Consider the following 138,998-nt stretch of genomic DNA (forward strand, 5'->3'; position numbering starts at 1 on the left):
CCAACGCATGTTCGATTTGTTATGCTGAAACCTTTCACCAATCGCAAATCAACCGGCGCGCCCGGTGCCTTTTCTCGTGAAATCGTAAAACCAAAGCCCCGTAAACGGCGCAGAAAGTTGCTCAATCAACGCATTGCGCTCCCCCGCCCGTAAAGGAAACGCGAAATGGGAAATTAGATTTTAATGAACTTCTCACGCGTCACCTCGAGCAGCGGCGTTCAAGTGGCGCGGTTGCTCCACAATCAATCGATTGAAACACACACACACGCAACCCCGACTTGGTAAAGGAAGCACGACCAAGTGTGGCATCTAAGTGCGATTCCTTTAGAATCCAAGCGCACTTACGCCCCATTGCACGTAAACGCGCGACAGCCCGTTCTCGGCGTTGGCAGTTTATGGAGCTTAATTGTCTATTAAAAAGACGCAGCCGTCAGGCAGGCGGCGGTGGAGGTGTAGGGTAGGTAAAACAACCGACTGGAGGAGGGTGAGTCGTGTGATGACACTAATTGGAATTTTACAACATTGCGGCTTCCGCACGGCTGGGTCGCGTTTGATCGGTAAAGATCGCTCTCGTTAGACGCTAGACTCTCGTATATACTATAGGCAGTTGACGTTAATGTTAATTTCAGAGGACGAAAGCGCTGTCGTCCCGCTGGTGAGCCAGAAAGCGAGACGCGTCTAAGCAGGCCGTGGAGAAAATGGCACACTTCCGATGATCGGGTGACGACTCGAACAACTATCTGCTGGAAACATCGCACGCATCGAAGCTAGCAAACCGCTTCCAGCTGGGTAAGTGTGCTTTCTCCCTGCACGGTACACGGATCAAGCCTGGGTTTAATAGATGGAAATCATCTTGCAATGGATGGGGTTTTCCACCGCTGAATAATTCATAGGGTTTCCCATACGCGCACAACTAGCATTAACGGGAGCGATAGACAGCAAATGACCTGTTCCGTGAGATGGCCGGTTAAGGGCATCGAATATTTCACCATGTTTAACAACTTTGTTTTTTTTTCTCGCTAGCCAGGCAGGCACAACGAGATCTCGCTCTCTTCAAGTGGCAGCTTATTTGGGGTGGGTATTTGAATAATCTTCCTACCCCCGAAACTACGAACCCGCTTTTCCGTGACGCGCTCGAGTCAGAAGCATTTTTCCAATCAACGATTCCCCGAGCACGGGTTGTTGGCTTGTAAATCCCGGAAAAAGCCTGCTCTATTATTTTTGTTTCATTTTGTATCTCTCGTTCTGGCACGCGTAAGCATATGCAAGCGGTGGGACGCTTTGAATAAATTTACGTCATTTAAAGTTTTTACTTTTTAGATTCGACACTCATTCGATTACAAAGCAGCTTTGATACAAATGGATTCCAAAGGAGATCGAGATAGTGTTTGTTTTTTATCCAACCAAAGATCACATAGATGAGATTAGGGAAAGCATATAGACCTTCACCCGGAGAAGTTTTGCTCCACATTCGAGAAAAAAAAGTTCTGATCTCGAAAGGGATTTTATCAACAAAACGAATATATTTTCGATCAACTGGATAAAATTGTTTCATAAAAATACCGTTCCACAATATTCTGTATTAAAGATAATCAATGTTTTACTTCTTTAAATTGCCTAATTTTGTCAGTTTATCTTTTTCATACTTTGGTCGTGATAAGAAAGTATAACAATTGTAAAGCCGCCATTATCACGAAAACTACGCGGAGCGAAATAAAGATGAAGTTTTGCTGTCTTTTTTCGCTTACACTCGCTGGATCTGAACGATGGAGCAAAAACTCACCAACACAATATTTCGCACTACACTCCGCAGGCAGCATAAAGCGCTTCATTTACCGCGCTACTCGCTTTTTCTTCTGTAGCGTCCTGCAGAACATAAATGAAAAAGAGTTTCCACAAAGCATGGGACAAAAACTTCGACGTGTGAAAAAGACCTTCAATGGAAAAGAGCTTGGAAACAGCAAATAAACAAACAACGTTAAAGCGATGCTCCTGCTAACCGTTAAAGATTGCATTTTGTTTTTTTTATGTTTCGTTTCACACGTGCGAGAAACTTAAGCAACTCTCAAAATGCTGCCTAGTAATGGCACCTGCGCGGATCCTGAAGCCAAACCTCTGCGCGAGTCCAAACTAAGAACCACGAGGATAGTAGCAAAAAGTTGAGCGAAACTTTCACAACAAGCTCGAAAACGCACCCATGAGACGTCATTATTTTGTTTACGTGTTTTTTATTATAGATTTTTCTAGTTCCATCGCCGGTTCTTTTTGCATTCTTGAAATACCAAAAGCAAATGGTTAGATGAAAAATGCAAAAAACTAACAGACTTTAGTCAACAAAACAACTAAAGCAAAGCATGTTTTATCTGACCGTTTCCATCAACGATCAACCGCACCGAATGTATCAGGCTAGAAAATAATTGAACATCAATTTTCTCACCTCGAAATACTTGAATTCTGACCGCACAAAAACTGCTGCCAATATTCACCATTGATTTATTCCCGCTTGCTCCAGAAACGTCCAGGAGGCATTAGATGTGTCTTCCGCTTATTACCATCGGCAAAGTGAGCGGCTGTAATTAACCTCTTCTCTGATCGCTTGTTCTTACGGCCGAGAAGTTTGTTTGTAAACTTGTTGATGGCGCGGAAGAAAAAGTTTCACACAAGCTCTGCAATTATATCGATCCATCGATTTTCACTCTTTTTCTCACAAATTAACGTGGACTGTCATTAACGTGGATGAAGAAATTGATTTGAATCTGGATAGTAGGTGCTATTTTGCCAACTACTTTATAAATCATTTAAAAAAAAGCTTATAATTGATAGAAGTATTTGAATTTCTTGTAATAAAATATATCAATACATCTAAGTGTCTTATTTTACTTAAAATCGATAGAAATAGTACGAAGTTACATTACGAATAATTCATACATAGTTTTGTATGTTCAACAATATTGAATAATAGCCGATAATACTATAATAGTTGGCCGTAATGAAACAACAGTACTACATCAATCAGACAGCAATTTTCCGATTTATAACCGGCCCTTCTTGTCACGCTAGTGAAGCTCAACACACGCTGCAATGGAAAACGACCAGCCAAAGAACTGATTCAATCACCTTCGTTCTATTTTTACACCAGCGCTGACGAGGACCGGAGTCAATTTCCCTTTTATGAAATCCATTTCCTTTTCCTCAGTGCTGTATTATCGACAGCCGGTTTAGGCTAGAAGACATGGAAAAGTTTTTTGCTGCCAATCAAAAACTGGATTAAAATATATGGCAGTGCGACAGGGTTGCGTGACTGATTCGTTTTCCGCTACTAAATACGACACCAACACGGCTAGCAGAATAGCTTCGCTGACCAAACGGAGCATTGCGGAGAAGAATAAAAGATAAAGAGTGTCACGGATGCAAACGAATCGATTACCAATCGCGAGCAGCCCATTCATCGAACGGTTTGGAATCATCCCAACCAGCTTTAAATTGAATACGAACCAAAGAAATACACACTAAGCGTCATTGGATATGGTGAAGAAACTTCTTTCTTTAATGAAAGGAAGATTATTGGAAGGAAAAACTACAACCATTGGCATGCGTTTCTAGCACAGCATTCACAAAGGGAATTTTCTTCCCCATTCCCACCGGTCCATCCTCTGTCAGTCATCAGTTTGCCTTCATTATCCTAGTGCAGGTGCAGCATTTAAAATCAACTTTTTAGCAAGGATTGCTCAACGAAAGAAAATGTGTTTAAATCATCGCGCCAGATATGCACTCTATGGTCGATTAAGAAAATTAAAAACGCATGAGACAGACATTAAAAACCAATTTTCGAAGAATCATAACTAGACTAGTTTCAATGGTTCTATCAAAATGAAAACATAAACTAAAATAAAATAAAAAACAAACCCAAAAACAACATTCACTACCTAAAACGTGTACTACCCTCACGTTAGCTGAGTAAAATTCTTTTTTTGTTGTTGATGAACTTCAACGAGTAACTTTTTTTAAAGAGGCTAATCTATAACCCTATTTACACATTCAACTTATTGGATTGTGGGTAATGAAGGTGTGGGAAATCGCTTCGACCCCTACGCAAAGCATACGCTACTCGTTGAGTATGTTTTCCAGCTTCTCTCACGGGATAGGTAATCATTGGTCTAGTGAAAAGTTTTGCAGTTCTAGCGCGCTGGTTGCCAGTCACGCGGAAAATCCCACCTCATCGTCGATGGTCCGATGTTGAAGTCACCCTGTAGATGATCGAAAAAAAAGCATCTCGTTCATAGTTCATCCCAAGCGAAAAGGTTTTTTGTGTGTTTTTCTAGTTCTCTCCGACCGCAAATATTACCCAATCACCTTTTACTGCTCGCTAGTCAAACCGAACGACCCAAGGACTGCAAAAGTTATCGCTGAAATTAAAAGTGTATAATGGTTTGAACTTCTGTTTCTGTCGGCAGATGCCTCTTCTAGTCGATTTGTAAACTGTAGGGATCTCACGGGTTGGCTTAGACTTCGGTCGCATGTTTGTAAACTCGTACACAAGCGAGGAGCGCTAAATCTACTGTTTACGCTCAGTTCTCTAACTTATCCTACGAATATTATTTTCATTTGATCGAGTTCAGATAAACATGGCATAAACACACTATGTCAACAACTAATTCGCAATAATCTGATTACAATAACGGGTTAAAAATTCGAATTTATTATAGTTTTGAATATTTAATTTAAATTAAAACATAAAAATAAACATTAATAAATTTATGCTTGTTTCAATAAAAATTCTAGTACGAATGAATCGCTTGTTTCAACGTAATTTTTCACTGAAATTACTATTACTCACTCTTAAACATAATTTCAAATGCAACTAAAACTTTTGAGTTTCGCTTGTAAAATCAAAAGAAAAATTTTAAAATCAAAATCATGACTGCTGTTGCTATAGCTTCCCAATTGAAGCATTCTTTGCTTTATAATTAATCAGCTAATCCCAGACTTAAATTATGATGTTCATGTCGAGGTCCAAAGCTGCATATTCGCTCCTTAGCACAGTAGGCAAGCCACCTAGAAGCCAGCTATCCGAGAACTAGAGAACGGATACAAAAAAAAATTAGGATCCATTCCCAGCCCATAACAAGGTTCAAACTTCCAGCCATCAACACGGACCAATCCTAAGGTCGTCCAAGAAGGCTCGCCCGCATTCGCCACCGGTCTCAAGATGAGCGATTCAGGGCGGTTTCAGTGTTTACGATTCATTTGCATTTAAATTGCCCATGTTTCCAAGCCCACCGACCCGCCCTATCAGACCGATGGACCAGTCGGTCGACTTGGTTGCTCTGTGGCGTGAATTATTGCCTTACCGCAGCGATTACCGCCGCGGCCGGTGGCCAAAGGAACTGCAAGTGGCCGGTGTTTCGGGAGAATTCCGCAGATAGCAATCATCGTCACAATCACCCATTAGCTCAAGCAAACAAACCAGCGGCACTAAATAATTTCAGATAAATGAGAAAGATGTCTCGTGGTCGGTCCGGTTCCTTTGTCGCTAGGAGCACTCGTAAAGCAAGTAAGCGAAAGACAGAGTGAGAGACAATCACTGCCCTCCTGGCAGGGTCTCGAGAGCCGAATCATGATTCTTAATGTAATTTCCCTTCCTACGTACGAAATTTCAAGGGTCGTGCTGTGCTTACTCCGATCGGCCGGCTAGTCCGGTGTTAGATTGCCTTCTTGTGTCGGCTAAACCACACCGAAAACGGTACCCACAGGGTATCCCAGACCTCATCATCGCCCTGAGCAGCCATGACGCGAACCATCTTAACGGAATAAAGCACGTTTCGGTGTTTCGGCGTGCTTCATAAACCCAACCCAAAGTTGGTGGAAAATGCGGCGCCTAATCGAGAAGGTGTTCCGTCATAATCTTGATCTTGGTTTATCGATCGGTTAATTCGAACATTTTGATTAATTCTCTTACTTTGAGTAGCAACATCAAGAGTATTAGCATTAACGACGTAAGTAAAATGTGTTTGATATGACACAATAGGGCTGTGTTTAACGATAAAACAACAACTTAAACAATTTAGGTAGCAATGAAACCTAGCGCTAACGCATGTAACATCCCATATTGTGAGCACTTTTCCTTAACGAGATGAGCGTTTGCAACACCCAGTCGTTGTCCATGTTCGGATTCATGACGTTGCTAGGTTCTGATCTTTGATCGTTAAGCAACGTTCGTTTACAGCGACCGGTGAAAATAATGACCATCATAGCATCCAGCACAGGCTTCATCGTTCCCACGACATTCGTTTGAGCCGAGGGAAAATAGATCAAACACCGTGCCAATTTCAGCACTGCGCCTCCGAATGCACCGACTAGACATGCATTCCTCTCGGTTAGGTCTGGCAAACGACCATCGAGGCACACGATGGATCACCTGCGTAGAGGAAGCGAATTCTCCAAGCAATCGGACAGCGAGTCGTATATCCATTCCCTCGAGTTCGAGCATGTGTTCCGCCATCACTTTGAGGCCTCCAGGTGATACGGGACGGTCGTAGAATTCATCGTCGAGAAGATTCATTTTACGCATAATGGTTTGGAAAATTGTAAGCGATATCTTAGAATTAGGTTGCCGAAATAAGAAGATGACGATAGATATGTTGAAAGTATTAAAACTTCCAATCACTAGTAGAAATAAATAACATAAATTTTATAGCAATTTTGTTTTGAAACATATATTTTTTTCCTTATTCCTTCATTAATCGTTCTTTCGCGAAAAACGCATGGACAGCAAGACTCATCAATCACACATTGTACTGTGCATTAAGAGCTTTCAACATCATCGCAGAAACAAATTTTTATACGCTTTCCCAATGGTATACTCATTTTTTGCGGCGTGCATTGCAATAAAACTAACGAACAATATTCACTCCCAATAACTGGTTTCCACCTGCATTGAATATGAGATGCGCCATTTCGGCGTGGGTGAAAGTTTGCATTGGTGTTTCGTTCATGCATAAAATATAACATACTTGCCATTTCGTCATTTGAACTTAAATAACATTTTCTCGCTCACTGCTCTGTTGGTCCGTGTTTCAAAGCACTTCAACGACCAAAAGTGGTGGCGAGATCGCTTCCACGTGCGCACCTACTCGACGACGAAAGCACACAAAAAAAGCGCATAAAGCCATTACAAAACCTCAGCCTCCATTTCTCGTTGATTTGTTCAGCCCGCTTCCGAGAAGTAGGGCAACTGGCAAACGGCCTCCGCTTTTCGCCCCCGTCGATTGCAGCAGGTAATCGAGAGCGTAACGCCTCCACTCAAAGAGTGTATATGTAGCAAACGCGCTAAAATTACAATGAAACTAGCTACCATTTTGCAAGATGAATGATTTTTTTACCATTTGTTTGTTTTTTGTTTGTGCCGTCTCTTTTCCTTTCCTAGTTCATTGGCAGCGACGATGGGGCAGACTGCGCGTTGAGCCGACACCACCACCACATCCAGCTTTAGCCGTTCGTCCTTCCACGCATTCGGTCTATCGTTTGTCCACCCGACTTCTGTCCGTTTCGCTTCCCGCGCCTGAGCGGAATGCGAATGAATCAAGTGAATAATTTATGTCCGTTGACGTTCGGTTCGACCGTCACCAACACCTCCGGTTGGCTCCACCAGCACCACAAGGTGCCCATCGCGAGGACACGAGAGACCAACCCCTAAGCCCCCTCGAGAGGATTCACATTTGCACGGGCGGACACACAGGCGCTCGGGCGCCAGCACGATGGTAAATTGTTTACGTATTCCCAAACCGTCACAGCGGCAAATGGGAAGTGCCGCCATAACGGGCAACCACTCACACCAGAGAAAAGATGTGTGTGAATTCCATCACCAACAACAGCAGCTACGAAAAAAAACACACACACACAGCCCAAAAATGAAATTAAGGATCCGGCAAATAATTTGGATAAATTATGGGCGATATAAATTAAATTGAATGTCGAAGAAAGCTGTCGTTTTGCAAATTAAAAACCTTTTCTAACAACCGTCCCTTGAGCGACGAGCGACGCCCCGAGCGAATTGGCGTGAGGTGAACCGAAACAAACGAAAGAAAAAAAACAGAGTCCGTTTTATTCTTCTTTCTTTTTTTTCACACACCATAACAATTTGAAGGGATTTTTTCGGACCCTTCTCCACCCGCCACCGTGACCGCTGGACCGTTGATACGGTTGTACTGCGGCAGATCAGTAAATCAGGGCGTAAAAAATCCTTCTCGAAAGGATGCAGCGACCGTGGGCAACGGGGCCAGTTTTCGCTTCACCAGCGTGCGCATGAAATTCATAACATCGACCAGAAATCATCATAAAATTAAAATGAATGGCAGCACATTATCTTTCCGCGAACCATGGTATGGGCAAAATTTAACCGTGGCTTCGCGGAGTTTAATTTAGTGTTAGCCTGATTAATTGCACAGCACGCGCAATACACAGTTAAGAGATGTTGTAAAAAGGATTGCGAAAAAACAGTCGGTATGTTTAAATTACGCTATTTAGGCTACTTTAAATTAGTGTTTTCAAATTATAAATCCATAAACAATCAACAAGAAAATCAAGAATATATCTTCAATTGCAGTGTGCAGGTTTATTGGGCATCAAGCAATAGCGTTGAATCCAAATGTGTTTAAATTACTTACACCATTTTCGTTTTTCAACACACAACCTTCGTTTTCATTTCGATTCTACCATCCGGTGAGCGAAACGCAAAATGAAAAGCTCTAGATCTGCGTCATGCTACACGCATCGCCACTAAACCATTAAAATCTGTTTTTCAAAGATTTCGTGAGGTACATTGAAGAGAGACAGATTTAGCCTGGCGATCGATATTTTTTTATTTTTTTAATACAATATTGGATTTAATATTTACGTTTCGTAACTGTCACCGATAATTAAGTGCTGTTAGTGAACCTCTCACGCCACTAAGCAGGAATGAATGAGCGACGAGGAAACTAATGGATTCCGGGAAAAAAGCCTGCTTAGAAAGAGGATTCATTTAACATTTTTTTCCGGTGAGAAGTTAAATATCTAAAAGTCGATCTTAGTGGGCAATTTTTGATGATAATTACAAGCTTACTTCCTTTTATTTTCTTGAAAACGACTTGTTGTAAAGAAAATATATGTTTAAAATTTAAATCTGTTATTTTAGTAGCTGTTGTACTTTGTTAGTCAAAAACATCAAAAATGTGTTTTAGATAGAATATTTTTCAAAATCAATACGTCTCGAAAAGGTGTTCAAGCATCGGAAGAGTAGGAATTTTTTAATTCAAACTAAGATTTCATATGAAAGCGGCCTTGAAGAAAATATTACTAACTAGTACGTAAAATAATACCATCTTGTCGAAAATCTTTAACAAGAAAAACGAACAACAGCCCCACAAACATTCTAGTTCCGCAAAGTAACAGTACCTAGGAATCACCCTTTGCAGAGCAGTGTGAGTTTCATGGCAGCACGACGCAACAGCAGACAACGCCGTCACCCTCGACCGGGTTCGAAGCTGTGCTAAAATCTGACACAAAGTGTGTGATTTGTTCAACTTTCACCCTCCCCTCATTCGCCAAAACTCGCACCCCACAAATGGAAACTTTTCAAAACGGCCCCTTTTAGCCGCACGTCACCGCCGCTACGGATTTCCCGCCTAATCGGGCACCCGTTAAGTAAAATAATAATCTTTACTCAAAGTTTAACTTACGGGCGACTTGAGTTTACCTTGTCTAGGATAAACGAAGTACCCACCCGAAGCAGGCGAAGGCTCGCTTTGCTCGCCAAGCTCGTGAAAATTGAACCCAACACACGGATCGCACACTCCCAGGTGCGCATCGTCACTCGAGAGGATAGATTTTGCATTTCCGGTGGAAAACCAGCACGCACACACACACACACACCTGCCCTTTCAAACAAAAAAATAAAATTGGCTTGTTGGCTCGGAAAGAAGTACAGAGCACCGGGAGCCCAAAACTTGAGCATTTTCCCCCTACCGTACAGTAATAAGGATACGAGAGCCCGAGCGAAAGAAACGGGACCTGGAAACTTTTGCACCATCGACCAACAACAAACTTGGCCACCGAAATTTGCCGACATTTTCCAAGTCAACCAGGGAACATAAATTGCCCCTCGTGCACGGCTCTCTTCTCTGCACCACGGCTTGATCGGTCGGTTTAGCACTGCGGCGAGATTTTCCACGGCATCACCAACGAGGCCGGCCTACGGTCGAACGCGCGGCGCAGCCTCTTGCTTCACTTCCGGTGTATACGACGGGTAAATTAAATTTTCAGCCACTGTTTGCATACGCTGATCGAGCGTGGCCACATGCGTGCAGGAGTAAGTTGCGTCGGGCCACGAGGCTCCACGCGGTTGTTTACGATATCGTCCAGCGCGTTGCGAGAGGCTTGGGCCTCATAATGCCTGCCCTTAGGGCCGGGCTTTAGCTGCACCGAACGCACCGACGGGACCCGACCGTCAATTTGACGCCAACTTGAACGGCATTCAATTTTCCACTCAAGCTTTTTGCCCAACGCAAAGGCCGCCCCAGCCGGCGACCGACGCAATCAGGCGGTGGCGGATGTGTTTGTGCCTCCCCGTGCCAGAGCGTGCTGTATTAATTAACGGAACCCGGTGGTTTGCGCACCGCGTGTTAAGTGAGAACGGCGAAGGGAAGAGAAGAGGTACTGCACACGTTTATTAAAACCAATTTTCCCGGACAGCGATAGGTTAGCATGTCTCGGACGTGAAATTGAATATCGAGCAGGACAAGGACAGAGAAAAAAAAACGCAGTGCCCACAATCGCTTGATTGAGATGCAACGCGACCGGTTTGTTTACATATTGATTTGACATTTTTTTTTTGCTTGTCTTTGTGATCCCCACCGATTCATAAAACGGGACAGAATAACCCTAACACCATGGTGGCGTTTTTACGTTATCTGCTCCGATCGACGCAACCGTGTCGCGGTGAACTTTGCTCCACTTCTTACCAGATAAATTAATTCCGATAGAAATGTTTCTTGCAAACCTCGGCCAAGACAAACTCCAACAAGATCGAAACAGAGTGTGGTTCTTCTGTTCCGAAAGCAGTGCGCAGGGAGTTATGACAAAAGATGAACGGGGATAAAGCCGGAGTGAAACTACACAACCCCCAGCGCTTCTCCCGGGGATCAGTTCAGCGCCATTTGGTCTGGACGGTGACAAGATAAGAAAATTCAATTCGTACCCTCGCTCCACCCCACTGCCGGGAGCCGCTGCCTCACGACACCAATCCCACCCGCCGTTAGCCGTAGATCGAGGTCTGCAGAAAGGAGCGACACGCACACAGAATGCACGAAGGCGAACGCGGATGAAGGGGGTTAAAAAACGGCAACCGTGCGCCGGACGACATGATTGAATTAAAGAGTTGAGAATGATTTTATCGGACTTCAAAAGAAATTACAGTTTTCCAATATCAACAATTTAATCAACGGAGAAAGTTGGTCGGTTTGAAAATGTCTTTCCGGTCAGCGGCGATGGGACGTATCCCAGAGGATTGAGGGAGGGGGAACAAAAGGCGGAGGGAGTATTCGACGGAAAGTCGCACCCGATGCAGACCGAATGCTTGAAAAGGATGCCGGAAATAGTCCACTGAGAGGGAGCTCGAGCGGTCGAAAAGGACAGCGAGAGTAATGAGTGTAATTATCCAGTGAGGAAAGCTTATCTCAAGAGCACTAATGATACCTACTCGAAGGATGGCAGTAGAAGTGAGTGAGACGGTTGGAATCGTTCAAGACGCTTTTCCGCGAAAGTTTGGAGCCTGTTCTTAGCCGTACTTCAAGCCCTTCCTCGTAAGGTATTCTCTTCCATGCGATGAAAACGTCGTACTTTTGACAAATCAAATGACCAACACCGGCATTTTTTTGTCGTAACTACTCTAACTTACTCCAACAGCCCATAAGACACCATAGAAAAACTTGTATTCAACAACGGACACAGTTTCTGAGCCTTTCCCTGGACACATTTGATATTGTACCTATAATGACACAGCTTTGTTAGAAAAGATGATGGAATTTTATGCCACAAAAACCACCGAGATTAAACGAGCTCGCGAATAAATCACCTACCATTATCGAAAATCACCATTTGTCCAAGCGAATTATTTGATGGTGCTTGCCGCATGATCAAACGCTGAACATACCCGATATCGTCACTGACGGAGTAACGCTAGCGCATACAAAAAATCCCCCGATCCCGGTTTGGTAACAAAGCGAACCCCGCTCGTTTATTTTAAATTTGCCCTACCACCACATTCTTAGCCTGCAGTGAGCTAGCGGACACGAATCGGTTCGAGTTTTCGACTAGATAGCAGCTCTGCTAGCCAACCGTCTCAAAGCCACCAGGCGCCTCCACCGTCACTATTATGATTAATAGTTTGCTATCAGCACCGCGCTGGTGAAACGCCATTTTCCCGCTTGTTTGTCTCGCTATCTCGTGAAAAAAAAATGTCGACAAAAAGACCCCTATCCCGGGCTAATCCGGACACACCAATTCGTCGTTACAAATTCGAGTCGAGGTCGAACGACTGCTCCCACAGGAACCGCACTCGAGGGAGCGTGGGAAAAACCCACCGTAACCCCCCCCCCCCCCAAGACATCAACTGATGATGCCGCTGATACTGCCACGGCTAAAAGTCAATGATGACGGGGCACACGATAGCGCTTGATTCTACAAGAAACCGACCAACTATTACGACTGGTTCTTCGTGTACTTTTACTTCGGCGGGTTTGAATGTACGAGAAGCGAGAGGTACACGTGAGGCTGGGAGTTTGACTTAACTTTTTTATTTCCTCCCGCTTGCTCCTTGGCCACACAGGACCGCGAGTGCTTCGGGGGCGACAAGATCCTGGCGCTGCGATTGCTTCACGGTTTCCTCCCGGGACCGAAACTGAAACTTATGGTTTCATTCACCGTCTCCGCGACCGGGGCGTAGCAGACACCAAAATCGGTGACTGAATCTGGTGAAAATGGTTCCAAAATCTATTGTCCGACGCGGAATAGGTGCAAGCGGCAGCTTGTCGAGCTGAACTTGACCCAAAATTTCGCTCGTACCCGGGACCCAAAGGGAAGCCAATTTGCTCACCCTCCGCTGGCTTCGGTACCGTGAGACCCCCAAACGGGAGACGCCAACGAAGATGATGATCATAAAAAACCAATCAAAAGAATGCTGGAGAGATTTCGACTAGCGTACTTCGGTTGTCATTTGCGAAACGGGACCACATGGCGAAGTGGGGCGCACTGGCAAGTCACGAGAGTCAAAGCACACAGCACACGATCGAGTTTCGTAAATGGAAGATACTTCGACAAATCGACCGGAGCGTTACAGTTCGGTGCTTGACCACTTCAAAGAAGTTATTTCGGTGAGGCGAACGCCCGAGAAACGGCCTCGTATGTGTTTTATTTCGTTTTGATTTTATTAGCCGCGCATGGCAGGAAGCTCCGATGAAACATCGCTGCCGGTTCGGGACCGTAATGGCTTAATGTAGACTCGGCTTTCTTGGAAGATGGTTGAGTGCGGGTGTTGCTGGAGGCACGTGGACGACGGCGCAAGATTAAGCGAGATAGCGGACTTAAAGCAACGATAAGTTGATATACTACGTTAAAAGCAGGCAAAAAGTTTGTTTTCCCTCAGCAATCTTTGGTGGTGAAGCGAAGCACATATCGACAAAAAACATCCCGGGAAAGTGAAGCTAGAGAAAAGAATTACATACAAAAATAGGCTGATTGGTGAAAAGCGAAAGTATAACATAACACAATACGAGGATACTAGAGATATAAAGACGTTTTATCATATCGAAACGGACTTATCGGAAAGTAAAAAACTCACATTCGCCAAAATTCAAAATCGAACTGAGTGAAAAGCGAACACAACATGCTTTTCAGTTATCATCCCTTATCGAAAGCCACCGTAAAGTGACGAAACCGGATGTACCGCCGGAATTAGACCTGCCTCTTTTCAAGCCGGGAACGTTTCCAAGCCGGGACATTTGCTCATTCAATTAAAACCGGATTAAAGACGTCGGTCGGGGGATTGCTCGCTGCCGAAATAAACTCAAACCACCAGCGGCTCGTTTGCATTGCGCGGTCACAAAAAATTACTACCCTCCCAATGCGACGCTCAAACTCCACCACCACAATCGCCCAAAAACTGGTTCCAAGCCCGGTATAGCCTCCAGCTCATCGACGGACGGCCGCAGGACAAGGTGGTCGCCCAATCCTGCCGGCGGATAATAGAAATGCCACCCAACAACGGACCCCACACACAAAGCATAATGGGATTGAATCGCAATCAACCGCTCACGCGATGCGCGACAACGGAGGTAAATCTGCCTCGGTCACATTGCCCGCCAGCGAATGACGCCGTGAAGAAAAGATCGGCCCGCCGAGTCCTCTTCTCGCTTGATGAAGTATGAAAAATGGCAATACATTGAATTCTACTTACGCCCGGTCCTGCCCGGTAACATGAACAATGTCCGCCTGCCCGGGGTTCTCTCGCGCCACCAAAATGGCGTGTGCGCTCGGACACAATCGGTTGATTGCGATAGGATTATGGTGCACGGGGTGCTTGGGTGGGTTTTGGGAAAATTAGGAAAGTCGTGTGCTCCGCGCCCACAACACCGACCGACGAGAGGACGGATTACAGCGACTTAGTTGTTGTGGAAAACCCCGCCCATCGTCAAGTTGGTTCGCTTTTCCTTCCATCGCTCACTCGGTGGCCACTTGCACTGACTTTGACGAGAAAGCATCTATCTTCTCGGGGGACGTTTCTCTCGTTTGCGTTTCCGACGTCTATCGGAAAATGGACGATCCAGCTAGGAAAGCCTTCAAAAATACAGCGAAATCAAGCACCACCACCGTTCGTTGCAAACGAGTGCATCGGTTACTGGGTTCTGCGGTCACGCTTGGAATTTCGCGAGGGCAGAAAATGGAAAAACCTTGTAAGCAATCGGTCCTGTGCCGTCGTTCCATCCCAGGAAACACACCACCTGCGCGCGATAGGAGTTTACTTCGCACCCCAAAAACCCACGGGAAACTAGTAAATCGGTCGGTCATTAGCGGCCGCAATGCCGCAAGGGATGGCCGTGTTGTGGGCCCTTTTCAAACGCGGCCCTACGCTACGCGGCAACTTGTAAACCCACATCAATGTCCGCGCCGGTGGACGGTCGTACATGTATATTTCCCTGGCATCGTTTTCCCACCGGCGCAGGTGGAAAATGCGGCACAAAACGGCCCCACCGGAGCTAATGAATATATACTTTTTTTTTGCTCTCTCCCCCGTGACCGAAGTAAAGAAGATCGACCCTTAATAAACGAGACAGGGGGGGGGAGAAAATTTGGTAGCAAAATTAAGGTGCAATTTCCCATTACGGGAAGTTTAATGAGATTGCGGTCGGTGCGTTAACGGTTTTTAATCTTTCCTCGGCTGCGGCTAAATGATCGGCGAAAAGGCCAGCGGGATGAAAGGCGCAAAGGGGAAGCACGAACCCCAACAAAACCCCAACACCGGCCAGACAGCGTTAAATGGAGCGGTTGCTTTCCGGATGATTTGAGATCCTTCGCACGGCACGACGCCGCAGTGATTGGCATTTCAGGGGGCATTAATGCGATCAGGGAGCGTAACCGGTTCCTTATCTCTCTCTTTTTTTATCGACCATTAAAAACAAGCACGCCCCGCACGCGGAACAGGTTGCGAATGAACGATTTGATTTATGCGAGTTAGTTTTAATTTTTATTTTCTGAAAAAAAGAAAACCATCCTGCAAAGAATTTCCAAAAGGTCGTGGTTTCAATATCACACACTCAACGACTTTAAATTCAACTTGAACACAAAACATTCCAAAACATATTAAAAATGTAACAAGCATCACATTGTTTGTCTCTGCAACACACACACACACACACAAGATCCCAGGGCTTCTCCTTTAATCACAAGTGTTGCTCTCGTCCGTTCGCATTAGCCGAAAATCCCCGTGCGGGTGTGGCGTACTACGCGTGCACCGTAGCTATGCAAACCTCACGCCTGTCAGTGGCCAAAATAAAACTGTCCATTTTAAATCCCCCTATTAACTCTGACATCCTCCAGCCGCCGGAGTGCCACTTTTGCACTCCACCCAGGCCAACATAAACATTGTGCTTTAAGTATTGTATCAGCTTGCCACGCTTTACCTCTACAAAGCTTCGGAATGCATTCGTTCCGCTGCCTTTAGCGTGCTGCCTGCCACAATACAATGGAACATTTTTTCCCCATCTTTATGTCCTGACCGCTTGGTGACCTAGCAGCGCGCACACGTTCGTAATCCTGGCTGGATTCCTTCGGGTATGAGATTTCTCCCGGGAGCACCCGCAAGCAGGCAAGGGCAAGTGTTTCGGCGTTAGAGATTTAATGATGCCAATGAGCTCGCTCGCCAACCTCAACGAGGGTCAAAGGAGGTGGCTCCAAGAGTGCACCCTGATTTAACCCCCACGATTACTACGGTGTTCGCATCGAGGGACACGTCCCTGGGTGCTTTGAGACGCACACATCCCTTTAGAACACATCATTCATATCTACTCGCAGGAAGAAGGCGACTCTGGGGAATCGTTTTGCGAAGAGAAATGAAGTGAAATATAAAACCCCAGCACAGCTTAAGCTGATAGTATCGCTGGTAGCGAGTTGTGCCATTTTTTTTACTACCATTTTCCACCTACATTGTGCAACGAACCGTACTTAAGCACTAATTGATTGTGGTCCACCCGCTGTGCAGTGAATTGTAAAAATGTGCACCACTCGCGATGGGCGAACCATCTACTTATCTTTTAATTTTTACGAATTGCGCAGCAGATTTGTTTAACCACTCTTTGTTGGGCATAAAAACAAGCTGGAAACCGCACGTTGCGAGCTTTTTACATCGCATTAGCCACGCGCAAATGAAGCAAATTAATTTTGGTAACAGTACAGCGCGTAAGCCTTTGTTCACAACTCGTCTCGCCGGCCGTGCTTAACCCTTTGAAATGTCACCGGGAAAGGTGACGCTTTATAGGCACCTAATTAGATTACTTCAAGTGCACAATACACAGGAAAATACGCAATCAACCACACTTGAACGAATTGTTCCACCTGACAAGCCCACCGGCAATCGACGTGCAAAACGGAAAGCATCAACAATGCGCTGTCAATAATAAATTTCCATGCTCGTGTTCCAAAACGAAACCGATCGCATTAAAACCCACCACAGCGGGAGGGGTCGTGCTATGGCCGGACGGAAAAGGCAATCGGCCGGATCTAAATCATTTATCGCAAAACGCTACCTCCGCCAGGCCATTTATCACTCGCCGGCAATCTGCACCGGATGGTTCCGTTCCTTCGAGAGCGAGTTCGCCGGTTCGGAATTTGGAAGCGTTTTTCCGAGCGCCCCCTTCGCTACCTGATGGGAACAACGGCGAGGACCGGTGGAAGGAGGGATCTTTTGAGCAGTGAAGACCCTTCGTTCAGGACATCTGTTGATGTTTCGATAACGACTCGTTCATAAATGTCACCCAAACCGAGGGAAACCAATTCTACCCGGAAAATATGACAGACGAAACCGACCAGAAGCGTTCGATTGAAATGTGGCATTGTGCCGTCGGCGTGGAAAGAGAGAAAAGGAGTGTTGGTGATGGAACACATCCTTTATGAAGATCCTCGAGCGCTGACCCAAACCGGTAACGCGATAAAATCTGCTCGCACCTGCTTGAAGTGATTAGAGGAACCAATTCGGTCAGCAACACCTGCTTCAAACGCGTGAGGTTGAACAGCACTGTAAGCCTTTTTTCACTCAGCTTTTGAAATATACTACGCCGGGCAAGGAATATAATAAATAAACCTAACCCGAGCACCGAAGCCGCTGTGCGGGTTGCAATTAATGAGCCACATAAAGCACGGCCTCGATCTTATATTATGCAAGCAAATCCTTCCCTTTTATACGGCACCATCCAGCACGGGTCCTGGTCCTGCGGCCGCACGTAAAATTTATGCCTAACTGGAGGGAGAGAAGCACACAAAGTAAATTGTTATTTTCACAACTTTTTACTCGAGTCCTGTACGCGAGTCCCGGCGCCTACCCACTCATGTGAACCCAATCGTCCACTCTCGCTTCCTACAACCCACCGAGCCCACCCATTAATCATTGGCAAGCGTTTCGCTTCCCGCTGAGAAGAGCACATTTTTTATCCGCACACCGGATGCTTCCTTCTTTAAACAAGACATGTTTACATAAACAATGTCTTAAGAAATTGCTCCCTCACACATATACGCACACGCGGGCACTCGGCTCGCTCCAAGGTTGGCTTTTCTTCCCAAGCGCTCGTAATGGAAATCACGACCTACCCTGGCGCCTCACCAGAAACGCTTCATCCGGCCTTGCGAAGGTCAGCCTCTCGCATGAGCACATTAATCATAGGCTTCATTTTTTCCGCCTGTTCTTCGAATTCTCTTTTTTTTTTCTTCTGGCTTCATCCATGCTACACCTCGGAGCAGATAATTTCCGGCTATCCCATCCACTTAGCATATTACAAAGCGCGGTTAAGGCGTACGCGCGTTTCGCTGCAAGATGATATCCTTCAGATGAAGCGTTCCTTCCAAACCATCCACGGGAGAGCGTGTGGGATGATGCAGAAAAAAAACAAGAAGCTTTGCTGATTTTTCTGAAACACCAGCACGGAAAAAAGAACCCGGCCCGTTGAATGTTAACGCATCGGCTTCAGCCGTCTTAACTTGTTATGCGCCATTACTTGATGGGAGCCATTTTTTTTTCTTGAACTCTTCATCCTGCATTCTTTCATTTTGATGCCAGCTACCTCAAGCACCAGCAAACGGCAACCTCTTCAAAAGTCAACTTCTTCACCCTGACAGCACCGCTGATACCGATTGATTGTTTCCGCCTTCCGGGGGTTCGGATGCACATCGCGACGTTCGTTCACGCATTGATTTTCCTCTTCCCTTTGTTTGCAGGATTTGCTTTGTAACAGTTTGTTTTGTAAAAATGTGCCTTTTTTCTCTCTCGTCGACAGAAACAGCAGCGCATCGCAGTGCAGTCCACGCAAAAACAACTCGCACAATCCTCACGTTGCTGAAAGAATGCCTACTGTTGTGCTTTGCCAAATGATGCTGTGTGAGTGTGTGTGTGGCTCTGGGGGACAAGGGCAGGAAGGCAGGATCCATTCTTCTCCCGTAAGGCCACCCCCCCCCCCCCCCCCCGAGGGGAGCATGATTTATGAACTGCGGCATAAACATTTCCTCCGGTCCGCAAACGTTAACCGGGCCGAGAGACCTGCCGGGCAACATTGTAACGACCTATTCGCCTCCGGTTTCGGGAATGAAGATTCATTACCTGCCATGTACTCCGTCATCGCTTTCACCCGGCAACGGAGGTGGTGGTGACCGCGCACATGCACACTCACGCACGCACACAAGCCTTGTCACTGCACCATCATTCACATTACAACCGAACCACCTTCACCACAGGCACTAGAGTCAATGGCGACCTCGCGCAGGGTCGAACAGGAACCCGGGAGAAAGCCCGAACGGAGACACGGCCAAACCGTTCCACCATCCGCCGGCTGGGAAATATAAAAACCCACCCACGCCACCCGCCACCAGGCGACCGTGTGCATTGTCAAGCGCCACCGTTATTAATAGTAATCCTTGACATTTACTGCCCCGGTGCTGCGGTTAGATTAGCAGGCCGGGAGCTCTTGCGGCCCTGGCGGCACGGATTGGATTCCTTCGTTTTGTTGTCCCGGGGATGCATTTCCCGGTTTTGCGTCACACGAAACCGCACAAGATGAGTCCCGGGTCGTCGTCGGGTCTTGTAGGGGGCAACACATCACAGGGACGCACGCAAAAGCTTCTCGATGGCATCGGGATTCGGTGTTGAAACAGCTGAAATCCGCTACTAATGACGAGAAACAGAGACCTCGAACTCACCTCACGAGTGCAGCTTGGTAAAATAGAACAGCGATTATTGGTTGGTAGATAATAAATTTATACTCATGAATTATCAAAAAAAAAATGGAAAACGGATTATTATGCCCAACGCTTTGGAATTCATATCAAACTGTTACTGTACATGATAATAATACCAGAAATCATTGGAACAGCTATCGATCGAGCTATCGAAAATATCGATTCTCTTATAAAATCTTATTCTCTTATAAATATGTTTCGTAATATGTTTCTCTTATAAATATTATCAAACCTTCATATTTCATAACGTACGGTGATGGAGGTCTCAACTTTGGAATGATAAAAAAATGATAGAAAATCGTACCACAAGACATCGTTGCTCTTAATAAAAGTCCTCCTCATCATCAGCACTTTCCATGCTCCATGCTCGATCATCAAATCAAAACCCATAAACGTGCGAACCTCCACCGAAACGCATCCATCACGCCACGCTAAAGTGCTCCAATCGCGAGTGCATGTACTGTGACTTTATTTCGACGCGTGTCCTTTCGACCCCATCCACCTATCACAAAAGACACCCGCGGTCACAGCCGGCAAAATCCATCATTTTCAGCCGTACCAGCGATGACAAATGGTGTAGCAAACCCTGCAGAAAACCTCCACCCGAGCCACACATCTTGGGCGCACACATCGAGCCGTCAAGCGTGGAGGAAAACGAATCGAATACGCGGTGCATTGCCATTGCCGTCGTTCGTTGTGCACTGAAAGCGGTCCTTATGGGGAAAATGCACCATGTGTGGCAGTATCGAGCGCCTAGTCGAAACATCATGCATATTGCGCCACCACCCCGGGAGCGATGATAAAGACGTCATAATGTTCATCCAGCAGTCACAGCGCGTTCTTTTCAAAGGGCGTGCGAGAGAAGTGAGCGAAAAAAACAGCACAAAAAACCATCGTCACCGAGTCAACCAGCGAAGTTGAACATCCAAGAAAAGTGGTTGCACCCGGGTGACGGCAAAATGGCGGTAAATTGGAAGTAACACACCTGTCAAAAAACCCCACAGGGAGAGATGTAAATTGTCAATTCAGGATCGCAAAGATTATTAACTCGACGACGGTATGTTTAACGCCGAATGGGTTATAAAATGGCTACCGTTATGCTTGCTTCGCTTGTTCAAAGTAAAAATTACTCAACGAATAATCTCCACACCAATTGTAGCACCACACCGGAGAGTCGTGTCTCCACAGAGTCGGAAATAATTCATCCCAGTCCCGGGGTATTTCTAAAATCAAATAAAAATCGGGTCACTCCTTCCCACCCAGCATAGGAGCAGCAGACGCAAGCAACAGGCCTGGGCCACCCCCGCCTACACCCAATAAATTGCACACTGTCAACGGAAGCTTCCGTTTGGAACGGCGAGCTGGCTTTAATATCGCGATCATATCATAGCCCCGAGTATGCTACTCCAGCGTCACCAAGCATAATGGATGTGTGCTGGTCGGCATTTGTGGTTCCGGTTCAAGTGGTTCGCTCTAGACGTGGTTTGAAGAAACGAAACCACACTGATAAACCTGACCGAATGGTCGGAAAACGCGCCAAAGCGAGATGGAAGCAAACCGAAAACAAAACCGAGTCCTACCCCCACCGGAGGATAAAGTTCCGCCACGCGTTTTTCCCCCTACAAGGACGACCGGGCCCCCGTGGATCATGTGTTTATTTATGTTACGCTGCGGGAACATTATAAGCCCGGGGGCAAATGCATTTTATTTATGAAATATTACCCCCACCGCATAGGACCACGCGTTGGGGTGCTTCGTGGTGTGGCGGGAAAGTGGAGAACGGTGAGAGAAGGACTTTTACGGTTTTTACGGTAGCATACTGTGTGCCACACGCCACGCCAGCCCCAATTCGCACCGGGTATTATGATGTTGGGCTCTGTTTTGTTCGCTTTCTGTATTCCGCTTTCTATATTTTTGTCCTCGTTCCAATGGGCTTTCCTGTTTCGCTCGAACTCGCAAACGCATTCCTACGGTGCAGCGTCGTGCGTCGTTTTCCCCGGGCGTCCGGGAACACCGCCGCATCGCATTAAAAAGGTATTTGTTAAAAATGAAACCGTACTGAAGGGCACAAGCGCCGGGCACCATTCCGAGGTGCTGACTGGCGAAAGGACGAACGAGCAGGCAAAATTTGAAGAAAAAAGCACATGGAAGGTATATTACAAAATAGAAAAACACCATAAATTACGCCACACTCAGCGGCAAACCGTTTCGGTTGGACGACAGTTTCGGTGCGGCAGCTCGAGCCTCGAGCCTTGGCTCCTTGGGCCAGCGCTGCTGATGGACCGAGCCTTTTGCTCACTGTACGAGCACGATACATGCATCCTTCGAGATGGCCACCCATGGGACGGGCGTACCAGCGGCTTCATTCGAGGAATGCACATGCACCATCCACTGCACACTCCCACCCGTTTCGGTGGTTCATTTTATGGCTTTTCGAATTCAAATGTGCTTCCGAGAAAGGTGTGTGAGCGAGAGAGCGTGAGCGAACAAAAAAAAAAGATGAACACAATCCTTAGCCCAGTGCACGGTTCCAGTGCTGGTGGCGTAAATTGCAGCTCATTGCGATGCATTGAAAGTGGCGATGAAGCTATTTCTTTCGCCGGCGCAGCCCGGTAAAATGCGTCCCGCAGTCAAATTTATGCAGCGCTAACTTTACATTGCCGCGAACTACGGGCGTACGGTTTATCAGCATTTAAATGAACTGCTGTACTTATAGCTACCGGAATGTGGAGCCCACCACCGGTTGGTAACGGGTGTGGGTTCTCGCACGAACCGCCAGTTGAAGCTACATTCTGCCGACGGGCATTGAAAATGGTGTTAAAATGCCACCAGTCGATGTGACGTGCGGTATATGTACATGCGCAGCGTGCTGCTGGTACAAATTGCCTTAAATGCAACCGCTTCTCGTTGCTGACGTTCGATTCGCGAAGGGTAAAAATAGGCAAATTTGTCTGTCTTTCAATTTCTTTCTAATGCCGTTTTTTGCTCTCGGACCAGTTTCGATCTTTTCTTGACATTAAAAATTCATTTGAATTTAGTTTCGAAGTTGAAAAACAAACCTTCCTTAAAACATCAAATGTAGTGTCCAACAAAAGCATTAAGAACTGAATGTCTGCGATTATTTCGCATAAAAACCAACCCTATTTAAAACACCAAGAAGTGAAATGTACGCTGTTTCACTGTACCCAACATTCACGAAAACGATTCTTATCAGATGATGAATGATGTAATAGTAAACTTGTATAAAACATTAAAAAATTTACGCAAATCAATCATCACATAAAATAAAGTTTAAATTTGCACGCATATGAACAACGCTGCTATCAAACGGTTTTTAATACTTTTTACGTTTATTCAAGCACTTAACAAACCGTTACTCTAAGCAGTGTGACCAACCTGCCCAGAGTTTTCACATATGTTGACGTTCGCCAATGGCTTTATTCCGCCTCTTTACGACTTGTACTAAACCCAGTTATTCGCGGGTTTGCACTTTGATATTACATCTCCGATCGTCTCCGACAGCAGCCATAAAGCCGTTATCGCCATCCCAGTCGTGAGTATAGCATAAATCCACAGAATCAATAACATGGTGCCCTAACGTCCACCATCCGCGAGGTACCTGCTGCAAGCGGGCCCGATAAAAGCGACATCGCGATGAAGTTACCGGCGAAAAATTATTGCCCCGCCTGTTGTCCTGTACGACCTCCCACAGGTCGGTCGGAACCGACAAGACCCTCTACAGGACCGTTTCCACGGGACCCGGGAGGAAAGAAATGTTTATGAATATTCTACCTCGAGACCGGCGAACACTAGTCTCCGTTCAGAGCTAATATGCACATCCTATGTGCTTCCTGACTGACTACGTTGGCTGGTATGAGGACGGGTGTTTGTCACTCTATTGCAAACGAGGACGAGCGCTGGAAGCATATGTATGGTCACGGTTGTTTGCAGCATTCGGCTCGACTGGTATCACGTCATGGTGGTAATCTGTCGACGCAACTAATTCCCACGCTCCGTTCTACAACCTGGACGGGACACGCTGGGATGTGGGTACATTTTGGAACATCTTCCTATCCTCAGGACTAGTACTTCACCTGAACCAGGACGCTGTCGTTGTCCGCCAAAACCCATGTCAACAAGCGTATATATTCGTCCTGGTCGTTTATACCACTCACTAAAGTAAGCAAGGAACTTTTCAGGTGGATTGCGAAAGCAATAAACTAATCCTACTGCATCACACATATTAAAACAGCAGAAAGCTTACAAAACAGAAATTTCGCTGGATTTTAATTTAAAATTGCTCATGTTATTGTAAGTAAGTAAGTTGCTCCACCGTTTGGTCGTTCTTCTTTCAAACAACCGGCCAAAATCATATATATAAAAAGATACGATGCAATATGATGCAAAAGATATCATTGTTCGGTAACAACTACTATACATTTTCTGAGATTAAATGAAGCATAGATTCTCAAAAATAGATTTTATGCAACAGAACTATAAAACCCGACGAATATTTATTACCATTTGGTAATTATGATAAATTCCAATGGAGCAATCAATACAACTTGCTCCTGTCTATTTAAAGCTCCTTCGTCGACAGAAATAACACGACGCAGATGGAAAAATATCCCCAAAACTCCCCACAGCATGAACAGCGAAACGAACATTGCACACGCACAATTATTGCCCCAATTGCGGAACAGCCAGAGATGCTCCAGCCCTTCACTCAGTGTGAATGCTGAAAATTTATTCAACGCTCCGGCTACGGTATCTTTATTCGCTGGTTCAATGTGCAATCTGACGGGCAAGAAGAGCAGAAAATACACCCATCATGCCGTTGCGGATACAACAGAAGACATGAAAACATGCTTCATTTGAAGATAAGATATCAATTATGCATGCTATTTTCAGTCTGATTTATGCAGTACATCCGAAGGAAAAAAAATAGAAAAACCATACCCTACAATCTGCCACCCGTCGTTCACATCGCAGTTTCGTGCGCTTTTAACTTCACGTTTCTAACCTACTTTCATAATCAGCCATGATGGGGTGGATTTTGCTTTCAACCAAATTATATGAATGTTAAGCAGTGCCGTGAATCACGGCGTGAATCGTAACCGAACCGAGCGATCTTGAACCATTTCTGCCAAGTTGCAGTCTGGATCGGAATGTGTCTCGTGCCACCGAGTTGTGATTTGTTGCTTTAGGAGAACTCATCTTCGCTACGGAGAGCAAGCGATAAATTTCCATCAAAATCCAATGCCATGCTTCCTAGCATAAGTCTAACTTCCACCTAAAGAAAAAAACTAGGAGTAGCATTTTTGTCATTGCCGAAATGATTTTCGATTTATTTAAACTGAAAAGTAACAACATAATTGAGGTTCAGAAACTCACAGATTTCAAAAATGTTAGTACAACAAAACAAAAATTCATATTTGATGGTAAATGAGTAAACATTAATATTTCATTTTTACAATCGCAAATCGTATATAACAGCAAATGCATCGATAATTCTCTTGACGATTTGAAACCAAAAAAGATAACATTGCCTTAATTAATGCACCAGACATACGGATAAAGCTCGCTTCGTGTCAGAATCCCACCGAAGAATACATCAAATTTCTCCGATGTTCTAATGGACTCCTTCCATTTCCACGCACCACAATGCCCCGAACACGCACCCAACGAATAAGTAGTACCGGCGGCATACACTCGCGAGGACGCGCGCGCGCGTGATTTGCGGTGCAGGAGAATGTGTAATTTAAATATTTTATCCCCAGTTGCTCTTTATTAAATTGTTTGAAATGTAATACATCAGCGAAAATTATGCTCCGCCAAGACAAATGTGGGCAGTTATGAATATTTATGACGGTGAATGCTTTCCCTGCCACCGGCGGCCGGGAATCGGCCGGGTCACGACGACGTCCCGCTCCCATCAACCGATGGGACCTCTGAAGGTTCTTCAGTGCCAATGCGTGCGTCAAGGACCGAGCGGGACGAGATACAGAGCGGAAAAAGAAAAACCCCAAAAACCCGCACCCGAGCCACCGCATAAGCAGCATAACCATCGACATCAATTCAACTACGGCCAAAGTGTCGTAAAGCAGCAGCGCGAAATACGCATCTCGCCGCGAAACCGGGCCCCGGACATCCATTTTGGACGCGCTTCGCAACAACTTTGCAATCCGTTCGTGCTTCGAATTTTTCCCGCCCATAAGTGCCGTTAAGTGAAGTGAGTCGGGCGTTAGCACTGGTCCTTCGCAAGCCGGCGGCCGGTACCGGGTTCCCGTGCGGTTATCGAATTGATTCTGAATTCACTCAATACGTACGATTCATCATGGATTTGCCACGAGATATATCCAACATGGGGGGCACAATTTGCCAGACAAGGTAAATATTGATGATTCGTTGTAATTTCCATTCAATTGGCCTGTTATCGCGCATTAACTAACCGTGTGAGTTTTTTGTGCTGAGCAAATCTTTTACCAGTTCACTTCAAAAATCAGAAATTCCAACCAACTTTCGAGTGGTTAGTAAACATAACCCTACACATTAAACACATGATCTATTATGATAACCAAATAACAAACTGCTCGCAATATAGTTGTAAACTTAACTATCAATTACATGTTTAGATAGTTCTTTTTTAAATTTTCTCAACTATGAACATCAAACGACTAAAAATCGAAGTTTACATAAATAAATACGATGATTGAAAACCATAAACAGAAGAGAGGAATGTTCCAATCTCAAAAAATGTATCACGATTACTAACAAAGTTTTCATGGACAAAATTACACTTCATAAAAGGTATCTAATTGTATGCGCTCTTCAACATTTCAACCTTTCCATTCGCAGAGCACGAACGAATGAATGCCCAATCAACAACCCTCTCTGCACGATCGTGGAGTACGGGTCACTCGAAACAATTCAATAATATAAGCAGCCGTCGAATGATAAATCATTACTATTTAGGTACTTTGTTTAAAATAAAATTTTCCTTGAACTAAATAGTAATGTTACAGCTGAAACGATAAGAATTATTGTAAGTGTGTGTATAGCACATTTTGTTACTTTTCAACTCTACATTTCGCGTAGAACCAACAGTTACCAATAGAGCAAAGCTGGTATCTGCCAACGGATGAAAACCACCTGAATTTAAAAGAAACTTACAACTAAATGGCTTTTAACTAAACTAAAAAAAATGGCTGAATGGCTTTTCTTAGTAAACTGTTGAGGTGTACGGATAGATTACCCACACACCTCAACGGTTTACTCCTCAATTCATAAACTAACGATGCGGCGGTTTTATCGCCTCTCAACCATCGCACCTTTATCACGCTGTTCATTCTCGTTCTGCCAGCACAGGAAAAGCGCTCGTGATTAATGGGGGTAATTGATTCCTCATTGCCATCGATGCGATGCGATTTTATCTCTTTGTGAGCTACACGAATCCCATACTGCCATCTGAAGATCAATTACCGCACCGGCACTATCCATCTTATTCGCATTGCATCAGCAATATGCTAGCGTTGGCAGACTGTTGATACCTTTTCATCACTGGATATCGAACGCCAGCTCTGACGCTCCATTCAATGGATCGAAAACTAATGCCCGTTATGCTGGGCATAACACGCTTGTCCCAAAGGGTAGTAAACATCACCACCTTTCAGCAACAACTTCCGCTTCTTTTCTCCTTTAAGCAGTACTAAGCAATTCTCTAATGGGACTCATGTTACCTGCCGGGAGAAAAAAAAATCTTCCTTTCACTCTGCTCTGCTTTACTTTTTCCACTCTAACGAAAGGAGGTAGCAAAAGGTAATAATTATGCTGAACAATCCCTTGTTCTTCCCACTTCACGTCGCCGTTCAGCCGGCTTAAGGGAAATGCGATACTGCGAGCTAGCCTTTTCTACAGGCGTAGCTTTCATACGCGCCACCCGGGTTTAACCTGCACTTAACTTGATTACACCCCCAAACGGCACGTTGAAACGTTCTGGAATAGAAGAAAACGAACCCTCTCGCTCAAGTGCGGCCGACAGCGCATTTAAAAAACTATTACCAACGGTACGAGCGGGGTCGGTCGGCCGAGAAAAAGATAAATGGCACTACGCCACGCACTCAAGTGTCGTGAAGAAAGTGGATTGCGCCACGGGGACGTCCTACGATTCTGGGTAGATGCTATTCATTTGTTGCGTTATGTGCTGGTGCCAAATAGAGGCATACCAGTTTAGCACTTCCGGTGCTGCCATGTAGACACGTTCGTAGAAAAAATAAGGCCCGTAACATGCGTTAAGGTTTTAGATATAAAAATTAAAAAAAATTCGAAAGAGTAAAATTCAAATTGATGCCTAAAAGGTGCACGTGCATCATAATGCTTGTCATGTAATCTCAGTTTTGAGTGCATAAGACATATGCAAATTTATTGAAGTATCACGTAACTAAATATTGATTTCCCCCCGGTACATTTTCATCGACAAAGGTGTAGTTACAAAGATTCTCAAAGTACATCCATCAAGTATACCAAGACTTTCCAACCCAGCTCGATCTAATCTCTGGGAGATAATTTCACAATTTCCTCACATATTTGACGTGCTCTGGTAAATACCTTGCCCCATCCCAGCTTTCATCGCCTTGGAAGTTCGTCGACGTCGTCTAAAGATACAGTTTCATTCAATTATACCTTTTCTACCTTTTACCCGAGTACTTGTGAATAAGTATATGTTTGTGTGGGCGTGTGTGCATTGTGATTATGCTCCCGGGAAATTTGTCCTCACGTTGTCACCTCGCTAGGAATTGACCCTCGGGCGAATGCTATCCTTTCGCCAACTCAACCTTGTGCACCGATACACTAGTGCCACCGAACGCCCTTCCATCTGCCCGGTTCCCATGGTGTATTAATATTAGTTGTTTGTTATCCTTGTCGACACGTCGACTCATCCCATTGTTCATCTTCGCCCGGGAGAGAACAATGCAGACGACGTAGCACGTCTGGAGCCTCTTACGAAGAATTTCAAGCATGCTCTAGCACTCTTAAATTAAATCATTGCTATCAAAATTTTGAAAAAACGTTCATAGCTTAAATTTAAAATTGATTACAAAACATAATAGTTGTTTTCATATTGAAAAAATCAGTTTCGGTCAAATGTCACGAATGACCATGCGCCTCCATATTGAAGCAAACGACAATTAAAAATATATTTGATCATTATTAGACACTCAACATTAGATACTCAATTGTACAAAATCTAATTAAGAATAATTGTTAAAAAGTATAAAACGGATAAATAAATTTAATTAGTTTCAGTCAAATTTCACGAATGATCATGCGCCTTCATTCCAAAGCAAACGACTAGGGTTAACATATTTGAAAAATTAAGTAATGAATTGTAAAACATCAAACTAGAAATACTTAAAATTCAAATAAACTGACACATTTACTTGATCATTTGAAGTAAATTTTGTTAAATTTACATGAACATTGAATTACATGAAGCACAAAGTCCCATTTGATGTTTACCTCAAAAATCGAATCACTGGTGCCTCAATATCGTGCTATCGCGTCTTTAAGAAAGGTCCAAAGTTAAGTCTAATCGATATAACTTTCCACGACAAAATCAAGCTACTGTTGATGTTTCAACCACCAAAGTCTCAAAACACAACCCCGCTTTACCAGTAAACCAAAGACCCCATTCTCCGTTACCAACACCCTGTACAATATCAGTTTTCGCCTTCTACGAAGGCTTCGGTGCTCGATAAAAAGAAGGTTAAATTGAAAACCACAAGATCCTTCCGTAAGCAGCTTAGGTATGCAGGGATTTGGATTCTACCAGTTTACCAGCGGTGAACACACCGCTTCACCATCATGAGGCCAAGCAAACCACCTGGCGGGAAACGGGAAACCGAGACACCGGAGGGTAAAACCGCCCAAACTACTGAAGGATGGGTGCTCATGCTCGTACATCACGTGACATAAATCCTCCAGCTCCAACAAACGGTCACACATCGGTGCCCCTACGGCTAGGTATTAAGAAATTCGAGCCAGGGTCGCTGGTAGCGGAAGCAACCTCGGTTCGGTGATTTTTCGTGTGTTTTATGTTTTTGCTCGCAAGCCACACCTCATCGTTTTCAGCTTTCGAACAACCTCAGCCCATCCGGAGGGTTTTTGCTGGTTTCAGTTTCGTTTGTCTTCTAGAATGAACCTCATCAGGCAAAAAATAAAAGTGAAATGCATAAAATAGCCACAAGTAAAGAAAGGACAGTTCGCTTTGTCCTCGTACGAAGTTGACATTGATGATTTCCGCTGCGGAAAATTTATTACACTGCTACTCAAAAGCTGTCATATTGCGTCATTCACGGTACCATCTACTCCAATTGCACCAACGGATGCAAGAAGCGTCCTGCTCGAGTGCCGGCCAATGGGGATAAAGAACGCTCGCTCCTATTAACGGTGCAGCAATTGGGTGCATGAGAAATGCCCCCATAAAAGAGGGTTCTTCCTTGCTCTGGAGACCAAAAATAACCTACCTGTCTCCTACGTTAAGCCCCGGGCAATGACCCGCTTTTACAAGATTCGCCCATCCCGTGCGAGATCCCGCATCGCTCCCAGAGACCCCCTAGAGTGTGCATGTTCCCCTTTTCGACGCGCCACCAAACCGCAACATTGTTTGCGCAAATTAATGGCCTTTCATCAGGACGCTCCCAGCGGTGGTAGGCCTTCGCACAGGCTTCACACCGTTAACCGGACCGATCCGGGTCGGACCCCCAATTGCACTGCAATCCAGGCCCGGCGGCTAATCTACCGGGTACCCGGTACAATGCGGCTCTCGGTTTAAGAATGGATGGAAGGATCCTTCCAGGAAATGGGCTTCTCCTTGGAGCGCCTTGCGAACGTGACAAGAGAATGCAATTGCGAGCTACCCGTTCTACGACGTGCCATTCGCGTGATCCACGGAGGCACCGAACGGCATCACCGGAGAGCTGGTGTGAAGGGATCTTCCCGCCTCGATCCGGGTCTCGTTTGCGGTCCAGTCGCCGGAAGCGGTGGATGCAATCAGTGTTGCACATGCTCCCCCTACACATGCCGAGGTTCGTACTTCCGTGGGGTGCATCCCGATACGCGGTCCCTTCCGGACGGAACATCTCCGGCATGGGCGGCTTTTGGTATTCACAACTCAACGGTGGGCTGGGTTTGCTGAGTGCTGAGCGATGACGGTGATGATGACGTCGATTGCAAGAAAAACGCAGGCACCTCACTCACGGAACGTTATTGCTTGCCCGAGGGCAGTGGACACTGCTCGAACAGAAGCTGGTTATGAAATACAACACGCTGCTTTAGAGACCATCTTCAGAACATTTTTTTTCATTCAATGCAGCACGGAACGATTCAGCATGGGTGTTTTTTTTCCTTTTTTGTTCTGTTTATTTTTGTTTGAAATTTATAAGAAAATCAGTTTGAAACTGTACAAGAAAATTGACAAAATGAAATTGATAAAATAAATGTAAACCAAACAAGTACCCTGTTCAGCACAAAGTTAAAACGGTCCAAACGGAAAAAAAATTAACATGATTAGGATAATGATCGAAAAAAACCGTTGAATGAAGGTGTTCCCCGTGCTCTGTGGGCGTTTATCCAATGCTGCTGTAACGAGCCTTTACACAAAGTAACAAAAACCCTCCATTTTCCGCTTGGAACAGTAGATGATGGAACGTCAGCATTTTCCAGCATCAGCCAATTTAACGACAAAGACACCTGATGATTTGCGAAGGCAAAAAAAAATCATCGCAACCATATTTTCTTGATGATATAACACGGTTTCTCCAACGGTTTGATGAGATTTATCACTTCGCGGGATGGGTCTCGGAACCGGGCAAAACTACCCATCAGAACCGCAACCGATCGCTGGATCATCAAATTTTGATAAACCCACAGAGAGGTGGAAACCATCGCTAAAACAGGTCCCAAAACGCGCACGAATAAATCGGTTCATAAATCAAACCTTTTCGCTTCCTTCATCAAACAGTGGATGCCACTGTTATGCTTCGCCCACCTGCCAGCGTAGCAAACGTGGCTATTCCGCGAGCGCACGGCACATAAAAATTAATCCCGGCGGATAATCTTCCACAAATACTGTCGGATAAATCATGGCCCGAGTTGACGGACCGTGGCCGGGCGTCGGCCGATCTCGAATCGGAAGTCAGCGCCCTGCGATAATCAGCTAAGCTCCAGGTTCACGGGTCGATAATAAATCAGCACGAAACGACCGGTACGCTACGCACCTCGTTTCTACTCGTGCCGTAAAAATGCGAATGAATAGGTACGGGTCAAGAAAAATCCCTAACATGGCATAACGCGGCATCGGAAGGACAGATCACAACAGACAGACGGACGGGCGAATTGATACAAAAAAAAATTCCAACACTGACACACAAACGACAGACGCCGAGAGTGTCGTGGTCAAGAAGACATTTCAAACATGAACCAAAGTGAACATTTTTTGTTTCGCGGCAAATCCGCTTACCTTGTCAGTTATGTTGAAATGTTCACTACCTGACGAGAGGGTGGCGTTTTGATCCTTTCATCATAGAACGATTTGTGCATTTTTGCTCCTTTTCGTTTGCTTCTTACTGCAAACAGGTCGACCCACATAATTAATCTTTATGATCCCAGCATTTATCAAACCCCTTTTGTTCCGGATTTTCCGGATGTAGCCCACCCTTCGAACATGCAACGTCATACGAAAAGCGCCATAAAGTACAAGTGAGAATACGAACGACCTCTGCTGGCCGTTCAAAAATAATGAGTGTGTAAAACAATATAAAACGTATCGCATCCTCTGGCCACGACTTATGCTGACTGAACAACGGTAAAGTAAGGTTCTTTCTATACACCCACGGGATTGGAGGAGAGAAAGATACAAAAAAGAATAAAAAGAAATAAAAGGGGTGTGCCCTAGCCATTCGTTCCCATTCAAGCCTGTCACTCACGACCCTCGTTTAGGTGTCACCTTTTTTTCTCAATAAAAGCTGTCAAAGTAGAAAACGTCGCTCCGCCTCGTGATTAATCCACTCTACCTTCAGTGAATTTTCCGGCTACCCTTCCTTGCGGATTCACACAATAAACACACCTAAGCGCACGAAAACAAAGCAAATTTAATACTAGAACCGCAGTAGAAAATAAAACCACACCAATCCCCGTCAGGATAATGATTGGGGACTAGCTATTTTTAAGGAGCACCATAGAAAAGACATCTGCAAAACACAAACAATGGTTGTTTCAGGACGACGCTTCGAAACGTTAGCGGTCAGTTCGTTCGAACTTATTCTGATCACGTCCAGTGGAGACGACGTTGTTGTGGAGTTCCTTCACGATTATTGATATGTTTTCATTCCAGATTGGTGGTGACACTACTAAAAAATACCGATACAAGGGACAAATGCTTTTCAACAAATAACAGCATGTTGATGCTGCTCCACAAGATAAAAGATTTCGAAAAGTTTAATAATAGAACATTGTGTGTAAACATGCAACATATCACCTTCAATTGTAGCTTCATCTGCATTTGAAGCTTCATTTTTAAGCCACAATTCCAACAGATGAAAATTCATAATCTTCATTAAACTTCATGGTACCGTTTTGATGCACTCATATAAACTTCTCGAACAGGATGGAATCATTCCACTTTATTGCCCGTAATGTGTTCGAGAGTATGAAGACCATTTTGGCTTCCTGCATCCACCGTTATATCCTTTCTTCGCACCTGTACCCATTCGTTTCCTGGAGTCAACTTCGCGAGTAGAAACGCTGAGCACTCGTTTGGCAATCGACTCCAATCAACATCATCCAAAACCGGCCCAGAGTACGAGCGGACCGGGAAGCAGAGTGAAGATGCGCTCGGCTCGTATTTCCCCCGAGGAAACGGGACTTACGGACTTTCCTGCCGGGTTACATTTAGCTGCCAACCAACGACAACGCACCCCAGCCTCCACGGGGAATCACACCGAATGCCACAAAGCATAAGCATCCGGCGGCGTGGTACGGTTAGCGAATCAATGGCCGGCAGCGTTACTCATGCAGATTGCCACAAGCAATCAAGCCTCCGACCAGACCACAGAGAAGAAATCCTGCACTCCACACCGCTCCCGGGGGGCGTCGACCACAGACGGATTTTTTTCTTCCTCCTGCAACCTGTGTTCTCGGCGCTTCTGATTTTGCGCAATCCGCAACCCATGCTTCTGGTGGCACTAACGAGAGTAGGACGATAATTGAAGGAGACATTAAGGAAGCGATGCGTACAACGGTGCATACTGCGGGGAATGGGGATAATCCTTTCGCAGCATCAACACTCCTGAGAATGGGAGGTCTGTGATTCGCAGCAATGAGCAGAAGGTCTCGAGACCTTCAGCAAGCTTCCCTTAAACCATGAGCAGTGCTTTGCATAGTCTGCACACCCCATACCGGGCGAACAGTCGATACTATTGACAGGCAGCGCACAATCCACACGTAGGGCAAACACGAATCCTCCCAGGACGGCATTCTACCGAGGATGGGTGGAATCAAAACCCAACCCCAAAGGCTGCCTGTTGCTGGTCGGGTTGACCCGGTGCGCCCTCTTTTTCACTCTCATCAACAGCACCACAGCACCGCTCATGGGGGTTGAGGTATTCCACACGTGATGGAGGGCTACGGCTTCATAATCACCATCACGACCGCCGGGCAACTAACAGGAGAACACGTGGAGGAAATGGCCCTGGGGAAAAGGGCATCCACCATCCTCGTGCCGCTCGACCGACAAATGAACAGCAATCGTGTATCGTTTAGGCGGCCTTCGCCTCCTTACGGCCAAAATTGTGAAAGGGATTAGTTTTGCGAAACAAATACATTCACTGGCCCTTTGGTTTTGCCTCTTTCGGTGAGGTGCGGGCGCTCGTAAGGAGAGAGAAAATGCGAACTGCCAGTTCAGTTTTGCTAATTGGATTATTTCCGGTTTTACGCAGCCGATTCTCAGGCAACGAAAAGCTGTTTACACGCCCCTAAGTCGGTATACTTGCTGCAAATCAGAAAGTTGTTCAACAACCGTACCACCCTGACGGAATCCACCGCCGGTAGAAGCTATCCAAGGTGATGTTGGATGAGATGGTTTCGTGATGCATCGTGTACGTTCGAAACGGCGCGGTATTATGTGTGCAAGCAAAGCATATACGCAAAACATAGGTGTAAAGCGATTTGTTTGGCATGGATATGATCTTTCCCTGCAGCTATAAGTGTTCATGAAACACCCATTTCAAAAACTACTTATTGTCCAGCATTTATACTTGGTTAAATGCTGCTGTGCAATGTTGACACGGGCGTTCACTATATGAGTAGTCACTAATCTTCGCTAACTGATATAATTTATCAAAAATAAAATCATATCCACAAAAACCATTATTTATTGAAAAACTTTTATTGCTCGGTTCATGATTGATAAAATGAAATACTAGCATAGTGATTTCGTCGAAAAATCGTACTATAAAATGTCTGCTAATACTAAAAACGTATCCAATCGAACATTACTAATTTCTTCTATTTCTATAGCAAACTTCATCGTAATCTGTTCAAAATTTTGAAGCATTTCTCGCACAAGGTAGACGGGTTCACATTAGAGCGATTGAATGCGCTTATTTTAGTTCCGTACCGACCGGCCGCTGCATCAAAGAGGAGAATCTGATTGAACGCGAGCTCTCCCGAACTGACTAAATCCACAAATTGTGACTGAAGAGAAAGGGCGCATTCGGTTCATCAAGCCAGGGCGCGTTAACTACTGTTGGTAATTAGCTGCTTACATGAGAAATGAATGAGATCGCTGGAGCAAAAGGCTAGCTATCTGGTGATGAAATTGTTCCACGGTGCAGCCGGATAGGATCATATTTTGCCGGGCCAGAATCCGCCGTACATTACCGCTGAGGTAACATTATGGTAGACCGCTGACGCGGCACATTCAGAACATGACGGGAAAGCCGACTAAACTGCCACTTGATCCAATTAGAACCCTTCTACTAATGAAGGCATTATGATGCATGGATACATCGCGAGTGTAGGAATAATTCAATGCCATTGCGTGATAATTCTACAACTGTACGTTTGATTGGGACCAAGCCGTCTTTCCGTGACAATAATTAATGTTGCAACTTGAATATATAAACTAGCAGCTACAAGCTAGTTCAAATTATTAACATTAATTATATAAAAATGAAAGCCAAAATATAAACCTTTGCTTAATATATGATTGCATTATAATAGATTAAAAAAAGTATTGTCAACCACATGATATTTGCAAATTCTATTCTGAAGTACTGCTTTCTGTCGCTTATCGACAAATGATCTGAACTCTCAAACATCCGATTCATTAGAGGGCAAAGTACCACAAGTCCTGGCTGCAGCAACATGAATCACGCGCTACCACAAAATGTTCAATGCCCTCGATCTACAGCTGCACCCCGTTTGCTTTGGATCCTGTGCATCGTGTCAAGAAGCGCAAACACTCCTCTTTCCTCTTGCCAACACAATTTTGACATGCGTTAGGATTAGCTGCTAATTAGCTTTATAGATTGTATTCAATTTGTTAGAAGTTCGGTTGGAAGTGTCGCGTTGCCGCATGCGGCAACGGCGTAATGATCTGTTGAATAGTGCTCCCCGGTTAGCTAACAAACATGCGCATGGCTACCGCCAGCCAACAGCATGTGTTTGGGATGAATTAGCAGCGTTTCGTACTGCCTAGCGGGGCTAATGTTTCACATTGAAATGAAATGCTGCCCTTCTCCGAATACACGCATCAACAGGTAAGATTAGTACATTTGCCTATTGTAATTGAACATGACTGGACACGTATAGCAAAATCAACTAATGAACTGAAGCGTTGAAGCAAAATAATACTCAAAGAATAGCAGTAAATTGATTTTGCTCTATGCGTACAACTGTGACTACAGATATTTTGAAGCCAAATAAATAGAACTTCATGTATATGATTATTCAAGTCTAACTGATTGTTTCAAAAATACACGCAGATGAGAAAATGTTAATAATAGGCCTTTTAATAAATAAGCAAAATAATTTCGTATAATCCTCAAAGTAATATAAAGCTTGTATAATATAAAAAATTTATATAAAAAATTACTAACCTTTTATCTTAATTTCACACATTCACCAGCAAACAGATAATTTTGGTTGATCCTTTTACAACATAAGCACTCACACAAAAGCTACAACATATGCTGTATATTGCTCAGAGCAAAGAGCTGAAAAAGTGGGCATAATTAAAATATTAGAATTAAATATGAATAAAGATATAACACTGTGCCAGCATTAACAAATTGTACGCAATATAATCCTTTTACACTCCTTTAGACACAACATCACATGTTGGATTTCAAACATAACGCAGCTAATCCACAACTACCAAGTAATGAAATATGCGTTATGTTTAATGGATGCGCATTTTTTGTGCTCATTCGCTATTGTATCGCGCAAAATAAAACCGTGGGGAAATGAAAAGAGCCGTCCGGAGGGCGGTAATGAACAAAACATTCGCTGAAGGCTTGCAAAAATATTATCGGTAGCCATTTGAAGGATTGCAACCCGTCAAGTGCCTCTCTCACATGAAGCTTATTTTCGCACAAAATTTGATAAAAGCACATATGAATAAAAAAAATGAAATGCGTTCCGGGGCCGGATCAGCTTCGAAACTAGTGACTACGAAATCCTCACCCGAAAGGATAATGGAATTATTTAAAATTCAATGCCAAAACCAAATGAAAAAAAAGACCATTCCATTTGTTTTGTTTACGTTTCGTTTCGGTTCGATTTGAGGCCCACTCAGACGGTGTGTGGTTTATGGGTTTTTCAATTTTTATCTATTCAAAAAAATCCATCTTCACACCACGACCACCCAGCTCCATCTCTAGCGTCCTTGCCCCAAGAGCCATACGACCGAATACTGCCACCGTGCCAAACGATTGCCGGTCCCGAAAATGATGGCACTGAATTATTCATATCCGTCCCCGACCGGAACGTGTAAGGCGGATGCGGCCGTGTCATGCGGGATGTATCCAAATGTAAATGGATGTGTTTCAGTCATTCCGTGGGTGGGGATAAAACCACGCAAAAGCGAAAGATTGGCACCGGAGGCCGTCTCCCTCGACCGTTCACGATTCGATTCATGTTTCCATTTCTCAATCAACATGTGCTCACGCAGGGTAAAAGCGACAGGTTTTTTTTTACACTTCCTATGCTCCCATTCGCCCCAAGCAGTCCCATCCGAACCGGCATGGGAACCTACGAGTGCAAAGGATCAGCATTAATGGTTAAAGACACGGGCCAAACATAATGTTTATTTTGCACTTGATCCTTCCGGGTGTTGTTCGCGGTACGGTATGAACATGGACCGTGGGTCAAGGTGGAAAAAACGGGAGCTAACGAGAGGACAAGGGTTGTTTGCTAAAGGGTGTATCCATATTTTTGTCCCCTCTGTGCTTGGTCCGGTGCAATACCTATTGAAGTGGCCTCCGCTTCTTCCTTCCTACGCTTTAAACACTACGTACTCTGGGAGCTCGCTACCATCGTTTACTTATGGCTCAACAACCGAGCAACGTGATTTTCCTTTTTACAGTTTCCTTCATCCCAACAGACACATAGAAACACATGTTTACACACCGTCTGGAAGCCACTCGCCTGGGAGCTGTTGTCTTGTCGAAGCACCGAGGAGCGAGGAGTTGGTAATTTGAGAACATTTTACTTAACCGGTCCCAGCAGAAAAGCTCGCAAGCAGCCGGAAAATATATCGTACGGATCTAGCGGCGATGCCGATACATTAATTCAGTACATTTTTCAGTACACTTCATTACTTCAAAATGATTTCATCAACAAAAGTGCATCATTCGTGGAATTTTGCTATTTACATTCGAATGTTTATTTATTAATGAAAAAAAAACTTTCAAACCTACATAGAATAAATGCCTTCAAACCACAATTATAAGAGATATTGTAATTCTTTTAAAAGTTAATCGTGTCTGCTAGCAACGTCGTACTATTTTCAAACAAGAGCTTACAAAATTTAAATCAAATCAACATATATTAGCACACCGATCCCGACTAAAAACCCACCACCCGGGATCGACTAACAATCATACACCAAATATACCATATTTCCATTAATCATACACCAATGTCAGCAATATTTCCATTAATATCTGACTATGTACTATCCGCATGGAAGACCATTGCAATCATGACCACGTGTGTCTCATAATCATCGTTTGTATTTGATATTCGTTTACCAGCTTTATACCCTATTGTTAAACGACGCACCGTTTGTCAACCAATCATGGATCGTACCTGGTCATGTGCTCGACTCACAACTAGTTCTAGTCGAACATCATGAGCTAATTGCCTACAACTAGGTTCTATCGTTACCGTTTCGTGGACGACGAACTTCATCGATGCCACGAAAGATCCACAAAATAGACCCATGCGCTGAATCTGCCGTGGAAAAGGAACAACAGTATCCCAGGCCGAGAACGGATGTTTCCCTCATCCGTTTGCCGGAATGTAATGACGAACTGCAGCTAGTTAAGCGTTGGAAAACTGAAACCGAGTGAACGCTTAATCGCGATCGGTTGACTCTGGCTACATGGGAACGTTTAGTTGCAATCATTACGAGACTTATGGCAGATTCCGCAAACAAGCCATTACTGGTACTGTTGTAAATGCAGAAATGCGTTCATTACGCCATGTACAGAGTAAAAAGGGAAATAATAAAGTTAAGCAACCTCTGCAACCTACGACACCTACATGGTGCTGATCGAATCGTTCAGATATCCCATTCCAATGGTTGAAAGCCGGAAGGGATTCCGAAAAAGTCATTCACAGTAACAGTGCCTATTCTAACAGTAGCGGCTTTGCAAACAATCGCGCGCTAGAATGCAGCCATTGTATCGCTCTCGAATGTTCCGTGGCTCCGTTTTCCATACCCAATGGTAGGGTTTTAATTTCTTTTCCCCCTGCTCTGATTTTGCCTACTTTAGAGCACCCACGAAGAGCGGTTTGGGCGCTACTGCTCGAATAAAAGGGAAATCAATTCCAACCAATTATGGCACCGTCCTTACCATTGCCCCCGTTGCATTAAAAGCCAACCCACATGACGACGATGATGGTGATGATGATGGTGGTGGCGCCACGGTGGTTGCGCTGTTGTCAAACGACGTTTGCAGCTGGCACTACCGCATGTAAACACCCTTGTACGTTGTGAGTCGGACATTTCCAATCCATGTTCGCTGTGACCACCAAAGCGCCTACGGCTGCGCCCCTTCCTGGTTATGAAAACTCGCCCTTCCGGGAGGGCCAACTCTCCCGCAATCGGGTTCAGTTGATGCTGATATTTTTGTTGTTGTTTCTTTTTCTTCGGATGCCGGGACTGCTAATAGCAATTAGCTAAATGTGTTACAAAAATTGCTCCAATTATAAAAGGGATGAAAAGTAGCCGAGCCAAGTGGCCATCCACCCGCGTCAGTTGGAGGGTGTGCCTAATTGAACTCTAATTTGATGAGATCTGAAGCAAAAAGCATGAGCAACGAAAAATGCCATATACGGGCGAGTACGGATGAGCGACTGAGCGAAAATTAAATGAAAACGGACAATGATACAGAACATAGATGGATACATTTGTTTACTGCATTTAACATGGAGCACTAACGAAATCCCAATTTAGTTTAAAATTCAGCGCCTCGTAAATCTCATTTAGAGCGTATAGAGATCGTCAACGATTCAGCTAAGAATAAATCGAGTTGCATAAGCATGACGCAAACCATAATTCGGTTACTTCCGTTCTTGGCAGGATACGCGAGCATGCCGACTAGCCATCTCCTTCGTCTGCAATCGTTCCGTTGTTCATATTCTTGTACAAATCCTCCAAAGTTCCAACAAGGTGCGTGTATTTAGCAGCTCAGGGCATAAAATTTTAATTAAACTTTTTGCAACAATAAAACCAGCCCGACATGCGTTTGACAGACGACAAAGCTCGGGTCTGTAACTCGTTTTATTTCCTGACAATTTCTGGAACGTCTCCAGCTTCATCGGCTAGAACATCCACAAATGCCTAACCGCAAATAAAAGCGTTCCCAGATACGCTTCATTTTTGCAGCGACGGAGTGCGAAGCAATTTTCGGAATTTAGCTTCACGTTTTGGGGCATGCTATGGATCTATCAACTCCCGCATCATCCAACACAATCAACAACAAACATGAAATCGTCGCTTCCGTCTGAAATATGTTCTAGCTAACTTATTCTTCCCGGATCATTCGTGCACACTTGCGACGAGCTATATTCGCGAATACCCGTTTCCTATAATTGAAAACATTCCTTCCGGTCTTTAAATCTTATCACCGGGATACTGGCAAAGCCAAGCGGTGACATTGACCGTCAAACAAATCCCTACTAAGATTCAACTGCCTTGGCATCATGCTCTACCGCGTTAGGCTTTCTTATCGTTACCTAAACGATCCGACCATATTCCGAAAGCTATAAAGAGTGAAAATTCTGTGTAATACTTACCGGAGGACGCTTTTACATTCATGAAAGGGATGTATCATCTCATTACGGAAAATGTTCGTCGCTTTGTTTACGCGATATTTTTCACTATGTTTACTAGTAGCGAAACCAAAACACACATCAATAATCATACTCCTGAAATCGTGCGTACTCTTCATTCAAGTTAAGTAACACGCTTAAATAATAATACACTTGAAATCGTGCGTATTGTTCGTTCAAGCAAAACATATTTTAGTAAAAAAAAAACATAATACATTCACTACGCTACACACGTGCCTTCGATACCGAGCGAACTAGGATACACTAATTAGGATTAACGCTAAGCCAAAATATGACATGTCAAACGAACTGTCAAATCTATTGTCAAATAAATGTGGCCCAGTTGTCATACTGATTTAGTATATTGCTTACTACCTTACATAGTTTGATCCTGAACACGTTTAATATATTGTTTATTACATAATAAACACTATTCGGTTCAAAATTCGTTTTCAATCATACATGTTAACCAAGCTTAAAGCGACGGTTGTAACTTTTTTCAGTGAAATATCGTGAACTGTGTCATAAGCATTCGCGTAGTTAAGGCGAATACAATTATTGGATGATGAAAGCAGAGGTTTACTCTTTTGCTCTTTTGCTCTTTTGCTAACGAACGTCTATGTTCTTACAGCTAAATAGCAAATGATTGGAAGTATTCGAATGTAAATGACCACCGTAACATAAAAAAATACATTGGTATATCATACTATATGTAGTTCACGTGGTTGTGCAGCGTGGAACTAGTAAATGTGCCATACCGATAATTTTGACAATTATATTTAAACTTTGATTTTTGCAAAGCAATTTCTAACTGAAATTAAATCTTCTTTGCTAACTTTTGTCTAATGAAACTAGAAACAATATTGCGTAAGGATCAATCAAAAGGCGCATGATACAACATCGGACGTTAGTATACCATCCGCGTACAATGTTCATTACATTAACGAACTAGTTAGAGAAATAAAACCAAACCTTCCCAAAAAACTCCCCATTTTTGTCTGTCCCATACAGTGTTAGTGTTATTATCGACACATGTTTAGAAATGTTTCCACTTTTGAGTTTTTTTTATTAGCCAAAGCCAAAAACAAGACCCAACCGAGCGCCTTTAGTCGGTTGGGCTTTGTTGAAATTTACTTCCGGGACGCGCCGGCTTCCCGTGGCGTATCGTTCGGCTTTTTAGCACCATTAGTGCTGGTGGATCCGGATCATTCGCCCGCAAAATGTATGCCACCGGAAGCATTATTATCCCACCACGTCCCCGGCCGTGCCTTTGCGTGTCGTTTGTAATGGTTCTTTTGGAGCGCTGCCATACAGCTGCCAGCAAAGTGTCGCTTACTCACGTCAAAGCTTCCTTGCCCGACAAGCTGCCATCGGACGTGAGGACTTCAGGAAGTAACCCCCAAGCGCATGCAGTATTCGCTGAAATGCTGTCAAATTAACTCATTCCTTTCGCCATCAAGCCTCCTCTTGTCGCGCAACTTACTTCGTCTGAAGGTGTTTGGGCACTTTGAGTGATACCTCTGTCCCTCTCTTTATCTCTTTTACCCACTCTCTTTCTCACTCTATTGCTCTTTTTTTGGACTAATGGGAAATTACCCCACCGTAGTTAAAATTTTCCGGCCCAACAAGTACGAGCCAGTCGACGTATCGAGACGGCTCGGCGGGATGATTCCACAAAGCAACCAAACCGTGGAATAACTATCTACCGCCGAGTGGTTCACGCCGGGGAGCTGATTTATCCCATACCGGAAACGTTTCCCACTCGCCCGATGCGACCATTTGCTCGGATCGTTTTACCCGCCCGGCTCGAGTGGCGAAGGAAATGAATGAGCCTTATTTATGCTAATGGAAAGCGAACGCCGAAGCGAGTCTTGCCCGGAATGTGTAAATCGTCCATCCGTGTGCGTTGTCCTGGGAGCCTGCCGTCTGCCAGCATCGGAGTCGCATGTAAACACTCCAGTTCCATACGCGTCTTCGCCTTACCTCACGCCAACGTCAACCCAAACGTGAGCCGGACGGCCCAACTGCGCCCGCTCGTACGATCACGCCTCCTGGACGCTCGGTGAAGTAGAAGAAAAGGGATCCAAACCGGTGGAAAGGCTCGCCTCGGTACCCATGGACGGGAGGAAAAGTTTCGCTAAAGAAACGCGCCCAAAACCTACGTGCCGGTGTAGCGGGAAACGAAAGCATTGAGCCAAAAAATGGCCTCCCTGCACCTTTTCCTTCCATAGAAACGAGGAACAAAACCGAGCAAATTTACTGGAACACGGGCTCCGGAACTCATTATATTTTGTGTGTGGGATAACAAATTTTCCGGAAACGGCACACACACGCGCGGGTGCGTTCCAAAGCCTCCGCGCGTCCGTTTCGTCCTGACGTGCGAAGAACACATTTTACGTGCGTACGAGGGGTTACGAGAATGTGTTTTTTGCTCAACAACGTTACCACTTGAAACAGCAGTAAGAAGGAAAAAAAGGCCGCTCTCGAACGGGGGAAAAACAAGAGGACTTGTTTCTCCGAGGAACAATCCAAGAAAATGCCGCAACTGTGGCCAAATATTATCTTACCACCTGTTCGGCATTAACGTGTAAGTGGCTGCTTCCGTCGAGTGGGAGCAGGAAATTGCTATAAATTCGGGTGTGTTTCAATACACCGTAAATAACGCGGGCAACACTTTGCCGGACTCGCGGATCGCGAAACTATGCAAATGAACTTTTCTTATCATGCCAAGCGCAGCCCGAAACCGTTGCCACATTTGTGAAAAATTCTAAAACAAAAACACGACAACGGGAATGGAATCAAATTTGCCGCCAGCGTACTTTGCCGCTTCGAATGTACGGGTGAAGAAGAAGAAAATCATTATCCCCGGCGGACAAATTCATTTATAAAGCGATTAAACTAATATATTTCGTTGCCTCGCGTTTTTCTTTCCCCAAACCGAGCGAGCGGGTTTCGTGCTGAAAGTGTATTCCTTTCGTTCCACTGCTCGTTCGCTTCCTTGCGCTGCTACTTCCAACAGCCTGTCTGCACGTAAGGATACACAGTGGATTATTCTAATGAACGGGGCGAGGCGAGAATAAGCTCACAAATCCACGTTTTAATCCATCTGCGAAGGCAACAAGTTTGATTGCCTCGCGTGGACAATTGGGGCGTAGTGTTGCTTTTTCTTACAAGGTTCTTCATTAGTTTGTATCATAATTTTACAGCGAATGTGTACCAGCTTTAAGATACTACTCACTCAGCACGATCAGAACGACCAGCAGTAAATAAATTTAATGTACCAAGTGCTAACAAAATTGAAAAGCTTTTCCTATCGCTACATCTATTGTTCTATATGGTGAACAAAAGTTTTTAACTTCTATTCAGTAAAGTTCCTTGCATATTGTTTTTATTAGAAAAGACGCAGCTGATTAACTATAAATGCATTATGTTCAATTATAAATTCCTCTAAAAACCCTGTAAGCTTTTAGCACTATTCTCACAAACGTCAAATTTTTTCTGAACTGTGGGCTCTATTTTTGAATGATGCATTCTTTACTGCACTTTCGACAAACACCCCCGAAAATGCTAAAAGCATATCCTAAAATCTATCACTGCAAGCATTTTTTATCGTTGCAATATGCGCCTAATTTAATTCCAACTTTCGCCCCAATTTAGCTCCCATTTAACGTTCCAAAAAGTACACCATTTCGCCCACTCCCTTTAAGCTGGGTTCCATTCCAGCAGAGAGGTTCGATGAGTCAAAAAAAAACCCAACTTCATAAATATTCTACATAAAAAGAACTACAAAAACCGAGCACTCGGCACGGTTCCGAAAACCAGCTGCATTAGGTGGGTCCTCTGTGCCGGATAGCCGCAACAGCGCAGGATATGCGCAACTGCCCCAGCGGTAACGCGCGTTCCGCTAACTCAATTATACTCTTGAAAATAAATTTCACTAATTAGCACATAATGTCATTAATTTGTCCTATTTTTACGTTGGCGATACGCCGCTCGTGAGTCGAGTATGGGTGCGCTCGCTAGCGTGAAAAGTGCACCGCGTGCACAGGTGCAACTTCGTCATTTCGTTCCCCAACCAGCCACGGGGCGCCAGCATCCCTTGGTTGATGGTTGTTTAAAAGCATCATAATTCAAATGATGTACTTCGCATACGCCTGGTTGGCGGCCACCATAACGCTTCCGGTGGCCGTGGCTGATCCGTGGCCTCGCTATTTTGCGCATCTCACATTTCAGGCGGCATCTTTCGCGTCGTTCCGGTTTCGTGTGTCGCGCTTTCCACGACCACGGTGAAGATCAAAACCGTCCCGTGAGGCCCGACCCGTGCGGGTGACGCGCAAGGCGATTTTCAAAAGATGACTTACTGACGCGACCGGGCCGCGTACTTCCGGCGGTGCTATAATTACGCCCCGAGTGGAGCAAGTAAGTCACGATGCACTTTTCTTTATGACCGCTGCGGGAGTACGCTTCGGTCTATTGTAGCGCTCTCTTCGAAACGCCTTCCCACGTGCAAGACGGCAAGGACGATGTAGCCTTATGCACAACCGCCACCGTCGCCGGTTTGGTCTTAACAACTTACTTCCGCCACATGTACGCCACCGAAGTGCGGGACACCCGTCAAGTAAGCCACAAAATCACCCACTTTTGTCACTGGCAACAGCGCATGGCCCGGGCGCAACCGTAGGGTCTCTTATTCTCGTAGGGTTAAATGGTTTCCTGGCCGGCAGGAAGAAGGCCGCCATTTTGCAATCCTCCCGATGTTGCGGGGGGTTTTGTGAAGGAATTTCTTCCAGCTAAGACCCACCGACGTGAAGTTACCGGTTTTACTTTAATTACGAGAAATTGTTATTCATACGCCTTTTGTAGGTTTGTACGCTGATCGACCCGATCCGGAAGCAGCTGAGCCCGTTTCCACTGGCCGGAAGAATGGGTGAAAACCACGCACGAAGTAACGCACCAGCTGCTGCAAACGGGAACCATTCGTAACCCGGCGCAACGTGTGGCTATTGCGGGTGGGATGCAAAAAAGGGATCAACCGAAGGATCCTGCATCCTGCTTTCGGTTGCTAGCCAATGCAACGGCTGCTCGGATGGGTTCCATTGGGAAATTGCCATGCCTCGACGACGCTGGCCAGCATTCGCAATCGGCAACGAGCCGCACACGAGCTGCCTGGGAATCCCTCGTGGGAGGTAGCATTTGTAATAAACATTCGCCAGCAGGGCAGGATCACGGATTCCACGCCGGCCCGCCTTGGCTCGGGCGACTCGAAATTTCAACCCGGTTCGACTTAATAAGTAGCTGCAGTGTGTTTCCAGTGCAATCGCACCCATGGTCTTTGAAGATGATCTTTGGAAATTACCATCGGGTAATTCGACTCCCCACCCAAGCTCTCGGGTGTCCGTACGGAGCTGCTGGAGATAGATCCGGTAGCTAATTGAAGTTCGTCCGCAAATGTAAATCCTGTGCCAGCCTGTACTCTGCTAATTCCCAAAACGACCATTGCAATAAGGATATGAAATATCATCGGGTGGAAGAAACTGTGCCAAAGTTAAGTAAAACCAGCCGCTTTCAGTTGGTATGCTCGATGATTTCTTCTGTGGTCCGATGAGGAACCAGGAATTTGTAATGCCTACTAGATAGAGCTTGGAAAGTTCTTCAAAATAAAGAGCTGTTGTTTCTTATCGGCTGGTATGCTTCGTACAGTAATCATTGATCTAACAAGAAAAATAATGTGTTCTTCGATACATGTAAAATAAATGCATGAAGACTACTATCTGTAACAAAAAGCTATCTATCATAATACTACCACAGTATCTGCATACTTGAAGCTAATTTCGTAGCTTATCTTTGTTGTTCCCTAGCAACGGCGGCATCCTTATCCGCCCAGCATCTTTACAATACCATCCAAGAAATAGCGGCTAAAACTGTGCACAAATAGTCCAACGACAACGACGCAGTTAAAAGAAAAAGCGTCCGTTCGGTTTCGCACCGGAACTCCAGCTGGAAATGAGTTCGCTTCTCGAACTCGGCATCTTCCGGTCGCTCGGCAACGCAGGCTACTCGCCGGGACAAAGAACATTTTACGCATCCGGGTGACCACGGGCATGAGCGGAACGGAACCAGCACGGGCACGCCTGCCCGAGCACGAGTTTAGGGAGCTTTTCAAAGCGACCCACGGTGACGCTGACGGATCCTCCACTGCAGGCAGCTTCCTGCCGGATGCACAACTCTTGCACCGTTTCGTTTCGGCGGGTTCTGTCCCATCCGCCCGCCTCCTATGTCCTTGCGGACTTCTCGTGGTGTTTGCGCTGGGCAACTTGTAAGTTTCACTTCCTCGACCGGGTTGATCAAATTGGCACCCCTCCCCGAAACGCGGGCGAACGAGCAAATCGGCCTGACCCACACCTGTGCCGGGTTGCGGTTGTTTGCTATGTTGCGCACGTACTTTCCGCACAATTGAAAGATAAAATCTCTTCCTCACCGGGCACTTTCCCTCACCGGTGGCTTGCATTGGCGTTTGACATTGGGGTGAAGGGATTTGTGTTTTTTTTTTCGCGTTACACGGACGACCAACTACTGCAATGAACTACGCGGCGGTAACAGTTGGGACGTGCCGCGACAATCAGGAAACTACGCTTCCAGACCGAACTTTTCGACCACGGTTAGTGCGGTTCTCAACACGCGTGGCGTCAACAATCGCCCGCACGAAGCGAAGTTTTCGGAAGTTGCAAGGGAAAACAATAATTTGCGCGGAGTTTATAGAACTGTTTTTTATGGTTCACCTGCACAGGTTACGTGTCAACGTCTATATAGAGGCAGGTGAGCGAAAAAAGCATTTAAAGCATTCCTTGACACCGTTAGCTTTACACATACTTCGTTACTGTAATTATATGCAATAGAGGCTGTATTTTGGATGTTCCTGAAACTCCAATTTATATACTATGTAACGATATTTTTGAAAGTAACTAAAATTTTGTAATGAATTTCCTATCAATCCTCAAACAAAGTATATGACAAATTTCTTGCTAAGCATATTCTTATTTTGTCTATCGACAAGAATTTACAGCATTCCATAACGGAATAGAATAGTCTTTTTTTACCTCTTTTTTATCCACTTTGCTTGAAAAAGATAAACACGGCTCTTGACTTCTGCAGGTAGCTGAATCACGATACGATTAATTATTCTGAAAGCAGTACGGAATGCGACAACGACGCATCGAGGCGTTCCCAAACATGAGATATCCTTCCTTACATTCCTGACGTTTTCCATCCGTATCCAAATCCGCATCGCACGGGCACTGTGATCGTTAATTTGCATATAATTAAACACTACACAGCCCACCACACGGCATCTTCACCACCGAGAGCTTTAGTCCTTGCTCGCCTCGGGGTCATGACATCGACGCACCCCCGGTACGGGTCGCTGTAATTACCGATTTTCACAACAGAACCAATTAGCAAAGTTATTCACCGGTAAGTGGGTCACCGGCTCCTTTCCCTCGCCTGCTCTCGTTCGCGCTCTGACGAGCCACACGCTTGGCACCGCTTCTTCCGGTTTCCGAATGCCCACGGGACGCATTGTTTGGAGCGGCGAAGAAATTCGCCCATTCACCGAAACCGGCATGTAAAAGTCTCCAATAGGCGAAGCCGGGGTTCTCCCGCGGGAAAACGCAGAAAAGCCGCCCGTGCATACGGAACGGGGATGCAAAAATGCAAACGTCGGCATCCTGTGGGTAACCCCCGACGGAATTGCCGATTGCGAGCAGAGCGGGCCGTACATGTACGACCCCACTGGCTCCGGGCATCATTTGCATATTAAGGAATCGGAAATGATTCGCTCGAAATATGGTCCCAGGCCAGCCGTTCCGGTGGGCCCATGGCTGAGCTTCTTTCCCTACTCCCGATGGGCGCCAACATCCTGGATCTAAAAATAGCACGCCCACCCGCGACTGTCATTAAGGCCACCCACCCTGCGGGTAGGGGATCGTGGCCGGGATTCTAGATGGGTGATTTTTTTTTTTGTTCACCCGCTGCGCCCGGGAAAACGGGCAGTGAAATGGAAAATGTATGATCATGCCCTGGCGTGACCCACCGCGATGGGTTCGGGACGGTGTTGTTCCCGCCGAGCTGCAAGACTAGCTGGAGCTTTCCGTTCAGTTCACAAATACGTCAATCGAGGCGCGGAGACATGCGTCTCGAGCCCGCTGGGGTTTTCCCCCCGGGGGGAAAATGGTAGTGTACGGCACCGTGCCGATTCGGGCGAAATGAATTTGCATTCGAGCCGGTTTGATGCGAAAAAAAAACCGGAGGCACCATAATGCCCTGCGAAGCATAACATAATTATCAGTGCTTTTTTTCCACCAGCAGGAGAGTTTACACGACCGTTAGCAGGAGGGCTGTTCATTTTCACACCCTGTTCGTGGGAGAGCACGATTGTAGTAATTCTATTCCGCAAAATTAACTGCTGAAGCTTGATTTGAATATTTCTCATTTACTTACTTACGTTTTTAATTTAAGCCAGCTTTCAGAGGCTCTGTTGGTATTTTTTGTTCAATCTTCTTCAATTTATCATAGTTTTAACAGGAAAAACATACTCTTCAAACTAATCAATCTATTCTCAACCAGTCTAATGCACACTCACAATAAGCCAGTGCCTATCATTCCGAAACGGATCCACGTGCGAGAGCACCCTTAATTGCCGCATATGAAGCAAGGAATCCTCACCATTGGAATGCGGAGACACGAGCCAACCAACGGATGCCACATATCTTACGGCAGCAAGCTTCTAACCCTATCAGTGCTGATTGAAATGCGAACGTATGCCCATGACAGAGAAGCCCCACCAGGCTCTGGTAGATAGCAATGTGCATGGCATAGCAAGGACAAACCCCATCAAAAGGTTCCTGGAAATGAAATATGGAGCAGGTTTCTGAACAGGAATTTTGTGCCCTTGTTCGTTTTCCTGCTGCATTGCAAAAATCACGCGTTTCGTGGCAGTTGCTTAAACTGTTTAAGCTCATGAAAATTTTCAAATAATACTATTGTGCAATTGAACAACAAAATTATGCATTAATTGAGCGATTCCATTTGCGAATAGCGCACCAACATGTAATAAAAAAAATTAAAATAATAACATTAACCAAGCGCTTCATCTCGCGCCAGCAGATACCTTGATGCTATTTGAAGACTGGATTACGATGCTATCGATATGCGTTTGCGATTAATCATATGCAAATAAGCATTAATATCAGCCACGGGCTGTAAAGCCCCACAGCAACACGCAACCAGCGACCTCGTGCCTCGTGAATTTGTCACCGGAAGAAAAAAAAAGCATGCTGCGGTTAAAAACCGACTGATGACGCGCTGTTCGAAATGATCCGCACGCGGTCGCTGGTTGTCACTCGGCGTGACCGCACGCCGGTTTCACATTAGAGCGCCCTCCGCAGGCCAGCGTAATGGAATTTCGGATTAATTAAAACAAACCCCTACCCTCTACTGGGCCTGTCCGCAGCGGCTGGGAGAAATGTGCGCTCGTCAAAATAGTAAAACATTGATATATGTATTTCATTTGTAAGTATATATAATATATATATGTATAATATGCTCAATAAATTCCACCTGCTTATTATTTACAGTTTACACCGGTACAACGGGCCAATAAATGGGTGGTGGGGGTTTGGGGGTGTGGGAGGCGGTATGGAAGGGATATATAATAAATTGTGCGCATAACAGCACCTAATGTGGCGTATGAACGGTGCATGAGAAACGATTATTTGCTCTTTTTTTTGTTATGCTCCACTGAAACGGATCATTCACGAAGCGGCTTGGAAGCGCATCGCCGTTTCCACATTCACTGGTCCGCCTTCAGCCCATACCTGGATGCGAAAATAGTAATAAAAAAAAATTATGCCAACTCCCCTTCGCAAAACACCCACCAATTACAACTCGATCGCGTAATTGGCGCGAAACTCTGGCAAATGTGCCCCGACAAGGCGAGATTAAATGGAGCCAGCGACGATTGGCACAGAAAAAAAAACGGAATCACCACACGCTCGCGCAAACGACAAACACCGATTGCATCCGTTCCCGGTTGCAGGTGTGGTATTACATTTGCGATTAAGTTGTGCATAAATTAGCCCATCCGTGAGCGATTACCGTGCCCGAGATGATGCTCGGTTAGCTCGGCATAGATTTTGTGATGGTGAAACACGGAGAGCAAGCGCAAAAAACACGCAACCCGCTCGTTTGCTGCATCGATTTATGATGCATTCATCGATTGATGGTGCAGTTACTGGTTATGATTTATGCACCGACCATAAACACTGGGGAAAGGGCGAGGCAACATAACGCACATACATACATACATACACAAAAAGTAATGGAAACAAGTAAACGGAACCATCGCATCGATACAATTAAATGCGCGTCAAGCGGAAGCCACTCCAAAACGCGCATGCCGGCTTCGCACGCGTCAGAACAGCCGGCACACGCAATCCATCAAAACCGAGCAAACACCAATGCATCATCATTATCGTCATCAGCCGGAGTAAGGGCTGAAAGAACAGCAACCACGAGCCGGTAAGCCCATAACCATCCAAGCAACCAAGGATCCAAGCAACCCGTTAACAACCCTACAGCGAAGCGGATATGCAAGCCCTCGGGGGCAACATGTCGAGCGCTCATCTCATCGACCATAAACGCACCCATTGCACCCAACCAACAAATCCCGCAGGAATTTCCGCTAACGTAGGTTGTATTGTAGTATAAATATCGCTACGCAGCGCACGCCATCGCGAACCGTTCGCCAATCGTTAAGGATAATGCAGGGAAAGGTAGGATGTGTAACTGCTGATTACCGCATGCCGTTAGAGCTAGATACATGTTTGGTTGACTTGTTTGTTCGTTATGCTTGTTTGTTTGTTTGTTTTTTTTTTATGTTTGGTTTCGCTTTGCTTTGTTTTGCTTGGCTTTACTTTGAGACCACCAATCGTATTTAATGATAATGCTTGCTTTTTTTTTCTCTTCTTTGCATTGCTATGATTTTGTTATTGTTGTTTATTCTTATTACTATTATTAAGTAGCTGTACCCTTTGCCCTTTTCGGGCACGTGCACAGTGCAACCCTCAGGTGGTCATTCGTGGAAAAAATGCATCATTTTCCTCCTGAAAACGTACTAAAGTTGGATGTAAAAAAAGGCAGCTGTCAATTTACAGACCTTTTACAAACAACTTTACGCACGATCATCCTCCCAACGAATGACCACCGAGGGCTCAGTGTGCCATTCGCCATTACGCACCTTCAACTAGGGCTTGTGATGGCTTGCGTACGGTGCATGTTGGAGCGGTTCCCATTGAACGGCTCTGATTGCTCGAAATTCACTCACAATGCCCTCCTTAATTCCATCCAGCTGGGCCGTTTTATATTTTATCGTGACCTCGCGCCCATCTCTCGAAACCGATTGCCTATTGATTCGTGTGTCCTTGCGGTGGCGCTGCAATACTCCCGACTGGTGCTGTTCCTGGAAGCGCCGGTAGGTGGGTCGTTTGTACGTTCCTTCATCCGTTTTTTTTTTGTGGTTCATGTTCCGTAGTACCATTTCACCTCTCACCTCCGCATGCCATCCCGCTTAATTGTCCCGCTTGAACACACCCTTGGCGTCGGTGCGAACGTTCACGGCGTCAGGATTGACACACGTCGGGATCGCGTTCGACCACTTGCCGTTCTTGAGACACTTTAGCATCTTGGCACCCCGGAGCTCCAGCCCAGCGTCACACGTGAACGTGATGCTCTCACCGATCGAGTAGTAGAACTTCACCGACGACATTCGCCCGCTGATCGCGGTGCCTGGGTACGAGCAGGCTTGGACACCTGCGAAACGAAACGAAACCTCACTCTCATAACGTGCATGTGGATTTGTACGAGGTGGGGGTGCATAAAACACCACGAGAAGGCGAGCCTCGACAATTGCATCTAAACTCCTTGATAGGACGAAATAATATACAAACATGGAAAAATCAAAAACACTCACACTTTGGAAGCCCTCCTGACCAACGTCCATTATCCTGGCAGGCGATGATCGGTTGTCCCTGCATCATGTACTCAGGGTTGCAGTTGAACTGCACCACATCACCGGCCCGATAAGGTGGCGTTCCTTGCGCGTATCCATTCTGAGGTGCACCCGGGTGAAAGCATTGTACTTCTGCAAGAAGAAAAAAACCCGAATTTTCCAGATGTGCCACGTGGCATCAGTGACACGTGAGAGATGGCCCCGTAATCAGATGTTACTTACCAACGCAAGATGGGAAAGGTCCACCCCACTCGCCTGTGGGCAAGCAGATGGCTTCACTTGGACCTCTCAGCCCATAACCCGGTGGACAGGAGAAAGCCGCCCGTCCACCAACTTCCCGTGACAAAATGGCGACTCGTGGAGCTGATCCGTTGCTGCTCGGTTGAATTGGGACCTCACCACACTCGACACTCTCGCAGACGGGTAATGGGGCGCTCCAGTTACCACTCGGCAGACAGCTGATCTCCGGTGTTCCGATCAACGCGTTCCCGTTCGTGCAGGAGAACAAAACCCGTGTGCCCATCATCGTCTCACCGGTGCTGGCTGACAACCCTCGACGCACCTGGATCTCGTTACAATGAACGGCCTGGAAATTTTTGGAGGGGCAGAAATGGGACGTCAATCACTTCCGGAAGTTCCTGGAGATCTCCGAGAGTGGCGTACCTTTACGACCACCTCCACCGTGTGCGTGTGACGGGCGGGTGTAACGCAGGTGAAGCTGCCCGAATCGTCCTTGACCGCGTGCATGATGCTGATGCGAAACTCCAGCTGCGGATCGCGACCCTCGTCCGAGCTCCAGCCCTCAGGGTACTTGCTGCAGATGGTAGCCCAGCCGAACGAAAAAGAAAACAACCCCAAAAACCCTCACTCAGAATCGCAAGTTTGATGGATTTTATTCATCGGCCACCTACCGGTAGTCGTGGCTAACATTCCACCGAGGGTTACCAAACCGACGCATCCAGAGGCACTCCAGATGGACGGTTGTTCCCGGGTACACGATCAGCTTGCCATCGTTGCTCTGCGCTATCGGACCGTTCTGGTGGCGTATCAAGATGGTGGGTGGTTTTTCCACTGGGATCGAGAGAGGGAAAATGAACGGGTGCTGTGATAGGTGTGTGATGGCGTAGGGTTTGAAAGATGGCGTTACTTACTTGCATAATCATTCTCCTGGTTTAACCCAAAACAGGACGGTTTCTGGCCGCTCCATTCCGACCGAACGCAAGTCCGCACGCTGGTACCGATCATGGCGTACTTGCCGATATCGACACACCTATGAAGGAGAATGAAAATGTCGGTTAGTTACTTTCTTTATGCCAAGGCCCATGAGCTAGTTTGAGGGTATAAAATTAAACCACCATTCGAGGAATAATTTCTATCAAAACCAGCGAGAACATTTCCCTGCAACTCATAGAATTTCGTGAAAAATCCTAGCACATGGCAAAATAATTATCATTTCACATCAAAAGTATCCATTCCAAGAGTTCTATCGGTAATAAACATATTTTCTGATGTAGCAATTGATGTGCGCATCACTCGCTTTTCTATTTGAACGTTAAAAACCTGAGTAATTCGATACGATTCTAGAAATGCTGTTTTTCGGTTTGTGATTTGGAATTAAGCTTAGACTTTTGCGAATATTAGTTGAAAGGTGGGTTTCAGCTTTATTCACATTTCACAGGTTCGCGGCATTTGGTTGGGAGTTCGGTGAAACGCAAACGCAAAATAATATTACATGCAAAATTCGCACAATGCGATCTCAATTCGCTTTCTAGGTGAACTATTCCGAACAAACCACCACGCAATGTAAACCGAGTACAATAATGAACAAAAAAAATGTCTCCACCAAATTCATTTTACCGATAAAAGAAATATGAATGCCAACGTGGGCGGTGGGTGTAGGCGGAAATGTCCATTTGCGAATTTCCAACCGGGTGGCACAGCGTGGGAAATGGTTTTAATTGAAAAATTGACAAATCGCTCCCCGCCGCTCGGTTCCGAAAACGCGAACGAAACGCGTGGGTTGGCGGAAAAGTCAGCGATTCATTTTCAAATTCAATCTAGCAACATGATAGCCGCGCCCCACGAAGGAACGGTTCGTTTGGTACCAAATTAAATTGCGCTCATTTACCGAGCTCCACCGATTCTCGGTCGCTGTGTAGCTGGTACGCGACGAGCACAACAAATAAAAAATAACCAGCCTGTAACTGCCGAGCTGGAAGGTTCCATTCATCAAACGCACTCGCCATTTGCTAAATTCGCCCTCCCTTTCCCGAGCGGAGTTCACGGTTGCTTGCGCCTTTAATCAGATAAACTCGTTCCTCAAAAGGCCCGTTCCAACCATCTTTCGGCCCGGCAAATACCATTTTTATGTCGATTAGCAATCGAAGTGTGATGTTTATTCAATCGCAGCTCGCACACCGGTTCCGGGGCGCCTTTTTTCAGTTTCAACCTCGGTTGACGGACGGAATTGGCGCGCTCGCTTCCGGGAAAGCGCTTTTCCTTAGCCCGACCGGAAGCCAGCGAACCGAAATAAAGCGAACGAAGGGAGCCAGACAAAACGACGGAACTCATAAACACAAACAAGCTGCCCAAACAGCATCATCGAAAAGCGCCCAGCGAGCTTGGTGGAGGTTAGGTTGGGTTTGATGGTGCGAATCAACACTCCACTTCCGGATTCTTTTCCATCGCTTCCGCTCGGTGTAGAAGTATAAGAAGGCGAAGCGAGAAAAAAAATCAAATACATATTAGAAACAATTTTACAACGCACCATCCGGACAGTCAATCTAAACGAACGGGAGTGGCAACTGGCGCGCCTTCAAAAGTAACCCTCTAAAGCGGGACCAGTCTGTTTTCAGGAGGGGTGAGATATTTTTTCCACCCTGCCGATCATTTGATATAGCAAAAGAAAGGCCAGAAACGACGTCGAAAACGGAAATAGTCAGTCACATCGTTACGACGCAGCATCAGCTACCGATCCGTGGGGGGTTGGAAAAAACCCGTAGCTAAGCTCGCGTCAAAGGAGCGAAGCCGTGGGAGGCAAATCACTTTATTCGATAATGGCCGACCAGGGGTAGGTTGGTGCACGGAGAGCTGCTATCATCCCTCAAGCCTGCGAGAAACGCCGTCACGAATGATCACCATTGCGAGGGTGCCTGGCCGGGCGCTGATAAGGAACAGCTGCGCCCATTTTGGTACCGCACAGCAGGAGTACCGAGTGGTCAAGTGTTGCCGGTGCTAAGAACTTTTTAAAACTACTCCAAAAACCATGCAGAAGCAAACACGACGAGATGAGCTTTTCAAATTCACGCCACAGAAAATCAAACGTACGGAAACCTGGGCGTTTGATGTCAACTAACGAGCGACCGTGTACAGCGATCAAACTCAGACATCAAATGGAAGCAGCCGGTTTTGAGGACTAATAACTTCTCAGAAACAATTTGTTTTGTTTCGTTGAATTTCAGTTATAAACGTCGTGCTTTCTGAGGGCTGGAAATGGTAAATTTTTAATATAGCGTTTTGATAATAAAAGCCATCCCCCTGGGATACGCTTATTTTCTGAACGCTGTTTTTTTTTGTAATTTTGTTTCCTAGAAGTGTTTCATTGAATTATTTCCCACCGCAGATAGACGGTAGAACATCCCGAGCACTTATTTCAGGAATTCCCCCTGAGAAAACGCAATAATGGTACCGTTTGTCCTTTCAAATTTAAGCTGGTTTCAAACCATATATTTAGAGCGTGATTTAAGAAAGGTTGCTGGAAGGGAGGTTTCACTTCGATTGTAATGAGAAATATTTTCAAAATGCCAAATAGGTGAAAACAATACACATTACCAGACAATGGAACAGATTTTTCCACGAACCTTGCATCCACAACCTGGCATTTGCTCTTGGCAATTCAATAAAATTACTCGATGTGTAGTTCATACGCGAAGCTACTTTGCCATATTTTACGCTACCCCATCGTAACAAACAGAATCGCATTAGACCCAACGATCCATCCAAGATTGATTACAAATAAATCATATCCCTTGAGCTTACAACGTCCAAGGCTCACTTAAATATCAACTATCAATTACAAATGAGTCTTTGGAAACCGAAATAGTAAATCATATATAGTTCTCTATCAAATGTATATTTTACCTCAAAATATATTGCCCTTTCATTGAACAAGAATCATTCTCTAAACTTCTTCATTACAAAACCCCATCACTTTGGCATGCATCCATGCCCACCGAGCGTGATTTAACAAGCCTATAGTGCGAACAACCAGTCCGTCATAAATTCAATTGCCTCTTCCCGAGGCCACCCAGGAGCGCTTATCCTTTCATGCAGCCGGAACACACACCACGGAACAGCTCTCGAGCCCGGATTCGCCACAGTTCCAACCCAAACGGTGTCGAACACGGAACGATCCGGCAAACTCGCCGCCCAAATCGCCACTCGAACCCAGCGCAACCCGGAAGTGCCCGGACGTCCGGTCGAAAGCGGTTCCAGACGGGTGGTCCAGGCCGGGTGCAATTAGAGCGCGAAAAATTAATCCAATCAACCAGCTGTGCGATGTGAAACGCCAAAACAAAGAGTCGGTGAAAATTTACATCGAAAATCACTCGCCCCATCGCGGTTCTCGATTGAAGTGGTTTCTGTGAGCGCGAAAAAGTGGAAAATAACACACAAAAAATCAAACACACGCCCGTGCGCGCCTCCCGTGGAAAGTGAAGTGATTTTTCCGCGTGGAATTAATACGATTTGCACGTGCAGACGAAAGGACAAAGGCACTCGGGGAAACTCTCGCAAGGTGGCAAAAAAAGGAAAATGATAGTTCAAGGATAGCGCACACACACACACAAAAAGTATACTGTCGAATTTCCGAGTGCAACTAAAAGCAGTCGAACTTTTGTGTGTCCTTCTGCCACCCACCTCCTCCCCGCCCCCCCCCCCCCTCATCGACCCGTGCGCACTATGGATGAAGTGCGCGAAAAGATGAAGAATTTTTTAATTAATTCCAACACGAGTGGGATCGAGTTGGGCGTATTTCTAACGGACCGGTTCCCGCGCCCCGTCGAGCCCTTCCTCAGCTGGCTGCGTCCGAGCACCAGCCGGTGGTTTTCCACCCATTTGGCCCACCGAAAGCGGGCAGTTTCCATAGCAGGGTTGCTGCTGCTCCTGTTCCTGAGTGCACTGTTCCTCGTCGGCAAGCACACTGCAATTAGCGGACGGCTGCCACTGCTGGCAACGTTGTTTGCAAATGAAGATGTAAATGAGAAATGGAATTAATTTCGCGTAATGAACGCTTCTCGAGTTTACATATTTTCGCCCACCCCTAAACCCCGAACGCGTGGTTGCAGCTTTTCCCGAGTGAAGTGCACCGAAATCGTTACGTCGTTATTTTCGTTGTTCGTTACGTTTTTATCAATCGCTCTAACGCTCTCTCTCTTTCTCTCGCTCTCTCTCTCATTTCTGTCCACCAAACCGATAACCCTATCCATCGCTCGTCTAACATGGCATTCGTTCGGGCTGCATCCAGTGCATCCTGACCATGCCGGCGCAGTTGCAGAAGGCGTTCCGACCACCGGAGAGCTGTGGTTTCTGCCGTGAGGTTCACGGAACCGTGCCGCGGCTAGCCAACGTCAGCCCGGATGAGTTCAGGCGCGACCACGCGTACCGAGGTGGTCCGGTCATCGTAACCGACGCGACCACCAACTGGACCGCGGTTGAGCGGTTCGACTACTGGTTCTTCAAGCGGCTGTACGACACGCACGGTGTTGGTCCGCGGGCTGAACGCTGTCAGTTCTTCCCGTATCAGACCGGGTTTCGGGATATCCGGGAGGCACTGTCGCTGCCGGAACCGCGCGTTCGCTATGATCCCGGGACGGCTCCGTGGTATTTTGGCTGGAGCAATTGTGATCCGGCGATCGTGCGGGTGCTGCGAGAGCACTACCAGCGGCCGTATTTTTTGCCGGCGGATTCCGAGGACAGTGCCATCGATTGGGTGTTTATGGGCGGACCCGGGCTGGGGGCGCATATGCACGTGAGTGGGGTGGATAACCACCCAATTGTTGACGATTGGAGTTTTTTGTGGGTGCTGATTTTTGCTTTTTAACAGACCATCTAACGATGGCTCTTTGTCTATTAGTTCAGGGTAAAGCGCTGATTGGCGAGCTAATCATTCAAAAGGATCGTTTAATGGGGATAAAATTAAAAGGACATGCATAAGATACGCAAGGAAATAAGAGAATCAAGGCATAACTCTTCGACAAAGATGTACGCAGAATCTTCTGGCATTTCTAATTGGGAAACACATGTTTGAATTGTGCAAAGAGAGATGTATGCTGAAGCTATCACATAAATTATCAAACTCCTTCGTAGTCTACGGCTATTTATGAACTTTTTTCATGACTTGTATTATTGACTGTATCGACCTCAGTCATAGGACCAATGAGAGGCAAATTAACAGCTTTCGTTAGGAAACAGATGTTGATTAATCGTCAAGAAAGTGTCTTTTAAGCGATGCGATGTTCACGGTTTGTTTTTTTATTTTTCTATCACCACTCAGGTCGACAACGTTCGTCTCCCTTCATGGCAATCACAACTGAAAGGCTCCAAGGAATGGATTCTCGCACCACCGCCAGAATGTTTGTACCAGTGCGAGTTTCTGTCGGTCATTGTGCAAACAGGAGAAACAAGTACGTACCACCGTACATATCTGCATCATAAACGCATGCTGTTACTAATTCCTCTCTCTCTACTAAAACCCGCAAATTGCAGTTGTGCTGGACACCAACAAGTGGTACCATAAAACGAACGTACTCCCCGGACCGATCAGCATCACCGTCGGTGCCGAGTATGACTAAGCGTTCCAGTTCACAACTCACCTCGAAATGATCGTCGTCCCCGGTGGCAGCTCCACGATGTCCTCTCGTATTTCTAGATCGTTGTAGAAGCTCACCACGTGCGGTTCGTTGTTGCGGAACATGCACGACCCATTCGCCGACGGTATCCGATTAAACAGCGGGTCATCATCGTCTGCAAAAAGAGCATCCCCACCAACAAATGGTACATGTTGAGTGTTGTATCGATGTTAAGCGTAATAAATGTTAGCTGAGCACAATTGGCGCCTACCACAATTCATCGATCGGCCCACCCACTGGCCATCCTCACAGATGATCTTCCACGTTGTCTGTTCGCCCGTGATCGATGCGATACAATCGAACGTGATCTCTGTTCCGGATGGGAAACCTTCGTCACTGGTCTCATCCAGCTGTTCGCCATTTTTGTACACCAGCGAACCGTGGATCTTGCCCGGTGGACCACACTCTCGGCCATCGTTTTCGTCCTCGGATGACGTCACGTTGTTGCCGTCGAGCACGATGATCGAGCTGCTGTCGTCATCGCGTGACTTCCGGGAGGATATGTACCCGCAGTTGATCGTTTCGGGTGTTAGCGAACCGAGGGCGCAGTCTGGAATGTAATGGAGTGAGTAAAGGGAGTGATCGCAGCTAGACGTTGGTTGGGAAACTTACCCATCTGGACGGACGATACGCTGCCCATTCCACTCTCGCATTGGATCATTACGGAGCTACCGTGAGCGATGGTGAGGCCTGCACGATAACCACCCTTAAAAGAAAATACTCTTGTCAGGCATACGTTTATAATTTTGGAGAAAGTATGATGTATAAAAATGTATGATGTTCGATTTTTTCCCTCGGTTCTATTCTTTAGAATTAGCTCCAAACCAGAAATGGATGCATTGTTCGATGTACAACGTCCGCATCTAGCTACACGTGTTAAATATACTTTACTAGACCTGGCTTTGTATCGGAACAAAAAGCGAAACCGACTGATGTTTATGTGGGACAAAACAAACTGGTTCCTTAAAGGCATTTAACACGCGATCATCAGGGTGTATACTACCTACCTGATATATGGCGTGCATGATCGGTGGCAACACGCACGGTGCTGGCAAACATTCCGGCAGTGAACTAACTGCCCACTCACCATTCCAACATCGCAGGTTCGACGGTCCCTTTGTAGGTAATGCAAGAAATTAGAGATCTACATGAACCACGATCGTCCTGCCAACAACTGGTTGTGTATTATACCTGCGTGTTATACCCGTGATCGCACTGGAAGTTGATCATCTTGCCATTCTCGGTTTTCTCCATCGGTGTCAAAGCGGCCGTGGTTGGTCGCACGGCATCCAACGTCGTCAGATCTACCGACGACTCGTAATACTTTCCGTGTTCGGTCGATGGAACGAAACAGGGCTCTAAAACACAACGAATTCAATCCGCAATTAATCACACATTCAGCCACCTTTACCACTGCGATGACTCCTCAGATCACTTACTCATACTGCACGTCGGTTTGGTTGGCTTCCAGCGTCCTCGCACGCACTTAGCGGTCGCGTTAGGGTTGACAAAGTTCGACACATACCCTTTTGTACAGGTGATCCGCACGATCGTGCCCGGTCCAAACGTTTCATTGGGATCCTTACCCGGTCGTACGATCTCGAGCTGAGCGTACGGTTCACTCGCCAGTGGCTCACACGGTCCCTTAAACTTCACCTTTCGCGCCGGATCCAAGCTGTCCGCGTCCGTTTGGTTCAATGCCTTCCGGTTCGCTTTATGGGCACGTTTCGTCTCCTCCATCGAACCCGCACCGGTATCACGCTTCCTGCGAATGATCTGCGACTGAAGCTTCTCCATTAACGCTAGCGGACTTTCCTCAGCCGGTGGTTCCGTGCGATTCCGTGTCAAACCCCGGTACTGCGTGTTCCGGTACTGATTGCCCTCATTCCGGTGACGTTGCGGCGTTACTTCGGACGCAAACTGCCAGCTCGTGTGATACCGCCCGGTTAACGGTGGCGGGAAGTAGTTACTGTAGATGTCGTTCTCATTCAAGTGATCCGGAGTGCGATTGCTTTCAGCACTCTCGATAAAATCGAGCCTATACCGCGACTGCTCGTTAATATCCGGAATCGTGATCGGTGGTGGAAGCTTCGGTTTCCGTTGCTTCCCAGGACGGCCCTTATTCGGGCGTGGGCGTCGAGTTGCAGCCGGTGTAGGCATAGGCGTTCCAACCACCTGGCCCGGTTCCGATTCGCGCCCATTTTGTGCACCCCTATTCCGGCTTACCGGATCCGGTTCCGGGTACGAATGCCACCGGCCATCCTGCACGTGAATGTCTTCGCTTATGGGGAACGTTCGTCCTTTATTGAAACCCAACAAATTCTGTACGTAGTGTCGGTACTTCACCTTGATACGCTCGTAGTACTTGTTGTACGCCTCCATATCCGAAAGCTCTCGACGTTCTCGTACCATCGCCGTCCGGTAGGCGCTTCTCAACAGCGCGTTTCGGTTTGCCTCGATACTACGCTTCGCTCGGAGCCTCTGGAAGTCGTCGAACGTGTAATGACGCTTGGGTGTGTGGATTTGACCACGATACGCCATCGCTCCAGCGGAACGTTTCACCGGTACGCCATGCTGCTGGTACGCATCGTGTTCTTCAAGCTTACGTTGTAGATAGCGGTAGTGTTGTTTGAGCTGGTTCGAGCGTTGGAACCGCAACCGTAAATCAAGTGATCGCCGACGTCGGTTCCACCGTAACCGTGGGTGTTGTCCTGGTGTACAGATTGGCAACTCCGTTGGGCTCCATTTGCCACCGATACAAGTCGCACCAGGTGGACCCGTATCGATCACATATCCTTTATCGCACTCGTACATGATCTGCTTGTTGTTGATCACCTTGCGGACGTACGGCCGGTAGTCGTACAGACCCATGTTGCCCACTAGAAGTACTTTCCCATTAGGGATGTAACCCGGGAACTGACAGTAAACTTCGGTACATTGTGGCATCTCGCCAGTCCAGTTACCGAACGAACATATCAGCACGTAGTTGTTTGGGTCCGGTATAGGTTTACCACCCGGTGCTGTCAAGTTGTACCCATCCTTGCATTTAAACCGCGCTCGCATTCCATGCTCCGTTTTTGGAGCCAATACCATACCAAATTTGGGTGGTCGAGGCATCGTCTTGCAGCGAGCTGGCGCACATCGCGGGATTACACTCCACGTGCCGTTGTTGCACGTTGGTGGCGATAAGGACGAGAACGGGAACTCGTAGTGTTCGTCACAGATTACCTCCAGAACGGTGCCGTGTTTTACCTTCGAGCTGCTGCTACCGGTTGGTACGGAAACCGTTGTTGCATTCACGTCTATCTCGAACTCTACCGGGATGACTTGACCCTGTGAGATCGATGGAACTACGCACGGTGCTAAGCACTGTGGCAATGGATAACGCCAGCGTCCATCGATCTGACACACCGAGGATGTGTTACCGACCAGCAACATCTCGGGGTGGCACCGGAATATTATGCTAGCTCCAAGTCCCGTGCCACTCTCGATGTTCTCCAACCAACCATTGTACAGCGTTCCCGGATGGCCACAGTTGATCTCTGGCGGGGGTGAATTACGCATGCGTTAGCGTTATCAAAGTGTTACGATAGAGGACATTCGAGGGCGCTTACCCTTGCACGCCGGAAGTGTTCCAGTCCATCGTTTGTCGGCTCCACAACGTCTTGAGCTTTCACCCACGAGAGTGTAACCGTAGCGACACTCATAACTGACGACAGAATTGTAGGAAGTGCTGGTGTAGATAGCCTTACCATTACGAGGATTTTCCGGTGATGGACACTGCACCGATGTGACAACTGTGGGAGAGAGCATTCATTCTAGAGCGATCTGTAACACACGGCCTGTGTCGTAACGTTTCGGACGTGTTTGGAAAATTGCCTCATACAACCCAAAAGCTCATCGAAACCAATGGAAATCAATTCGAAACACAAAACCAATACCAAACCAATAAAGCGTTAATTTCTTTCCCCCAAGATGGCAGCGTAAGGCAACAGAAAAAAAAGCGTTAGTTGGATGTGGAAAAGGACATGAAATAGAAGAAGAAGGTGTACCACGCGCGCTAGCTAGTTCGAGGAAAAGAAAACCTACATAACCATCGCCGGAAGCGTGAAACGTGAGCCTCTGTTCCGGTGGCACCTAACGTGTTCTTGCCTCTCCTGAGAGCCTTAACGTACGCGTGTTATCGCAGTTCGATTGAATTAGTAGTCGAACGGAAAACGTCACAATGACGTCAGACAATGCCACCGCTAATCGCTAATACTCGAGTAAATCGCTTCATTTCGTTTAACACCTTCTTCTTGCCGTTCCAGTTCCCGCTGGGTGGAAAGCTCTACCCCAAAACGGAGAAAACTCAACGTTATAACAATAACAAAAATGTCAAAACGTCCCTTTTGGTCCGCGTTGGGAAAACCAAAGCCTGCTTAGGGGATGGGTTGAACCAATGGAAATGGCTGCTAAACACATGTCAAACCAAATGGCACACAAAATAAAACGAAAAACCAAAACGATGACCCAACGCAAGAGAGCACACACCAAAACATACGACAAAAAAAAACAAAGGGCAGAAAACAACATCCGAAAATGAAAACCCTCCACAACCCGCTGCCACCCTGTGTCCGTGAGGCAATTGCGCACAAACATGTTAAACAAAATGAAACGAAATGAAACAAGTATTAGAGATTGCGGCAATGAATTTATTCATGAAATAAACGTCACACTTGAGTACAATTTAATTCGCGTGCCAAGACTTATGTGACAGTTCGGTTCGAGCTTCCCTCCATTCCTGCACCCTTATTTTTACCAACCCCCGAAACCCAACATTTCCAAATTCCTTCCCGTGCCTGTTACTCCTGCTCCTGTCACCGTGCGGGCGAGTTGATTTTCCTTAATGACCCATTAAATTCGCCTTGCCTCCCACCGTTGATCAGCACAGACACACTGGCACGCGCACACACACACACACACGTGCGCGCGTACACACGGAAAAACCCTCTTCCTCTAGATTTCTAATAAATTCAGCGTGACACTCTACTCTACGTGGTTGTCGTTAGGTAAATCTTGCGTTTGCCTTCAGTGCGTGCGTATATCTGCGACGTCCGCTTCGACGTCCGCCCCCCCGTCTGGCCCGGTGTCCTGATTAACCCCTTCGCGACCACCACAGAAACAATCGGACCGACGGGAATGCGAAAACGGCCGCAACAACAGCAGCACAAACATCGCGCAACACACGCACCACACCCGGCCTGACGTTGGCTAATTTTAAGAATGATAAATTTTGCAACGTACTTGCGCTACTCTCACCACCACCCCCAGCGTGCCTTTTGTGCTGTGTCCTCCCCCCGAGGAGGTCCTACAATCCCTGCTGCGTTGTGTTACGGTTTAGGTAAGTTATGATGCTGGTTTAAAGGAAAGTGCGACCGTCTGGTGCGGTTCTACATTCGGTATTCATGCTGTGGTCGCACGCGACCAAAGTGACAGACACACACTCGTAAAATAGCCCTACCACACCTACTGCTACGATGAGAGGATACCCGGAGATGACGCTTCCGGTCGCAGGACCTTTTGCTCTTCTGTGGCACCGATAAGAACTACTTGAAGCCGGTTGTGATTAATCAGTTAGCTTTGTGTTATCTTGGTTCCATTTTTACGATCTTTTTTTTTATCTATCTCTACCCCTCTCTCTCTCTCTCTCTCTCTCTCTCTCTTCTCTTTCTGACCCAAACCCATGCCACGGGACAGAATCCACTCGTCCTGGATCTAGAATTCTACCGGCACCGTTCTGCGCAGAATGTCAATCTAGTCAGCCGCGGGTTGAGCTAAGCAGGCGCAAGCGTGTTTGTTCGATAGATGGTGTTGTGTTTGTGCGTGTTTTTTTGTTGTTGTTGTTGTTGTGGGGGCGCGTGTTAGTAGAGACAGAAAAAGAAACGGAGTGTCGAGAATTAGTACACGGAAAAACAAGCCACCAAAGGGCCCTTCTTGCACGCAAAACAATCGCATCCGCGATGTTCTGCAGCCACCGGTTCGTTAGCCGGGTTTTCGGGAATCAGCGAGAACAGCGGGTGTTTACTTACGAACACAGGTCGGCAGCTCCTTCGGTGTCCAGGATCCATCAGCCTGGCAGTAGCGCTCGGCACGTCCAACCAGCTCGTATCCTTCACCGCAATGGTACGTCACTTTTCCACCAAACGTGTAGCTTTCACCCGCATGCCATCCGTGAGCCGGATCCGGTGGTTGTCCACAAGAACGCGCTGCAGCGGAAAATCCCCCGGATTCGATTTAATGGACCGCCCATCTTGAGAAGGTCCTGCTCTTTCGCCATACTTACGCTCACAGGAAATGTCCGGTCCGTACCAGCTAGCCTGTCCGTCCACAGCGAGACATTTGGCGCGTGGAAACCCAGCCGTTGCGTAGCCCGTGTGGCAATGATACTGCACCGTCGAGTCCAGATCGAAGGTGGCCTGCTCGGGCAGGGCCGAATGCCGTGCGTGCTCGATGGTCGGTGGTTCCAGGCAGTAAACTAGCGGGAAAAATAAGACCGACATGTCACAAAGGTGGATGGCTCCAGGGAAAAAAATAAATCCCTAACCCCAAAAACGACCCACAGCTTACTGTTTTGCTTGCAAACAGGTTCACTACCGGCCCAGCTTCCATCCGCCTGGCAGAGACGGCTTTGCAACCCAACAACGTGATAACCATGCGGGCAGGTGTACGCAGCTCGCGATCCAAAGTGCTTTCCGGACAGTGTCACCGATCCGAGGCTTGGTTGGGCGAGATCCGGACATTCGCGATCCGGTTTAATGCAGGACATACCGCACGCACCGTCACACAGACATTTCTTCTTCTTACTCTTGCAGTCCTCATCCGACGAGCATTTGCGCAAACATTTCTGACCCTACCGGAGGATGGGTGAAAAAAGCAAAACGAAAGAAAAACAGGATGGGTTTTTTTTTCTTCTGCGAGAATTTGATGCAGGAAACGTCACGCTGTTTTCTCGCAGCACGTCACTTACCAACAGCGTCGCTTGTTCCTCATCCCGCGGGCAATCGGTTGAGGGTGAATTCCTGGGATTCTTGTACACCCGCCCATCGTCGTCCGCCTCCGAGGACTCCTCGTCTTCGTCCCACTCCGAGTCGTTATCGTCGTCCGCCTCGGTAACGGCCACCGTCGGGACACAGTACACTAGAGAAATATGAACGAGATAGGGGTTTTATTTGCCGACAAGCGATTGTCGCCCATTTGCAATTGGATTTGCCACCCTCCCTGGCAACCCAGCGAAGGGAGCGTCTATCGGTTGGGTGACGTTGGGTGGACTGGCCACGATCCAATCGCACGTTGCCAGCGTGTTGGAAAGCCTCAGCTTTTACGGGGGAAACTAATTTTAAATCATCACTCACTCTGTAGCGCAGGTAGCAATGGGATTGAATTCGACAAAAACAACCCCACCGCAACTAAATTGCCGTTGCACCGTACGATCGCGGTGGGAAGGAGCGCATATTTTGAGCTTTTCCACCCCCACCCCAAATATGTGACTCTATTTTCGTTCATGCCCGACATACCCGCAGGGATGCGGCATCTTCGAGATAGATCGATCGACACACAATCCCGAACACTTCCGCCAGGACACCCGGCAGGGGGTTGTATAAAGAAAAAATCAACCACCAATCAACCGCGAGTTTTCCCACGCGCAAATAACACCGCACGAGAAAAAATATCACGCCACCCAAGTTGATGGCTATAAAAAAATGCTTTTCCCACACACCCACCCACCCACCATTGCTCGAATCACCCCAGACACGATGTCTGGGAGGGCTGAACGAAACGGGGAAACCCGATCCGCGTGACAACTTCCTTCTTTTCCTCGTTTTCCCATGAAAAGCAAGGGTTTCGTGGGTGATTTTACGCACCACATCGCCTTCGCGTAACGGCGCACGATCACGGTTGCTGTCTGGCGAGACTTGTTGGAGCCGGTGCACTGGCTTTGGGTGCATTTTCCCAACCCCCACGCGGGTTGGTGGATGCGTTTACCCCCCCCCCCCCCCCCTTTCCACCGACGGGTCGTGAGAGTGCGCGCGCAAGCGCTTAAGGAAACCCCTCGCCGGGGTTGGGACTGGGGTGAAAGATTTCGCGACCGCAAATCCCGAAATAACCCTTGGGAGGAGGCGCGCAGACGTGTGACGATCACGGCGGTCACACGTCGCGTCTTGGGGGGACGGGTAGGGAGAAGGATCGGGGTAGAAGGGCAAAGGCACCACCGATCGTACCGAGCCAGGGCCAATTTGGTAGACATCGTGGCTAGACGCGCACCGAACGGCGAGACACCAGGCAGCCAGACAGGACAGACGCTCAGACAAGGGTGATCGGTTGCAGGTGGATCGTGGTGGGGTTGTTTGGTTGTTGGAATTGTGACGGGCGACGAGGAGGACCGAGGACGACGAGCGGGTTGCGGTTATGACACCGAAATGTCTACTTAAGGTTAGTTAACGAAATGCTGCGTCGCGAAAACCCCTTCCGACGTGGAAGCAAAACGATCGCGAAGGGTGATCGTGAGAGAACGAGAGAGAGAGAACGATAGAGAGAGAGAGAAAGATAGCAGCTACGAGCACGAGTGAAAGGGCGAACGGGGACATGATGACAAATCCGGCCGGATTACGTGTCGGAGGGAAAAAGTTGGGGTTTTTTTTTGCTTTTCTGTTCCTGTTTTTTTCAATTCACTTTTCGAGGGAGGGATTTGCGCGCGCCCTCCACCACGAAAGGGCTATATTTATAGGGCACATGGCAGCGGCGACGGTGAACGGTGGGCACAAAACTGCACAAAAACAAACGCACGCGCTCCCGCGTGTCGATTGGTTTGACCGGAAAGGTCACTAACTCGTTTATTGCCGGCAGGTGAAGCGATCCAAACCGAGAAGCGGGAGGAGGAAAGTGGATGAATGGCGTCTGCAGTTGCAGCTGCAGTCGAGATTGCGTGTGTCAGCGAGTCACCCTCTGTACGGGCGCAATTTTGTGTCAGGAAATTCGGAAATGGCGGGTTCGTTGGAAAGAGAGATGATTAAACTCTGGTTTGCACGAAAAGGTGTAACTAGACTGCTTATCAAAATGAAGCCCAAGTTTCACTCCATATCGATGCTCTTTTATTGCGTGCAACTTGTAAAAAGGGATAAGAAACATCGTCCAAAAACATCCCTATCACAATCGGAAAATAATTGCTTTCCGCGAGCGACCCATTTCGGGTAGTTTCGGCGCACCGAAACCCGATGCGATGTAAACATTTCAAAATCAGCTGTCCGGTCCAGGGAGCTGGCCGCAGTTCGAGGAAAAAACACAGATACAACCCCCCAAAAAAGGGCGCAATTGCTCCACCAGGATTGCTCTCTCCTCACGTGCTCATTTCGGTAGTGTCCTTTTTTATGCTTTTCGCTGCTCGTTTTCTCTCTCTCTCTCGCATTCCCACGTGAGCGCCCACGTGAGAGCCACCCCCTGGAGAGCGGGTGGAAGCCCACCTACAACCACGCACGCACACATACACGCTCGTGCACCGACGATGGTAGGACGATGGCAAAACAAAATAAATAGCCCCACGAAAGCGGACGACCTTTCCGTGGCGACCCTAAGCCCCAGCCCTTCTTGAAAATGGTGACAGCCGAGAGTTTGGGGCGCTGTCAAGGAACTCTAGCTGCCCTGCAAGGAGCAGCTTGGAAGGAGGTCGCAAAAAGAAGAAGAAAATGCCCGGAGATCCCAAGGGCTCGTTGAGTGGCTGGATGGGAAAGCTGTGCCGTAATCTCGCTCGTTCTGGAATGCCGCAGCTTTTCTTTTTCACTCTTCTACGCCACTGCCCATCTAGTGTGTTAAGGTCATGGCCTCCTTGGTTCCAGGGGGAAAAGAAGGACGCACACACACATCACACACAAATCACACACACTCTCGCACGCACTCGACACTTGGTAAGAGAATGAGGGCATTTCGTCCGATCTCGAGGTGGTTTTCCTTCCAGAATTTCTCTACAAAAAGCGGGCACTCCAACGAACGGTCGCGTGCGCCCAGGACGATGCGAAAGGCTCACCCGTTTTCACCAATATGGCTGACAGGAGCAGCCAGCAGAGCAGGTTTTTCTTCAGCAGCAACATTTTCACCAACCGTACGTTGTTCAGCCCGCTGCACAGAATGCCACCGAACCGAGCGAATGCCACACTTTTCCGCTGCTTCAACCGCACATGACACACCGCAGCTCGATGGGATCGATTTTCTGCAGCTTCCCGAGCCTCCCGGAAACGGATGCTGCTCGGAAAAGCGCTGCCTTCACAGGCGGGCGCACACACACACACGCACACACACGCCCACCCACACACGCACACTGGTCGCACGCAAAAACGCAACCCCACTCGAAGCGGTAGCCTGACGTTCGCTTGCCCACTTTTGTGTCACTTTGAAATGCTTTTTTTTTTTTGCGTTCCTAATTTCGAAGCCTCCGCCAACCGACTTGTGTGACTTGTGTGGCACTTGGCTGTTCGTTGGCTTTTCACTGGCACCCCCAGAAACGGGTGGCCACACCACAGCAACCAGAATGGTAGCACCTCCACTCGCGAGCAGCGTCGGGTCGATTCTCACGACGATTTCACAATACTCTCGGCTCGGCTCCTCGACTTCTCATGTGCACAGGTCCGAGTACGATCCTGTTGTGCTGGTGCTGCCCTGGTGCTTCCTGCTTCCGCTTTGCCCCAACCCCCAACCCCGGCAGCGTACCAAAAAACCCGCGAGCTGAGAGGGCGAACTCGTGCTGTCGCAACCGGCGGTGTCTCGCTCTCGCCCCGATGTTCCGTCTCGAGTCGTCACTCGCGCCACTTGCGCCAACACCGACACAGCCTCCGGGGCAATCGACGAAACGACGCCGAGCCACACACGGTGCCGAATCGATCGAAAGGTCCTGCGTTTCGATCGCTTCGATTTTACAGGGTGGTTCGCGTCCTGGATTAATCGAGCTGCACCTGAATAAGGACACACCTCCCCAAAACGGGGGTCGGAAAATGTGTGGCAGAACGCGCGCGCGGCCACATACACGACTGCCGACGGTTTGTCTGTCAGACGCACGGGAACGGCCCCACAAATCTCGGCACACTCGCTCTCAGACGTGCTGGCGGCGGCGACGTCCCAATCCTACGCCGTACGGTCGATGTTGGCGACGCGTTCGTGCGTGATTCGATGCCTTCGAACCGGCCAGGGAGTTCGGTTCGAAAATAGTTTATGAAAGGTGCCAAAGGATGTGCTGGTTGTTTTGATTCGGTCGAGTGTGCACATTAACACCCCCTCCCTGCACAAGATGCGAAGAAGGCGTGCACAAGATGTGTTGTTTAATGTTCTTTTGTTGTTTGTTTGATTTTTTGAGTTTGTTGGACGATTTTTTTTAGGATAGGATTTGTACATGAGGATTTATTTTTGTTTTTTTTTATAGATTTACATGCATTTAAAGGGTTTTTTTAACTCTGTTTATCATCTTCAGCAAACTAAAGCGAAGACAAAGACAACAGAGCAGAAAAGATACAGCAATAAAATGTGGAAAATAGGGAAAATAAATGATAAGCAAATTTGTAATGAATTGATATTATTTAAGGCATTTTTTAAAAAGATGCCAACCCATTAAAAGTTATAAAAAAAAGCTAGAACTCATATGCTTTTTCATTTATGTTGTAACAAAACTGTTCGTGCACAGTTGCACAGCCAACTCTCGACGTTTCGCTCCCGCGCTCGAACGCGTAACCGTGGCCACGATTTGCCCGTTTATCTTTCACCACGACGTAAAACACCCTGTTCGTTACTCGTCGTACGCAACTTTCTCCTCTGACCCCGGCAATGCCCATTGCAATGTTGACTCGCCGTTTATGCTGCCCATATAGCAGAGCAGCGGAGAGGAGGCTGATAACAAACGACCCCGCCGCTGACAGGAGTCTTTAAGAGTGGGATTTTAAATTTAGATTTATTGGCCGTAAAGCATAGTGCGCGCAAACATATGACCCTCGTGTGAACGCCCGTCGGAGTCGAGATGCGGAAAGGATGGGTGTGTCCGGTGGCACATTTTCATGCATTAGCGTGGCCCTTTCGCATCCGATTCCACCGTGCTTTACACACCCCCTTTTGCAAAAGAAGCTAATGTTGGCCAAGGTAATTTTTTATCAATCCACCCGAGGCGGAACTCAATCTTCCACTTACCGGTAAGCCACCACAAGGTGGCTCTGTTTAACCAATTTTCTCAACGTTTACACGTCCTTACAATTTACTTTTGCCCCCGGGAAAGGGGTTTTCTTTCGATTTTGGCAGGAAACAAAAAACACCTTCGCATTGCAGCTTCAATATGGATTTTCTTCTTTGCCAGTATATACTGTTTTCCTTCCTGCGGCAACGTTGCCGCTTCTGTCGTGATATATATACGTATAATAGTTTTGGTTTGCTTTGTTTTGTTTTTCCCATCTTGCAAATACACACACACATATAAATCAAAAGTAACAAATACAATATTACTTAAAAGATATTACGTAAAAATTGATAGTACTTCATCGCATGTATATATGCTGTGTTGCGTTTGTTTGTTTGTTTTGTTTTCCCTCTCTGCTCTTTTACTTTTTTTTCCATTTTCCTCTTAAGCTTAAGCCCTTTCGCTTCGTATTTGATTCCAGATCCTGTGTAATGTTTGACTTGTGCATTTTGTTCATATTCATCATAGGGTTCCACCGATTAACAACTGCTCGCGCATGGACTCTAGCGTTCGCGATCGGTCCTTCAACTTTTGGTCAGCTTTCCGGCCTTGCACGGAGCTTCCTTGCATCCGCCATCCCACCAGTTCCACGCGATAACTAAACTCGGAAACTATCACATCCACGGTACATCCACGGCATGGACAACGAAACTCTACCACTCGGGCGATCGAGCTATCGAGCTCGCCTCGGAAAAGAATTCTGTTCCTACGTTACCTGGGTTGTCTCACAGCTGAGTAGGGAGGTGGTTGATTTGCTTTTGTCGTACTCTTTTCTTCTGTGTTTCGGGGTTTTTTTTTTAAGTTTCGTTTGTGATACTCTTGGTTGCTATGTTGAAGGATTTTCACGATCGTGCAGGTTACCATGCGAAGGGTTCATATCAAGGACCAGCCTCAATGTCTCATTCCAGATGAGAAGATTTTCTAGCTTACGTTCATCTTAGTTAGGGGATGCGATATTTATGGCTTGTAGGTGGACTATGGACCACATCTTCTCTTTGCTGCGTGCTGCATGAAGGTGTGGGAAGGTGTGTACGTATTGTTACATTGTATCTTCTATGCTATGGTTTTGGTAGCCATTTTGGGCTTTGCTATTATAGGGTTCGTATAGCTACTCTTCGCTATTTCTACTCCATTTACTGTTCTTCAAACTACCCGTTCCGGGACGACATCGAACGATTGAAATTTGTGAAATATTTTGTTGGGATTTTCCATGTCTTATGTATTTTTTTTTTGCTTCGTTTGCTTCATTGTTGGTTATGAACGATGATTCCTGATTTTTTGTTTTTACTTTTGCATAAACATGACAGCTACTATGTGATGCTTTTGTTTTCGCTAGGTTAAACGTTACGTTGATAAACTATTGCTCCATATCGGACATCACCGAGAGGCTGTGCTGGGTGAAGACGATACATTTTAATTCTCTACTTTAGTTCCTCACTCTCGCGCACTCTCGTATTCTCTCTTTCTTGGTAGCCAAGGAACAATGCGTACAATAGGCGAACCAAAACAAAAATAACTACTGTCTCTATTAGCCCCTCCAAGGATGAAAAAGCACCATAAACTAAAATCGCGCTAACACTACTGCGATTCGCCGGGGAGCGAACGATGAGAAACTGCCTCGAAAGCATTTTGCGTTTAAAATGTCATGTAATAATAAGAATAAAAACAAAACATAAAAACAACAGCATAACAAACGCCAGGGATCCTCACCCCCGACTAGGATAAATTGATTAGTAAACTTAACAAGAAAACATACAAAACGGCCGAATAAGTAGAGTAACGGTTTCCTGATCATATGAGCAACATTATATATTCGAAGAAAAAAAAGTATAATTGTTAAAAAAAAGGGTTCCAACCGATATGGTGGTACAAAAACTGGTTATAACGCCCATGTCAATAAATTATTAGATTGATAACTAAGCACAAACGTGAATTGGCGGTTTCAAACATATGCTACAGATTGTTTTTTTTTTCATGTCTAAATAGCAACAAAAAAGTCAACCATAACAATTAAAATCGATCACAATTAAGCAACAAAACTTGATAAACTTGCTGGGTTGACTTTGATAGAACCTACATAAAACGAAATCCTAGGTAAAACTCTAATTCGATTGCTTCGGTTCTTCGATCCGTTAGCTTGGTATGATAAATGTAATGTATATTAGCGGTATTTCATGCGATGACTTTCGTACGATCATGGCTGATCAAGCACGAGCTGCATTCCTGAACGATCCGGTGTAGCAGTGATAAATAGACTTTATACATAAAACGTGAACCCTAACACGGGAACGCAAGCAGCTGGTAGCAGCACCAGTGGCCTTAGCACTATTCCAAACTTTGCGCTATCCACTCAGTTCACAATGCTCATATTCAGCGACCCATTCCATCGTTCATCGTGCCAGCGCCTTACCTACCATTTAAAACACGTTTTACGCATTCGCTTCACTTTAATATTTAGTTCGAATTTACGTTGCCAACGGGAGACAGATTGCTAGAGTGCGCTTATCAGTATGGCTTTGGGTGAAGTACGGGTGCTTTTTTTTTCCACGAAGCAATTTTACATACAGCGTGTTTTGTTTTTGTGTGTGAGGACTTTTAATGTGCTTCAATTATGCTTACCGAGAAAACCGCTTGCCCCAAAAAGGAGTTCAATTGTTATACTTCATTGACTATCCGACACACTCCGACGATGAGTGTCCTTCGAGGAATGGGCTCCAACATTTCACCCGATCAGTTCTATTGCAATGCGAATGTAACGAACGGCCTGTTGCCTGTTTCTATTTGTGTCATTTTGTGCAGCTTCCCTTTGCGCATGCTTGCAACCCTTGTGCCATTCTACCGCCGCCATGAACACAGTCGGCTCGCTACCTTCAAGCAACGTTTTCGCGAGATTCATGCACCGGATCTTTATCCACGTTCGCTGCTTACTGCTTCAAATCGAATTGCTTACCATCGTTCTCGGCATTACCGTACACCACGGCCGAGTGATTCGCGTCCGCGTCACCGGTTCCAGAACGCATCTTTAGCGTGATGAGATTGCTGTGGTTCTCGAGCGCCAACGCCAGGAACGTACCACCGCTCAGAATCTCGCACGTGGTTATGCGCTCCTCAGGTGTGTAAACTGCCAGCAGATTTCCACTGTCAAGCTGCCACAACCGGATGGACAGATCGCGACCCTCCTTGTCGGTCGAGAGCAGGATCTTGCCCGTAGGATCCAGCTTTAGCAGCGTCACTGGAGCACTATGACCGACCAGCGTGCTCCGGCAGTTGCCTAGAATGAGCACAAACCATTAATTCTCTCAGTAAACGTTCCGGTTCCATGTCTAATGTCTTACCAGTCACCAGATCCCAGATTAGTATCCGTGCGTCTTCCAATCCCGCAATAACGCACGTGTTCGTTTGGGAGATGGCCAGCGAGACGGTGTTGCAGGACGGTTTCCACTTCTTAAACAGTGTGCCACTCTGCAGATCGTACACCACGATGAAGTTAGGGCTCGGTTCGGCCAGTTCCTTCGCTACCACGCACACGTACGAGCCTTCGTGCGTGATGGCGGACAGCGAGGTAATAAAATCGTGATGTGGTATACGCAGATCGTACAGCAGCTTCTTCTGCGAAAGGTGCCACACTAGCAGTGGGAAGGGTTTCTGCGTTTCATCACCACAAACAAGGATTCTACGACGAGATCCAGAATAAAGCCACGTAAATTAAGGATACACAGGACAATTTTCATCGTATATAGCTACCTTCCATCTCCCGACACCAGCAGCGAGTTTAAGAACCGATCTTCACCCGCTTTGAAGGTGGTAACGCAATCACCCGACTCGATGTTCATCAGATTAACGTACATGCGGTTACGTGACAAGCACACGAGATGTGACGGGTCGTGCAGCCCAAAGTACGGCATTTTCTGATTCATCACACCCTTCAGCGTCACACGGAACTTGCCCTCGTTCAGATCAATGATGCGAATCTCTCGCCGGCACAGAACCGCGACTCCATGTTCGCCCACCGGACAGATAGCGGACGGTTGCGGTACACCGGTGAGAGTGCGCACCTTTCGACACCTGTACGGAATCAAGAGTTAATCAACCAAACGGAATAGAAAACACGCCTCACTCATCACTTACTTCGCGACATCCCAAACGCAGATCTCTTCCCGATCCGTGCTGAGTGATATAACGAAGTACCCGTCGATGCTCAGGTTCATGATGAGATCGAACCCAACATTGGCCGGCTTGCTATCGGTCGGTTCCATCACTTCACCTGCAGCATCATCCAGCACCACCTTCTCCAGGTACGGCACGGTGCTGTGATCAATCGTGTCCAACCACTGGCTAACAACGGCATTGCCTGCGTACGGTGAATCTACGCGCTGCCGCTCAGCCACCAGAACCGTGCGAAGCAGCGAAAACAGCTGATGGCCGTCGTAGTTGAGTGCCTTGAAATGCGCCTCCACGAACGATTTCAGCAGCGCCACGTGCGTGCCGGCGATGGTGGCGCCATCTACTAGACAGATATCGTTTAAAATATGAACACATCCGGAAGCGATCAGTTTGTCTTGCAACCAGGCTAGATCGGTCAGGTACGGAGAGTTAGAGAACGAGCTCTCGGCCGCCGGTGCATCGAGCTTGTACGCATGGTAGGGTAGCTCCACGAATTTCCTATAGTTAAAACTGCGCAATAGAAGGCGAAAAAACGACATAAGCTGACAGGTTTACTCATGAGATCGCATACCGAGTAATAGAATACCTTTTCTCTTTGCCCTTCTTGTCTGGGTACACGCTCGGTTGCGTCTCGTAGTAGTCGTGCAAAATCCGATGAGCCTGCTTGATGTCGGCTTCGTACCGCTTTTCCGCGACCTGTCGCAGCGTCCTGTCGACAACGACGATGTTTTTGTTGTGCAGCAAGAGTGGTCCCATCTTCCAGCAGAAGTGCGTCCACAGTTTTGTTGTTGAACCTGTAGTTGGGTCAAGATAAAACCCATTAGGTAGAGAAACATGAAGAACGATATTTTCAAATGCAAACGCTTGTGTTGCAGCGTCGCGTACCGTTGACTAAGTTCGAGTTTCTAATAAGTGTAATGATCTCCGTCTCCAGTAGACCCTCGCGCGATGCTAGCAGTAGCGATACTATCAGCTTCACGATAGCGGCAGTAAACTTCTCCTCCAGAATTTCAAACACACGCTCACTGATGTGCGAGACGGATGTATCGGAAAGATTGGTGATGCCCAACCACCCGAGCCACCAGAGAATCTAAAAAACCATGAAAAAAAAGCATGAAGATAACTTCCAAAATCTGCAAAAACGAGAAACACCAACCTTCGCCTGAATCGATATTTTTTCGTCCGTCTTTTTCCAACATTCCGGCAGCTGCAATGCCCCGTTGGCGGCATAAATATCACCTCCACCGAAACAGAGCACATCTTCCCATTGCTCCTGCGTGAATGGCGTCAAGTACAGGAAGCAACCGTCATCACCAATTCGCTCACGCAAACGCTGTAACACCTGACTCTCAGGACCCTGCTGACTGGCGAGGTCTTGCCCGGTACCACCCGAGCTAACGGTCAGGACGAGCTTAACGTTATCCAGCAACGCAACTGGCAGCCACTCGAGGTCCTCAACGTCACGTAGTGCATCAACCGAATCGATGAGGATGGTAATCTGCTGCTTCGAGCTCTCTAGCAACGATTTCAGTGCACTGGCGTATGATGAAATTGTCTGCAAAAGGACAAATGTACAAGATTTAAAAGGAAAATGGTTCGATTGAAATATCGCGGCCTCCACCGTAGCTTACATGCTGGCAGCGAGTCGGCACTCCTTTCACTAATACTGATATCTGTTCCGTTATGGAGCCCAGCAGAGCGGTGACATCGGAGCTTTGCATCGTAAGGTTGGCGTATCTGGAAGAATATACAACACACAGTGAAATAATCGGCCCTTTCCGGTTATCTGACTGATCTCCTCAAAACTCTACCTCATCACAAGGTGGGATTCCGGCAGCCAGGTATGCAGATTCTGGGACAATTTCGCCATAAAGACACTCTTTCCAGCGCCAGTCTTGCCATACACTACCAACGGTTTACCCCGCGCCGACGACAGATACTCCCGCACCCGGTCCGTCGAGCTAAAGTTGGCGCAGTTCTCGTTCAACACGCGGGAATGACGATTCACCTCCTCCAGTTCGCTTAGTAGACGTCGGTCGACTCCATACGTGCAGTGCGGTATCGAGTACTTGCTGACATGCTCATCGATGACGGAATCGATCTCTTGGGACAGACAGGCATCGAGCAGAGTGCCGAACTGTTCTTGCTGCTGCTGGGCGATGTTGGCCGGGATGCGGATGATGTGCTTTTCGGACAGTTGGTTCTAAGGATGGATGTAAAACGAACGAGTTTGAGCCACTGGTAGAGAATGAAAAGCACACAAACATGTGTCCCATGGCACGGATTACCTTCAGGTCGTTCTGGATGTTGGTCAAGCGTCGTCCCATTTCCGCTTCCGCTGAAGACAACCCTTCGGACTTCGGTGCGGCTACAGCACTTTGTATCCAGATGCAACGCTTCGAAAGCTCTTGGCTAATTAGGACTGTGTTGTTTATTTCCTGTAAGAAAAAAAAAATATTGATAAGTATAATTGATGATAATGATTTTTTTTATGAATAAAGTTGAATTGATTTAAATTGTAATTTTGTTTAAAAATAGCACAAACGGAGCACAAGTACGTGTTGGAAACGTGTTTCATATTTGATAACCAGAAGCATTGTAGCTACTGCCCGATAGATGGCGCTAACAAATCAAGCAAAATTAAACGGCTTCGAACGAAGAGGAAATCATTCCATCTCCGTTGAGCATTAAATAACCGATATTATCCCATTTTACAGGCAACAAACTATAAAAGAAACATTTTACCTTTCTCTACACTGGATATGACGGTTAGTATGGTTTTACGTTACTTTAAAACACGGTATCCTAGTTATTTCTTACACAAAAAAGCTTTAATCGCGCCTTACTTTGTTTTAAATGTACACATACTCGAATACAGCCCAACCCTCTATGCTCACCTGTTCGACAACGGTGGTTAAGTAGGAATCTCGTAGCTCCTTCGAGAAAATGTCAACCAATGTCTGCAACAACTGGGCCAGCTCTTGCTGCGATTCCTCCGAGCTCATTGGCTGTAATGAAATCATTCGAATTTAAATTAAGGAAATTGACAACTAAACTTATCGGCATATTCCATCCGTTCTACTTTCCACTTACCGGGGCAGCTGTGGCATTTAGTCGGTAGCACGCGGGTTGCGATTTGTCATCAAGCACGTACCACTTCTCCAGGATCGCCCGCTCCGACGGGTTTCGCTCGGCCATCTGCAGGGCCGCCACAAAGTCCTGGCTTTCGATCGTCAGCGGAAGCAACGGATCTCCAAGCGTACCACCGAGGAACAGCACCGGGATAAGGTACGAGTCACACGATTGGCGCGCTATCTCCGCCAAACAGTTGGCGGCGAGATCGTGCCCACCCTGTGCCTCGAGCGGCCCTTTGAACCACTTTTTCACATCCAGGCTGTTACCCTTTGGCTGCAGCACGTGCAGATCGGCCACATGCAGCTCAAACCCGCGGCTCTGGCATTTCTGGTTCAACCCCTTAAACACCTCACGCAGCATCGCTTTCTCCGTTTGGAAGCCTGCGAAACGAGGAATCAGCAAATGTAGTAATCCACAAATCAATTGCATTGCACATCCCTAACCATAGTGGGCGTTTGGACTTCTTTCGAAGCCCCTTCAAACCAACGCACACATTCACGGAACCGGAAAGGGTCAATTCGATCACCGGAGGATATCGTTCATTTGGCCCAGTCGCATGCAAGCGCATCGTAGCGTACCACGAGGCAAGTTCCAGTAAAAATAAAAATAAACTAACTGGCACAAATCGGTACCCGTAATTGACATGAGGGAATCAAATCTAGCGAACGAGCGAGTCCCATCCACCTCAGTGATAGAGCATGCTGCCTGGCGGGTGGAAACAGGAACCAATTGGGATAAAAATAGGTCAGGTCAGGACATGGCTCAATCAGCCGGTTCGGAACCATATTCTAGCACTGACGCTGCTGCTTCACAATATGTTCGCTGCCAATATGCAACCATCCACTCTTCGTACCAGGAACTCGTTTCACCCGAAACGTGCAACATGGTACCTGCAATATTGCTATCATTACAGTGAAGCGCAAAAGCATTAACGTTAGTGGTTAAATTAGTGAACGAATTAAAGGTATCCTACCCAGTTAACTTAATGCACTCTTCAAAGTTAGTTGATTGCACACTAAACTAATAACTCTGTGCAATTGAAACTAATGCACAGCGTCTTGACATTTTTTTTTCGATAATTTTGCTGTAAATATATACAACCAACAAAACTTCAAAAAGTTTTCAATTTATCCTATAGATTCACAAAATTTAAGAAAATTAGCTAGATTCAAAAGAATGTTATAACTTGTTTCCTACACTTTTGGATAAATGGCACACACTGTAATCGTTTCGAGCCTTACCATCATCCGCAGCCAGTATGTAGAGTACGATCTTTTTGTACTTGTCCGTTCGCCTGTTGGTTGTCGGTTTCCCATACAGCGGTGTCAGGTTTTGCGGTAAGTTCTGATGCACTAGCGGTATATCACATGGTGGCGTTGCGGTCATCGGGCTGTTGGTGATGGAATCTGTGGAACAAGGCGACAAATTGTGATTGATAGGTTAGTTGATTGGCGATTGGAAAATTACTATCTTCGACACGAGCCCGCGGCAAAAGAGAGTGGTGCAGCTACGTGGCATGATGCAGTTTAAAACCCGCGTTCATGTTTGGGCCGAACAAAAACGAACGTGAGCGACAAAGAAACGGGTTGGTATTAATTGATTTTCCATCACATCCGCTCTGCACACCATTAGCGGCCCATTGAGAATAGCGCACCTTTCTGGGTGGCGGTTAGCCCTCGAGCTGTAATTGATTATTTATCTTACCCGACAACGTCATCGATTGCACGTTCTGGAGCGCTTTCGGCAGCACCCGGGCACCTTCCACGCCTGCGCCTCCGGCCACATTGGACGAGTTGCAGCCGTTGGTTGCGTTCGAGCTGTTGGATATTTGTCCCGTACCGGATGCATCCGATGTTACCTCCGGGGCCGCTAGAGGTGCTTCCTTCACATCGTTCGATTTGTTCTTGTCCTTATCCGCCGGTTGGTAGGAAGGCGATCTGAAAAAACAAAAACAAGATTCAAAGTTTTAGCCACGTCGGTTCAAACTATCTCGGTCAAAGAGGTACACTTGCTGCAACGTATGGCGATTGTGATTAATGGTACGCGCAAACAAAAATAAATCTACCATACCACACATGGTGGCCTCGAACGCATGAAGGAACCGAGGCTACGCAAGCTCAATATTGTGTGCTTAGTGAGGGTTGACGTCAAAATTAGTGGCCACTCGAGGGTGCCCTCCAAAAGAGCTAGCCAACGTAAACAACGCGCAGTTGATGCATGTGCCAACAGACGTGCATCAATAATAAATCCACAACGCATACGCCCACGTGCGGCACCATGCGTCTCCATCACGGTTAATGATAAACTATTCTGATACTAGTTGAGAAAACCATGGTCTGGGAGCAGCGATCCACGAAAGCTTTGTTTTTCTTTTCAAACTAGATCCTCTGCAACTGCCCGAAACTCTTTTTTGCAGCGTATTTTTTCCGAAAAATCTACACTTTTATGAAACACCATGCGTCTCCATTCCACACATCTAACACGATGCAGATGCGTAATTTTTATTTTATTTTTTTTTCAGCTGACATCATATAACAATTAGCTTAAATATTAAAAAATTATGATTTATAACCCTTGTAGCTAATAAAATTTGTGTTGCAATTCGTTCGTTACCGACAAAAGAATATTTTAATGAAACACCATGCGCCTCCATTCCGTTTAGCTAACACGATGACGATGCTGAACTTATACCATTTTTTTTCTCTCAGAACAACAGATTAAACTCTAAACTTGAAACAATGTGATGAATTTGATTTTAACAACTATGTTTTCAAATTATCAACTTTATTCGTAAAGAATTAAACAGCAATATTTCACACGAATAAAGACCTCGAAACGATAGGCCAAAGAATTGATGTGTAGAAAGTATCAGGAAAAAATCCAACTTTCGTGTTTCTCTCCACAAAGTTTTGATCTCAATTCAGTATATTTTAAGCCTTTCAATTATCATAATGAGACCTTGCTAACGGCAAAGCAAACTGTCACAAAACATCTTCAATTATGCTGAACCTATTGATTAATTTCAGTCTATTTTAAGCCCACCCAGCCACGGAAGCTTTGTCACCAGCCAACCACCCAACAATGGTGAACCCCTCGAAACTCTCGCCCTTCCACGGGCTCGACCCATCGAGAAAAGTTACTTTCTATGCTGCAACTTCTTGCCGTGCGAAACCCGTCAGCATCGAGCAGGCATAAAGGGGGGGGGATTACCAACCCGCAAGGATACCCGTGCTGAAAGGTGCCGTCATCGAGGGGCCACAGCGAAACCACATGTTGCTACACCGGTGCTTATCGCCACACAAGAAGCATCCCCGCCCGCGGTATCGGCACGTAAATCATCGCCCATGCTCGGGCAAATACGGTTATTATGGGGCATAAAATTAAATTTTCCGATAGTGTATCCCGCCACGGTGCCGGGCGTGGTGGCGTGAACGGATCGATAGACCCCGACACAAGCGCCGGAAACGGGATTGGATGGACGTACGGGTGGCTCGTCCCATGTGAGAAAGGCAAACAACCACACGGAACGCATTAGTATTCAGTATTGCCTCAATTCCGGTAATTTCTTATCGACAGTTCCGGGCACTCTGGATTAGATTAGAGTGCGCCTGTTACCAATCGCTTCCGTTAGACGTTGCGGAAAGCATGCTGTCTGACACGTTTTGGGAATTTTTATTCGGCTTTCGAAGAGGAAAAAATGTTCTCTACTGAACACGATAGCTTGGCAATCTTATTATATTTTAATTTCACGATCAAGATAATTATACAATGAATTATGCTAACGTCACATAGTCGGTTGCATTTGCAATAGCCTCTAGATTGGCTGTTTGTTTGTTGAATTTTTCTCCAGTCCATCGATCCTCTCTGCCCTGCCCCAAGTACGCTTTTTTTTAAACAATACTTACTCTTCGGACTTTTCCGAGACATTGTCCTTGTCCTTTTTCGTCTGGCCGGAACTACAGTAGTTGCCCATTTTGCTCACCCACACTAGCACATACACTCCACTGATATCCCCACGGAGGGTGCAAAAAAAAAGACGACACGTCCAGACACGAGAGCGCTATCTCTTTCTTTCTGTGCTCTATCGCCTTTACTTTTTTGCACCTTTTTTTTTTCTTTAGCACTTATCTCCCTCTCGCGCGGGTACACTGACAAAGGGATGACCTTCTCCACAACACTCCAACCGGGAGCAGCCTTTCGCCAATCGTGCACTACCGATGCCTGATGCTTCACACTCGCCAGATCATCTGTCTCGCCTCAATCCCGGGGCTCACGTCAGGATGCACTGTTCCGGCCCTTATCGGCACCATTGCCCAAGCAGTTGCGCCTCCACCGGTAGTACTATCGCAAGCACCATAACCATCATTCCCGTCGAGCCCCTTGCAGCAGTACCAGTAGCACCTTTACCCACCGGATGCATTATGTACACACACACAGACACGCCACACTCGCTCGTTGAAGCTTTCTTTTGCACCCACGTTATTTTTCTTCCTCCTTTTTACCTCGCACAGATCCCGCAATGGCTTTGATGTAATGAAAACGTCTCCTTGCCACGGGAACGGCGTGGGTGGAAATATCTTCAATCAGGATATTTTATTTTTATTTACTCTTTCTTCGCACACCCGCTTGCTCCTTCACCACTTGAGACGCCCACCGATTAAGGCTGGCTCATTCCCGACGATGCTTGTCGTGTCGGCTTCCGCTTCGATAGGCTGGTCATCCGGTCGGTTCTGCCCCCAACCCTCCGGGAAAGTGGCCTTTTTAGCCCCACCGCACACACACACGCGCGCACACGGGCGTCTTCCCACCTTTTTCTAACGTTCCATCATCGTCACTCAGTGGTCACACCGATGTTCTGCTCCACGCTGGCACGGGAATAAACGCGAAAGAACGTTGCAACCTACGGGTGGGGTTTTCTTTGACCGATACCGAGCATTTTGCTTAATACATTCAACACCTTAACGGCATGCTTTCTTGCACTTCTTTAATTATCACTCTCGAGCGTGAGATCAAACGAGGTTGCATGTTCCGATTATTACCCGTTCAAGCTGTTGTGTCCACTTTCCACCTGGCTAGCGAATATCACTGCAGGAACTAATCCGCTGGAACACTGCAATGGGAAACACTACCATGTTACATCGATTAATGAGAGATTTTCTCGAAGCTTGAACGCGCTTTTACGAGAAAACAATCGGTCCACCGTAAATGTCACGCCTGAACGTGTGCCTGTCTATTCTTCACCAACATTACAACCAACGAGCCCCGAGACAGCGAACGCTTTTATCAACCACTTGAATCCACTTGGGACGCCTTATCAGGGGCGTGGGGCGAAAGCCAGACCGCTTGTGCCCAGCTAATGAGTGTAAAATACAACCTAAGCCCGAGCGATTATCAAATGTAACCAAACCGGCGCAAGGGCTAGAGGAGATTGTATCCATCCAACACCCCCACCCCATTGCCGCGGGGGTCACCACCTTCCTTCGATTCTTCACCCCGCACCAGTAAACGTTCGACGGTGGGTTTGCTTGCTTCTTGATTCCCAGCCCGCCACAATGTACCAATTTCTATCAATTCCGCTGCCCGCCCGTTAGCCGCGTCACAAGCCGCGAGTAATAAAACGCCATCGCGCCGTACCGGTGTGGAAACCGGCGGTACACTAACACCACCAAATGGCCACTAAAAGCAGGGTTGGCTGGGGGATGTTGACTGGGTAGTCAACGAGCATACCATATGGTACTGCGATACCGGCGGAACCATTACCAACACCATGCTGCGGGCCCGTTTCAAAACATACCACGCACGCACGCCACCCCACCCAAATCCCACCCTCATCCCTTGGGAGGGGATGCGAAGAGGAAGAAAGAGAAGAAGAAGAAAAAACCACCGAAAGCCAATGGCTGCTATGGCAAAGTTTCGGTACCGATTCAATTATAGCACGTTGAATGAACCACCGTCGATGCATTATACTAAGCCTCCCCCTTCTTACACGGGGGGGGGGAGGGAGCGGGGGAGGGAGTTGAATAATAATAATAGTAATAATAATAGCAACAAACAAACTAAGCACCCCACCCACCAGAAGGGTTACTACCACGATCGAGTGGGAGTGTTTAGTGCGATAAGTACGCACTCGACCACCGTAGAAAGGGTGCGAGTGGGGGGTGGGGTGGGGGGCGGTGAGGGTGGATGGATAAGAAACTTGTTTACTTTTCGAAAGGCGCTCACCACCCTCGACCGTTCGACACAGCTGTTCTCGCACCAATCGTCACCAACCGCGAGTGACTGCGCGAGTGGTTGAAACGAACGAAAAAAAAACCAATTGCCCCGTTTACGGTCGGCGCTCGTGAGGTGAATACTAAATAATTACCAACGCGCTGGGATGGCTTGCGGATGGGTGGGGGTGTGAAACGACTTCCCTTGCACTTAACCCGTTAGTTCGTTAGTTCGCTTAAAAGGACAAACCGGATGGCGTGACAGCGAAACACACGTGCAGGTATGCCACGTTCGAAAAAGGAAACCACCGGCAGTTGCGTGCAACACGTAGCTCGCGCAGGATGGATCGCAGAATTCGAGACACTAAACGGGAAAACCGCTGTGTACACTACCGCCCGTTAAAGGTAGCGCCCGGTGACAAAAGCAAGGCACACGCGTACCCGCCGCTCGGTGCGACACTAAAACACTAACCAACCGATAGCTGTGCCCCACCATCGTCGACGACGACGACGACGACGACGACGGCATCGGTTGCAGTGGTTGTGTTCGCGAAACGGTTGTGTTCGCGAACGCGGCGTGGCCAAAAATATACGCCCGCGGCGACAAACACGATGGGGCGGTGCGATGCCTGCGCTTGTGTGCATGTGCCGCATATGCCGCACGCGATGGATGCACTATCAGCGACATTAGATACCGTGCGTCACGGCACTAGAGGCGACTCAACGAAGGCATCGATGACGACACCAGACCGCCGCCGTCGTCGTCGTCGTCATCCGCGGGTCGATAATTATCCGCGCTGCGATTGCGATGCCGCGTTGGCGGTGTTGACAGGCGCGCGTCTTTGCCGTCAACGTGCGCCAGCTTTCGGTCTCTTTCGCTCTCTCTCTCTCTCTCATTCCGTTTGCGATCGTCGATCGTAGCGCGATCATGGCAGCGATGCTGTATGCAAATCGCGCGACAGCGACGTTTCCAAATGCTTGCCAATTACAATTGATCTCAATCGGGGCAGTTCACGCCCGGTGACGGTCTATGCGAACGTCATGAGAGCGTCGTCACATTTAGCAGTGCAGCTGTAATGCTTCACGCTCGCTTCGGGAAAGGGCGAGGGGTGAGTAATTAAGCGGATGGAGGAAGGCGTTGGTGGGCGAGTGATAAGACGGATAACGAGTCTCCAGCTCAGCTCAACGGTGACTAAATGGATGCACTTTTTTGCCTTTGATTGTGGAGATTATTAGTTTTATGCAACTCGAACCGGAAAAGGGGATGGCATCAATTTATCCTGGAATTTGATTTATCTCGATTGGACAGATCAGTGACAGGTAGAGGATTTAATATAAACGCCCTTAAATACACTCCCGAAGAAACAGGGTAGAATAATTTACTTCTAAAACCATCAAATAGACTAAATCGTCCTTGATCGATGCGAATCTGAGATGAAACCGAAGGTTCAGTTTGTATTTGCCGATCATCCAAAATAAACACCCGCACGAAGGAGATGAGAAGGGAGGGGGTGGGAATTGACGAGTAGGGGGTGTCGTGAAAATGGTGGATCAGATTTTTCTTTTTTTTTTTGCTTTTTTATCCAAACCACATCCTATTCTTACACTCTCGTGCACGACACATTCCCCGACGGCTAATAATAGCGCGTACGAATAGTTGTTCTTGCGGGTGACTCGGGCCACTGGAATCGAGTCTCCCGAGAAATCGTATTTTTTGTTCCCTTTGCCTGTTGCTGAATTTTCGAATGATTGTCGTATGGTTTTGATTGCGTTTCGCTGCTGCTTTTGTACTTATTAGCCTTTTATTATTTTTTTGAAACATTAAAAAGAATAAATACTTTATTGGATTTATAGGAAACGTTAGAAATAAAAGGGGATTATGATACTAGTCATTTAAAGTACATACGAGTTCCTTGTTATTGCTTCACAAGTTGACTGTAAATATCAATTCCGTACATCACAGTATCGCAATAATCGGTGGAAACAAATGTGCGAAATCAATCCAACCATGCGCCCGGATGATGGAAACATGTAAGAATGTTGGCACACCCCATCCTTCCACGTCTAAATGCTTCTCCCGGTTCCATCAACCGGGCAACATCGCAATAAAACCAGCAACTGTGCTCCTTTCGCTCGAAGGCCGTTCCAAATATATATTACTCCCAAAGATTGCGACCAAAGCAAACCTCGCGTTGGGAGCGCGCCAGGTCAATTATTAAAAATATTTCTCGCCCCTTCCCGAAGAGACCGAACGAGATGTAACGAAAATAAGCAAAAAAAACCATCCCTCACATTCCGCGGACGCGTTAAATGGTGCTCGGCCATCGTCCTCGTGCGATTCCACCCTAACGACGGTGACGTGCAAATAAATTCATCATGCTTTCGGCAACGGATCAGATTGTGCTTAGCAAAAGGATGCGTGCGACACACGGTGCCACGGTGCCCGCACCGTCCCTGATCTACACCAACACACGCACATCACGACCGGGAGCAACCAGAAAAAAAATCCCTGCTCCAGGACCCAGAGATTCCGGTTTCTGCAAAAGAGGTCCTGACGAAGGCACGATAGGCAACCGTGCGCAAGCATCCTTCCAGCAGCACGCGTAAACACACACGCACACATCCGCGACACCCGTCAGCGTCACAGGTTTTTCCTTTGCTCCGCCAGGATGCCAAGGAAGCGTGCCCGAGAGGGAGCACACGCAACTCGCACGAGAGCTGCCTCCTGAGATCGGGCCCCCTTTGGTGGGTGAGATTCTTCTGATAACTGTACCCGGGATGCGTGCAGTCTCTCTCTCTCTCTCTCCTTTTTCCATCTCTCTTTCCCTTTCTTGCTTTTCTCACTCGCTCATCACGGTGGCCGAGGTCAGAGCAAGATCACAGACGGCGACCCCGTGCGAAAGATTCGCGCTTTGCGCCACGGGCATCGATTTGCAGGTTTTTTTTTTCGCCGAACCCAGGACCTCAGGTGGGTTTTTCTTTTGTTTTTCCCCCATGTCACGGAGCCTATGAAATGTGCGACTGAACAAAAAAATCAACCGCAAAGCCTACTTCGTTCGATGCACCACACAATGTAACGTCTGGGATAACAAATCAGCACTAATTTTCGCACACGCACTACACATCGCTTTCATCGCTCTCGTCCCTGGCGGATTGGGGACCCGTTCGAGCTGCACAAAACGTCCTTCCGGTGGATCCTTGCTCGGGATGTAACAAGCGATATACCAGCATGCACGGCACCACAACCGAACTGGACGATTGTCAGCGACAGCTTCCTTCGGTGGCGCGCGCGAGCATCACCTCATCTGGTGTGCTCTTTGGTGAGCACGAAGAAGCTAAACTCGGTGCAGGTGAGCATGGTAGGAAGCATAAAAAAGCACACTTTCAACCCTCTGGTGGACGGACGGGACGGACGGGCGACGACGACGACGTCGCGAAAATCGGAGACACACACGCACACCCATTCATGAGCGCACACACCACCCGAGAAAGAGAGAGAGAGAGAGAGAGAGAGAGAGAGAGAGAGAGAGAGAGCGCGCGGTCACCACACGTGGGGATGCGAGTTCAAAATGGAGGAGAAGCATTTTCAACCCCTCCACGAGCGAGTGAGCAGCGTCTGTCAGTGGTGAGGTGCGAGTGAGAAGGAAGATGCGTGCGTGCGTGCGTGCGTTTTTTTTTTGCTACAACCCCTCAACATCCTGCTCCCACTGTTAGCTTGTGTAGGGGGTGGAGACGGACACGATGAAAGGTGCCTAGCTGTTTTCCCATTGTCACCCGAACCACCCCGAGGAAATGGAAAATGTTTTCCATCCCCTTATCCGTGTTGCTGGCACCGTCACTCGACGCACGTACATGGCTCACTCGCGGCACGTTGCAGCACCACATCAATCGAAGGAACCGTCTGCAACATCCGCCACAGGCGCCTTTATCTTCAGGCCACACAGACGCAAACACACACACACGGTCGTCGGGAGCCAGTTCCTTTTCACGCACTAGCTGGCCTTTGATTCTTGCGGATGCGAATGTTGAAAAAACGGCAAAACGAAACCCTCACCGGATGTCCTTTTGGTACTGTGTGAGCGTTTTTTTTTTTGCGAGAGGAGGTACTGACCACAACCCGGGGAAAACACCTGCGACCTTCTGCGGGATGGCGCAGGGCCAGCAATCGCAACACCTTTTGCCAACCTTATCCAAGCGAGATTTTCCAATGTGTCCCACTTCGCAGCTGGATCGAGAGTCTGGCCGCTGTTTGCACACGGAGAGGCACTCCACCAAAGGGCGCGTTTGGATTTTTTTTTCTCTCTCCAACCGTGTACCAACACACCGCACCGACAGAAACCTGCCGTTGTTGCACCTGCGCAGACCGCGGGCCGCGTACCGAAACCGCGAGAGTTTGGTACCGTTTGGGTGGAAAACCGCTGCGGAGAGGATGATCAACACGAGCACTACGGGATTGTTTGGTGGAAATGTGGACCGTGACAATGAGCGAAATTATTACAAGCCTATTCGGTTGGTTTGTAGAATTTTCGATTATTTCGGTTGCCTTTTTAAAATGTTTGTAAAAGTTGAAAATTTAAATTACGATAGGGAATTCCATTAGGCTCTTCTTTATATCAATCCGTTATAAGTTTTGTCTAATTCTCTCATGATAGCACACGAAATGTCATTGCACCATAATTATCCTTTTATAGCACAAACAAGGGCTTAGACAAAAAAGGGATTTTCGCTCTCTGAATGGAATGTGACTGCCAAAGTACGTATGGAATCTAGTGATCCTTACGTTTGCGAGGCTTGTGAGGTTATAAGGAATGGATTACTACGTGACGGTGATACGAAAAACATTCACAACAATGAGTAGTAAAGCCTGTGGCTTCTGCGAATGTGCTATAAAAATATCGTTACTCCATTAAAGTCGGCCGCGCAGAGAAGAATGTAATTTCATTCATCAATAACGTAGAGATCAAGACGCCAGACTGTTCCGCTATGCCTAGCAATCACCTTTCACAAAGATATAACATTTATTTGCATCAAGCAAATCAAAACTTGGATGGTTAGTATAAACCCAAAACCCAGTTCCAGTTCCCAAAATCCAGTTAACCCAACAACTGGAGCATTTGTTGAATTAAACACACTTCGTTTATTACGCTGTTTTGCAGACACCTTCTGTCGCCTCTTCTGGAGTCCTTTCGCAAACGTCGAAGAGTCCCGGAAGACAACGAGGATAGGACGAAATAAGGTCACCCGTTTGGTAGAACATAAGAATCACAGAAAAAACCAATGCTCTCAGTGTGGTGTAACGTTCCGTTGGCCAGCGGAACTGAAATACCACCACGCGTATCTGCACGAGAAACAACTGCTCAACGTGTGTCCTGAGCCGAGCTGCCGGCGCAACTTTCAGTTCCCATATCAACTCGTGAGTCATCAGCGTAGCTGGGGTCACCATGATTGGCACGTGGCCTGCCCGATCTGTGACAAACGGTTCGGTAGCCAGCGGTTTCTCGCCCGTCATACGGCCTTATCGTGTAAGCTGCACCAGGAGGAGCACAATAAAAAAGCGACACAATAAAATCTAAACACACCAGCTTCCGTTATTCTTGATCCACATGCGTTATATTTCCATATTCGTTCAAATCCGTGCATCTATTCAACAGCCACAACGATATTGCTACAAAAAACACATCAAGATACTGACAACGTGAGTAGGAATTACACAGCTTGGAAAGGAGTGGTTTCCCATTGTGGGATACTTTTTTTACACGCACGCATTGAAAACGGTTTACATTGCGATCGATACACAAAACGAAAGTACTCGATTAGATTCCCAACCCGGGCCATTTTCCTGATATGAAACCACTATGTATATGGCACTCGATGCAAACAAAAAAATTAACGAAGAACAAATCAAAATTTTAGCTAAACAAGATAACAATAAAAACAACATAAATAAATATACAGCATCTGCAGCCTAATTCGAACTAATGCAAACGATGCTGCGCAAAGCTTAATCGCTGCCCTTTTCTGAATTCTTGCACTCACTTTCATATCGTATAGCTAGGAAGATAAGACTGTCATAACATCGAAAGATTCTGACCACCTACACTAAATATTCTGTACAAACATGTGCTTCCTGCGGCGCATATCCTAGATATGCCTGCCGGTACTTGCTCCTGCTCGTGCTACGCTTATATGTGGTGTTACAGAGAGATAAAATAAACCTAGCAATATTATCGTGCATTGCTGTGCTAGTAGCAATGATGATTGCTTCAAGCATGCCCTTCTGCTTCTGTTCTCGTTCAACGCTTCAAATGTCTAAGGTTTTGCCACACTATCGCGCTTACCGAAGAGTTCCTCGTGTATCTTTGATACATCTACATAATACACACTATACTACTTGCTGTGTGATAATTGTTTTCGTTTTAGTTTTTTTCATGATTGATTTTGCTTTGTTTCTGAAACAAACGCCCAAAACGGTGATCTGCTTTTGCATGGCATTGCGATTGCATCCCATTAAAAGACAAACAATCGGAACACTGCAGCTCCACGCCAGATGAAAGAGTCTCGTGATACAGTGCTGGTATTAAGGATGTGTTACTTGGTGCATGTTGGTGTTACTTGTCTGTTAGTATCGGTTCGAACAGTAAAAATCCCTCGTGCGTACTTGGACAAGCATCGCAAAATAAAAGTGATTAAGGTAAACCCGCTTGAGAAAACTATTCAGACTTTGGTTCTTAAAACGCTAATCCCTCCGACAGTGGTGGTGCCCAACGCAGCCACTCGTTAAAAAGGGGGCGCAGACACACACAAACACAGCGATGGTGTGTGGCCACCCCGTATTCGACCGTACCGTTTCCCACAATTACAGAAAGTTGAAATTGAATGTATCCTGCACATCCACCAAGTTGATTTCCATTGAGCGACCCAGCACGAAACACTTCTGCTTTCTGGCGTGCTTCCGCAAGCCTTAGTCCTTCGGTTCCTCCCGGTACCCGTCCGAGTACTGCTCGCGGCCGCTCATCTTCAGGATGGCTTTGCTGTCCGCGTTGCTGTCCAGCACCGAGCGGACACCCGACTTTTCGTCCTCCTGGTTGATGAGGATGAGGATGAAACAGAATCGATAGGGCGCATAAATAAATAGGCAGGACACGTTTCGCAAAACTATTCTCGACCGGCTGCTTACCTCCTCGTCTTCCTTCAGCGGTTTATCGCCAACACCCCAGACCTCCACGTTTCGGATGTTGAACTTTTTAGTCGCGCTCAGCTGAAAGTAGCCTTTGTACGTGGTGCACGACTCCGAACACTCGCCAATGCCGTACTCGCTGTCCAGCCACATCCCCCAGTAGTTGTGCTGGCCGCCCATACCCTGTGGGGAGAAACGCAACAAAACCCGACGCTAGCATTGCATTTAATTCTCCCGCTTCCCGTACCACCATTACCATTCCATTTGGCATCGTTTGCTGATGAAGATTTAAATACTGGTAGTGGTCGTTATAGCCGGTGCTGGAAAAGCATCGCATTTTTGGCCGCAATGTGAAGAGAAACGAGTTCTCGTTGCCGACATAGTTCGGGCTGAGGGCCCACGAATCCGTCGCGTACCCACCGAAGATGTATCCGTTCGCATCCTCAACGATCACCACCGTCGATCCTTGGTCCATGATGCGGCCTAATGAAATGAGGTTTGAAATACAATGAACGTGTGCTTTTTGGCGCAAGAAAGTACAACCCAATAGACGCTCACCTAGCAGGGTCGAGAAGCTTTCGCCGTGTATCTGGGAGGAGAACAAAAAGCGCCACTTGTTCTGCTGCACCCCGGGCAGGTTGGAGTTGATGAACAGCATCTGGGACAGATCAGTGAACGCCGGATAGTCCGGCACGTACTGCAACCCCTCGCAGTATGGCAACATCGATTGGGGCGCTTCCTGCGGTATGATGCTTTTGCGCGCGTTCCCATCCGCTTCCGAGGTATTCTTCACGTTCCGGTAGTGGTACAGGTGGGAAAACACGTGCTCCAGCATCTTCAGGAAGGTGGGGTTTTTGTGTAACCTGCATGTGAGTGGGGGGAAGTCATGATGCAAGAGCCATGATTAGTCACATAAGGTGTACAATGAAGGAAGATATACTAGTACTTGCTGAAGGTTATTTGCAGCATTTATGATTATATATTTAGAACGAATTAGCGACCCATACAATCATCATTTAAAGAGCCAACCTTTCTACCTATGGCCATCATAGTACGGTTGCATGATAGTATCATCAAAAATGAATTTATTTCCCGATCAATCCAATCGAAACCAGCAAGAAAACTCGCAACACACGGCCCACACGGGTTTGGATTATATTTCACTTACCATCGTTCGGCATCGCCACGGGTAACCTTCTGCGTGCCCTGCTGCACCACATCGTACGCCAGGCTCTCCGCCAGCTTCTGGATGCAATCCTTGACGATGCGGAAGCCACGCGATTCCCAAGATTTGTACTGCGGTCCGCCCTCCAGCCGGATCGCTCGCATATAGCTACTAACGACCGCTTCCACGTACTGCCCCGGTATGGCAAGCATGAAATCATAAAACGACAGCACAGCATGAACAGACCGCAAGCAATTTGCATACCCTGCGATAACGATAATAAAATCGATTCACCTGCCCGTGCCCAAGGACCAGGCTCACCCCGTGCGTAATGGTGGTCCAGCAACTTACCTCTTTGATCAGCGGATAAGCAATTTCGGTCGACTCGGACTCGGGCTGCTGGCCGAGGCTGCACAGCAGCACATTGATCCGCTCGTCGATGGTACCGCGCACGCAGTAGACGTACAGCTCAGCGAAGCGTAGAAACTCGACCACCGGTGACCGCGATCCGAGCGGTCCGAACAGGAAGTTGGTGATGTATTGCGCGAGCCGTGGGTCCATCTGAGAGCCCCAGAATTTCTGCACGAACAGGAGCAGGAGCAGAGTCCGGTCGGTTTGGTCGGCGCCGCAGCACGAAATGGGGTCGCCCAGTATCCCGTAGAGAAGGGGGCAGGGGCCGAGCGTGAAAGGGAAGACGATAAATAAATAGCAAATCGTAAACGGGAAAAGGGCCGGGTCGCTTGCGGATACGTACCATGAGATCATCTTCCTTGATGCGTTCCGAGTTTTTGCTGACTAGCTTGAAGGAGCTCGCCACGACGGGCACTTCGCTCTTGGCCAGAAGCGAGCATTTTTCTGCCAACTTTGTGCTCGAGTTGCCCATGGTCGTGGATGCGAGTGGCGGTGGTGCGGATGGTTTGCGATTTTCCGGTTAATAATTAAGCACGGTCACCACCCCGGCACGCCTCGACGGTTCCGGGGAATGTTTAAAGCGAAGCGGAATGGGAACGGAAGCGCTGGCATGAAGACAGAAGAAGAATAAGAAAAAAGGATCAGGACAAAAAAATACACACGAACGTGAGTAAGGAGTAATTGGGAGGCGCGCATTCTTAGGCGAAAAGTTTGCATTTAAGGAAGGTGTTGAACACCCTGGCAAACATCGTACCGATGTATGAGCCTTAATGCAGCAAAAGATACACGTGGCAGTGGTTTATTTTTTATTTACTGCCAAAATCGTTGGACTTTCATCTGCTTCCCAACTGAAAACGCGGTTTCTCGCCAAGGACCTTATCTTCAACTCGTTCGCGACTTCATTCATCGCACGGAATCGCAATGAGTCAGCTATCATATCACGGCCATTCGAGGGCACTCTCGACTCCCCCCCGGGCCACTTTGTATTATCTGCAGCTTTCGATTTACCTGCTTTTTATTTTTTGTTGGCACCCTTTTTGGAGCCATTGTCACACTCGAACGGATTTTCGGGGACAGGATGCGTGTGGGTGACGGCCGAATGTGGCTATCATAAAATGTTTATTGAACGCCGTTCGATGCCGGAAGAGCACACGTTCGTTATCAACTTGTTGGCTGGAAGAGAGGCTTTACCTGCCCGCCCGAAAAGAAAACGAAAAACTAAGCACATGATGAACAATATACGCAAGCAAACGGCGAATTTGGTGCGTTATCAGAGCACCGTAATTCGCGCCAGATCATTGCGTGAGGAGGAGGAGTGTTTGGGTGAAATCAAATGCAGATACAGTAGCAATAGTAATAAAACTAGCTTTATTAAAGTGGCAAAGTTTAGGGGAAATCGTACATTGGATACTATTTTGGATGTTATCCTTATTGTCCTTTTTTTCATGATTTTTTTTGATTAATAAAACTATTTAAAAAATGTGTTTGTTATGTTTTTATGGTTTCTATTAATTTATAGTGCTGTGTAACGTATTTGTGAGGAGATATGTGCCTGATATCAGATCACATAGTATACATATTTACACATGTAGAGGCCATTCTGTACTTATAATGATCTTCTTGCGGAGCATATCGATCAAGACTCTATACACTTGTGAGGATCTATAGACGAATTTTACAATAGCTACAATCAAGCATATCTTTTCCAACCTTCTCCCAATAATCCAGTAGCAATTCCTCAGACCCAGAAGCACATGCGAATATCCTTGCAAAAAGAATCAGTTTTTACCTCGTACGCGTTTGTAGCAGCAACCGTTGAACCGTGGATCAAAACTGCGGTCTCCAATGAAGAAATCAATCTGCGTCAATTAAAAACCGACCACGAGCACTCAAAAGGAACGGTTCCACTAGTTGCGAACGGAGATCACATGAGCATAACCCGCGACATTATTAATACACACGTTTCGCTATAGTTGGCTGGCTCAACAGAAGGCCGCTTGTTTACACGGGGCCCCAGCAGCAGCGTCGTTGACAAATAGTAGAAGGGAGCCTGCTCGGACCTAATCAAGGGGTTTGTCACATGCACTACTACCACCTCGAATGCACCGTAGCAGCTGCACTACGGAGTACCGTCACAAGCACAGGATGCATTTGCCCAAATGCGGCTTTCGTCTCGGGCACTCGTTATCATGCGGATGACACCATATTTACCTTCCACTTAGGTATTAATTACCAGCACCGGTGGCATACGCGTACGCAAGCAATTGCACAAATATTGTAAACAAACGCACATTCCCTGGCATCGATGTGCTGTGTTTTACAGTCGTGCAGAGCTTGTATTTCACGATTCGTTTTCTTAACACTAATATTTACCCTTCGCACTGACTAGATAATTTCCACGTCGAGAGACAGAGAGAGACCGCGGAATGCATTGGGCTGCCGACGAACGCTTACACTCCGGAGGCTGCGAGTTGGAAAACGCGCTCTATCGCGCACCGAACGATACTAATTGTGAGCCCGCGTAGCGACGGAAAATCCGAGCCATTTTGGGCTGGAATTTACTTTTCCGAAATACACAGCAAAAAAACACGGTGCAAACTCCGCAACGATGCAACCCTTTCCAACCCAAACGTCAAGAATGAACTATGGCTTTTGCGAGGGTCATTAGTATTTATCAAAAAGAGTATTCACAAAAATTGCACGTGTTTCTTATCTGCTTTGCACACCTTTCTTAAATTTCGTATACTTTTTGGTGGTATGAATTGTTTCAACATGTAATTTTACGTCGGATGTTCCTTATTTCACCTAAATTAGCCACGTGTTTGAACGTATGAATGCATAAATGATAAAATCGTGTTAAAAACATAAAATTTCACTATAATTTACAATATTATACTAATTTCTCCAAACAAACAAATCAGCATACTCACTCGCAATAATATTTACGTTTTATGTCCAATGTTATGTACACTGCCAATTTGATAGCGCAAATTTTGACGTTCCATATACAGGGCTACGTCATCGTTTAGAAAATCACCTATAGATCATATAAAAACGTGAGGAAATCGACATTTTTAATTGAACAGTAATTTTTCACATCATAATATAGTAAATTATTCGTATAATGTAAAATATTCTGTCGATTTTAATGTTCTTGATAATGGGGTAGTGTATACATTGCTTAATGAAGTCGGACCACTTTGACAACCATTTCTCCTTCCTTTGGAACATAAACAAAACAAAAGCAAGTGCGGTTAGTACAACGGCAGCTTACTAGCCGAACGGATTACTCAATTAGTGCGTGTTGAATTTACTGGTTAAAATCATGAATAACTCCGTTATTAGAGAAGCTTTCCAGGTGCTAACAAACGAAGCCAAAGGTTCGTAAACATAATCATTGTTAACCACAAAATCGTAACATTGTGTTGTTTTGTTTCGTTGATTAGATTTGTTCCTGCCCCCAAGCATACCGGAAACGTTTGGAATACCATCATCCATTGAGTTCGTGCGTGATTACGTAGCGAAAAACCTTCCCTTGATAATGCGGGAAGCCATCACCGACTGGCCCGCGCTGGACAAATGGAATTCCAAGTACTTTCGGTTAGTAAACATATATACTTACCTTCATCATTTCTGTTGGATGGATTAAAAACGTTTTTCTTTTTGCGCCAAAGAATATGCAATGTGTTGTGACTATTTCATTCCCCGTCATATCCCCTTGGCATGATATCAGCCGCCGTTTGCATTTTTGAACCGCAGCCAATAACAGTCATAGCGCGAGGAAAGTTTAATTGGACGATCATCTCACCTTTCATTGACTGGCTACTAGCTTCACAGCTGTGGAGCAAGAAATGTTGAAGGCCTTCGTGTACACCTTCATCAGGGATGATAAAATTATGATGGGATCGATTTGCACCTGCTTGGTGTGAAAGAAAAAAATCAAAGAGCACGTTTTGTTGTTTGAATTAGTCACAGCTAACATTTACTTCGCGCTAGAAGTTTTGATGGCGATCTAACCCAACGCTGCAGCTATTGTAGCTTAGTTTTGTTGTCTGAGAATGGCTTAAAATAACGCAAAATCGAACAATCTCTTACCCCATATAAGTCCTACAGAGAAACGCTTCCTGGAAAAGAGGTGACAGTGGCGATCACACCCAACGGATACGCGGATGGTTTGGCAATGCACGAGGAGGAAGAATATTTCGTTCTCCCGCTGGAGCAAACTATGCGAATGGACGATTTTTTGACTTCCCTCGATCGAAAGGAGTAAGTAATGCGATATTTTAAACGACGCTTAAGCAACAATTAATTACTTTTTTTTACTTATTCAGTCCAGGCGTTGTTCCTTACATTCAGAGGCAAAATTCCAACCTCACCGAAGATTTCCAGGAGCTGTGGGCGGACGTAATCGAAACAAGTCTCGATTTCGCTTCCGAAGCATTCAACAAAAAGCCAGACGCGATCAATTTCTGGATGGGCGATGAACGTGCAATCACATCCAGTGAGTAATCCTTTTGCTCATTCATTCATGCTACTTTTGTAACATAATCGCCCATATCAGTGCACAAAGATCCGTATGAGAATATCTATTGCGTGGTGTCAGGCTACAAGGACTTTATATTGATTCCTGCGATTGATTTGCACAATGTGCCCCGGAAGCAGTACCCGATGGGCATTTACATGCAGGAAGACGATGACAAAATCGTCATCGAGCCCATTCTCGATGGTGAGCTTTGCCACATGATACAAAATCCGTTGTACAAATTGTGAACCATATTCACTTCGCTTCGTTTTTTAGACATCGGTAAACCCCGCCTCATTGAATGGGTCAGCGTGGATCCGCTGCAACCAGATTTCACGCGGTTTCCCTCCTACGCGGACGCAACAACGTATGAAATTCGGCTTAACGCCGGCGATTTACTGTTTCTACCGAGCCTTTGGTATCATCACGTACGGCAAAGCCACAAGTGCATCGCGGTTAACTTTTGGTACGACATGGAATATGATGCCCGTTACTGTTTCTACAAAATGATGGAGAAACTATGCAATTATGGCCAATAAAAATGTATACAAAAGGAATTAATTTTTTTATTACCTTAATTTATTCTATTTTTGTTGAAATGTTTGCTATTACATCTGTTTAAATTCTTTCATTTCAGGAATACACATAGTTCAATAGCGTTCCATTTACAAAATGCACTTAATCATGTACTAAAATTATTATTTTTGTCGTTCTGATAACAAATTCGTTGAATTGTCTCCTTTCGATTTTCAACGCTTAATCTAAAGATGCTTTTATTTTCTTTAAAAATCGTCTTCACAATACAATAGTTTAGAATCATGGAAACATAACTTTATTTCGATACATAACGCATTTTTGTACGGTTTCTATAATCCAAATTTTCGTTCAAGGGTTGTGTCCTTAAATAGTGAAATAATGGCACTTAGTAGTCTTGTGAGTGGATTAGTGCAATTTAATGAGACAAGAGTTTTTCTCACAACGAAAGTGTTTTATTGATCGTTCCATAAACAAATACACGATACATATTTCTATAAAATTCGGGTCCTTGCTATATTATACAAGTTACAATATAGATATAAAAACAAATAAATATAATGCCCTACACTGGATACGGGTGAATAAGCGAAACTCCGTTCATCTAAGCAGCTAATGTAAAAAATAACACATGCATACATCAGGATTCTAAACCCTTCGTTAGTGCAGTCCGGGACGAGCAAGTTTGACGGAAAAGGATGCTTAATCTAGTCCACACGCATCTCGCATTTTCCGCAACATCTGCGCATCTACTCCTTGACTGATGGCCCTCTCTTCCAGCTCGTAGATCATGTTCGTCAACCATCGCTCCTGCATGTACAGCTCCTGGTTTTCCTGTCGATCGTATTCGAGGCTGGCATTCATCATATGTATCATCAGTTTCTTTTTGTGTCGGGATCGACGCGAAGCATCGTTGCTCTTCACCCGATCCATATGGTCGATCTCGTTCGCGAACTCCTTCCGCATGCGCGATTTCCTGGGGTTAAAGCCTGCATAGTGCAAATGGGAGAAAAAGAACACTGGTAAAACAGGCGAACCCACACGCCCACGCACTACACTGGCCTCCCCCAGCTACTTACTCATTTCAACTGGAAACTTTTCCATCTTGGCGTCGGTAAATTGTTTTTTATTGTGTGTCGACATGCTCGCGATCTTGTTCAGCTCATCGCGCACGCAGTCAGGTAAAATGGCCGCAATTTGCAATCCTTTTTCCCACAGCTGTAGCGCCAGAAAAGGCTGCAATACGTCATCGTGGATGGAGGATACACCGGAATCTGCTGGAGAGTGCGCTAATTTCTCCGACGTGTTCGCTCGGTCATCGGAGGAACTAATCTGCTGGCCACTAATCGGGGACGAGGCTCGACTGCTGTCCCACTGCGCTAGCTCCGGAGACGATGAGCCCAACCGTCTTTGGATCATCCTGTCTGCTGGAATGCGTTGTATCGGAATGGTTGCTACTTCGATGTACGGCATTTTTGCCGGTTTCGGCGCAACACCAGCAGTACTATCTCTAACGAGGATTTGATCTTTACTCGCTCGGACGGACACCTCGTTTCCCAAGTCCAACTTTGCGCGCTTTACCGTGGACCGTACACCATCCGCTTGTACTTTATCGGAAACGGGCCTCTTTCGTAGTTTACCATTATTATTATTTTCAATCTGCTCAATGTGCTGGAAGGCACGCGAACCCGCGCTTAGCAGGAGGAGCGCATTTGCGGCGTCAAAATCCGTCATCGTCTGAAAGGATGAAAGAAAGGATGTAAAATAATCCGATATACGATTTAAATTCCGCACCCCCTATCATATCTTTTCATGCAACTATTCTGTCAGCGGAAAATGAAACCCAACCGGAAGAGCAAATAGTCGATCTTCTCTACTTCCACCCAAGGATAGGAAAAACGGACTTGTGCTTTTGTAGCCGTTTTTCTTTACAATCGCTGGTCTGGTTCGTACAGATAACTCTCGCTCGCATTCGTACTACAAACTGCATTAGTAAAAGTGCAGTATCGAACACGAGCAAGAGTCATCCAGGAACATGGCAGATGGCACACAATCATGGATTCCTACATGGATGCGTCTAGAACGATGTCTCACTAAGCAATCCTGGCTTACCTTGGGAGCAATGTGTCGTCGTCGGAAGTTTTCTCGACAGATGCAACACTTTTCTTAACACACAGTAATTAAAAGAGCATTCAATTAAGTATTCTGCAAATCACACAACACGACCCTCACAGCTAGAAGGATGATCAGTTTCTGCCGTTGGCGAAAATGTGTTACAATGCAATTTATACTGTGCCTCGATGTAGAAAGGAATAAGAAAACTACTACCTTGGTCCTGAAAATAACCAAGACGAGATAGCAAATGGCGACATTAATGTGGGTACAATCACCGCGGGTAAAACTCAACACATAGTATGGACGAATTTCAAAATACCCTGTGGGTGTGATGCCCCACAAAAATGCATTCCCTGTACACAATGCTTCTTTACTGGCATCATGTTCAACGGCTTTTTTCAATTTCTTACCTAAATTATATTTGTACGGCATTCTATAGAGCGCTTAGCCCTTGGCAAAAACGCACTAAGAAGTTATTCTTGTTACCTCTGCACACCGACATACATCGCGAGAGAGTGTCTAATGCACTTTCGCGGGTAGCAGAGCAAAATTTTAACGGTTTTAACGGTTTTAACGGTTTGCGATGCACATGCAGTTTTGTTACCCTCAGCTCTAGAATCACTCCGATTTAGTAACATTAATGTTGGCATGGTATTTGAGTCCCCCAAAAATCGTAAAATTTTGTTTTCGTTACCCTTATACTACGATGTTAGAATGTATTACGATTTTAAATTTTGAAATCATAGCGGTTTCTTGCGTAACATCGAAACGATTTTCCATTTATTGTTTTTTTTTTATTGTATTGCGACGGACAAGCCGTATGAACATTTATTGTTTTTATTACTATTAATTTATATGTATTATATATCTATATGTATATATGATCATCCATTGATTGTTTTTATTCCTATTAATTACAGATTAGCATTCTTTTGTAAGATTAAAATGATTTGTTTTAAATATTGTGTGAAATGACAACAAACAACCACAATATTGTAATAAGCATGGCTGGTGCATGCCATTGATGTAGTATCAATTTAAAGAAATATGAATTTTTAAATTATATAAACGATATTAAAAAGAAAATAATAATACGGTAGGCAACTCAGAGCTATAAACCATAGCTCTCTTTTCCTAGATTATTTGACAATTCATACGCCATATGTGTAGAAGAAGAAGAGACTGCCATAGATCGACGAAGTTTCTTAGTTCAGGACTTGTGACTTTGAGTGAATTCTGTACTGAAAACTAAACACACGACCAAGGTATGGTGGATTATTTATCTGTATTTTATTTTTCGAATGTTTAAACGTACCTAAAACTAGTTGAAATCGTAGCGCAACGTAGTCTTGATAGCAGGACTATTCATCGATGCATAGTAAAGGTTTGGCATGTACATAAAATTACGTAATGTAAACTCCTTGCTTTTTTCTCGTTTAAGATGTCTGAAGTTGCCTCCAGAATTTCGAAGCCGGTGTTGCGCGGTCTCCACAATGCCACCATCAAGCGCAACTTGATCGTGTCCGGTGTCCTGTGCACCATTGCCGTAGTGGCGATGAAGGTGCTTCACAATGACCCCAAAGTGCAGGACTACGCCGAGTTCTACAAGTGAGTGAAAATTGTGGTCCATTCGCCATCCATCGATTAGGCTCGTGAATGTTGGTAAATTTCATTTGTTATATTCTTTCTAGGACCTACGACGCAAATAAGGCATTCCAGCGCATGAAGGATGCTGGACTGCTGCAGTCGGTCAAGGATTAGGTATTGCTCCTAGGCAAGCGCTATTTAGTAACGGAACAAGGCAGAGAGAAATGTATGATGATCCATAGATTGTGGAGCGCTTAGTTGTGCATCATCATTTTTGGGAATCATACGGTTAAAATAAATTCAGGTTTAACCTAATGTCGATAGCTTTGAACTTTTCTTGTTATCTAGTCAGAGTGTAGGACACTGGAAGTTGCCTAAGCCAATCTGCGTTTATATTGTAACCGTGATATTAATATCAATTTCAATCCATTTTAAGGACAAGGATTTATTCAGCTCTTTTGACGCTCTATATAAATTTGCGATTCTTAAACTATGTCCGTTTCTAACCCCTCCACAAATGAATAGTATCTATGTAGCTCCCGTACCGTATGTGCGATTCCAAATAGAATACTGTTCCAGGTCATTTGGGGACACGCTTGCCTTCACTTTGTTCAGTGCCAGCTGGAAATCATCGTTACATATCGGCCGCACGTGCTCCTTAGCAATATTACCCAATTGATCGAAAGGAATGGATCGAATAGGTCCCATTGATGCTTCATGGCAAAGTACTTTCATGTCCGCTCCGGAGAATCCCTCCGTTGCATCACCAATGCGTGCAATTTCTTCCTTCTCCAGGCTGTTACGTTCCTGCTCTAGCAAACGTGTAAGAATTTGAATTCGTGCAGCCCGCTCCGGTAGCGGAATGTACAATCTTTTGACCAAACGGCGACGCGCCGCTTCGTCCAATTCTTGGGGACGATTCGTCGCGCCAACGATGAGAATTCGTTCGTCTTCCGCCGTAGCAGCTCCGTCCAGTTGCACCAAGAACTCAGTCTTCAGTCGGCGTGAGCTCTCGTGTTCTGTATCGGACCGTTGGCAGAGCAGCGAGTCGATTTCATCAATAAACACGACGGCCGGCTGATGAACTGCTGCAACCGCGAATAAGGCTCGCACCATCTTTTCGCCATCACCGATCCATTTGGAAGTTAGCGACGATGCGCTGATGCTGAAAAAGGTCGACTTTGACTGCGATGCGATACACTTGCCGATCAGCGTTTTGCCCGTACCGGGAGGCCCGAACAGCAAAATACCTCGAGGAGGTTTGCGTAGCCCAGAAAAAATATCTGGCCGCAGAATTGGCCATACTACGGCTTCCTGAATGGTCGTCTTTGCGTACTCCAGCCCGGCAATGTCGTCCCAAGTAAGAGGCTGGAATCGGTCCATAATTTCGCTTCGAATTAATTCAATCATCTTCGGATCGATATTCTTCAGCCGCTCGTCTAGTTCTTCCTCCTGGTTATCCTCGTTGTCATTGTTCTCGTAATCCCTTCCTCTGCTTTGCGCATATCTGGTATCGGTATGTCGTTGAACAGGCCTATCGTCGCTGTCGGACCGCACAGGGCATACAAACTTGCTGCCCAACGTTCGACGCCCGCCAAGGGTTTTGCGATTGTAGGCAAATAGTGGCGCCTTACCAGATGGATTGGAAGTGCCGTATTTCTGTTAAGTCAACAGATAACCATTCGTGGAATAAGTAATATAGTATACACACGATGTAGTAACTCACCTTTAAGTTTTGTATTTGAAGTTCATCTTTTGCAGTCCGAAAGCCTGCTGGTTCTCGAGACACAGCTTTACTCGGATAATCTTGCGTGGCTGCAGGCATTAGGGCCGATGGTTTCATAGCGGGTTTTGTTATAGGAATCTTGGGGGTAAATGAAGAATTGCTACCATTCGCGAAAACACGCCTAGAAATATCTGCTATCGCAGCATAATCACTCTGTATATCATGTGATGTATCGGGCTTGCGAGTTTGTACCGCGTGTGGGGGAATAATTTCCTTATAAATACTGGAACATTGGCTAGGACCTTGGAGTTGGACCGATTGCTGCACGTCAAATCGCTTAGGTTTGGTGATAATCTTGCTGAGCGTTTCGAGAGAAATTTCGTTTGCAGAGCAATTCTCGAATTGCCCCTGGCATGCATTTTTTGCTATGTCTAAGTAACATGAAGCATTATCTAATGCTGATTCGGTTAGAACAAAATCATCTTCAGCTATTTCAGGTAAAATATCCAACACATCATCGATGTAGTTGTTAACTCTTTCAGGATTGATCATCAAAGCTTGATATTTGCGTAATCCGTTATCTAGTATGTGGGCTGTTAGTCTTTCATCGCCCCTGGAAATAGAAAATCGAGATTAAATGATTGACCAAATTAAATAAAAGCACACATAGGATAGTGCATTGCTGCATGAGCATTACGATTTTATCAAGAATCTTACATGTGCAACGATTCCGCGTATAGCTGGTAATTTAAGTTTCGTAATTCGTTTGCGGCATCATTGGGATCTTTATGCTTTTGTATATTTTCCTGCTCTCGTAAACATTTGTAAATATCCTCTGTCGTTGGTGTTGAATCACCCATTTCGCTGTTTCCTTTTATATTAATCACTATTTCATCTGTAGTTTAAATACGTGTAAATCAACCAATTACAAAATTTACATTAGATTAAGAAGAAAACATAAAAATGTGATTTAAAGCACATGGAATAGAAGTACACATAAATTCAGAATTTGTGAATTAAAATTATTACCGATATCTGAACTGTTCTGAGAATTGCGCGCCTTGATTAAATTGCTTCGCATATGATTTGACTTATATGGAAACGTCACTCAATAATCATCAAGGTTTGTCAAATAAATGCTCGTTAATTTGCTTTATAATTACCATCATTACAATTACTAAACCATTCAGTGCGTCAATGAAAAAAATTATAATTAATGTACGTAGCATAAAAGATTCAAATCATTCAAACTTATCATGCTTCTTTGGGAAAACTTACTTATTGTCATCAAAAGTATTTCATTTTTTTTTAAACTGATTATTAAATGAATGAGATGTCTACTATACAACCATGATTGATGTTGGAGATCGCAGTGATCGATCTAATTAAATTTCAATTTGTAATCATCCATAAAATAAAGTAGGCGCTGCCTTCCAAATCTTTCTACCTATCAACGTCAAAATGACAACAAGCGGTTACGTGAGTAAAATGCTTGTTATACTTTGGATCTTATGTGAGATCAAAAGATTAAAATTAAAATTTAACTTATGTAGCACATTGAAATCTTAGTTTTCATATTTTACGTCTGCGCCTAGTATATAGGAATGAAGAAACATGCAATTATGATATTTTTTGCAGAACATGAAATTTGAAAATAGCTGTTCAGCACTTCGCTCATTTTCGCCGGACTTCGCCCGTATCCTATTTTCGCTCTCATGCGTTCTCTTTTCTGCACTGCTCTCCCTGGTTATCTCTTTCTCACTCGCGCGAGTAAAATAGAAGAGAAAGAAAATGGGAAAAAATGCAAATGGCGGTCGTTGTTATTGTTCGATTGTAACAAACGTACTGAATTTTCGCTAAATGCTAACTTTCCGCGAACAGTTGAGCCCGTAAGGTAGTGAAATATGTTTATTTGGCACCTGGCGATCGTGTTTTCGTTATTGTTTGGCGGCAATTGAGCGTGTAAAGTGGATATTTGTCGTCGCAAAAAGTGTGTCACCCTCGGCTTCTCGGCTGAGCAAGGCTCAAATGGGTAAGAAAGAGCGGACGGGGCACAAAATGCTCGGCCGCGGGTTTTTTTGAGTGGAATAGATTGCGGTGGCAAGGTTTTTAGTGAAGTGCGTATCCGGGGCTGTGTGTGAACGGTATTTGGGTACAACGCTGCCCGACTTCCGACGGCGTTAGCGTTCCGTGGGTCTCCAGGGGAGGGCCCCCCAAATGCAGCAGCAGCGAGTGATTCGGGCAAACCGTGCGTGCAGTACACGTGGGTGGCGGGTGCGTACGTGAGCTTGGTGGAGAGTGGCGGTGAAGTAGCAAAAAATGCTTATTCGTATGTGACACTATGGTAGAAAATTTGGCCTTCCTCTGAGTGGATGTTAGATTGTGCCGTGCTGGCGGTAATCCCCTGTGAAATTCTACATTTTTCGGCTACAGCGCATCATCCTGAAGCTATGCAATCCGTCGGCCTCGTTCCTGGTGAAATCTAGTGATCTTTTTTGGACAAGCATCCGATTTAGTTGTCCGCGAGCGCCGTACCTTCATCGCACATTGGGCCCGACAGTAATTTCGCGCGTGCTGTTTGTCGCGTATTCCGGGAACTGAACATGCGCGTTGGTGACACATGTTGTCAACGTTCGCTCGATTAGTTTACGATTAGTTGGATAATTAGTTGAACAAAATAATTAATTGTTCTGGTACCTGGATTAAAAGTTTGACCACGAGGATGTGCGTTTATACCCAGTGTCTTGGTTCGAGCTTTGTTTCTATCTCTTTCCGTCTCGCATCGAAAATCCGACGTTTTGGTCCTAATTTCACGAGCCCCCGATCACACGCACACATTCCCACGCACTTGTTCTCTCTCTCTCACTCTCTTTGTTTTCTTGAACACTCTCACACATGCTTGAAACGCTTACGTTTCAGTCAGAAACGCTTCGTTTCGTCTAATATTGCAATTTTAATAGACTTTTCTCGGTTCTTGTTTCGAACGTAGCATGCAAATAAATGCACTAAACGTTGTTTTGGCAATTGTTTAATGTGAAATATAATAAATTTTGAAATATGAAACGCTAACGATGCTATCTTCTCGTCCAATGCCTTTCAAGAGCTGTAAAGAGAGCGAAAGCGAGAAAGAGAGAAGACAATTTGTTGGCCTTCGGTTGTCGCAGCAGTCTAGTGAAGTGCACGCTGTTTCGGTCACTCTCACGCTAGTGGTATCAATTCACCGTCCTTGTCATAGTTTAAAATCAAAATGGCTGCTTCTCATAGACCGTCCAAGTTTTTGCATCATGTTAAAAAAGAGTTATGTTATTTTAGATGATAGTATTTAACAGATGAGGTAAAAAATGCGTTTTGATAAGATGCCGTGTAGAGCAGCGTTTTGACGCTCCATTATTCTAGGTTACATAATTGTGTTGGCGCGAGTCCCATGTTGCGGATGCATAGAATTCGGTGAAGAGAGGCAAGCGCAGGGTTTATAAACACCATGAAAAATTTGGCTTTGGAGCTAGTTGAGGCACGGGGGGTCTAGAGTTGGTTTGATTTTTTGTACGTTTGTTTGAAAAGCTTGTTCAAATCGAATAGCAATGTTAAATCGCTCCGTTGGTGCTTTTAGCTACAACTTGTTCAGCTTAGGGCGAGCATTGTAACCAATATATGTATATTCGTGATACCGAAGGAGCGCCACCGCGGCAACCGTGGGTTTTCTTAGTTTTCCGCCTGTGTCTTTCTCTGCTGGCCTACCAGACCGGTTTCGAGAGAAGAAACGTCAAGCAACTCTGCCCTGTGTGTCGGAAGCATAAATTAAGCATAACTAGTTTTCCGTGTAGGGGCATCTTTGGTGACTTTTCAGTCAGTGCGTGTGGTGCTTGGTGGAAAAGCTAAGAACATGTGCAAAAGTATGTAATTTTCCTCACTGTAAGCAATTCCCGCCTTTGGAAAAGATAGAGCAAAACTATCGGGCCGATATGCGCACGCCTATCCTTGATAAGAGCGCATGAAATGGAAAGAGCGAAAGAGACAGCGAAAGGAGCGAGAGAGAGCAGCGTGGTACGGGCAGTGAGAGCGAGTGCAATCGTACAAAGTGTGAGCATGAGTCCGAATTTCTAAACCTGTGTATAATTGAACTGTTGATGGTGTGATATAAAAAGAAGAAGAAGCAGAAGAAACATAACCACGATTTGTTTACGATCAATAGCAGGATTGCACGATTATGTTTTGATTTAGTGCATCTCGCATCATTAACCGCCGCTGATGCTTCTCTCCCACACACATTGTTCCGGTCTGATCGGAAACATTACATGTACTTAATGAAAGCGAGAACGCTTTATGTGCCTTAAATCACGCGTTGTAATGTTCATCCTCCCACCTTCGGAGCATTATTGAATGACATGTTATTGATACGCTGGTGCAACAGGTTGCCCTGGTTTATTGGTTGGTATTTTCGCAAACCCCGGTGAACGTAATGATGTTGTAAAAAGTGTCTAAAAGTTAATAGTACCGATAGTTTGTAGTATGCTCTGTAGCCTTACCAGCATTGGCTTCTTGTGGAACGGTGGCTTGGCGGGAGCGTCGTTATTAGCAGGCGGCCATGTGGTATCAGCAGTTCACACTATGTCAAAGGCCGTAGTGTCACGAGGAGTTTCGTTTTGAATAATCATTGGCCCCGCGGTCTGCCGTATCTGTTTTGGGTGCGAAGCGATAGCGACCACAATCGAGAAGCACACGTTGGTAAATGCTATCCTGCCAATGGTCGTTTCAGTTAATGTTTTATGGTTTTCTGAAAAAAAAATGTATAAGGTTTTTTTCTCTGTCAACTGACGTCAGGAAAATCTTATTATTATGTGAGCATGTGAGGCAAGTCGCGCTATATTGTTGAATTTTGGGCTCTTACAATCTCCCAACAGAATGGCGGCCGACAGTGACGGTGATCAACAGAAACGGACAAACAGTAGTAGCAAGCGTAGAAATGTTGGTAGCGATGGCAACCGAGGAAGCTGCAGTCGAAACAGTGGTGGTGCCAGTGACAAATGTACTATTGGCGACAGCACCAGCACTAGCACCTTGAAGGCGGTTGTCATCTGCGAAGGAAACCTGCACGATCCCGATTTCCCGGCGCGACTCGAAAGCCTGGTCGAAAGTCTCTCGACGCTGGTGGAGGAAGAAAAGAACGACGATGGCAAAGAGAACCAGGATGCCGGCAGGCTCACGGTTGACAAGGTACGCGGATTGGCATGAGAAACATTCCACCCGTACTAAAATAGTATTTTTTTAATGGTAATGTCTTGTTTTTTTTTGTAGGTGGAACCGTGGAACAGCGTGCGAGTTACCCTTTCGATACCGAAGGAAGCTGCCGTTCGATTGCGGCGGCTCGCCGCCGAAGGTAACAGTGCACTACGTGCCCTCGGTATTCTATCCGTGCAGCTGGAAGGAGAAACGGTTCTTTCCCTGCGATTAGCGGGACAACAGGAGATCGTACTGCGGACAGGTCTGTATCAAGCTCGGGGTCATCCTTCCAGGACGATTAGCTAATCTCTTTGTATCTCGTAGATAACTCTTCCGCCGAAGGAACAAGTGCAGGCAGCAGTGGTGGACACGGTGGCCTGGGTGAACTGGCCAGAGTGCTTTCCCAGCAACAGCAGCACCAGCAGCATGCGAATTTACAGCAACAACCACAGCCACCCCATCCGTTGGGCGTACAGCAGCAACCTCAAAGTATGTTCTCCCAGCAAGTACCTCCATCGCACCAACAACAGCCGCAGCAGCAGCAACACCTGCTTCATCTGCAACAACAGCATCACCTTCAGTTGCAGCAGCAGCAGCAACAGATTCTGCACGGCACGGCAGTTGATGGCAATGCCGTCCCCAGTACCTCGAAGGTCGTCCACTCGAACCTTCCGAAGCCTCTCAGCAATGGTCCACTACCGATGGAGGTTGGGGTCAGTGGCGGTGCTGGTGTGTTCAAATCACCGAACACGATCTGCCCGATGGATGGGAAGGTTCCCGCTCATGTGCCAAATGTGGTCGACGCCTGCGAGTACCCTTTCGAGAGCATGACCCAGGCGAGGGTGATACAGCGGCGCGAAAATACCCTTGGATTGGGCGGCAATGGTGCACCGGCGGTCGGTGCTTCGATGCCGATGGTGACGGGTGTCGGCGTTGGTACGGCGAAACCATCAAATGGTCCGTTTATAGCACCCGCAGGCGCCGGAGGAGTACCACCACCGCCACCATATCAAACCGCAGTAAGCGGCGGTACCGTCGTTGCCAAGGAGACCCTAGGCCCTCCGGGTGCAGGTGTCGGTTCACCGGTTGCCGTCCAACCGGGCACTGCAAGTGGCATTACTGTTGCCGGCAACAATGTGGCCATGTCCAGCCCACTGTTAGTGAATTTGCTGCAAAATGAAAACAACCAGCAACAAACACTCGCACCCCAGCAACAGCAGCAACAGCAGCTATTGCGAGGAGTAGGACAACCTATTCTTAAGCAGGAGCTACTAGCCGCCGTTGGTAACGGAGGTGGTGCGGGTGGTGCTGGCTTAGTGAAGGGAGGGATCATTCCAAACGTTCCACAAACGGTCGTCGTTGGTGGCAGCCCAGTGCAAAGCGTGAGTGACAATGATCCGAGTGCGCAAGGTGTCGGTGGTATCAAAAGTGGCAGCGTGGTGAACCATCAAGTAGTGAGCTTGAACCAGCAGCACCAGCATCTAGTGCATCACCCAGTGATTGGAGGCGCACCCGCGATGGCCACATCCATGGTTTCGCCAAGAACAACTGCTGTGTCGGCCGTTGCCCAACAGCAACAGCAGCAGCAGTTGACGTTAGTGAATAGTAGTAGTCCATTGCGTGGGTCCCCAGCGGCGGCGGGTGTGCCGAGTGCGGTGCTCAGTGGCGGTAGTGTGAATAGTAGTAGCAATCTGACTCCAATGACAGCAGCAACAACAAACATCAGTAATGACAGTAACAGTAACAATCAGAGTGTGTTGAACGTGTCGCCTTCTTCTCTAGTAACTCCACCATTGTCAGTGCCTTCAAATAGCAACAACAGTAGCAGCAATGCCACCTCCACCATGAACACCATTAAAATGCAAAGATACAGCCTCGTTTCCGGTTCTCCCGTAGCTGGCGGACCAGCGGCAGGCGGTACACTAGCAGTGGGGATGGGCCCAGCCGTAAGATCTCCACAGCAACAGCAGCAGGCGTTGCTTCAGCAACAGCTGCAGCAGCATCAACAAATTGCGCAACCCAGTAGTAGCGGTGGCGGTATGGTGGTAACCACCAGCAATCGAGCACCTGTGATGGGACCGACGCCTGGTCATCCTCAGGCATTGCGGACGCCCCAACCTGCGGCAACGTTTCAGCTGCAAGAGCAGCTGCAATTGCAGCAGCCACAACATTCCCAACATTTGAATCGTGTCTCGGTTCAACAGCAGCAATCGTTGCCTTTGCAGCAGCAGCAACTACCTTTTCGACAGCCAAATCCAATGCCGTTGCCGTCCCAGCAGCAGCAGCAGCAACAACAGCCGGGACAGCAGGGTAGTGGTTTCAATCAGCGGTGGCCATCGTTACCGATGGACTCGGCTACCAAGTCTGGCTATCAGGAGTTTGCCCGCTTCCAAATGCAATATAACCTTAGTCAACAACAGCTAAACAAGCCTTCTACGACTTTGGGGCAGCAGCAGCAACAACAGCAACACCAACTAGATGGTGTCTCGGCTACGCCCGTAACCGGCTCGTCCACCGTCGGTGCTGATCCGCTCGAGCTGGGCAACTGCTTGGTGGATCTACCGGATCTAGCGAAGAACGATTTGGATTCGCTGTTGCCGAGCGATTTGGATAGCCCATTTCTCGACACGAAGCTGGACGATCTGGACGATTTCGATCTTATGGACCAGCAGCAACACAATCACCCTCTTCTTGCCGGATCGTCCTTGCAGCATCCGGGTGATATTTCGGCAGTTCCGGGCACTCTGCTGGGGGGTGCGTCTAGTAGCGCTTCGAGTGTGACGGGATCCAGCACGACGTCGGCAGTGTCAGCAGGAAACACTAGCTCCAGAGATGATGCCCAAGCGAGAGAGCGCCGGTGGAAGGCACAAATTCTTATCAACCCCCTCACTGGGGAACTGGAAGAGACGCAAGTGGAAGAAAGCATTGAAGAAACGGAAGACTCTAGTACCGCCAAAACAAGTGGCGTTGTGGGCAGGCAAGGAAAGCTCACCGTAGCCCGGGGAAACGATTTTCCACCGGAGGTACCGAACTCGCTATACTCGGATGACGATACTACGGGGAGTGCTGGCGGGCTCTCTTCGGTAAAGTTCTTCTCCGACGCCAGTGATTCCGACAAACCATCGCCCTCTGGATTGGTAACGTTTACGGCCGGATCCACCGGATCGCTGGCAGGCAGTGGTATCGATTCAACCTATGCCACACCCAACGCCCCGTCCACATCGTCCGCACTGGTGAGCGGAGGAAAATCGGGAAAGATAAAAAAGGAGCGCGCGAAACCGGTCAAGGGCAAAGACAAACTAAAAGCAGCCTCACCGGTGTCCGCGAAAGAGAAACCAAAAGAAAAATCTAAAACATCTCTGAAGACGGTGGTCAGGCAGAAGGCAAAAGTGCTTTCCACCTCCGTGCTACTGGTCGACGGGACAGGATCCGGCGATTCCCCGAGCAAAAACGGTGGAACTGAGCTCAAGCTTCGGCTGAAGTTGGAAAAGACGGATGCAATCACGCTGGCGGTGCCGACGAGAGCCAGCACCGTTGGTGGCAGTGGTGTGTCCGGAGTTGGAGCAGCTAGCGTTCTGTCTGTATCTTCCTCTTCGCAGGAAGGATCACTGATGGTGCGGCCGAATGTCGTAGATTCACTACAGGCACCCGTCGATGGAACAGCGTTAATGACTTCACTACAGCTTAATCCCATTTCCCAACCGCACCAGTCAGCGTTAGCATCGCTTACCGTCGCCAATTCCGGCAGTGGTACCGGTTTCGTTAGTAATACTAGCAATTTACCCACTGTATCAGCCTCACAAGCCACCGCCACTGGGAATACACACATTAGCAGTAGCAGCAGCAGCAGCAGCAGCAGCAGCAACAGCAGCACAAACAGTAGCACTACGAGTAGCAACAGTGTGGGTGTGCATTTTCCTGCGACCGGCGAGGAGCTGCGAGTACCTCCGTTGCACATTAGCCTGCGCGGGAAGAACTCTGTGGTCATAAAGAATTCCCGCAAAGATCGCAAGAAAAGTCAAAGCGGAGGCGAAGAGGACAGTAGCGATGGTGGCGGGGTGGTGAAACGGCCCACCACCAACAAGCGCAACTCCATCGACATCAGCGGTTCGTTTTCTTCCGCCATCCCCGTGACGACGGCTTCATCGTCGATATCGTCACCATCAGGATATCATAACCACATCGGAACCGTCACGGCATCACCGAAGCCAGCAGCTTCCGAACTGAAGGCTAGTGAGCAAGGGATCGATGTTTTACCGGTGTCGCAAAAACGATCCGCGTCCGAAGCGATGGGCAGCAGCGGGAATCAAACTGCCGCCGGCGCATCTGGGGCTGGCTTCAGCCCGAACGGGTACGTATGCCCGGAGAAGAAGCGCAGGCTCAGCAATGGCGGCAGTAGTGTCAGCTTGAATTCCGTTGCCGCTTCCAACACCGATAGCATCCTGGCGATGACGACGGCCGTGACGACTGGTGTGCAGGAGATTAATGACATCTATGAGTCGATCATTACGACGAGTGCCAGCGGACCGATCGGTTCGACCAATGTGGGTACGGTTCCCGCGTCCAATTTGCTGCAAACGGCTGCAAAAAACTCCAAGAGCTCCGGTGCGAACAATGCTAGTGCCAGTGGTGGCAACAACAACAACACTATCAACAACAATAATAATAATATCAACAATAATGGCGGAAGCTACGGTAAGAGTCATAAAAACCTCGTCAAAGCATCCGAAGATGACGATGCAACGGTCCTTTCGAATCCGGTGGCCGGTTCTTCGCCTGCTTCGATAGCGGACGAAAATGGTAGCGGAAAAGGTACGGCTGCAGGCGTATCATCGCCGTCACCGTTGCAGGTATCTTCCGACATGCCAACAACCATAGTCACCTCCGCCTCCGACAGCGTCACCTCCACATCAACGACACCAGCATCTACCTCAAGCGAGAAATCTTCCCTGATAGTCGAAGGTGATCAGCAAGCACAGGAGCAGCAGGAGCAACAGCAGCTAGCTAATAGTAATAACACCACCACCACCACCGTACATCACGATCTTCAGCATCACCACCATCACCAGGATCAGTTGCAGGAGCACCATAGTAAAAACCGACCACCGGAGCAGCTGCTTGCGGATGCACCAGCCGACGAGCGAGAAAAGACTGTGACCGACGATGCGGACCTGGACAAAGCGTCTACGACGAGTGGCACACCAACGACCGGAAAAAGCATTGGCGGCTCCATATCGGGTTCTCCTTCCTCACCTGTGACCGCTAGTCCCGGTTCGACCGGCGGTGGTGTAGCTGGAGTGCAGGGGAGCGGCGCAATGGGAGGGACCGCCGGTGGCGGGGCTGTCGGCGGTGTGGCAGGAGTGAATCATCATCTGCTCGGGCACTCGAATGTCCGAGGTTCACCAGGATCTCAGGCGCAAGGCGAGGACAGCGGTATCGAGTCGATGGATGCACTGTCGGAGAAAAGTCCCCACCAGCTGTCGTCGCACAGCCCACAAGGATTGCACAGTGGTGGCGTAACGGGTGGCCATGCAGGGAATGGCGGAAGTAGCGTGAGCAGCAATAGTAGCACCAGCAGCGGGTGCATAACCAGTAGTACAAACAGCAGCAGCAATGAAGAAAAACAGATGCCTTCTTCGGTGGGTAGTCCGCAGTGCAATGAGCAGCTGCACAGCTGTGATGGAAATGGCAGCGGGGAGGTCATGGGCGGTATTGATGATCCGGAAGCTGGGCTGATCGAGCGGGAGGCGCAAAAGGACCTCACCGGTACGCCACCGTTAGACGCGAGCATGGAGGATTATCGCAATATAGAGGCTGCGTTGGCGAAGATGGAAGGGCTGAACGAGCTCTCGACAATCGTTGGGTGCGGTGGTGCTGACGTTAAACTGAACGGAGATCATTCGATCCTGCTGAAGGAGGAGGAGGAAGAGGACAAGCTGCTCGATCACAACAGCCACGACACGCTGAGCAATATGGAGCAAACGAATCTGAGTAAAATCCTAGACATGGATATGGACGTAGTTCAGCGTGAGGGAAATATTATCAGCACCGCGACCGTCCTCGAAAACGTGGCGAATTTGGCTTCGAAACAGTCACCCGGCAAGACGGAAATTCAATCCTCCCGTCTTAGCGATGATTATGAGAAGATGGAGCAAAAGCATCAACAGCAAGCGGAGCAACAAAACCTGCAACCGCAGCAGCAGCAGCAGCAGCAGCAGCAATCAGATGTAGTTGTTAAAACCCGGATCACCGATAAGCGAGAGGAATGCGTCAAGGGTACTGGAGGCAAAAACAAGACACTTGCCAAAGCGCCCCACGACGATGATATCGAATCGCATCAGCAACATCACCAGCATTTGTCCGTCGGTGCTTCTCAACCAAAGCCGGTGCTGGATGTGGACGGAAAGCACATTGCGACGGAAGTTGTAGGCAATAACAATCACGCGGAAGTGGATTGCAACAAGTTGTTGGTGGTAACTGCACCTGCGGACACAATGCCGAAAGCTTCGGACAGTAGCGATGGCGACAAATCGGTCCCACTGCTGCTGACCGACGAATGCTGTATCAATAAAAAAAGTAATCCTAGTGTGAAAAGCGAATGTGATAGTAAGGTAATGATGTTAGTGGAGGAAAAACAACTCTTAGTTAAGTCTGATCCCGACGAGGCTATCGTTAGTAGTTTAAAGAAGAGTTTAAGAAAATCTTCTGAAGAACGGCAGTCAGTTACTCTCGTCGCCATAGGCACCACACAAGCACCATCTGCCGCTGCTGTTGCTGCTGATGCTGCTGTTGCTGTTAAACAGGAGTCGCCACAACCGCCAACGCTTGCAGCCGTGCCTGTCGCGATTGGAATTGAGCTGAAGGCGGAACCCAAGAGCCCTGAGCGCACGGAAACTCTGTTAGAGCTGAAACCGCGCCATGAGCAGCCTCCGTTGTACAGTTACTCCAGTGAAAAGGCTCGCGAGCGGCGCACGGCAGCTGCGGCCAGCGATGGCATTCAACCTGGGAACAGCATTTCCGCGTCTGCAGGTACCACCGGTGGTGGACGGTTACGCCGAAATTCTTCGCTGACATCCGCAACCGAGGACTGTGAAAGCAATCGTTCGTCTGATTCGGAACAGGCACCACCGTCGTCCTCTTCAAGTAGTCCAGCTGTGGCTGCTAGTGGAACATCGTCGAGCAAAAAGGCTGCATTGGTCAACAGCAGCAGTAGCCACAGCAGCGAAGAACAGGATAATACCTCTAGCGTATCATGTGCTGCGATTGAAAATCATCAACCCCTTCCGTTAGCTTCCGAAGCAACACCGAACAAGGGCACCGATGGTCAATTGCAATCAGAGCAGCAAGATAAGGCAATGTTGACTCAGCTCTCCATCGAGATTCCATCGCACTCGGACAACGGGGAGCATCGTATAAGGACACGTGCATCGAGCAAATTGGAAAGCCCGCTGGAACTTCCTCCCCGCAAAAGTCCGTCTGCGTCGGTGTGTGGTCACGATTCGCAAAATACTTCAGCTGCGGTGGGTTCCGCCGGAGGGAACAACAATGGAATCACCACCGGGAGTACATCAACGCTCAAAAGTGGCAGTGCATTGACGCCTGCCGGTTCTACAAAGCAGAACGCGTCATCAGGATCAGGCTCAAACGTTGGTGGCAGTGTGGCCGTGGGCACTAGTAGCGGTGGTACCGATCGCCAAAGTCCAAAATCAGCTGCATTGCCTACGAGACCTGCGGCAAACAAGCGGAAACGGCAGGGATCGGAAAGCTCTAGCCAGTCTGGTATTAGCGAAGATCTTCCTACACGTGCCAAGAAGGCTCGCAAGACGACAGGAGCCGCAACGGTGTTGGATGCGAGCGCGAATACGACAGATTCGCCGAGGGTAACACCCCGCAGATCCTTGGATAATACTCTCGTTAAGGGGCGGGTTTCGCGAAAAATGGCCAATGCAGCAGCAGCAGCAGCAGCCGCGGCCGCCGCTGCGGTAGCAACATCAACTGTTACGATTGTGGCGGATTCTTCTGACAGCGACGAACCATTGATCGAGATCGCGGGTAAAGCTCGAAATTCTAAACTAACCTCCAAATCCAGCTCAACTTCTACCACTAGCAATGTTACTACTTCTTCTACCATACCAACTACTACCGCTACTTCTACTATTACTACTTCTGCTCTCGCCTTTACTACTATTACCACGACCATCAATACTATTCGCATCAACACGAACAACAACCAAACTTCAACCACAAATTCTACTTCATCTCCCTCAACCTCGTACAAAACCTTAGCAGCAGCAGCTTCGAGCGAAAAAAATGCCATCTCTCATGTACCATCGAACGCGACCGCGAACTGCAGCAACCAGGCAAATGTCCTTGCAAACGAGAGTGCATCACAAGCACCAACGGTCACATCGGCATTGGCGAAAACGAACATAGCGCTGAACTCATCGGTTTCCGGCGGAATTGAAAAAGAAAAGTCACTACGCAACCTACACAGCAAAAGTGTGTCCCTGGGCTCTGGGAACACCAAGCAAGGCACGAGCGTCAATGCAGTGCCATCGTCTTCCATAGCATCATCGGATCAGACCGGACCCATCGCTGTCATCGGTTCAACAGGGGAGCCTTCGTCCACCGGAACATCCATCGCCGGTACAAGCAATTGTACCGCCAACAGCAGCAATGCTAGCCCCGGAAGTAGCACTGCAGGATCCATGGGGGTCAACACCGGGAGTACTGTAGGCGGTGGTCAAAAACAAGCTACCAGCACCGCCGTGTCGTCCGCGGGGACTACATCGGTAGTAACTACGGTAGCATCGGATGAAAAAATAAGCACACGCCGCAGCGTGCGCATGACCTCATCGACTCTGTCCACGGCAGCGATGAACAACAAGGCTAAAGCTGCAGCGAATGCTTTGCTGCTCCAGAACGCCTCGGCAACGGTCGGGTCCTTGCATGGTGACAGTAACCATCACGGGAATGCTACCTTGCATGGCAACGCAACCGTGAATGATGCTGCTGCAACCGGTACTACCGGTGCTGTCACTGTTGGTCTTGTGGGTGGCAATGGCGGAGGCGGTGGTATTACCGGTACGAATGCCGTTCCCGCTGGTGGACTGAATTCCTCCGGTGGAGCTAATGGTAATCACAGCAACAAAACGGCAAACCACGTTAATCATCAGCATTCGCACGTGGGACCCGGTTTGAAGGGCACCGCGTCGTCCGGCAGTGTAGACAGCAAATTATCCGTCCCGGGAAGCGCTAGCGCGCCATCCACGGCCCAAAACATCGAGATTAGCAATGTGACGGAGTTGCGTCGTAAAACAAGAAGTGCAGGTATGTGAACATTACGCTCAGGTTTATTGCAACATTCGTCTAATCTGGTGAACCCCATTACAGCCGGATTGGAGGTGACCGTCACTGAGGGACGCCGAAGAAGGATATCCCGTGACAGCAAGTGACCAACAGTTTGTGCCTCGGCCGAGAGCGACGAAGACAGCAGCTATCGGCGTAGGCTCGAACATACAATTGATTCTCGTTTCTACAACTGTGTTGAAGCGCTCAGTGTTGAACCCCATCAGCGTGCCCCGAGTATGGATAGCCGTGTTGGATCGTCGGTTACAACGGAACAACCGCATGTTCCTGTTTTGTATGCGGACGACGGAGACATCCCTCATCATACGGATGGCGTAGAGGTAAAGCGTACAATGGAATTGGCCGTTTTGTGCGATGCCGAACCTAGAACTAACAATGGGATTTGGTGTGCCAACCAGAACCTCCACGGTACTGTTGATAAGTCTCAACAGACTGGTGTGCTAGATGCGGAAAATAAGTTAGTCGAGATGCCAGAAACCAACAATTGCATCGTTTCCTCTAACAACGCGGTATCGATGCAGACCTCGGTGGCAATGTGTGCTACTGTTGGTGCCTTGGAGGAGATTGGTACAGGTGAGCAAGTATCGTCCTCCGTGGTGAAGGAAACCGGTGGCAACGAGGATGACGATTCGTATGCTAGTGAAATCATCCTTACGACCAACAGTGACTGCAGCCTAGATGAATTTGTGTCGTCGGATGACGATAGTAATTTGGAGATATCGGTGGTGACCATCTCACTGTACTAAAATGTTGCATGTTTGGTGGCGATATATGGGGGACAGCACAATCACTTCATACGATAACGATTATGTATGCGCATCAGGGTGGTCGAGAGGAATGCAGGTGAGATCGTTAGAAAGGAACGTGATTGTCGAAACGTTACTACTTTGACTACCAACGTATCTAGTTTATCCTGATTGAATTCCACTTTTTTCAACGCTCTTTTATGGGGAGTTTTCTTTCTCCGTCTTTTTTCTGTATATCTTCTTTTGCACTGTACACTCTCGTACGTTATGTATATATTCGAGTCTTATATACTACGAAATTAATTGAACTTTAAGATTCGTCACTCGTATCTCCTCTCCTCCCCACCCCTTGTGTAGTAGTTTCACTACGAGTACTTTCGCGATGCTGGTCTCTGTTGGGCTTGCAGAATGTGATGTTATCATTTTTATCAGGGAAAAAAATGAAGAAGCACCAGCAGGCAGACAGAGAGGAAATCGAAGCAACAATACCTTCACAAAATCGACAAAAACCTTTGGCTAATCTTTAAACAGCAGTATAATGCACATAGAAATGCTGCTGTTGAAAAAAAGTGTCTTATTAATAACAGTTAGGGATAGGGAAGGGAAATCGAGCTGCTTAGTGAAGGCAAATAAAGAACCAAGAAAAAGTACGAAAACAAATATTAACACGTAGAGAAAAAATTGTCGTTTTTCGTTTTTCCCTACTCTGCAAGGAGACGATAGAGACGATCTAAAAACATACATTCGTTAATGTTAAGTGGGACGGAGCGAGAGGATGACGTTTTAGTCAGTGCTGGGATGCAATGGAAACAAATATGAACGAACAATTCATAAATAGTACCTCTACTCTACTGAACAAGACACATACACACAAACACATGCGCATCTACACACACATTAGAATGAGATCAAGAGCGCTAAACGCAAAAGAGCCCAAACTTATTTTGGAATTATCTTACTTCAGCAGCCCATCAAAATTTAGATCATCTCTAAATTTGATATAATTTTGGTATTCGAATTTTTCGCATCATCGGATCGTCCTTCGTTGTTGCGTCTGGTCGCGATTCAACAAGTGGAGGGGAATTCGTTTGGTTTTCATTGACAAAGATCGTATTTTCTCTGCGCTGTGGATTTATCCGTTTTGTGGAACTTTTTTCATGCTAATAGGATATGGTTTGATTTTACTCTAAGACATAACCATTAACTTTCCTGTTGATTGGATCTGTTTTGAACACGTTTAGTACGAAAATCTATGTGTTGATCTCAATGTGTTTTATAAGATCTTGTTACTAGCAACCATTGTAAAGGGCATCAATATGAAAGAGCTCGATCAATGCGGGAGCGTCTCCTAGAATGAACAAGCATTTTAATTGTACCAGCCAAAATTAATTACCGACTCGCTGTTGCAGAATAATCGCTCAAACTCGTCTAAACGCTAATATGTGCAATAAAAAAGCTTGGATGTCAATGTCCGGCCCTTATGAGGAAGCAGCAAATCTGTTGAATATTTCGACAGTTTTGCTCGAAATATACCATACAGACCGTTTGAGCGATTTCAAATGAGTGTAACACTTTGGTTTGTTTTTTTTTTTTCATCATGGTGTGTGCAGAGGGCCTGTTGAAGTGCGGTTGAAGTAAAGGAAAATAATTGTCGGTTAATTTATTTTCTAATATTACGTTGTGCAAATGCTCGTGCAGATTAGAGCGCTCATTCGGTCCACGATCAGCCACACTGCGGCACTTTTCCACGCGCACTCGCAAATGAGGAAAATGTAGTAACCAATCAACAATGATTTTTATAGTTTACTTTGCTCAACGGAAACCGTTGGTGAAAGTAGAAGTCAGTATCATGTATTATTCACACTGTAAGCTATATCGAAGAAATTGGTTTGGTCTGTTGTGGAGATTGAACACATAATGTAATGAACTACTAGGAGAAGGAATAAAATTGAAGCAGAACTTACATGTAAAAAATCACACATACACAAACACGTTAAATACAAACAAAAACTCACCTACAAAACTTTCTCTCATAAAACACAGGTAATAGACGAGACACATGGTATGCTTATAAGTAAGCTTAACAAGCGATTTAGAAAACGCGGACATAGTTTAGAATAATTTATCCGTATTATATTTAGTTGAATGCGTGTGTTCGGCGAAGGTGACCGGAACCGATCGCTAGAATAGTGGCTAAACAAGGCAAAAAATGAACGTAGTAATATTCGGTGCGTGCAGTGAATGGACTGTACCGGATCAAGTCAGCCAGCGTCAACGATGATCAACGATCCTTCGTGCACGACGATGATAAGCAGTGGGAAAGGATAGCGGGGGAGAGGGTGAAAAGAAAAAAAGGATGCAGAGCTTAAAATTTGATTGTATATATAGAACAGAACTATTAAGAAGTATAGGTGCACAGCAACGTAATATTGAAATGATTCTCCGTGCAAAGAACGGATATTGAGTTTTACCCTCTCCCTTCCACGTATATGTTTAGTAACCAGACACACAAACTCACACGTACACAAACACACCGAAATCACAGCAAAATTATCTGAGAACCCCGAATGTGTGGTAAGGATAAACATAGTTAGGACAGATAGGAGACAGGATCAACAACACACTCCCAACCTGAACCAGCCAGTCGGCACTGCATCATGGAATGGCATGTGTGCCGTATGTGGTACAGTAGTTGGAGGATGGAACACGAATGTCTCTTCGTGGTAAAATGGGGGAAAACAATTCCGTAAACCCAATCATTGACGAACGATAGTTCCGTTAGTAATTGTCATATAAAATGTAAGACGATTAGTAGGTTATTTGCTTAGTTAAGGATTGCAACGTTTCTTCTCAAAACGCAGCGACAATGCAGGCTTGTATCATCACCATGTAGTATCACAAAGAGTCTCTTTGCAATAGCCTCTGTAGCTTCTGACATCCTTCATTTTTTTATTTTTATTTTTTTTTCAACTCAGCCACTTAACGTCCCGGAAGTTGCATTTGATGTATACTAGGATATAGTCATCAAGCAAAACGACGACGGGATGAGGATGTTTGAAAATTGTGTTATTGATTGTTTCACTTATCGACGGACTTGAGCTTTATCCGAAGGCTTCCGATTCATTCGCTAGGATTACGGTTAGGTTCCTTTTTCTTAAGCGTGGAATCCGAAACCGTCGTTCGATTACATGTGTTAATGTATGAATGTATACTTTGCTCGCACCCGCGCGCGGGACGAATATAGTGCTCTCTATATATAGCTACTCCCGTTTCAAACGAAGCAAATTTATTGGTAAATGCTGTTGTGTCCTGGCTTGAATGGTACATTTCGCTTGCCGATGGTTCTTGTGTAATCCATCTAAAAAAATGTTTCATCTCTTCAGGAACACTTATGTGGCTAAAGCTCTTCTGCTTTCTTTTTCCCTTCCAACCGCTGTTGTTGATGTTTCTCTGCTGGAAAGCAAGGAATGCGCGTATTCGGTATATTTGTGTACACCTGCTGGTAGAAACGGACCAAAAAGAAAATAACTAGTATAGGCTCATCACCCTTCAGTCAGGCGGTAACGGGTTGAAATATCTTTAGTACACATCACTTGGAACAATTGAAAGTGTGGCCGGATGGTAAAAAGGAGCATTTAGAGTTACTTTTAACAAGGAAAAACCATTCTGCCTAAGAACACACGATGTCCACCACCATCGATCGGCGGCGTTAATCGCTTATCGTATCATTGCACACTGATTTCCATCTAATTAGTTTTGTTGTGAAATATTGTTTGGCCATAACACGAGCCTGTTTCACGTGGCATTCCTCGAAAAGCAATTGCAAAACGAAGAGCGCGTGGGAAAAATTTCCCTATGGATAAGAAAGTGGGAATGTGATTGGTTTGCAACTTTCTCGTTCAAATAGAGCATGATTCAGAATGGAAATGGCAGACGTACCATAGCAAACCTAACAAGGAAGGAACATGTTACACGGGTTGTTGCCTCCGTTCTGCGCAGAAACTCGGTTATATTGTGAAGGTATACTGTTTGATTAGTATAACCACGTGGTTCACGGAAAACGGAAGAGAAGCTAACTTTATGCAAAATATACACGCAAAAATAACAATAAAGATGTACACATGTTCATGCATAGTTATATATATGTATATGCATAAAAAAATACATGTACTGTATGTATATATACGTATGCATAAAGAAAAAAATGAAATGCAAAAAAATATCCTCTAAGTGACGAAAGGTAAATAAAACGTAAGCATTGTAAGTATGATAATACAACGGTACACATAGATCGCTAAAGAGCATGAGTAACAATGCATTAGTCCACTAGTACACTCGGATACAGCAAACACACGCCCATTCAGCAAGAGAAAATAAGGAAAATTGTAATATTTGTAGATTTGTTTGTGAACAGGTTGATAATCTAAGCTCTATACATATAAATATTGTTGAATAGATATATCATACAATTGTGTTAAAAAAGAAGAACAGAAAAAGTTGTTTTATTTTAAAAAAAGAAGTACACAAAACCTGGATAATAATGAATAAAATATAAAATAAAGAAATGATTGAATAATGAATCATTACTCATTTATATGTAGATGGGATTGTTGAAGATCAGGTATAGGTCGTTACATACAATTTTTCTGCTTTATCTTTTTTTATGTTTAAAAATCGTATTCAAGCTTTGTAGCTGGTAATAAGCAGGTAGTTTCTGATCAAAAACACGCGAAACAGTCGAATGCATTACCGTCGTTTAAAATTGTAGATGCATATTCTTCTATTCACAGAACCATGTAATATATGCTATTAATATGTTGGCGGTTGGCGGACAACGGACTTATGAAGTTATTCAAACTGGTAAAGTGGGAAGTTACCAAAAAAACGCTAATAACACAGATACTAGCGACTGGAGTCATAGAATATATCGCAAAACATATCGGAGCGGATATCGTATTATAGTAACAGTATTCGTTTTTAACCGTCATCGATTCTAATCGAACTAAGTCAACTCGTTTCTAATTCTAATCGGTTTTGTCGACAACATCAAGGCGTGTAGCCGCGGCCTCAAAAGTCGACACAAATGTGTGATTGTTCCAAATCGTCTGTAGAAATGTCAAAGCTCATCGACTGTCAAATTCGCAAATCAAAGCTCCTCAACAAAAGCATAATAAAAACCCTGACCAAAGTGATATCAATGATACGCGCCTTGAGGAGAAGCTGCGTAGAGAAATTCGTCACCAGAAGCAAAACCCCTTCGCGGAGGGCAGTATTCACCCTCTTTCGTTAGTTGCTCAACAGAAAACGCTCTTCTCTGCGAGGCGTAGTGCAATTGATTGTGGCAGCTGCACCGCAGCGATAGCAGCGATACGGGGAATTGCGTTCGTGAAAACGATTTCCAACCGAGCGAAACCAGAAAAAATGAGGTAAAGCGTCCACACTATCGGAAACATTGCGAGTGCAGGCTGCACATTGCTCGGGGAGGGGAAAACGCCACACGCAATACCATAGGTTAGGGCGGACCGTAAACAAGGCAAAGTGCAACGAGTACAATGAAGAGCATTCCTTCGGCGCAGACGGTGTGTGTCTGTAAACATATGGTGAATCAGTTGGCTGCTATTTAGTAAACCAACTTCTCGTGATCGACTGTGGTCGGACGCGCAACGTTCTAATCTAATTAATTGTCCTGCTCATCCATTGGTCATCGATCGCGGGAAACCGAGATATATCGATTTTGACCGACCCCATGGAAACGACTGCCACGCGCGCCCTTTGTGCATTTTTTCCGATAACTACGCGTATCAAAATCCGCCCGTCTACTATTAACTCATCCCATGCCTCCCAACCTGCTGTGCGAATAGTAAGTAGGCCACGATGCTTCGCGATGGAAAATGTAGAGCATGGCCTGGAGGGGTAGAGAGAAGAGAGAGAGAGTGAGGTAGGAAGAGAGGAGACAGAGTGCTTGGCTAATGCTGCTGCCCCTGGGATTTATCTAATTTTGTGGAAAGGTACTGCTTCGATCGGCTTGCAGGCGGCAAGAAGGAAAACTTTCGGCAGTGTTACGCATAAAACGGTTGTTTCCAATTATTTTTCCGGGCTTCTTTGCACACGCGCCCCGTTCCGTTCATTTTACCGATATGCATGCACGATACGGATTGCTCCACACGATAAGGCACGTTCGAGTGCTTTCCCCTGTATTTGCCGTTGGCTTCATTTGAGTATTATAAGCAGGCTGTGAAAGGAAGGTGGCAGCTCATCATCACTCAATGCACTTTGATTTTAGAGCTAATTGTTTGCACTATTTTTGCTATTTTCAGAAAATGTTCGATCGTCCGAGATGTCGCGACTGGAGTCCGCTGTCGACGCAGCAGCTACGGCTGCGCAGCTTAATACAGATATCTGGACACAACATTACCCTCCCGGACACGCACCCAAACCCGACGGCCCCCCTACCTGCCCCGATAGTACCGACGGGGCGGCATGGCAGACCGAAATGTACCGTGTACTTTACGCTACACCATGCGCCCCAATCCGCCCCGTTTTACACGAGCGAACGGCTTGACCTGCACCGGAACGTGCTGTGGGCGGAAATCGACTGCCCAGGCACGATCAAATCCTCCCTCCGGGGTGTGTGCGTGCGTGTGTGGGAACACATCGAAACCCCGGCAGCGAATGGTGTGCTGCTGGAAGATGGCCACGTGCACACCATCGTCCCGACGGGTGCCAACGTTGACGTGCCGCCTTGCGGAACAAAAGTGCCTCAGGATGGTCACGTGGTTGACGATCGGTTAGAAGAGCACCATGGCTCCGATCGGATGCTGTTCACGTGGGGAGTTTACTTTTCCGGCCTGGTGCCACTGGAAAGACGCAACGAAAAGCGCCTCCGACCGAACACGCTCGTATTTCAGCTGCATGGTGGCTACTTCACGTCGGCCGCATATATCCTTGAACCGCACGAGCAGCCACCGGCGGTGGCGGGAACGACGACGACAACGGCGGCGGCGGCGGTTGCTAATGTAGCCGACGGGATGATACCAAAAACAATCGCTAATGCTGGCCACGCTGGCACTCCACCTTCGGCTACGATCCCGATCGTGGGTGTCGAAGCGGGTTGGCGTGGTGGCAGTGGACGCGGAACCACTCCAACCGAAAACGTCTTACACTGTGATACTAGCAATAATTCCTCCCCAGTAGCGGCTACTCCTCAGCAGTTCCACCTGGCGCCCTCTTCCACATCCCCGAATCAGTGGAGTTTTGCGAACGGTGGTGCGCTGTTAGGCGTTGAGCAGCGGTACGAAAAGCTGTCCGTTTCGCCGGCGGCCGGCAGCAACAGCAGCGGTATCAGCACCGCCATACACCGGGTCCGTTCCACCAGCCCGCCCGCGATGAGTTGGACAGGACCGACGGAGACGAATCTGAAGCTACGCTACCTGCTGATGGAGTTCCCAACGGCGGAAGTGCGCGCGAGCTACGATCTGCTGCGGTTGCTGGCGGTACAGGAACGCCAACGGCGCATTCGTTACGAAGCGGACAGTGCCAAATCGCTCGCCGACCGTATCTGCATGAAGAGTGCCTACTGTCTGAACCTGGAGCTGTTCAGTAGCAACCATTTGGTTTACCGAACCGCGGTTAACCATCGAACTGGCGGCATGGGCAAACAGTTGAGCCGCCTGCTGTACCAGGAGCGCGAACCGATCGAACCGACGATACTACTGCGGGGGCAGGAACTGCGGCGGCGTATCGAGCGGGCTAAATTCCGGTGCCGGTTGTTGGCGCAGGAGCGTGACAGGATTTGCGGTGACATGCAGCAGCTGCGCAATCAGCTTAACGTGGCGTGCGATAGCAATATCGAGCGCGAATCGGCACTAATGGAGCGTTACCGGACGTACGGGCGCGAGAAGGAGCATCTCTACCAGCAAAAGATGGCCTACGCTAGTCAGAAGGATAGTGTGCGAGAAATCTGCGCAAAGATGCTGACTGTGCGGCACCAGTTGCTGACGGGGTTGAATGAAATTTATTACATTAAATCGGTAAGCTTACCATCGGATGCAGCGATTTCCTGAGTAATCGATTAACGTTTCGATTGTTTCCCCCACGTGGATGGTTTCCGTTTTAGACGAGCCAAGGCATCTACACGATCAACGACGTTCCGCTGCCGAATGCGGAATCGTACACCGACTCAACGCCGGCGCTGGTCCTCAGCGTTGCTCTTGGCTTCGTTGCCCACGCTGTGATGATGTGTTCCACTTTTTTAGATATTCCTCTACGGTGCGGTTCTCGAACGCCGGATCAATCTTGCGTTTATTTATTGTGTTTTCTTCCTTTCAGAAACCCTATTAAATATGACGGTTCTCGATCGAAGATAGTGGACCACATTAAGCTGTTGCCGACGGTGGATCGAGAGTAAGCATGAAACGCAATTTTGCAATAATGTTTGGAGGCACATTGAAACGATGCTCCTGTTAATTTGTCCCTTCTGGCAGCTTCCCTCTGCATTGCCGTTCCGGTCCGGCACCGAACGCCGTACTGTACGGAGTGTACCTGCTGAATCAGAACATTTCCCAGCTCAAGCATCAGCTTTCGATGAGCCGAGGCGATCCACGGGCAACGCTTGTTAACCTGCACGGTATTCTCTCCATTCCGGGCATCGGTGGCACTCTGCTAAATCGTGCCCTCGAGGAACCGTTCCAAATGCTACCCGCGTCCGTGTTCGGTTCCTCGTCGGTCGATCTTAAGATGTCCCCGGGGTTCCTCTCGCTCCCGGGTGGCAGTAGCAGCTGCAGCAGCAGCAGTGGCTCATACTTTCGTGACAGCCCCTCAAGCAGCAGGTTGGTTTCCGAAGTTGTCACCACACCGTCAAAGTTGTGTGCTGGCTAATGTACTGCTTTTCCATTCGCAGCAGGATTTCCCGGTCGGTTGATAACTACACGGACCGGTTTCAGGATCGGCGACTGCAAATATTGCACCATAGACCGCACCAAAACCATCGACATCCGCTACAGCAAGCGAGGCACCACTCGAGCAGCAGTGGCAGTGCCGTCGATCAGGACCACCACCTCCCGCAGCGGCGCGGTTGTGGCGATAATAAATTCTCCTCCGATCCCATCCTAGCGCAGGCTCCACTGGAGCGGCCGTTCGACTTTGAAGGTGGTAAAAAATTCTAGCATATGTGGGTAGTGTGCAAGTCAAGAATGTCCTTTGGGGCTTCATTAACACTGTTGAAGTTTGCCCCTCGTTCTGTTTCCTTGTTTGAGTTTTAATTTAATATTTATTGAAACTTTCCAGCTACGTTCGGGTCTAGCGAAACGAATAAAACGAATTACGAACAATTGTTTAATGTTGTGCGATTGAAATGATTGAACATATTTGGATGACGTAGCATAAAGCAGGATTACTGGTAGAACAATTGGAGATAAAGCGCTCCAAATCAAAGTGAGTAATGTTCTGTGAATATGTGTACTACTTTTATGTTGATAGACGTTCATAAAAAATAACGTATATTCGTAACATTTATGCTGCCCGTTTAAATTAAAAATCCCAAACATTCTGCTTCTATGATTTTGTAAAACTTTTCGCAATTATGTATATCTCCAGAAGTTTTTTTTGTACTGAAAATGTTTTTATATTTTGCGAATGTTAGAATTTTTATGTTGATTTGTATTATATATTTATTGAACAGAAATATGCTAGAAAAATTAAAACTAAATTTCGATCAGTTTTCTGTTTGAATTTTTACTGCAGTTCGAATTTGTATCTTTCATTGTGCCAGTATAAACACATGTATCGATTTTGACAGTAGATATTGTAAAACATAAACAAAACAGTTCAACCAAATCAAACATTTTGAGTATTATCGGTTTTCAGTGAACATCGAAGTGCGGAATACCTGCAGATAATGAATTTTCGTGTATCGGAACTGACGGAGATCGCCCTCCAAATTCTTGGCTACAAGTTGTACGACAGGAATGGAACGCAGACCGAATCGTTGGAGAATGTGATCGAAAAGTACCAGTTCAGTTCGGAAAAGGTAGAACCCACCACAGCCCAAAAGGGTCAAAAGCGAAAACAATCCTCGGTCTCGAGCGCTGTGGGACAGAAGCAGTTCATGGCACAATTTGATCTTCCCGATTTTGATACGATCCTGATCGATACGAATAAGTACGTCGAAGGTCAGATGACGTCGTTTATAAAGCAGCTCCAATCCTCCTTGGTATCGGTTTGTCGGGATACGGACTACAGGAATCATAGGAAGGGAATACGGATCCAGAATGCAGTGTGCATCGGTAAAGAGCTACCGGTCTTTTGTAGCACGGTGTCCAAAACGTACAATACGATGAAATACGTCGACGAGCAGGACATAATCTCTCGCTCGAATGGTACGACTTTAAATGGTATGATATGCGTATATTGCTCAGTTGTCTGATTTGGCTTTTCTATACCCTTAGATGAGGACTTTGATAAGGAAGAGTACATTTTAGTCAAACAAGGTTTGCTATTGCGGGAATTCAACACCCTACTGCAGTTGCTTAAGCACATATTAGATACCACCCCCAAAACCATAAAGGAGCTGGACGCGACGTGGCTGTTGATGCTGAAATCATATGAAGCCATGTAAGTTTTAGTATACCCCCCAGCAAAGGACGGTGATATGAACAAGTGCAAAGAATTGCATTTAATAACTGGCGGTTCCCTGCGATCCTTTCTCTGCTTCCTTCAAACATCCTCTTTCCTATTTAATCTGTTATCATTGATGAGCCTTGTAACAATTCGTTTAAAAGCTTCATTTATCTACATCCACACACAACACAACCACATTGATTCGTTTAATGCTTTATTTATTAAATAATTCATTCGTACCATAATACTAAGTGCACTCAGTTTTACACGTCGTTTGTTAACGTTGCTCTCGCTTCACTGATCCCTCCAATCCCTATCCATCGCAATTTTCATTTGTCATGTTTTTCGATTCTCGGAATTTTCGCTCTTTCCACTATCTCGCTCTCGTTTCTGCAGGATCATTTATGCGTTCCATTTTTGATCTTTTGAACCTCGTTACAGCCTCGGTCGAAAAACCCGTATGTGATCCGGCCAATTTCCGCAATTCCCGGGCCATGCGAGCACCTTAAATGATCCAGGCTGAGCCCTTCTTATAACATCCCCTTTTCGAGCCGATCTCGTCCCTTCTCGCGCAGTTCGCGCAGCCCCGAAAATTGCGCTTGGTTGTTTTAGGTTTAATAAACACTAACATGTATATATATAGAAGATCGATGATGCGAACTGTCTACCAGCTCTGGCTGCGTCCCAATCGAGACGCTGCCGGTGGGGAGGAAAAATCGTGCATTGAAAGAAAAAAAAGAAGCTTATCTCCACGTAGTGCTGCCCCGTGCAGTGCATCGTTTTTGAAACGCTTTAAATTACATCTCCCCTATATCTTAGCCGGTTCCGATTTACAGCACCAATTTCGCTACGCCAGCGCCTCGCCTCGGGCGGGTTTCAAATTCATTCTCGCTTTTCATTATCACAAATTCCGGTAATACTTTGGTCGTCGTTTCCAACAACTTCCATCCGCCATCCCCGGAGGGTGGGCTACTTGATCGTGTTGTAGATGTTGTCTTCGAGCGGACTAGAGACGGCCGACGAACAGCGGCTGCTGTTGTTGCTGCTGTTGCTGCTGTTGCTGTTGCTGCTACTGTGGCTGCTGCTGCGGTTGGTGTTGCTGGTAGCACCGGCCGGATTGAGGCTCACCGGACCCGACCCAGCGCTGTCGCACGGTGGCACATTGATGCGGATGCTCACGAATCGCTTCTCCAGTGGCTGCAAGGTTGGCGGTTTTGGAGGTGCCACCGTCGAAACGCCACCACCGACCGAGGCCATCGCAGCCGGCCCATCGGCGCAGATTTCCGCGTAAATGCTCTCCACCGGTACGGTGGTTCCATCCGTCTGCAGCACGATCGAGTCCCGCACGCTGCTGTACGGCAGATCGTCCAAGATCGTCGCATCCACGGCAACCGGTGATGGTTCCCGCAAGGACACCACCTTCGTGCGCCTGGTGGCCGGTCTGGATTCATGCTGCCGATCGATCGATTCATCACTCGCGTTGTTCATGCAGCGCAGATCCTCGAACGACAGCACAACCTCGTGACCGTTTCGCACCTGATGGCTACTGCCGCTGCTCCGGAAACGCCCCTTCAACATGCCACCTTTCTTGCCGCTTGCCAGCTCACTACACGGCCCCGACCGGACCGGTTGGCTGCCGCTCGCCAGATGCAACAGCTGCTGGATGCTCGAGGACGACTTGCTGTACTGCTTCGTCTTCACGTGGAACTCGCTGTACAGCTTCTGCGTCATAAACGACTGCTGGTTGGTGCTGTGGCGCTGCGGGAAAAACTTCCCATCTCCAAGCTCAGAAACTGCCACCTCACTCCCGGTATCGTCGGCATCATTTTCACCGGCCCGCGTCGATCCGTTACCGGCATGCTGTGGCGGAACCAGATCCGGTTTACTCTTCTGCTCGATGTGCTGCAACGAGAGGCACTTCTCGCGCGCACCCACACTGGCCACCGAGGACGCTGGGTTAAGGCTCACCATCGTGCCATCATCGAACACGCTGATCCGGTCGGTGCTGGCCGCACGGGACGAAACCGATAGCATGCCGAGCGTCCCGAAGCGCTCCTGAATCAACTTGGACATGTCCCGGTAGCGATCGAGGCTCGTCCGTTTGTCCCACTCGTCATCCGCTGACACGGGCTCATTTCCACCCGATCGACCACCGAATCCTCGGAACCATCGTCCTGATGCCGAGGACACAGCTGCTCCACCGGTTCGCTCCTTCGTTTTACCGCTCGGTGACGCGAACACCTTCATCTTCTCGCTCCGGAAGCTTGGCACCGGAAGTGAGTGCGGTTCGGATGGATTGCCCTCCGATCGATCCCCAAGCGTCCGGTCATCCACCAGGCTGTGATGGTGGTGTTGGTGGCTGTGCAAATGATGCTGGTGATGCAGGTGTTCACCCTCCAGTCGGTTCAACTCTCGGCCACCGGCGCATTCGAGACTTTCCAGATCATTTTTACTTAAAAATATGATGGAATCCTCTTTCTCGTGACCGGAACCGTTCCGGTCGTTGCCACCACCAGATCCACCACCAAACAGCCGGCCAAATCGTCTCAGGACATCCGCGCCTTTGGACTCGTGTTTGGCCCCACCACCACCTCCACCTCCACCACCGCCACCACCACTTGCGCTCGATCCTAGCGAACTCGGTCCAGTCGTGGTCGTCGTCGCCAGCGTAAGCGACTGCCCAGGACCACCGGAAAGCGCACTCATCTGCTGCAGCTCAACCGCGTTCGTCTCGTGATCCACAACGCACAGGAACGTGTCGGCATTAAACTGGCAAAACTTCAGCACCGTCTGCACGTTCGCGTTCAGGAACATGTGCTGCTCGTTCTCGAAACCCATCGTGCACTTGGCAAACTTCATCTGCGGCGTAAGGTGCAGCTTCGTCAGCGTCAACGTCGTCGTCAGCTGCTGCTCATCCAGTGGGCACGCGATCAGGAAGTTCTCCTCACTGATCTTCGCGATCGTCACGTACTCTGGAAGTGAGGCAAAAGGTATAACAGCTCCGTTAGCACCGGAAATTAATCACCAAGGACGCTGCTGTCGCTTACCAGGCACGTTCGAGGAGTGGCCACCGATCTGCGGCGAGATGAGCTTCAAGTTCAGCGGCAAACACGGATCCGACTGCATGATGAACCCGATCCGGTGCACACAATCCCGGCTGAGCTGTTTCGGTTTCCGGTGCCCATTCTGGGCCCCCCCGGTGCCGGTGTTGCTGCTACCGCTCGTGTTGTTTCCACTCTGCAGGCTGTGCAGCTGATGGTGGTTCCCGAAGTTGGTGTGTTTCTGCAGAACCGGTGCGCTGTGCTGCTCGATTTCGTAGAACTTCCCTTTGGCGGACAGCGACACGTAGTACACCTGCTCCGAAGGGTAAGTAGAAATTCATTCGTTAGATCCCGCGTTCCCCAAAACGGTGCGTCACTTTCCACACAACCTTACCTGCCGATTGTCATCCAGCAGTTGGGCGTACTTTCCGCGTTCCTTCTCACGCCCACCAACACTTCCACCGGTTCCGGTGCCCGAACCGTCCTTGTGGTTTGCACCGGTCGTCGATTTGTGGTCACCATCCTGGAACACCGCCAGCAACCGGTACACCTGGCCGGCTTTGGCCGTCGCCTTCACGTAGTGTGTCTTGTGGCTGAAGTTGTCTGCACGGTGGAAAATGGAACACAAATCGATCACAATTCACAGAACCCGGACGCCCGGTTGGGGAGGTGGACCTTACCGTGCGATTCCGTGTAGGCGGAGAGGTTGTCCAGCGAGAGGAACTTGTACACCTGATCCCGCACCAGCTGCACGATCGTAGTGTAGATGGTTGCCGTCGGAGCGCCCTTGTCGTTGATGAAGGAGAAGTACCCTGTGGGTGAGTGAAGTGTTTTTCAATTGCCGTTGCCACGATAGATAGTAGTTTTCCACCCCCCATCAGGTGCGCTATCGTTTGATTGCAAGCTTTTCCGTTCCCATATTAGCATATCAGCGCGGAATGGGGCGTTTTAATGAAAGCCCTTCTGGCCCCGCTATCGTTCGTCGGGTGCAGGAGCCCCTTTTGTGGGTTGGTGAGATTTTATGTTTCCCACACCACCCCCTCAGAGGGGTGGCTAACAAACCCCCCCTTGCCCCTAGCTTTTCTATCGGTCGACGTAAAATGACAGATAATTAAAGAATGCATGTACGGTCATTTTGCTATGGGACCGCACCAAAACCTGGTCGTTTGAATTGTGGGTTTTCCCGCGGGTGTCTTGGAACTCTCAATGAGAGCGGAAAAATAGCAGACTTGGTCACCTGTTTGTTGCATAACGATCACACACACCCGTTCCCGAATGGGGCCGAGATTCGAAAAGATGCGCCAACTGTTTTTGCTCCTTTCATTTTTTCCTTTTTTAATTCACGTCTACCTCAGGAGCGAAGAACTGGCCGCATTTGCATGGTTAACAAATGGCTCTATTAACGGGGGTGGAAAGCGGGAACACCCGCGCATTGGCCGCGTGGGAGATCGGCAGGTAATTAGGTTAACGATCGCCCCCAAACGTGGCGTGAACCGGTAGCGTTTTCCCTTAAAAAGCTATCCGTTTCGATAGTGGGCTGCTGCTCCTCGTTTGCCGGTTTTTTTTGGTGGGTTCTGTTCGCTTTTGCAACACTCAGGCTTGATTCTAATCCCCCAAATATCCCTCGAATTGGGTGTGGGGGGACATACATGTTTTGTTAATTTAAATTCGCTCGTAGGCGGACTTGAAGCTCGGCTTTTTTTTGTGTCTTTCCGACAGCTAACCGAAAGATCGTGTTATCGGAAGCATAAGGGTTAAAGGGTTTAGTGTTTTAAATCTCGCCGGCACTTAAAACACACTCTCCACCTATGGAGGCGGTGGCATTGGACGAGAAGTTTGCTGTAAATGAATCAAGAGAAAAAAAGCTCCCTCCAGCCCGGTTGACGAAACAATACCGATCTGCCACAATGGAGCGTGTGTGGGAAAGCATCAAATTGCATCTTTTTTTATAAAAAAGGCCCATTAAAAGGGTCGGACAGATGGCAGCATCGCACTATTCAAATGCTGGCAGCTTTCGTGTGTTGTGGCCCACCATGGGAGCGGGCTTTTTTGGGCTCGCGTCGAAAGGCCAGCCGTTTTTAATAGCGTTCCGAAATTATAACCCTCTCGGCACATCATATATTTGTTTAATGCCAGCGTGATGAAGGTGCTCTCTGATGCAAACGAGTTATCAAGCCAACGATGGGTGTGGTATTTGCGAGACGTTTAGTAGCTGGTGGTGATGAAAAAGCCACCAGAGGGCGATTTGATTTGCGTTGGAAAAATAGCTGCAGCAGCTCTTATTTTCCCCCCCCACACACACACACACGCAATTGAAATTAAACAAATTAATGCGTTGTTATCTGAACGTTATCATGTTCACGTGCTGGTTTAGATAATTCGTTTCATAAAACGTTCATCGCGGCGCTCAATTTTCATCGTGGTACCGGGCCGGTTCTTGGTGCCCTCGAAAACCTGACACTGATTGGTGTTGCATCGCCCTTCGATCTCTCTCTCTCTCTCTCTCTCTCTCTCTCTCTCTCTCCCATCGCACGCGTGTCTGTCGATCGATCGCAAGATAATCGCACCCCACGACCGGAACAAACGTTCCACCCGCAGTCCCGATACGATCCGATCTCGGATCGTGGCCCCAGACGAACAATGGCCGGGACGTAGGGTTTCATGTTCATGCCGGCGGTGCATTGAAGCCAGGAATGGGCATACGGGTCGCCGCCCGCAAGCAACCACCCTCCCCGTGGGGGTGTTTTCATCCCTCGATCGAGCTGCATTCCCGCGTGCATCGGAACGCAATCGTTGCGGTGACGAAGCCGTTCGTTTGCTGGAGCGGCGTTATGAGCGATTTGTGGCGCATTTGCGCTAGAAAATGGAACCCCCCCATTCTGGGTGTTCCTGGCCGGGAAGTGTGTGGATTGGTGCGTTCTGGTTCAAGAGTTGTTTTTTAGTTGGAAGAAGATGCCATGCCCTAAATGAAGGCTAACAAAAATTGGTTTCAACAATTCATCCCATTTAACAAAAAATTACGGTAATGTTTCATGTGAATAAATGTGTGATTTAAGTGTCATTGTGCATCACACAATTTACTTGTTTAAAAAAAAGCTCTTGCTCGTCAAATATCATGTTGAATTTTACTAAAACCATTTGCTGTAAATGCGCGTCTCAAGTTTATCCATTACACAACCAAACGAAAATCACAGTTCTTTCATTTCCTCGCTAACAAATCGCGGCCATTTCAAGCGTGTAGAATCTACCGACCCCAGCGCAAATAACAACAAAAAAGGGCTGATGCATCCCTGTGGGAGTGGGTGGCGGTAAGGGACAGTTCGTTCGGTTGGATGATCGCGCGATCCGTGCATTGTGCAGTCGGAGCGGAATAAACGCTTTCCGCGATCACACATTCCTGTGGCCAGCGTTCACCGCGCGTTCGTCGCTCGTTTGACAACGATCCTTGTACAAAGCGACTCTCTCACTCACTTCTTCTTCACACAAACACACACACACACAGTTCTTCTCCCTATTTTCCATGTCGTGCACATGCATGCAGATTGCTGCATCTGCATCTGTTGCTAGGCAAGCACGCCGCCATGTTTGATTAATGATGACACGACCGGGATCGGTGTAGATTCTATTCTGATACAGTTCCCGCTTGTGTTATGGGGGGGCGTGAGGTGGTCGTTTGGAATGAGGCGAAGAGGAGGTGCTCTGTTTACCCACCCACCCACCCATTCCCATTTCGCCGAATAGGGAGAGCGATGGGGTGTTGATTTTGTTCTTTTTTTTTTTTAATCGCATCCTCCTTAGCGCTAGCCTTTTTACAAAACCACACGCTGTACATGATAATGCAATGTTAACGATCGAGTTTGACGATGCAATTTTCACCTCACGACAGCACCATCTCCGTCCCTTCCGTTCCCCCCTGTGCCTCCAGAGAAATGCATCATTTCATCGTACAATAGGCGATCGGTAGAAAGAGGATGGAAAAGCGGGAAATGGCAAAAGGGGGTTTGGGGCGTATGCCAAATGGATAAATGGTTCTCGCGGCCCGCGGTGTAAGGGTGTGTATGCAATTTTCCAGCATTCCACCAGCTGCGGGGTTCGCATTCAATTAAAAAGTGCCCAGTCCTCCCCGTTCATTTATTATTCTTATTATTGCACGTTGGGGGAGGGCAAGTGTGCATTATTTTCGGTTTCCTGGCCGCCTGTGCAGAACGCTTTTCCGAAGGTGAAAATGGCGGGTAGGTTGGTGCGTTTTTCCTATCTGATTTTTGCTTTTCCTTTTCCGTCTATGTTCTGATTTGTTTTTCCACAGTTAGATGCAATCAAACACTCCGGGCCAGCGGTGCATACAATTTTCCACCGGGCTAATGTGGGTTGGTGTGAAGGAAAATCGGCAAA

General features: G+C 46.9%; 13 protein-coding genes across 14 annotated transcripts in view; 7 read left to right on the forward strand and 6 right to left on the reverse strand.

Moving 5' to 3' along the window:
- Positions 1 to 52,527: 52,527 nt before the first annotated feature.
- On the reverse strand, positions 52,528 to 70,815 carry LOC128727323 (uncharacterized). The gene is made up of 18 exons (XM_053821218.1): positions 70,685 to 70,815; positions 67,634 to 67,803; positions 67,234 to 67,516; positions 66,950 to 67,141; positions 66,696 to 66,872; positions 64,239 to 64,421; positions 62,064 to 64,166; positions 61,816 to 61,982; positions 61,632 to 61,739; positions 61,237 to 61,330; positions 60,836 to 61,174; positions 60,589 to 60,739; positions 54,868 to 54,986; positions 54,628 to 54,787; positions 54,380 to 54,530; positions 53,939 to 54,302; positions 53,678 to 53,848; positions 52,528 to 53,517 (listed from the first exon to the last, which is right to left on the reverse strand). Exons 1-18 carry the CDS (start codon positions 70,746 to 70,748, stop codon positions 53,276 to 53,278), a joined length of 5,238 nt encoding a protein of 1,745 aa, XP_053677193.1. The 5' UTR covers positions 70,749 to 70,815; the 3' UTR covers positions 52,528 to 53,275.
- On the forward strand, positions 58,676 to 60,795 carry LOC128727324 (uncharacterized). Its single transcript, XM_053821219.1, has 4 exons — positions 58,676 to 58,969; positions 59,241 to 59,744; positions 60,270 to 60,399; positions 60,482 to 60,795. The coding sequence occupies exons 1-4, from the start codon at positions 58,676 to 58,678 to the stop codon at positions 60,565 to 60,567; spliced, it is 1,014 nt and encodes a 337-aa protein (XP_053677194.1). The 3' UTR covers positions 60,568 to 60,795.
- A 4,977-nt stretch (positions 70,816 to 75,792) lies between the features above and the next one.
- Positions 75,793 to 84,177, reverse strand: LOC128725698 (uncharacterized). The gene is made up of 15 exons (XM_053819463.1): positions 84,073 to 84,177; positions 81,872 to 82,104; positions 81,409 to 81,573; positions 80,126 to 80,547; positions 79,930 to 80,040; positions 79,321 to 79,470; positions 78,844 to 79,235; positions 78,664 to 78,769; positions 78,189 to 78,587; positions 77,918 to 78,122; positions 77,619 to 77,826; positions 76,997 to 77,542; positions 76,613 to 76,933; positions 76,204 to 76,541; positions 75,793 to 76,139 (listed from the first exon to the last, which is right to left on the reverse strand). The coding sequence occupies exons 1-15, from the start codon at positions 84,138 to 84,140 to the stop codon at positions 75,793 to 75,795; spliced, it is 4,011 nt and encodes a 1,336-aa protein (XP_053675438.1). The 5' UTR covers positions 84,141 to 84,177.
- A 7,182-nt stretch (positions 84,178 to 91,359) lies between these two features.
- LOC128723824 (zinc finger protein 600) lies at positions 91,360 to 91,942 on the forward strand. The gene is made up of 2 exons (XM_053817589.1): positions 91,360 to 91,426; positions 91,533 to 91,942. The coding sequence occupies exons 1-2, from the start codon at positions 91,360 to 91,362 to the stop codon at positions 91,940 to 91,942; spliced, it is 477 nt and encodes a 158-aa protein (XP_053673564.1).
- A 45-nt stretch (positions 91,943 to 91,987) lies between these two features.
- On the reverse strand, positions 91,988 to 95,601 carry LOC128723385 (MTOR-associated protein MEAK7). Its single transcript, XM_053817118.1, has 7 exons — positions 95,473 to 95,601; positions 95,070 to 95,297; positions 94,722 to 94,909; positions 94,112 to 94,416; positions 93,810 to 94,036; positions 93,554 to 93,736; positions 91,988 to 93,457 (listed from the first exon to the last, which is right to left on the reverse strand). The coding sequence occupies exons 1-7, from the start codon at positions 95,599 to 95,601 to the stop codon at positions 93,338 to 93,340; spliced, it is 1,380 nt and encodes a 459-aa protein (XP_053673093.1). The 3' UTR covers positions 91,988 to 93,337.
- A 2,853-nt stretch (positions 95,602 to 98,454) lies between these two features.
- On the forward strand, positions 98,455 to 100,190 carry LOC128726312 (bifunctional peptidase and (3S)-lysyl hydroxylase Jmjd7). Its single transcript, XM_053820114.1, has 6 exons — positions 98,455 to 98,509; positions 98,576 to 98,729; positions 99,243 to 99,395; positions 99,461 to 99,630; positions 99,691 to 99,855; positions 99,928 to 100,190. Exons 1-6 carry the CDS (start codon positions 98,455 to 98,457, stop codon positions 100,188 to 100,190), a joined length of 960 nt encoding a protein of 319 aa, XP_053676089.1.
- Positions 100,191 to 100,887: 697 nt separating this feature from the next.
- LOC128723825 (uncharacterized) lies at positions 100,888 to 101,919 on the reverse strand. The gene is made up of 2 exons (XM_053817590.1): positions 101,265 to 101,919; positions 100,888 to 101,174 (listed from the first exon to the last, which is right to left on the reverse strand). Exons 1-2 carry the CDS (start codon positions 101,917 to 101,919, stop codon positions 100,888 to 100,890), a joined length of 942 nt encoding a protein of 313 aa, XP_053673565.1.
- Positions 101,920 to 103,471: 1,552 nt separating this feature from the next.
- Positions 103,472 to 104,390, forward strand: LOC128723567 (cytochrome c oxidase subunit 6C-1). The gene is made up of 3 exons (XM_053817322.1): positions 103,472 to 103,565; positions 103,742 to 103,908; positions 103,992 to 104,390. Exons 2-3 carry the CDS (start codon positions 103,742 to 103,744, stop codon positions 104,059 to 104,061), a joined length of 237 nt encoding a protein of 78 aa, XP_053673297.1. The 5' UTR covers positions 103,472 to 103,565; the 3' UTR covers positions 104,062 to 104,390.
- Positions 104,325 to 106,473, reverse strand: LOC128723826 (fidgetin-like protein 1). The gene is made up of 4 exons (XM_053817591.1): positions 106,331 to 106,473; positions 105,898 to 106,226; positions 105,614 to 105,807; positions 104,325 to 105,546 (listed from the first exon to the last, which is right to left on the reverse strand). The coding sequence occupies exons 1-4, from the start codon at positions 106,471 to 106,473 to the stop codon at positions 104,416 to 104,418; spliced, it is 1,797 nt and encodes a 598-aa protein (XP_053673566.1). The 3' UTR covers positions 104,325 to 104,415.
- Positions 106,474 to 107,531: 1,058 nt separating this feature from the next.
- On the forward strand, positions 107,532 to 120,288 carry LOC128723827 (serine-rich adhesin for platelets). Its single transcript, XM_053817593.1, has 7 exons — positions 107,532 to 107,645; positions 110,515 to 110,827; positions 110,909 to 111,095; positions 111,158 to 112,808; positions 112,863 to 119,157; positions 119,215 to 120,163; positions 120,227 to 120,288. Exons 2-7 carry the CDS (start codon positions 110,516 to 110,518, stop codon positions 120,286 to 120,288), a joined length of 9,456 nt encoding a protein of 3,151 aa, XP_053673568.1. The 5' UTR covers positions 107,532 to 107,645; position 110,515.
- A 6,980-nt stretch (positions 120,289 to 127,268) lies between these two features.
- Positions 127,269 to 130,338, forward strand: LOC128725231 (UV radiation resistance-associated gene protein). Of its 2 annotated transcripts, XM_053818957.1 has the most exons (6): positions 127,269 to 128,978; positions 129,065 to 129,216; positions 129,277 to 129,351; positions 129,432 to 129,776; positions 129,848 to 130,117; positions 130,234 to 130,338. In XM_053818957.1, exons 1-5 carry the CDS (start codon positions 127,269 to 127,271, stop codon positions 130,110 to 130,112), a joined length of 2,547 nt encoding a protein of 848 aa, XP_053674932.1. In that variant the 3' UTR covers positions 130,113 to 130,117; positions 130,234 to 130,338. The 2 variants fall into 2 exon arrangements, with proteins under 2 accessions (XP_053674932.1, XP_053674931.1); XM_053818956.1 differs by having other exon boundaries at positions 129,848 to 130,273.
- Positions 130,339 to 130,843: 505 nt separating this feature from the next.
- LOC128723127 (uncharacterized) lies at positions 130,844 to 132,113 on the forward strand. The gene is made up of 3 exons (XM_053816839.1): positions 130,844 to 131,324; positions 131,394 to 131,559; positions 132,007 to 132,113. The coding sequence occupies exons 1-3, from the start codon at positions 130,844 to 130,846 to the stop codon at positions 132,029 to 132,031; spliced, it is 672 nt and encodes a 223-aa protein (XP_053672814.1). The 3' UTR covers positions 132,032 to 132,113.
- A 421-nt stretch (positions 132,114 to 132,534) lies between these two features.
- Positions 132,535 to 138,998, reverse strand: part of LOC128723126 (uncharacterized) — an 8,888-nt gene continuing 2,424 nt past the window's right edge. Inside the window, exons 2-5 of the mRNA XM_053816838.1 lie at positions 135,287 to 135,418; positions 135,001 to 135,209; positions 134,613 to 134,919; positions 132,535 to 134,537 (exon numbers count right to left, since the gene is read on the reverse strand). Of these exons, the coding sequence (XP_053672813.1) occupies positions 132,535 to 134,537; positions 134,613 to 134,919; positions 135,001 to 135,209; positions 135,287 to 135,418 (2,651 nt within the window). The remainder of the gene's footprint in view (positions 134,538 to 134,612; positions 134,920 to 135,000; positions 135,210 to 135,286; positions 135,419 to 138,998) is intronic.

Source organism: Anopheles nili, chromosome 3, assembly GCF_943737925.1.
Source record: "Anopheles nili chromosome 3, idAnoNiliSN_F5_01, whole genome shotgun sequence".
NCBI classification, from domain to species: Eukaryota; Metazoa; Arthropoda; class Insecta; order Diptera; family Culicidae; genus Anopheles; species Anopheles nili.

Bases quoted from the DNA above. Each gene is read 5' to 3' on its own strand.
- LOC128727324 (XM_053821219.1), top strand. From the start codon at position 58,676: ATGGATGAAGTGCGCGAAAAGATGAAGAATTTTTTAATTAATTCCAAC. The intron at 59,745-60,269 runs GTGAGTGGGGTG...ATCACCACTCAG, and splicing joins GGCTGGGGGCGCATATGCAC to GTCGACAACGTTCGTCTCCC. The intron at 60,400-60,481 runs GTACGTACCACC...CGCAAATTGCAG, and splicing joins TGTGCAAACAGGAGAAACAA to TTGTGCTGGACACCAACAAG.
- LOC128727323 (XM_053821218.1), bottom strand. From the start codon at position 70,748: ATGTTGCTGCTGAAGAAAAACCTGCTCTGCTGGCTGCTCCTGTCAGCC. The intron at 66,873-66,949 runs GTAAGTATGGCG...TTTCCGCTGCAG, and splicing joins ACCGGACATTTCCTGTGAGC to CGCGTTCTTGTGGACAACCA. The intron at 54,788-54,867 runs GTAAGTAACGCC...TCTCGATCCCAG, and splicing joins CCAGGAGAATGATTATGCAA to TGGAAAAACCACCCACCATC.
- LOC128725698 (XM_053819463.1), bottom strand. From the start codon at position 84,140: ATGGGCAACTACTGTAGTTCCGGCCAGACGAAAAAGGACAAGGACAAT. The intron at 78,588-78,663 runs GTAAGCTACGGT...GTCCTTTTGCAG, and splicing joins TGCCGACTCGCTGCCAGCAT to ACAATTTCATCATACGCCAG. The intron at 76,934-76,996 runs GTAAGTGATGAG...GATTCCGTACAG, and splicing joins TGCGTTTGGGATGTCGCGAA to GTGTCGAAAGGTGCGCACTC.
- LOC128723824 (XM_053817589.1), top strand. From the start codon at position 91,360: ATGCCTAGCAATCACCTTTCACAAAGATATAACATTTATTTGCATCAA. The intron at 91,427-91,532 runs GTTAGTATAAAC...GCTGTTTTGCAG, and splicing joins AGCAAATCAAAACTTGGATG to ACACCTTCTGTCGCCTCTTC.
- LOC128723385 (XM_053817118.1), bottom strand. From the start codon at position 95,601: ATGGGCAACTCGAGCACAAAGTTGGCAGAAAAATGCTCGCTTCTGGCC. The intron at 94,910-95,069 runs GTAAGTTGCTGG...ATACCGGGGCAG, and splicing joins CTTATCCGCTGATCAAAGAG to TACGTGGAAGCGGTCGTTAG. The intron at 94,417-94,721 runs GTAAGTGAAATA...ACTCACATGCAG, and splicing joins CGTGGCGATGCCGAACGATG to GTTACACAAAAACCCCACCT.
- LOC128726312 (XM_053820114.1), top strand. From the start codon at position 98,455: ATGAATAACTCCGTTATTAGAGAAGCTTTCCAGGTGCTAACAAACGAA. The intron at 98,510-98,575 runs GTTCGTAAACAT...TTCGTTGATTAG, and splicing joins GCTAACAAACGAAGCCAAAG to ATTTGTTCCTGCCCCCAAGC. The intron at 98,730-99,242 runs GTTAGTAAACAT...TAAGTCCTACAG, and splicing joins TGGAATTCCAAGTACTTTCG to AGAAACGCTTCCTGGAAAAG.
- LOC128723825 (XM_053817590.1), bottom strand. From the start codon at position 101,919: ATGACGGATTTTGACGCCGCAAATGCGCTCCTCCTGCTAAGCGCGGGT. The intron at 101,175-101,264 runs GTAAGTAGCTGG...TGCACTATGCAG, and splicing joins AAAGTTTCCAGTTGAAATGA to GCTTTAACCCCAGGAAATCG.
- LOC128723567 (XM_053817322.1), top strand. From the start codon at position 103,742: ATGTCTGAAGTTGCCTCCAGAATTTCGAAGCCGGTGTTGCGCGGTCTC. The intron at 103,909-103,991 runs GTGAGTGAAAAT...TATTCTTTCTAG, and splicing joins GACTACGCCGAGTTCTACAA to GACCTACGACGCAAATAAGG.
- LOC128723826 (XM_053817591.1), bottom strand. From the start codon at position 106,473: ATGGGTGATTCAACACCAACGACAGAGGATATTTACAAATGTTTACGA. The intron at 105,808-105,897 runs GTATTTATAAGG...ATGCTGCGATAG, and splicing joins AGGTCCTAGCCAATGTTCCA to CAGATATTTCTAGGCGTGTT. The intron at 105,547-105,613 runs GTGAGTTACTAC...TTGACTTAACAG, and splicing joins TTCAAATACAAAACTTAAAG to AAATACGGCACTTCCAATCC.
- LOC128723827 (XM_053817593.1), top strand. From the start codon at position 110,516: ATGGCGGCCGACAGTGACGGTGATCAACAGAAACGGACAAACAGTAGT. The intron at 111,096-111,157 runs GTCTGTATCAAG...TGTATCTCGTAG, and splicing joins GGAGATCGTACTGCGGACAG to ATAACTCTTCCGCCGAAGGA. The intron at 112,809-112,862 runs GTTGCTTCAGCA...ACCCAGTAGTAG, and splicing joins CCACAGCAACAGCAGCAGGC to CGGTGGCGGTATGGTGGTAA.
- LOC128725231 (XM_053818957.1), top strand. From the start codon at position 127,269: ATGTTCGATCGTCCGAGATGTCGCGACTGGAGTCCGCTGTCGACGCAG. The intron at 128,979-129,064 runs GTAAGCTTACCA...TTTCCGTTTTAG, and splicing joins AAATTTATTACATTAAATCG to ACGAGCCAAGGCATCTACAC. The intron at 129,777-129,847 runs GTTGGTTTCCGA...TTCCATTCGCAG, and splicing joins GACAGCCCCTCAAGCAGCAG to CAGGATTTCCCGGTCGGTTG.
- LOC128723127 (XM_053816839.1), top strand. From the start codon at position 130,844: ATGAATTTTCGTGTATCGGAACTGACGGAGATCGCCCTCCAAATTCTT. The intron at 131,325-131,393 runs GTACGACTTTAA...CTATACCCTTAG, and splicing joins CATAATCTCTCGCTCGAATG to ATGAGGACTTTGATAAGGAA. The intron at 131,560-132,006 runs GTAAGTTTTAGT...ACCTCGTTACAG, and splicing joins CTGAAATCATATGAAGCCAT to CCTCGGTCGAAAAACCCGTA.